At 44.4% G+C, this 144,179-nt stretch overlaps 1 protein-coding gene across 5 annotated transcripts; it reads left to right on the top strand.

The window, feature by feature from the left end:
• The first annotated feature begins 28,723 nt into the window (after positions 1–28,723).
• Positions 28,724–124,984, top strand: GNB4 (G protein subunit beta 4). 5 transcript variants are annotated; one of them, XM_066601491.1, is made up of 11 exons: positions 28,782–28,845; positions 57,349–57,431; positions 109,944–110,052; positions 114,057–114,095; positions 114,189–114,295; positions 114,712–114,775; positions 116,563–116,725; positions 120,241–120,307; positions 121,101–121,302; positions 121,579–121,795; positions 123,142–124,984. In XM_066601491.1, exons 3-11 carry the CDS (start codon positions 109,996–109,998, stop codon positions 123,246–123,248), a joined length of 1,023 nt encoding a protein of 340 aa, XP_066457588.1. In that variant the 5' UTR covers positions 28,782–28,845; positions 57,349–57,431; positions 109,944–109,995; the 3' UTR covers positions 123,249–124,984. The 5 variants fall into 5 exon arrangements, with proteins under 5 accessions (XP_066457581.1, XP_066457588.1, XP_066457597.1 ...); XM_066601484.1 differs by lacking the exon at positions 57,349–57,431 and having other exon boundaries at positions 28,724–28,845; XM_066601500.1 differs by lacking the exon at positions 57,349–57,431 and having other exon boundaries at positions 28,823–28,841.
• Positions 124,985–144,179: the final 19,195 nt, after the last annotated feature.

The raw sequence follows: 144,179 nt of genomic DNA, 5'->3' as shown, positions 1-144,179 counted from the left end.
GATCGCAGATATGTAAATGATTAGAGTTGTGGTATGATTAGATCAATGGTCTTGCCATCTGAGGCTCTAAAAGTAGCTTCACCATCGGCCTATAAAAGGCTTTCAGAAGGTACTTGTGTGTGTAGTGGACCTCTTTTTCCTATTGTGTACAGTTTGTTGACTACTAGGCATGCCTCCGCAATTCAATCAACAAGATTTTGAGTGGGGGGTGCATTATTAGAATGCAAGAGGTTGGGTGGTTGTATCGACAAATTGTCCGCCACCTGGGCCGTTCTTCCCAGACTGTTAGGAGGTGTTGGGACCAGTAGATGCCTGAGGATAAGCACACAAGGTGACCAGGTTTAGGACTTGACAGACCACCAGTATAGAGGATCATCTGATGGTCTGACAAGCATGAGCTTCTCCAACCTTTTCATTGTCTGCCATCCAAAGACAGGTGGCACCATCATTACAGGCTCCTGTGTCTTTTGAAATCATTTCCAGGAGCTTGACTGAAGGACATTTGGTCTCACAGTGCCCATTACATGTATTGCCTTTGACACCCACTGTCACCTCCATTTGCAGTGGGTGTTGTGAACAACAAAACTGGACTGCTACAGAGTGGAACTGGTTTGTCTTCAGAGACAAATCTAGGCTTAGTTTGGGCATTGACAATGGTCGTGTTTACGTCTGGAGACTTAGGGGTCAGCTCCTCAATCCTGCCTTTGTTGCAGCTGTTCTGATATCTTTGCCTTGCTATCAGGCCGGACCAGGTTTTAGCAGTATCTCTGCCTTTTCTGGGGCAGAGGGGCGTGGTGTCAGGTGAGTGATGTCACTGATTCTAGTTGTCCTGCCCTATATAGTCTGACTTAGATTTGACTTCTGTGCTGGTCAATTCAGTTTCCTCCTAGGATTGCTGATGAGGAGCACAGCCTGCCTCTGGAGCTTCTTTTCCTATGTGCAGACTTCTGCTACCACTAAGTACCACAGTTGGTTTCCTTGTACTGTTTCTTTCATATTCTGGGGTTCCCTGGTAGGGATTTATTAGTGGCCGAAGTACACATGTGGCTCCTCACTTATCAGAGCATTCGGCCTACCAATTAGGTAGGTGTCCTTCCTGGGCAAGGGGTTCTCAGGGTTAGCGTTTCCCTTAGTTTCCTTCTGTTTTTAAATTGCATGGTTGTGTTTTTGGTTGTTACACACGGTTGTGCTTACTTTTGCATTGGTGTATGCCACACGCCCTGTCAGGATACAACAGATTGACCAGCCCATACATACTCATTGAGATTCTGCTTGTTGATATGAATCCCCTTGAGGCCCTGTCACACTAGCTAGGGGCGCTAGCTGCTAAGGTCGTGGAGGTAAAACTGCTCTGCAGGTTCCCAGTGAAGAACCAAAATTAGATTTACCCGATCGTTTTTCTGGTGACAGGCGGAAATTCGGATTATTTCATGAGGCCTGTAAGCTTTATTTTAGACTACGCCCAGGGCCTTCAGGTGACGACTACCAGAGGGTGGGAATCATAATTTCCCGGCTACAAGGGGCACCGCAGTCATGGGCGTTTTCTTCGCCCGCTTTGTCTGAGGTCTTGATAGCTTTTTCACAGCCTTGGGTCTTATAAATGATGATTGGGATAAATTATCCATGGCAGAGGGACATTTGCGACAGGGAGATTTCTGTGCTGAGGTTCGACGGCGGGCAACGGAGACTCTGTGGAATGACCCTGCTTTAAGAAGCCAGTTCCATTGTGTTCTGTCCAATAAGATCAAGGACTTACTTGTTGGATATCCAGTACCCCAAATTCTAGATGAGGCTATGTCTCTGGCTATTAAAGTTGAGAGACGGATCAGGGAGAGGCGTCAGGAACCTTCCATAACTTCGGGCTTCTTGCGTGCTGATGAGGAGGAGCCATGCAACTAAAGTTATTGGCTGGCAGGGCTAGGAGTGGGAGGACGGTACAATTTTAAGGTTGATGTTTTTCCTGTAAATGCATAGGTCATATGGTTCAGTCTTGTCCCCATTGTAATTCTCGGCAGGAAAACTAGATGGCCTAGAGGTTAGAGGGAAGGTCCCTCTAGGTCCTCAAATTGCTAGGGGTATCATCCACAGGCTGGTTCTTCTTTCTGAGATTCTTTGTAGTGGTGTGGGCAGTCCCATCAATGTTTTTTGGATTGTGCAGCGGGATACGGTCAAGAGTTTAGGCGTAGAGATGAACTCTCTGGCGTTTCCTATCCCTGTGTCCGCCATTGACGCCTCTCCACTATCTCAGAAATGTCTGAGATTCTGTGTGCCTAAGGTTAATTTAAAGATCGGGTTATTCCATACAGAAATTATAACATTATATGTCATGGAATCCCTTCATATGCAAGTAGTCTTGGGGTTACCCTGGTTATGCTTACATAAACTGGTAGTTGATTGGGAGAAGGGAGACATCACGAAATGGAACCTTTTTTGTCTGTCTTGTTGCGTTTCTGTTAATATTGCTTCTATTTAGGTAAAGGAGTCATCTGAATTTATTGCTGACTTCACTGATGTGTTTTCCTTGGAGGGGGCAGACAAATTACCGCCGCACAGAGAGGGGGGTTGTGCAATTGAATTTCTCCCTGACTGCAAGTTTCCTAAGTCACATGTACAACATATCTGCCCCTGGGAGACAATCTCTTAAAGACTTTATCCTGGACAGTTTGAGAGTCATATACGGCCTTCTAGTTCCCCGCTAGCAGCTGGGTTTTTCTTTGTGAATAAAAAAAGATGGCGGTTTACATCCCTGTGTTGACTTTACAGAATTGAACAAGATCACTAAATGCATACACTCCTTCCCTTATCCCGGATCTCTTCTCGCAGTTGAATGGCTCCAACTGGTTTTCTAAATTGGACTTGCGCAGGGCATGCAACTTAATTCTGATCAAGGAAGGGGACGAGTGAAAGACCGCGTTTGATATCCCGGAGGGGCATTCTGAGAGTCTGGTAATACCTTTTTGGTCTCACTAATACCTTACAGTGTTTCAGTCCTTCATCAATGAGGTTCTCTACGAATTTGAGGGCAGATTTGTGTTGGTTTACCTAGGCGATATTTTAAATTTTTTCCCCCCAATTTTTGATTCTCAAGTTTCCCGTGTTTGCCGGGTCCTTCAAGTTTTGCGCGAGAAATGTTTATTCGCCAAAAATGAAAAATGTGTGTTTGCTGTGCAAGAGGTCACGTTTCTGGGGCAGATTATTACCCAAGAGGGTTTCAAGTTGGACCCTGACAAGGTTTGAGCGGTTCAGGATTGGGTCCTACCGGATAATGTGAAAGCCCTTCAAAGGTTCTTAGGGTTCGCCAACTATTATCGTAAATTCATTAAGGATTTTTCTGTGATAGTTAAACCTCTTACGGATATGACAAAGAAGGGGTGCTTCCCTACTGAATGGTCTGCAGGAGCACTGCAGTCGTTTTAGAAATTGAAGAAGTGTTTTGCTATGGTTCCAGTTCTGGTGCACACAGATTCTTCTAGGCCTTTTGCTGTTGAGGTCGATGATTCGGAGGTTGGGGTTGGAGCGGTTCTGTATTAGGGAACGGTGACATTGCAAGATCTTCGCCCATGTGTATTCTTTTCTCATAAATTTTCTTCTCCGGAACAAAATTATGATATCAGGGACAGAGAGCTATTGGCGATTAAATGGGTGTTTGAGGAGTGGCATCATCTTCTAGAAGGGGCACAACACAAGGTGACTGTTTTTACGCATCACAAAAACCTTATATATCTGGAATCAGCTAAGAGACTTAATCCTAGACAGGCACGGCGGTCACTTTTTTTATTTTTATTTTTTTTTTACCGTTTCAACTTTTTAGTTATTCATTGTCCAGGTTGGAAGAACGTGAAGGCTGATGCGCTTTTTCGAGGTTTTCTTTCAGTAGTCTTTGAGCCTCCTGTTCCAATCCTGTCTGAATGGGTGGTGTTGTCGTTGGAGTTCAAGGAGCAAGTCTGTAGAGCACAGGATTTAGCCCTGTCAAAGCTTCCTGCTGGAAAGCTTTTCATTCCAGTCCATCTAAGGTTACAGGTGCTGTCCGAGGTTCATAGTATTATATTGGACGGTCATCCGGGAATTAATAATACCGGTAAGCTACTCTCAAGAACGTTTTGGTGGTCATCATTACGATTGGATGCCTTCAGTTTTGTTTCTTCTTGTGAGGTGTGTGCCAGAACTAAGTCACCTCATAATCCGCAGGCCGTTAAATTATTATCTTTGCCAATCCCTATGAAACCTAGGACTCATTTGTCCATTTCATTATAAATTTGCCACCTTCTGAAGGTAACACGGTCGTCTGGGTGGTAGTGGTTTGTTTTAGCAAAATGTGCCATTTTGTAGCACTTCCTGGTTTGACAAATGCTAAAACGTCGCCCATTTTCTCCATTTCCAACATCGTTAGATTACATGAATTACCAGAGAATATTGTCTCCGATCATGGGGTAAAATTTGTTTCCAGCTTTTGGCTCTCGTTTGGGTGTTCAGCTCTTGTTTTTCTTGGCATACCATCCAGAGACCAATGGGCAAACTGGGAGATGTAACCAGAACCTGGAACAATATTTACGCTGTTACATCTTGGAAAACCAGGAGGACTGTTTGAGGTTTTTACCATGAGCTGAATTTGCTTTAAACAATAGATCACTGCAGGCTACGGGGACATTGCAGTTTTTTTGTAATTAAAGATTCCATCCATGTTTTGGCCCCTTTTCCAAGCGGTTTTCGTTGGTACCAGGAGCTAATGAATTCTCTTCCAATATCGAGGCAAGGTGGGCAGAGGTTCAAAGAAATCTACAGAAATCAGTTCGGTGGGGCAAGCGGGTAGCAGATAGTCATCGTTCTGAGGGGGCGGTATTCTATGTTGGAGACTTTGTTGTCTACCAGAAATATAAAACTCGGGCAACAGTCCATTAAACTAGGCCGACGATTTATCGGTCTGCTTAAAATCATTGAGAAGATTAATTCGGTTGCTTTTCAGTTAGAAATTCCCAGTGCAATGAAAATAACCAATGTTTTCCAAAAATCTCTGTTTAAAAAGTTCATTGATTCTGGGAATGGTTCACCACCCCCGGCTCCTGTTTTAGTGGATGGGGAGGTGCAGTTTGTGATAAGTTGCATTATGGACTCTTGTCGAGTCGGGAATTCATTGCAGTACCTTGTGTATTGACGCGGTTCTGGTCCAGAAAAAAAAAAACATGAGTTCTGGCTGTCGATGTTTATGCGGATTGTCTGGTAAAAAAAAATTCACGGATTGAATCCTAATCTTCCTGGTCCTAAGGGTCTTGAGGCCCCTTCCAGAAGGGAGCAGGTTTTAGCTGTGTCTCTGCATTTCCTAGGACTGAGGAGCGTGATGTCAGTTCTCACCTGATTCTAGTTGCCCTGCCCTATATAGTCTGACTTAGATTTGACTTATGTGTTAGTCAATTCACTTTCCTCCTCGGATTGCTGAGTACCACAGCCTGTCTCTGGAGCTCCTTTTCCTTGCTATTGACTTCAGCTACAGCTAAGTACTACAGTTGGTTTCCATGTACTGTTTCAGTTATTAGCAGCCGAGGCACATGAGTGGGTCCGCAATGATCAGAGCGATCGGCCTGACAATTAGGCAGGGGTTGCTCCTGGGAAAGGGGTTCTGTGTTTACATTGCACAGTTGTGCTTTTTACGTACGGTTGTACTTATTATTTGTGTACGCCGCATGTCCTGTCAGGACGCAACACCTTTGCTGTGGGGTGGCCGCAACTACTGGTGGGATACTCTGGGTGGCCATCGCATATGACAGTCTGTCACCCCTAGTCATGGAATGAGAGACAATGACAGCTCAGGGATACGCTCAGGAAATCCTGAAGCCACATGTATTGACTCTCATGGCAGGGCTTCCAAGAGGCATTTTTCAGCAGGTTAAAGCTCGGATGCACATAGCAAGGTTGTCACAGGATTGTCTCCAAAATATTGTCACACTTCCGTGGCCTGTCCGGTCATCAGATTTATCAATATGTATTAGGATCATTTGTGAGGCCAACTTTAACACCCTACGAGTTTGCATGATCTAGAAGCTCAGTTACAGTAAATGTGGACCGATATGCTGCAGGATACCATACAGAACCTGTATGCCTCTATGCCCACCCGTATCACATGTTGAATCCAAGCTAAAGGCAGCCGAACAGGGTACTAGATCCTCCATGCTCACCTTTATCACATCTTGCATCCACGCTAGAAGTGGTACAACAGGGTACTAGAGTCTCCCTTTAAGTTTTAAGTTTCCCACAATAAATTATCCTTTTCCTCTGATATTGTAATCACTTACTTATGCAGTGTCCCAACGGCCACCTAGACACGAGGCCCACGCTGAGGAGCTGGCGGGGTAGAGTTGGCACTTGTCACAGTGGCTCTACCAGACTCCTCCCCGGAGGGACGCACGCAACCTTGGCTCTAGTACCGCTAGGCCTCTTCCAGGCAACGCTGGGACAGCGGTTACCTGTAAACGTGGTAGACTTTAGATTTGTCATGTGTGATGCCACCGTTCCTTCTCACTGTAGCTTGTACCCGGCGGTTAAATAAAGAGAGTCCACACACACACAGTTGAAACTTTATAACTTAGTCACTGGGAATGAGCAATGACCAGTGAACTTTACTTGAAACTTTGCAAAGTACAGCTTTACATACCAGTGCAAGAAAGACAGAGACTGTGAGGTCAGGGAGAAGACACAAGAGGACACCAGTCCTACAGGCCCAGTTATCTGTAAGGTACTGCTCCTGGAAAAGGAGCACTCCAGAGGAGGATGAGGGTAGGAACACTTCACAGACACTCAGTACCTGAAGACAGCTCTGCACAGTGGACTCCTCACTTTACTCTCTCCTCAGAGGTGGTTTCTGGCATACAGGACTTCAGAATACCTCTCCTTGTCTTCCATCACTTTACCACATGAGGGTTGAAGGTACCCTTATGTGGCCCGCAATGCACTCCGCTCTCAACCATAGAAGATGACAGAACTCCCTACCACATCCCAATCACTCACATTTATAGGGTACAGACATCACGTGACTAGACAGATATTGATACTTTTCCTGACATATCCCAGCCACTTTCAGACATTAACTTGTTACATGCTGCAGCTGTGTAATACACATAACAGCAGACAAGACACTTTGCACAGTGCATCCACATTGAAGATATGATATGTATGACATTTATGGAGGGGCCAGAAATAGGTGTTTTGGGTCACTACAGTCCCCCCCCCCCCCCTACTTAAAATAAGCCGACCCTGGCACCTCTAAAGCAAAGTGTAATATCCGGAGAAGGAATATCTCAGTGTACTACTCCAGTTCACCTTTAGGAACACTACACAGTCATGGAGTGTGCAAGCTGAAACCTGTAAACACAACTCCTACCCTTCGGTTATTTGTACAAAACAATAACCCATTCTAGTATTTGAAGACTACCTTATGAATGTCACTTTTTGAGTAAAGCATTGTTATTGCAGCATGTATGAGCATGGTTTTGGCCAAAACCATTGGAGGATTTCTAGTAGGCTGAACTGAATTCTGGATACACTAGTATAGCTGTAGGGCAGGTACATTATTCTTCTCCCCAAAGACAAAAGATATGGGGCAAGTGGAATGAATATCACTTCCTCTGAAAAAGAGAATACAACACTGATGCAGAACTTCAAAATAGAGTGGTAGGAAAAACAACAGACAAGTGGAATGACCATCACTTTCTCTGAAAAAGTACAAGACTTTGTAATGGGGGGTAGCATAAGTCAATACCCCACACCCAGGACTAGAGTGGTAAGGTGAAAAGGATGCCCCACTTACTGAGACAGACTAGGATGGTGGACAGATAATGGTACTAAAGACTAGATAAGGAGAACAAAGAACCTCCAGTCATACACCTAAAATCATGCTCACCATTCATGCAGTCTTATTCAATCAGGAGCATTTGTTGTGAAACTAAACAATTTTTACTTTGCTAATAAGAAGGTTTGGATGGACAGTGTACAAATAGGATAGACAGGGTAGAAGTTAGATTAGGCCTCCCTCAAGAGATGTGTTTTTAGGGCACACTTAAATTGTGGGTGTTGGGGATTAACCTGATTTATCTGAGGCAACACATTACAGAGAACTGCAGAGGAAAATTTTTGGAGATGGAAGTGTGAGTTTCAAACTACAGTGGATCTTAGTCTAAGGTCAGTAACAGAATGAAAAACAAGGGTAGGATGGCTGACAGTAGAGGGAGCAGATACAGGGTTGTGCAGCACTATGGAGCGCTTTATGGATGAGACTAATGAGTTTAAATTGAGAAGCAAGGAAAACTAGGCAGTGGTCTACACTCCTTCAGTAGGCCCTGGAGACTTCACATCGTAGCTGTTGTTCCAATTCTGATTTGGCCTTCATCTGATTTCAATTGCATATTGTGTCCAGATTTAGTATGGAATCTGGCCCAGGTGGGAAATCTTCCCTGCTGGGGAGCATGTGGCTGAAGTAAAGCGGCTGTCGCCACGTCCTGAGGTGAGACCCCCATTTACCGCAGGGGTGAAATTCTCCTCTCCACTGGGGCCCCCCCTTACAAGTATATGGGCAACCAGTGCAGTGACTGGCACAAAGTGGAGGCATTAGTGAGGTGGCTGGACAAAAGTTGAGCCTGGCTGCTGCATTGATGATGCATTGGAGAGAGAAGAGTTTAGTGAGGGGAAGACCGATTAGTAGTGAGTTGCAATAATCAAGCAAAGAATGGGCAAGATCAGCAATAGGAGTTTTAGCTATTTCTATCATAAAAGGATGGATTTTGCAGATGTTTTTTGAGGCACAGGCCTAGAAGTTGTGGTAGCACCACACATCGAAATGGAAATATCAGGATTAGATAGCAGAAACACAAGAAGTTTGGATTTTGAAAGATTTTGTTTCAGATTACATGACATATTAGAGATGACATGGTATTCGACACAGCGAACAGATAATCACCAGTGTTTTGTATTAGTGCTGGGGTGGTCTACTGTGTCCACTAGAAGTCAAAAGCCCTAGAAATTGATTTGCAACTCTTTTGAGAAGATAATCACTACATCATAGTCACATCATTCAGATTACCATAAGCAGTTGCTCATATAACTAGGTGACCACTCTTGCGGATTGCGGTGCTTTGAAAATTTAAGGGGTTTTCCAGGGAAATACTTGATGACCATATGTTCAAGATAGGTCATCAATAGTTGATCATCTAGGCTCTGCCACTCAGAATCCCAGCAGATCACCTGATCTGTACCTGCTGTCAGCACCGCTACAAACAGGTACGGAGCAGAAGCTACTGCTCTAACGCCTGTGTAGTGGCTGAAGCTGGTAATTGCAGACATATCTGTCATTGATTTAATGAGAACTGACCACTACACAGGGGGTTCGAGCAGCAGCTCGCTGCAATGACAACGGGTGCCCGATTAGCTGATCGGCCAGGATTCTGAGTTGTGGACTATAGCCGATCAACTATTCATGACCTATCCTGAGTTTAAGTCATCAACAGTGTTTCCCTGGAAAACCCCTTTAAGTGACCTTATAGAGAAAACGAAACAGTATGGGGTGCTTATTGAAATCAGTGGGTGTCCGTGTAATGCAAAGAGCTCCATCAATGTAAGATCTCTAAGGCTCCTCTTAGAGGAGCCAATTCTCATTTGAACAAGCGAGGGGTGTGTGGCCTAGCAGCCCAAGAGGGAAGCCACGTCTGGAGATGCTCCACTCTGCAGCCGCTGCAATCTGAGCCATCCTGTGCAGCTGGGAATCAGGACAACTTCCTAGTGGCCGGAGCTGGCTTCCCCGGCTCTGTGGGAACATCCAAAGACCTTTTAAGGTCTCCGCGGAGGAATCCTGTGGGGCCTTCAAGGCCTGAAGATCCCCGGGCTCAAATACTGGGCGCCGGCGAACGGAAGTGCCGGGCTGTGACCTCCCCCACTCGGCGGATCGGAGCGGGGACTGCATTGGAGGCATCTGCAGTGGTGAAGAGAGCCAGCGGACCGGGTGAGTGACTGCCAGTGTGCGCTCCCTGCCGGCAGACACCATCCCAGGCCAGCAGGTATATTAAGGAGACACCACCCTCCACCCCCACCAGACGCCATCTTGGAGAGGGGAGACAGGGAATGATGATCCCTTGTCAGTATTTCCAGGGGGAGAAGAGGAGGCACACTGTGGAGAGGAGAGGCAGTTGAAGGGGTTCTGACATGAATAATGTTTTTATGCTTTAGCAGCCATTGTTCCCTGGTCTGCCTAATGGACCCAGGGAACCCATGGTTTAATGGCTGCTAAAGCATAAAAAGATAACACTTACCTTGTCTTCTGTTGTTGTTGACATCGGGGGGGTCATCTCCCGGCAGGCAGTCTTCTTCCTCCAGCAGCCGCGCCGCTCCGGGATCGCGCGCATGCGCAGTGGAGAGGTGCCCTCTGACAGGAGTCAGGACGGGCTGCGTCTCCACTGCGCATGCGCAGCACTCCGGAGTTCAGCCGGACGGACGGGCCGCCCACAGCAAGCACTGCTTGTGACGTGCTTGCTGTGAGCGGTCCGTCCGTTGACCTCGGAAGTGCCTGACGGACGGACCAGAGCAGGAAGCGGTCTTTTTGACCGCTCCTGCTCTGCTTTAAAGGCACAGAAGAAGATGCCGGCTGGAGGGGACATGCCTGGCGATCGGGCCAGGCCAGGCAAGGTGAGTACAATTTTATTTTTTTCATGTCAGAACCCCTTTGAGGAGCAGTATGGGAGAGGAGGAACACTAAACATAAAGTCCCCCCTCCCAGGAGAAGTACAATACTCCAGAGCGGAGAGGTGCAGCTGTCGTCCCCCCCCCCCCCCCCCCCCCCCTATGCATCTCACCCCTTATCTGCTGATCCAGGGACTGTGGAGTGGAGGAGGACATAGGCCCGCAGCTCCATCTGCACTAGTGGCTTTCTAGGCCCATAAATCACTGTTCCATAAACCACTGTTTACACCTATAAACTGACCCCTGGGCTGCCACCTGGTGGTGGAGCAGCAGTGTTGCACGGACATTACTACACTATGACTGCAACCCAACAGCTATGCATTAACGCTTAAAGCCTGTGACATTCTATAAGTTCAGGCTTGTAGATATCTCCTACTGCTATCTTCTAACATGATGGCGCCCAATAAACAAACCAAAATAACCAGCAAGCTGCAGCAGTATGCCAGAAGCAGCACCTCGACGGACTCCAGATCTAACGTGCCCTGCAGCCTGCAAGGCGCATCCTCTGAGGTAACCGCACTAGTTTCGCTTCCTGCACCCGGCCCAACCATCACCAATGTGCTTAAAGCAATGACAGAATCCAGTTCGGCCCTCACAGAGAAAATTGATGCATTGCAGTCAGACTTTTGTCTACTGCGGGCAAAACGCTGAGGGAACGCACGAAAAAGGTCGAGATGCGAGTCTCTAACTTGGAGGACACCGTTACACCACTCTCAGAGCGGGTGCAGACCCTCACCACCGGCCTCACAGCGCAGGAGAAAAAAAATGGATGATATGGAGAATCGCCTGCGCCGATGCAATCTCAGATTCATAGGACTGCTGGAGGGCGCTGAGAGCAGAAATCCCTGTGTCTTCCTGGAATCGCTCCTCAAGCAGGCGTATGGTCCAAACTCTCTGTCGCCTTTATTCTGCTCTGCCGCCTGGAGGCCCTTCACGCACTTTCATAGCTAAGCTGCTTAATTACCGGGACAGGGACAAAATCCTAGCACTCAATCGTGAGAGATCCGCTGAAGGTTGGAGGGCAAACAGTCCGTATTTTTCAGATTCTTTCCTTAGAGGTGCAGCAGAGGCGACAAAAATTTACAGAAGCAAAGAAAATGCTGCGTTCAAAACAGCTTGTTTTTACGCCATGTTATACCCTGCTACGCTGAAGGTGATCAAGGACAATCTCTCCCACTTCTTCGAGCCTCCAGGGGATATCCTAAACTGGCTTGAACACAGCTGAATTATGTCTTGAGGCTTTCAAAAATAAGTTTTTGTTGCGGCTGGCCGGCCAATGTTTTTGCACTGTAACTGCTGAGGGTGACTCTTCAGCCCACCCCCTTCCTTTTTTCTCTCTTTGCTCTCTGGCCATCTTTCTTTTTTCCTTTTTTTTTCTTCTTTCCTTTTCTTTCTTTTCTTTTCTTCCCCTTTGTCCCTCTTCGTTAGGTTTTTAGGCTGGCCTCTGACAATAATGTTGTGAAGTGATGTGGGCTGCCGGTAATATTGCTGCTCTTACTTGATTTTTGGGGGGACCTGGTTGGATTGGAAGCGGTAATCTTCCTTGGATGGTCTCCAACCCTCCCCGCCCCCCCCCCCCCATTAAAGCCTGTGGCCCGGGGGATCCCTCTGAGGAACCCGCCTACATAGCATACACAGGTCACACGGGGCATGTATAACCTATGGTGGAGTAGCCCACAATCACATGACTCTGTCTCTGTTCCCTTGTCTGTGACTGCTGTTGTTTTTTCTGTCTTAGTTCTTTTGTTGGCTCTCTTGGGGTAGGCCCAACGCTCCTTACAAACTTGTGAGTTATAGGATCTAAACCTGTCCTAAGTTGGGAGTGGGTAGGGGGGGATAGGAGGGTTTTAGTTGGGGTTGGTAAGCGCAAGCAGATTTTTGTTTGCTGTACTATTTTTTTTTTTTGGCGCGACTCTGTTTTGGATATTAGGCAGGGAATCTGTGTGAATAATGTCCAGCTCCACAGTAATGGCTAGTACTAGAGATAAGCGAACGTACTCGTTTCGAGTACTTACGCACCCGAGTACCGCCATTTTCGAGTACTTCAGTACTCGGGTGAAAAGATTCGGGGTTCGGGGAGAGGCGTGGCGGTGCGGGGGGTAGCAGCGGGGAACAGGGGGGAGCCCTCTCTCTCTCCCTCTCCCCCCCACTCCCCACTGCTACCCCCCGTGCCGCCACGGCGCCCCCCGAATTTTTTCGCCCGAGTACGGAAGTACTCGGAAATCGCGGTATTCAGGCGAAAAAGGGGCGTGGCCGAGCACGTTCGCTCATCTCTAGCTAGTACGTATCTCAAGCTGGTCTCCTGAAATGTCAGGGGCCTGAATTCTAAATTTAAAATGGGCGCTGGTCTTTAATTTTCTCAAAACTCACTCCTCCCATATAATACTGCTCCAGGAGATGCACCTCCAGGGCTTGAGGACATTGGCGCTCAAGTGGGCGGTTATAAGTTTTTTTGTGTACCACGCAACTTATTCTAACTATGCTCAAGGGGTCAGTATTTTGGTGGCTTAGTCAGCCCAGTTTGCTTTCCGGCAAATACATATTGACCCTGGGGGGCGCTTCCTGATACTCCAGGGCACCTTCCACGGCCGCCTCCTCACAATTACTGTTTATTTACCACCGCCTGCTAATATTGAGATTCTTCAGGAGGTAATGGCACGGGTGGTTTTATTCAAGTCAGCCCCAATAGTAATTATGGGGGATTTTAACCTGATCTTAGATTCGGTGCAGGACCGTCTCACTCCAGCTGCCTCGGTACCGACTCGGTTGCCTAGGTGGGCCAGTTCCTATCTATTAAAGGAAATATGGCATGTGCAGCATCCACATGACACTGCCTACTCATGTCACACCCTGACATATAATGCCTTCTCCCGTATTGACCTGTGTTTTGGCTCCTTGGATTTTCTCCCCATGGTACGTGATATATCCTACTTTAACCAGAGGCATATCAGATCATTCTCCGCTCCATTTAGTCCTCGACCTTGGAGTTGATGGTTGTCGCCCTATGTGGAGACTAAGTCCGCTGTGGCTGGAGCAGGGGTAAGTACATGAATATGTAGAGCAGGAAGCCAGGGTGGACTGGGGGGTCAATGAGGGGACAGCCTCGGAGTTGGTGGTATGGGACGCATTTAAGGCTTTTACCAGGGGTCCTTTCCCTCTGCCATAGCTGAACATAGAAGGTCCATGTGGGCCAGCCGTCTGGACCTGGAGCGCCGCCTTGACTCAGCAGAGGCTAGATACATAGCAGATCCTTCCCCGGAAACTACCTTAACTCTTAATGGCCTGCGGCGGTAATATAAACTTCCGCTTATTGAGTATACAAAAAAGAAACTTCTTTATTCCCGTCACTGGGTTTTCGATCATTGAGACAAGAACGGCCACTTACTCTCTGGCCAAATAGGCCAGTATCAGTCACTACCACCAATTACAGCAGTGCAGGATAACATGGGTGCCCTAATAAATGACCCTAAACTAGTTAACCAAGCATTCGCCCAATTCTATAGAGACCTATATACCTCCAAACTAAGCTGCTCTGATGTGCAGCTGGTGGCTTATCTTGACAACGTCCCCTTTCCTTCGTTGAGCCGGGATAGTGCAGACTATCTGGATGGAGCCTTGAGCATAGAGGAAATAACGGAAGCAATTAAGTCGCTCCTCAACAGAAAATCACCAGGCGTGGATGGGCTCCCTGGGGAATGGTATAAAAAGAATGTGGAACTCTTGGCCCCACAACTCCTAACATTGTACAACTCTATCCTGCAGGAGGGGACTCTGCCGGATACCATGCATAAGGCCCTAATAGTCATGATCCCTAAAACTGGAAAGGACCCTACAGACTGTGGCTTTTACCGCCCCATTTCACTCCTTAATAATGTTAAAATTCTTGCGAAAATATTGGCAACCCATATAAACTCTGTTCTTGGGGAGATCATACACGCTGACCAGTCTGGCTTCATGCCTGGCAAAAGCACAGACATGAACCTGAGGAGACTCTTCAACCATCTGTCGTATGAGCACACCAACTGTGGGAAGTGCACCTTGGTGTTTATAGACCAGGCAAAGGCCTTCGACTCAGTAGAGTGGAAGTACCTGTGGGCAGTGATGCGGCAATTTGGCTGCGAGCCAACCTTTATTAAGTGGGTCACGATCCTATATGACTCCCCAGTGACCAATATCAAAACCAATATTCACGTTTTTGCCCAGTTTTCCCTGGGTAGGGGTACGAGGCATTGTTTGCCATTAGCATAGAGCCTCTCGCGATCCAGGTCTGAACATCGCCAACAGTAAAGGGGTTTAAACTGAGCAGTTATGAAGAGCGTACTGCGCTTTATGCAGATGACTCTCTCCTCTTTCTCCAGGACGCAGAGTCTTCTCTTGACTCAGTGCTGGCTATATTTGACACATTTGGCATACACTCTGGCATCAGGGTTAATTGGGACAAGACCCACATGCTGGCAGTGGCTTCTGCGACCGCTGAGCTTTCGCTGCTGGCTCCTCTGAGTTGGACAATTCAGACAACTTATTTGGGCATAAAGGTATCAGCAGGGATCTCTACTTTTTATTACCCTAACCTGGTTACCCTTCTGGGCTGGGCTGAGGAAATGGTGGTGCACTGGGCCTCTCTCCCTCTTATCTTGGTGGGCAGAATAAATTTGCTAAAAATGAAACTGCTACCGAATTTTTTGTACATATTGCATAACTCCCCTACATTAGTTCCCAAAAAGTTTTTTACTATGCTTCGTGGGATTGTGCTACGTATTTTGTGGAGGGGCACCACACCCAGAATTAGATTAGAGACTGTGTCTTCCATTGAGCGGGTGAGGATTAGCCCTACCACATTTCTACCACTATTATTTGGCTGGCCAGTTGGTATACGCGGGATGGTGCTTGTCTTCGTCAGACTATAATCCGGTGGTGGGCCAGGAGCGTAGAGTGGTAGGCCCCGCCCAGAGCCTGCGGGGGCTGCTGCTGAGTGGTCCCTTGTCTTCTGTTGTCCCTTTGCCGGCCCCCATGCTGGTGACGCTCGAGATCTGGCATCATGCCTTGCAGCTGTCCACTGAGGAGGGGGCCACGTGGTCCCCACATACCCCTCTGTGGAATAATCCCAATTTGCTGCACCTTCAGTATTTTCTGGAGTCTGCTTTTTGGAGACTTTGGGGCGTCAATATCCTTTTTGATATAGTCAGTGAGGGTGCGTTCTGCCTCCTCCTGCAGCTGCAGATAACCCATGGCCTGCCTGAGAATTCCTACTTTAGGTATTACCAGCTGTGGGATGTAGTCAGGATCCAGTTTGGGGTCCTATCCATTTCACTGTCTCTGACGCAACTGGAGGTCTTGGTGCAGATGTGCAACCTTGTTAAACCACTGTCGAGCTTCTATGCCCATTTAACACAACATCTCGCACCGCTTGGTGAGAGGGCGACGCAGAAATAGGTGGCTGATATCCCTGATCTGATTTAGGGGGAGGATGAGGTTCTGGTCCCCCGCTGGTTAGCGCTAGAGACAGACTCATCCAAGTCAAATTTTGCACTGCATATACTATACCCCTCCAGGCTATGCACTATGGGTCTGCTCTCTCTTGTTCATTTTTTCTCTCCCCCCTTTTGATTTATTTTTTTCTGTAATATCTAGTTCATTTGGAGTTTTTTTTTCTTTGACTCCGTTGATTAGCAATAGCTGATAAAGATAAAATAAAAAAGTTTTAGCCAAGCATTATGTGTCAAAAAGGAATGCACGTATATACATAGGTAATGATTATTCTGTCCCGGTATCTATGCAATGTACCACATTTTTGTATCTGGCACCTGCGGTGCCAGCTGTCTCTGTCTGTTTGTTAACTATTAGAGATGAGCGAACGTACTCGGTAAGGGCGATTTCGCAATCGAGCACCGCGATTTTCGAGTACTTCACTACTCGGGTGAAAAGTACTCGGGTGCGCTGTGGGTGAGTGGGGGGTTGCAGCGGGGAGTGGGGGGGAGAGAGGGCTCCCCCCATGTTCCCCGCTGCTACCCCCCCACTCCCCTCTGCAACCCCCCGCCCCACAGCGCACCCGAGTACTTTTCACCCGAGTAGTGAAGTACTCGAAAATCGCGGTGCTCGATTGCGAAATCGGCCTTACCGAGTACGTTCGCTCCTCTCTATTAACTATGTTTTGGCTAAACAAAAATTCCTTTAAAAAAAAAAGAAAAAAAAAGAACAATTGAGTAAAGTCATCACTAGCTCGTTCACTCTCTTTCAGTCTGTTTAGACAGGCAGAAACCTCATTGGATTGTTCAAACGAGCCTTGTATCCAGCATTACATTCAGTATCGTTCAGTCTTTCACGTTCCGTGTACAGGCGAATGTGAAAGACTGAACGATTGCTCTTTAAACTGAACAATAAGTGAATGAGCCAACAATGCTTTATGTCTGCATAAAATGAATGATGAGCAAAAACCAAACGATTCTCATTCGTCATTCAGTCATTAGCTCACGTTTATCCCGAACGATTATCGTTCATTTGTTTGAACAATATTTTTTAAGATAATCGTTCCTATTAAAAGCACCTTTACCCTGGAGGACCTCTTTCCATTGGTATTCCAGTATACCTAATAGAGAAATTTTCCCTTTTTGTAACCCACATAGAGTATATTGAAAAGGGTTGCTTTTGGTCACCTGCCTCAATTCACAGTAAACAGGCAGTCATTCATATATGAACAACTGCCTGCTTACTCCGGCCGATCATTGATTTTCATGCCTGCAAAAACTGAATGATAAATGAATGAACAATCGTTGTTCAGTCACTGGTAGCGTTTACACTAAACAATTATCTTTAGATTCAAAGCGCTGCGGAATAAGTTGGCGCTATACAAATAAAGATTATTATTATTATTATTATTAGATTCACTCATTCCAGCGAGAATCTGAAAGATATTTCACGTAAAAGGGCCCTAATGGACTGAGCTAAAGAATTTCATGGCTCACAATTACTAGTGGATTTTTAGAGAAGGTGATCTATGATAAACTATTGGAAGCAAGGACCCTCATACAATTCTTATACAGGGGCTCTCTATGTCTGCCCCTGATCTAACTGATAGGACCTCTATAAAGTGCTTGGTACCTAGTTCCTGGCAGAGAAGTGGTTATACATACATGGTAACTCTCCACTCTTTACACGTAGCATAAAATATGTGTCTTGTTTGCTGCTAAAACAAAGTGCGAACTAACCTGAAATAAAATCCACAGGTTAGTCCGCACGTGTTTTTCAGATTGCGGTGCATATTTACCGCATTTAGGGTGCCTACCCACTGGAGTTTTTTTCCCTGCGAAACTCGCAGCCTTTTTTTTTTCTGCAGGGGTCTATGGGACTTGTAATGTTAAAATCGCGATCGCGCAAAATCGCAATTTACCGCTTTTGCGCGATCGCGATTTTAACATTACAAGTCCCATAGACCTCTTCAGAAAAAAAAAAGGCTGCGAATTTCGCAGGGGAAAAAAAACTCCAGTGGGTAGGCACCCTTATTTAGTTTTTTTTTTTTAAAGCATTTTTTGGTGCTTGTTTTGATCTGCGTTTTTGAAGGCGTAAAATATTGCAACAGAAATAGGATAGGATTTTGCCAAAAGATCATTTTTAAATAAAGAATTCCTTTTTCCAAGGTTTTGAAAAAAAATAGCAGGACAACAAGAACAGACAAGTACTAAGGGTGCACTGTGTAGCCATTTCTGGGTCCCCTATATATTAGGATAGGTACTAAAGGTTCACTGTCTTGCCATGTCTGGTCCACTATATATTAGGACAAGTACTAAGGGTGCACTGTGTAGCCATGTTTGGGTCCACTATATATTAGGACAAGTACTAAGAGTGCACTGTGTTGATATGTCTGGGTCCACTATATATTAGGACAAGTACTAAGGGTGCACTGTGTAGCCATGTCTGGGTCCACTATATATTAGGACAAGTAGTAAGGATGCACTGTGTAGTTATGTCTAGGTCCCCTATATTTTAGGTTAGGACAAGTACTAAGGGTGCACTGTGTAGTTATGTCTAGGTCCCCTATATATTAGTACAAGTACTAAGAGTGCACTGTGTAGATATGTCTGGGTCCACTATATATTAGGACAAGTACTAAGGGTGCACTGTGTAGCCATGTCTGGGTCCCCTATATATTAGGCAAGTACTAAGGGTGCACTGTGTAGCCATGTCTGGGTCCCCTATATATTAGGCAAGTACTAAGGGTGCACTGTGTAGCCATGTCTGGGTCCACTATATATTAGGACAAGCACTAAAGGTTCACTGTGTAGTCATGTCTAGGTCCCCTATATATTAGGACAAGTAGTAAGGGTGCTCTGGAAGTGGAATTCACTTTAATTTATTGTTCAATCTTTTTTATTAAGGATTTTCACAAACCAGACAAACAAACATATCAGGCCTCGCAGGAACTCAAAAACATAAGTAGCATATATATTGGGATAAACCATTATAACTTTCACATCCTGCAGAGTATCACATATTGTCAAAGCAAATTTAAGCTTAACTTATCATCTGTCTTATCTGTATTGCATTCAGGTAAACCAATAAAACTAATTTCGATTTATAATGGTATATAGTTAGGATATGCCATAAATGCCTCAGGTGTGAATAATCTATTGCTGCTTTTTAAAGTGGTTCAGTATGAGAATTTGGCATTCAGACCAGAAAAAGTTGTGCACCCCTGCTGTAAAATATGATTTTTTTTTTGCAACATATTTTTGTGAAATGGACTAATATATATATATATATAATACAAATTTATCCAAACAAATTTCTTTGTAGAAGGAATTGGGTGCGCCCACTGCTTCTTGAGAGGAACCAAAAGGGACCTTTTATGTTTTTGTATCGAGATTTGTGCGGTACGTATTTATCTGATAATTTATGCAGAATGTTAGAGTACCTGTACCTTTGTTTCCCCCAAACTGTACAGAATAGACGATTGAAAGTAGTTTGGAAATAGGATTTGTTAGGCTATTTTGTGTATTTTACTTCTAAAACCCCTGTTCTGCAATGCAGCTAGGTAAAGACAGGCCTGAGTAATTTGTTTTCACATCAGTGCAAAAGCCTAATTTCACACAGGAGAGCATGATATCAGGCCATGAAACTGTCCGATATCGCACTCGGGAACTTGCGATTTCCCCGCAGATGCAATATGTCACAAACACCTTGCATCACATTCGCATGCATCTCACACGCCCTGCAATGGTTTTGCAAGCCCCATTGAAAACAATGGGCGAGGCGTTTTCGAGGGAATGCCTAAATATAGGACATGCTGCAATTCAAAAGAATGGGGTTCATATTCGGCCGAGTTTTGTGAATCTCGCATCGCAAAAATCTGTGCGCTTTTTTTTGGTCGTGTGAAAGCGGTCCAATAGTAGAGGGCACTCCAGATGTGTCTGCAGTTGTTTTCCCTAGAACAGGTGCTGACACAATTGTTGTGTTATAATACTACAGATCAGTAATAAGTGTCTGTTCTATATAATTCATTTTCAAGAACCATGTGTCCTCAATGTGTCTTACCATCTCCAGTGTTTTACTCCTCTCCCATTCCGCTCCTCCAGCGCTGTCCTCTAGCGCTGTGAAGGAGAAGCTGTTCTATGCTGTCGACAACTTCTGCCTTTCACAGCACTCGTTCCCCACAGGACCCAATGCACTAAGTTGACAGTAGTGTACACTCAATGCACTGAGAGCCTTAATAAAAAAAAGGCAGGTCTGCCAGCAGCACAAACTTAATACCTGTTTCCAGCGAGGCAGCAACAATACACAACCAGCTACCGTAGCAGCCTAAATCACAGATGCACATCAGTTCCAGGAAAAGAGAAGCGTGCAGCATAGGTGGTGCAAAAATAACTAGAGGAACACTTTATTCTTCCAGAACGACAAACAGTAACGTTTCGACCCCAAAGAGTCTTCAAAGAAAGACGTTATGGAAGAAAAAAGTGTACCTCTTGTTATTTTTGCATCACCTATGCTGCCACGCTCCTCTTTTCCTGCACTGAGAGCCTTGTCAGTGTATTGTCCGCATTGATCTTCATTGTCCACATTCCGTATCATAGACAACGCCTCCTACTCAACATTTTCAGCACTGTCCATGGAACGGAGAGTAGACACAGCCCATCCTTGGGGTAGCTATATCTCCAAGTTGCCCTTAAGATGTTTGAGCTCCTGTAGCAGCAGGAACTTAACAGTTACACTGTGCTCTAGCTGACACCGGAAAGTTCCCTTGATGGACCCGATTGCTCATCCTCTTGATCATCTAAGGCAGTGGTTCCCCAACATTTTCAGCCATGAAGCCCTTTTTGAAGCAAAGGTTTCTCGTGGAGCCCCAAGGCGTGGTCAGGGAAGGGGTTAGGGCCTAGCTTATCACAACATATGATTTTTACCTCTGTCATTATACCTCTTTCGTTAAAAAAAAAAAAACAGGGTGGAACGCTAGATCACTGGATGGGCAATCGATTATACATTTAACCCTTTCCAATCCAATTGGTATCCTAGTTTTCCTAGGGGGCTTACTCTTTTTCTGCCATTACACAACGGCGCTATATCCTGGCTAAAGCCAGTACTGCATGAGGTGACACGTTGGATGGGCTGCGACAGCAGAGAGGCTGGCAATATATAGTAAGAGAACCCCAACGGACGTCTTCCAACTATCGGAGCTGTACAGCCTTAAATCATAATGTCTTTAGACGTCAGACAGTGGATTGGAAAGGGTTAATCCCGCACCACATGTCAATATCCACACGGGTTTTGTGCAGATTTTTTCCACAGCGCGTGGATGAAATTTTCAAAATCTCATCCATTCTCCTGCTACAGCTAATGTAAATTCCACAATAAATCTGCCCTGTGTAGTAATAGTGACCCCCTATAATTGGTGGCCCCAGTAGTAATAGTGACCCCTATTGTAGCCTCAGTAGTAACAGTGATCCCCTCAGTGGCCCCAGTAGTAATAGCAACCCCCACATTGGCCTGTGTAGCAATAGTCACCCCTATAGAGGACCCAGTAGTAATAGTGACCCCCACAGTGGCCCCAGTAGTAATAGTGACCCCAACAGTAGCCTCAATGGTAATAGTGGCCCGCACAGTGGCCCCAGTAGTAATAGTGTCCCGCACAGTGGCCCTAGTAGTAATAGTGACCCGCACAGTGGCCCCAGTAGTAATAGTGACCCCCACAGTGCCCCAGTAGTAATAGCGACCCCCTCAGTGGCCCCGGTAGTAATAGCAACCCCCACAGTAGCCCCAGTAGTAATAGCGACCCCCACATTGGCCTCTGCAGCATTAGTGACCCTCACAGAGGACCTGGTAGTAATAGTGAACCCCACAGTGGCCTCGGTAGTAATAGTGACCCCCACAGTGGCCTCGGTAGTAATAGTGACCCCCACAGTGGCCTCGGTAGAAATAGTGACCCCCACAGTGGCCTCGGTAGTAATAGTGTCCCGCACAGTGGCCTCGGTAGTAATAGTGTCCCGCACAGTGGCCTCGGTAGTAATAGTGTCCCGCACAGTGGCCTCGGTAGTAATAGTGTCCCGCACAGTGGCCTCAGTAGTAATAGTGTCCCGCACAGTGGCCTCAGTAGTAATAGTGTGCCGCACAGTGGCCTCAGTAGTAATAGTGTCCCGCACAGTGGCCTCAGTAGTAATAGTGTCCCGCACAGTGGCCTCAGTAGTAATAGTGTGCCGCACAGTGGCCTCAGTAGTAATAGTGTGCCGCACAGTGGCCTCAGTAGTAATAGTGTGCCGCACAGTGGCCTCAGTAGTAATAGTGACCCCCACAGTGGCCTCAGTATTAATAGTAACCCCCACAGTAGCCCCAGTAGTAATAGTGACCCCCACAGTAGCCACAGTAATATTAACCCCCTCAGTAATATTAACCCCACAGTAGTTCCAGTAGTATTAGTACCCTCCAATCCATATACTTACCTACTCCTTGTAGTCAGAGCTGCTCTTACTCTGCTCGGTGCCTGGAACGCTTCCTCCCTGAGTCTTCTCCTGCGGAACTGATGAGGAGAGGACTCAGGGGAGGAGAATCCCAGGTGCACACTGCCGTCAGAGTGTGCACTTGGATCAGCGTTGCAGCATGTGCACTTTGTCTCCACTCTTGTCGGGAATACTGCTGTGTGTTCTAAGATTAAGAAAAAAAGAAGCAAAAATTTAAATTACAGTTTTGAGTAGCCCCAAACACAGAGTCCAGTGTTTTGAACCGTTTGCTACCTATTGTTTTAAAATGTAATACCTCTCCACATTCCACACGTTATTAGGAAAACACACACTAGTATGGCTTTGTAGACCCTATATAGTCAGTGTAATTATTGATTGAAAAAGAGCAGCTAAGCATGTTCTAATAATGTTGCTTCACAATCCCAAACGCTCTTGGCATGTTCAGAGACTTCTTACAAACACAGCAGAGAGTAGAACATTCCTCACCCAAGATGTCATGACTGGTTACAAAAGGCTGAAGGCATGTCCTGTCCAGAATTTTAAAACTTTTAGCCCTCGTTTCACAGCCGCATATTAGTTATTCTACAAATGCGAATTTGCAGGGGCCAATTTAGAAATAAAAGCATACAAGCTGATGTCCATTATGTGAGTATGCACTCTAATTGTGTGCAAATCCCCAGAAACATCACATACTGCCAACTACTGGATGCTTTGAGTCTTTATCTCAGTCAGTGTCCCAAAGATTCCTTCCTGTGCATCACTGCCCAACAGTTGTAGCCCTTATATAACTTTATTTAAAAAATTAATAAGAAATTCTACAGCACTTATACTGCGCTTACGACTTTGTTTATGACATTATTACAGTTTACAAAACAGAGGTTGAATAGCAGATAAAATGTAAACTAGAAAAATTGTACTTATTTACGTAGTTTCCGGCTTGTCACAAGAAGTAGAAGCACTGTTGCTTGCTTGGTGATGACCCAATGCTCTCGACCTCGGCTAGAAACTTCTGAAAACGGTCCTCTACACCTCTCCAATGTTTCTTAGAGTGTTTTACTAGAAATAAAGAACCACATTAGCATTACTTTATAACTTTGCTACTATTAGCATTACTTTTTGTCCTTCCCGATCTAAAAAAAACTATACGAATAGTTGCTTGCTCTGTTTCCATTCTGCTATCCCATTCGAAAAATGAGTGGCCTATCTCTAGCCATGCATCTGCTTTGAGTTGGCAATCATTGTAAGAGGTATCTCCGCCATCCCAAACAACAGGGTGATAATGTCCAACATAGTGGCCACTGTAGTATTAGTGTTCAACATGGTGACCCCTGTAGTAATAGTGTTTAAAGTGGCCCATGTACTAATAGTGTTGAACATGGTGGCCCCTGTAGCAATAGTGTCATACATAGTGTCCCCTGTATTAATACTGTCCACAATATTTAGCCCAGTAGTCATAGTGTCCCCATTGTGGGCCTGTAATACTATTGTCCACCATAATGGCCCCTGTAGTAATTCTGACTGTCACAGTGTCCCCCAGAGCAGCCACAGTAGTAATAATGAAGCACAGAGTCATATACTTCAAAGCTATGAACGCATATACATTTGTAATGTTCAAAATTAAAAACCATATACAATATATACAGTTAGAACAGATTCACATATAAAATTTACATAAGTATTGAGATATTGACACCAGCGAAGTTGACCCAAATAAATGAAACAACAATGGCAAGTTGCCAAATATATGCCTCTAAAGGGTGTCTCTAAAGCAGGGGCGTACCTAAAGGCTCAGGGGCCCGGCTGCAAAAGTTCAGCTCGGGCTCCCCCTCGTACTCATACCTAAATCGTGCTGTATTAGTTTGCAGCCCCTTAGGCCACTCTCACATACACACTGATTTTTACCGTTATTAGCGCAGCGTCCCGAGCGCCATGCTAACAGCAGTACAATACTCCCATTGATTTTAATGAGGTTATTTAGACCTGAGATCGAACTTGGTGTTTCTAACGGCGCAATCTTCGAGAACTGTCTGTTCTATTTTTGCGGTTTTTAACGCACCTCCTCACCCATTACAATGATGGGGTGCATTAAAAAGCACTGTAAAATGCTGTACAATGCGTTTAAAAACACCACTGGAAATTTTTGTAAAAATGCCACGATTTCGAGCTGCGTTTTTTGAACACGTGTGAGTGGCCTTAGGGTGTATTCTTATTTTTTGTTGTACTTTTGAACCACAATAAAGAAAAACTGCATGCAGTATTCAAAGACCACAAACCTTTTTAATACACTATTAAAAACCGCACGTGTTTTTGATGCATTTTTAATTGAGTGTGCAATTATATACAGTAAATACAGGGAGATGTTTAACTTACCAGCCATAGATAGATAGATATGAGAGAGAGATAATTATGATATAGATAGATATCAGAAAGAAATAGATATGAGAGAGAGAAATAGGTATGAGATAGATATGAGAGATAGAGATAATTATGAGAGAGATAGATACATAGGCGTACCGTCAGGGGTCGCGGTGGCAACCCGGCCCCTGCTCTAAGGGGGGCCCTGAGGCCACCCTCCGCCATACACATATGCACATTCAGTGCATTACTGGCTGGCCGCTCTGTCTGCAGCACCGCACTGATCATGGGGCAGACAGTGTGGCCAGCCTGAGAGGAAGCTGAGAAGAGCAGGGGGGAGAAGGAGGGAGGCAGCCACACGGGCTGGCAGGGAGTGATGATGTAATCATGTGCTGCCCCTGCCTCCTGCTAGACTGCCTCTGCTGCATCTGCCTGTCCTGCTGCTACCACATGGAGAAGGGGTCCAGGCCCTGGGGTATGTGTATATGTGTGTCTGTATATGTGTGTATATAGTATGTGCGAAAATATATGTATATAGTGTGTGTATATGGTGTGTGTGTGTGTAATAAAGTGTGTGTGTATGTATATATATATATATATATATATATATATATATATAGTGTGTGTGTCTATATCTATCTATCTCATATCTATCTATCTATCTGAATAACGTACGAGGTCTTTAAATACCACATGCAGTTTTTTATGTGTTTTTCTTAATTGGGGTTCTAAAGTACAACACAGAAAACATGAACACACCCTAAGGCCGAGGTCACATGGGACCGAAATCCTGCGGAAATCTCACGGAATGACTGCACGGGAATACTGCGAGATTTCTGTGGCAGAAATGCAGCTTCATTACTCGCGCCGTCCGGCGCGGGCTTTGAAGCTGCTTCACTGCCTGTATTCTGCTGCGGCCATCTCTCCGCATATAGAGGAAGAGGCCACAGCAGAAACGGCGATACAATTGAGATGCCACGGCTTTGATTTTCACATGGCATGTCAATTTCATCGCAGCTCAGTCACAACAGACTGGCTGCAGTGTGTGAATGCGATTTTTGGAAATCTCGTCCATTTTGCTGCTTTGACCCAGGATAAAAATTGCAGGCGGAATTTCTGTGCAGAAAGTCTGCTTTGAAATTCTGCCCTGTGTGAACCCAGCCTAAGGCCACTCTTACATGTATGTTCAGAAAACGCAGTTTGTAATCGTAACATTTTTACCAGAATTTCGAGCGGCATTTTTGAACACATGGTACAATTTTTGACAGTGCTTTTTAATGCACCCCATCAGTGTGATGGGTGAGGAGGTAAAAAAAAACATGAAACTGCTAAAACAGAGCAGACAGCTCTTGAAAATCGCATCATTAGGAGCACCGCGTTTGAGTGCAGGTTTGAGTAACTCCATTAAAATCAATGGGAGTGTTGTACTGCGGTTAGTACAGTGCTCGGGATGCTGCGCTAATAGCGGAAAAAAGGGGGGGGGGAGTGAGTGGCCTGTGGGGCTGCTAACAAATTTCCATGTGCAGGAAATGTGTCAAGATTACACCATTGGGCAGATGATGTATGGAAATTCGTTTTGCAGCTGTATGCAGCCCTGAGCTGAACATTTTCACCCGGGCCCCCTTAGGTACACCCCTGGATGGATAAATAGATAGATGGATAGATAGATATGAGAGAGAGTCAGAGATAGATAGAAGATATGAGAGAGACATAGAAATTAGATAGAGATAGACAGATTATAGATAGCTAGATAGATATGAAAAAGATTATCGATAGACAGACATGAGAGAGACAAATAGATAGATAGACAGACAGATAAGCACAGAGATAGATAGGTGGCCTGGGGCCCAGACCACTTCTCTGTGTGAGGAGAGCAGCTGTACACAGTGTCAGCAGGAGGGGAGCAGCAGGGAGATGAGCTCGTCATCCCTGCTACACTACATGCCATGCCTTGCTCTGCGTCTGTCTGCGTCCTCCCTCCAAGTCATTCCTCCTCCCTTCTCCTCCTCTCTCCTCATCTCCGACTCATACTGTTGGCTGGACCGCACTAATCACACGGCCTCCAACAGTGCCGTCAGTGCTACCTGAATGTGTATTTTTATATGGCGGAGGCGGCCTCTGGGCCTCCTTTAGCGCAGGGGCCGGGTCGTCATTGCGACCCCCAGCGACCCCTCACAGTCTGCCTATGCTCTGAATTAACTCCCACTTTAATAAAGTTATTACTCAGCAACCAATGTACACAAGAGATTTTTTGATTCATATGATGCACAAGGATCCTAGGTTATGTTCACATTGCATCAATTGAATGTGAGCCCTATCAGTGAAATTGGGGAAGTGAGAAACCCCACGCCATGATTGAGAATGAGCATGACTCGCCAAAATGTAATGTCTTCTGTGCCATGTCTCACCGTAAACTGTACGGGCCATTCTTTGCGGAGTCCACACTAACTGACATTTCCTGTCTAGACATGCTATAAAACTGGTTAATGCCACAACTGAATGATGACTCTGATCCAAGAGCGTAGCTAAAGGCTCATAGGCCCAGGTGCAAAAGTTTATCTTGGTGTCCCCCAACTTCTCTCAACCCCTTAATGCAGAGGCGTAACTTGAAGCTCCTGGGCCCCCAACTATAATGCTTTATTCATGGTACTAGGCTCCCTATATGGAGAAGAGAGGCCTTATGGGCCCCCTAAGGCTCTTGCATCTGAGTGCAACCGCATCCCCTATAGTTATGCCAGTGACTCTAATGACTACATATGCCAGCAGGACGGGGCACCACCCCACTCTCACCATCAAGTTTGTGCCTACCACAATGCTCCATAGGAATAGTGGAAAGCAACAACCATGCAGTGGCCCCTCAATTACCTGACCTAGCTCTCTGTTATTTCTAACCCATGGGGCTACATCAAGGACAAAACCTACATGCAGCGTCTGTAACATAACTTTGATAAACTGTGAGTAAAGGTGCCTTTACATGAGACAACCTGTTGGGCAACAGATGCCCAACAGATCATCCTAGTGATAATTGTTCTTGTACTTTTACACAGGAATGAGCATGGCTAGTGAATCAAGGCGAAGCGGGGCCAGCGATCGTTCCAGCCCACCCACCTCCATTCACAGGCAGTTGTTGATAAGTGAACGACTGCCTGTTTACATAAAACGATACATCGTTTAGTTTTCTGCATGCAGACACTCAACGATGAACAAAAAGTGAGAGACTTCTCATTCGTCGTTCAGTTGGTGCATACATGTATGCTGAGCGATAATTGTTTAGATTCTTGCGGGATTCTAAATAATCATCGTTCCATGTAAAAGCACCTTTTGAATTCAGGAAGCCGCAGACACAATGATGCCAGATATATTAGACTCTGCCAGGAGTCACATCACCCACAGGGCTTACAATGAATTGATATGATTTGGATAAAACCTGAGATCCTGTGCATCATCTAAATCAGAAAACAACCTCTCTTGTATGTTGGTTGCTGAGTAATAGATTTATTAAACTGGGGCTTCCTTTAGAGTCACCCTGTACATAGCAAGGGCTCATTGATAGATCAGCATATTTAGTGCATGCATGTCAGGATTCACTGCTCCCTGTAGTGGCGGCACAAGCCATGATGTAGCTAAGCAGCAGACAGGATGGAAGTGATGTTATGCATTTAAACTACAAAGCCCAGCATCCTGTGCGAGCTGGGTGGGCAGGAGCATGAAAGCATCATTCCATTGCCTGCTTCCATCAGCTTCCCTTACAGCAGACGGAGAGACAGGACAAAAGGATCTCAGCTGGAAAATACAATTACATGCGATCCACATCTTTCCATTTAGCCTGTAGGTAAGTTCTTTGATTCCCTTCCTTACAAGGACTATGTTACCTTTTTTTTTTTATCATATTGCTACACTGTGATCAGTCGCAGATTACATAGATATGAGCTGTGATGATGCATATCTGTACACAGGCATTGTAATATATGGATACATATAGATACATATAGCTGCAGATTACACAGACCTCTGTATTCACACATCAGGAAATTTTGCCTAGGGATGGATTGCAGTGCTGAGTGTGATTTATGTAATGGGGAGGATATCCTTGTAAGGGGGAGAGGTAATAGATCTTGCCTGCTGCGTATCACAGTGACACAGTGGAGACACATGAAGATGCTGTATGTGTCGCTGTGGGTGTGCCCATGTGCATGGTGCCACTTTAGGAGGCTGGATTACCTCACTCAATGTGAAAGACATAATGATTGCCTTTGGTTTCCTAGTGGATAATTTGGATTACAGGAATATATATATATGTATATATATAATGCTTCTTAGTTCACATTCAGCATTATCCTACCAGCCAGGCTTCATTTATTCATTCTCTTACTCGGCATCACATGGATTGATATGTCAAGCTCTAGAAAATGGTATAGATAATTATATGTGGAACAAGAGCCCTATTTCTAAACATTTGTAATGTTTTTAGGGCAGCTTCGAAATGTTTCTTCTTTGCTGTTAGAAAGGGGCGTGGTGAGATAGTCGCCTGTAACACCATTTGTTTCATACCGAATAATTGGTACACATGACCGACGGGCTGGACTTGTAGTCGCTACTGTAATTTCATAGCATGCGCCGTATTCTCTAATTGTAGCATTTTGGGAGATGAGGCAGGTGAAAAAATCAAAGTAAGGATTCTAAACAGTGTTGTAGTTCATACAGGAAACAGTATAGATACATGTCCCATATATTACAGTTTCTGTGGCTGCATTAGGCTGTGTTCATATGACAGATTTCGTCACAGCATTGTTGAAGATTCCATTTCTAATGCACTGAGAATTCCGGATCCAAAAGTGTATCATTCATGTGAATGAAAAACCACGCAGTAGTCTATATGCTGAGGATTTAGAAGAAGTGACATGCGTTGATGCGATTCCACGCTAAGGGCTCCTGCACACGGTGTATTTTTCGTCAGTATTTTGTAAGCAAAAACCAGGAGCGAGTCCAAAATACGGAAGAAATGCAAATCCTTCCATTCCACTTTCTCTCTGTACATACAGTATCACTACTGGTTTTGTCTCACAAAATACTGATGAATAGTACACCCATGTGAAGGGGCCCTGAATCTGTGTTAGAAAATCTGCCTATGGATTCACCACATTGAAAGCGGCTAATCCTTGCATGTGTCTGGGGTAAAAATGTGCAAATCTGCAACAGAAAACCGGCTCAGTAGATTATAAGACCAAACCGCAGCGGATTTTTCCAATGTTGATTTTGCCCGTGTGCCCATACCCTTAAAGGGGTTGTCCGAGGTATAATTCAACTGTAAAACACTTTTCCCACTACAATAACAAATAGTGATATAGTCACCTCTCCCCGCTCCCTTTGTGTCTCGCAGTGCTGCATTGGGTCTCCCCTATGTGATGTCACATTTACATGCTGCCCCAGCCTGTATACTGGACATCACTGCTGCTGCAGCCAATAACTGAGCTCAGCAATTGATACTGAGCTCTGTTATTGGCTGCAGTGCCTGAGACATCCCATAAACTGGTCGGGCCTGCAACCTGTACACAAACACAGGCATGAAGGACTGAACACCAGTGTGGGACACATTGGGAGCCACTAGAAGCGAGTATGTCTAGGAGTTTTACAAATAATCTGTAACCTGGACAACCCCTTTAATAACTTTATTATGAAAATATACTTTGTATTTATAAACAATTAGTAAAGATGAAAAAGAGACTTATCAGTCAAGTTGCATTTATTATCATGTAGTGTGAATCCAGAATAAGGCAAAAAACAAACTACTATGAGGTTTATAGTTTTTCTTCTTAACTGATATATCTCTGCATCAATTCTCCATCTCATAAAAAGTCGTTTGGATAGTTGTGATATCATGGATTCCCAAAAATGCATTTACTTCCTTGTGTATCTTATGAATTAATGGTAAAGGTTTCCAATATCTCGTCGTAGAGGATACCAACTTGTAAAATCCTTTCTTTGAATTTTTTTTATAAATCTTATTTCCCTCCATGAAAGCATAATTCTTAACAAAATGGTGCACATTGAAGATTCAATCCGTTTTAATACCTTTACAAAAATAATATGAACCCACAATGTGAATCGTGTGGTGTGTATGATTGTAAAGATATGGGAACGCATGTGAACGGTGGCTAATAAAATTGCTGCAGGCTTTATGTCATATATATGTTACCAGTACACACATGTACCGTAGCAAGTGAAATTTCGAGTACTTATTGACCAATTAGGGAAGTCTAAAAACTGTAAAATTACCATTACGTGTAATGAATATTTTATGTAGAGGAAGTCAGAACAACAGCAACGTTTTTAAGTGAAAATGTGTGGTATTTAATTGTTCTGTGTAAATAGGGAAGAGATGATATTCGGCTTTAGATTTAGAAACTTAGGCCGGGCTCAAAAAGCTGTAATTCACTGTACGCCGCACGCAATGTTTCATGCGGCAAGTACGCAATGACATTCCGCACTTACTGTGTGTCGATATTCGCCATGTACTATCTTAGCACATATGCGCGTAATACATGCCAACATAGAACATGCTATGATTTTTCTTGCTCGTGTATTTTGTCAGCTGCAGCACATCAGCCTATGGGAGATTGGTACAGCATGTTACACACCAAAAAACATGCTCGTGATACGCTGTCAGTAGAGATGAGCGAACGTACTCGGTAAGGGCGATTTCGCAATCGAGCACCGCGATTTTCGAGTACTTCACTACTCGGGTGAAAAGTACTCGGGTGCGCTGTGGGGCAGGGGGTTGCAGAGGGGAGTGGTGGGTAGCAGCGGGGAACAGGGGGGAGCCCTCTCTCTCCCCTCTCCCCCCCCATTCCCCTCTGCAACCCCCGCTCACCCACAGCGCACCCGAGTACTTTTCACCCGAGTAGTGAAGTACTCGAAAATCGCGGTGCTCGATTGCGAAATCGCCCTTACCGAGTACGTTCGCTCATCTCTAGCTGTCAGCATACAGTCAGGTGTGCCTGGCCTTAGAGGGAAATATGTTAAAATGACGTTTCAATATGAAAAGCACAATTTTGCCTGTACACTTATTATTTAATAAGAAAAAGGTTTTATATGCCAATATTAGTTAATTCTTGTTAAAGTCTACTATAAATAACTGTATTTGTGTTATGTGAGCTAGTGGGTCTATTGGCAGCCAAAAAAGAGTTGCAATAATCCGTTATGTTTGCATTTGCTTTGCACCAAGTAAATATTCCTGAAGAGTAGCCTACCTAAAAGGCTACATGGTGTTAGGATGGAAGAGGGCATACTGTGCTCTCCATGCTTGGCAGTGCTCATCAGCTTGTCTTTTCTTGACTACATTTTTTATGCTTCTTTCCTCCATTAACTCCTTTAGTGGCACGCCCAGAAAATCTTCCGGGCTTGCTGCACTGAGCATGCAGTTAAACCCCGGAAGATTTCCGTGGACAGCTCTAGTGCTGAAATATGTAGAGCACTGAGCTGTCATCTGAAATCTTCCGGGGATTTTACTGTATACTCAGCGCAGTAAGCACCGGAGAGTTCCCTACCATAATATGGTAATAATAAAATAATAAACCTGCCACTGAAGGGGTTAACGGGGTATTCCGGTAAGATTCAATTATTCCCTATGATAAATAGGTTATCAGTAGAGATGAGTGAGCATACTCGCTAAGAGCAATTACTCGAGCAAGCATTGCCATTAGCGAGTACCTGCCCGCTCGGAAGAAAAGATTCGGGTGCCGGCGGGGAGCAGCGGGGGAGAGCGGGGGGGTGGGGGGGGGAACGGAGGGGAGATCTCTTTCTCCCTCTCTCTACCCCGCTCCCTCCTGCTCAGTCCCGTAACTCACCGCTCCCCTGCGCCGGCAGCCGAATCTTTTCTTCTGAGCGGGCAGGTACTCGCTAAGGGCAATGCTCGCTCGAGTAATTGCCCTTAGCGAGTATGCGCGCTCATTTCTAGTTATCAGTGTGGGTCCAACAACTTTGACCCCCACCAATCCTTAGAACAGGGGTCCGGTCAGTCCCCTGGAGTGGAGGTTGCGCATGTGAGTTGCAGCTCTATTCATTTCAATGGCAAGCCCAGAAATTGCCAAGTTCAAGCACTCAACAATCTCCAGTGCTCTTGTTAAAACCAATAGAGCAATGATGCGCATGCACTACCTTCACTCCATTAATTTGGGGACTGACCTGACCCCTGTTCTCGGGATCAGTTGGAGTCGCAGCAGTTGGACGCTCACCGAACAGCTAGTTATTCCCTATGCTGTGGATAATGGATTACTCAATCTTACCAGAATACCTCTTTAACGTTACCTGTGTGGGAAGCCAGAGCAGTATACAAAAATAATTTGGTGCTGGTTTACATTTCTCCATAGACTCATAGGGAATGCATCCATACTTGTGAGTTTTCTAATATACATTAGAATAATGGGAATGCCCCTTTTAACGGCTGGGCTCTGCCATTTTATCTTTACCCTTTACTAACAAGCACACAAAATCAAGCATAGAAAAACATATTTGCAAATATTAGCAGTAGGATGGATCGGTGCTGAAGAGTCTAGTGGTTTATCGTGTGCCATTATCACATGATACAACCCAGAGACGTAACTTAAAGCTTCTGGGCCCCAATGCAAAACCTGTAACAAGGCCCCAACTATAATGCTTTATTCATAGTACTGGGCTCCCTATATGGGGAAGAGAGGCCTTATGGGCCCCCTAAGGCTCCTGGGCCCGGGTGCAACCACATCCTCTGCATTCCTTATAGCTACGCCCCTGATACAACCTTTCTAACAAATTTGTACATTTTGTGTCCTGCTTACATGCCCTGGTCAACTGTTAGTGCAAAGTAGAAAGATTTGGAACATAATACAAGTTCCCAAAGTAGACCTACTAAATGCTTACCCACATTGTGACAAAGACTAGCTGGTCCCTGGGTCCAGCACTCTCTATAGTGCTCTGACTTCATCCTCATAACGTACGTTTGGGTTCAACTGCAGCACTAACTTCGATGTACGCCTTATTACCAATAACTAATATCATTAATGCTCTTGTGCCTAAATGGACATAGCCACGTTTAAAAATGTCCTAAGTATGGAGAAATGGCCATGGTTTTTAATGAGCAAACATACAGTATTTGTTTGTTCACATACTGTGGCCATGTAGAATATCTCTACATCCCTCAATTATTTGTTTCTGTATAATACTGGACCCTTGCTCCTATATGCCAGGGAACTGTACGCTATATCACTGGAATAGCTCATTTTGCAAGTGGAAGAAATCTGGGTATTATGAGAGAGCTGGCAAAGTCATACTTCAAGTACAGTACATGCTTTCTATATTTACATCAATGACGTAAAGGGGCCATGTACTGGGAAAGACATATGCTGATGGCTATCTTTACAGTCCCTTAGGCTCCTTCTACATGGAGTGAGATATCGTTGGAATGAGCAAACGATGACAGAGTTGTTTGCTTTAATGTCGTCAGGCTATGCAGGCAGATAATCGTTTACATTTTTTTTGTCGATCACCCAAGTATTGGTATTTCAGCTGACTTTGTCAGTGAATGGGAAGGACTGAACGATCTCCTTTTACACATAACTACTTGCAGGTGATTTTTATACCTGCATAAAATGAACAACAAATGATAAATGCACAAATTTTCGTTGTGGTTCAATAGTTGGCCGTGTTTACACTGAACAATTATCTTTCAGTTTTGCCCAATCCATCAATTTTTTTTGGACTATAATCGTTCTGTGTAAAGGGGCCCTTACTTGTTTCCATTGAATGTATTCTGTTGACAGAGTTGGAAGAGTTGTCAGTCAGAATTTGATTTTCCTTTGTTTGGTCTCTCTTATTACTTTTGTTTATAGTATCTTTATTTTAGGGAATTGCTGTAAATGCTATTTCCTAATAGACTACTGAAGATGAACCAAAGGGGAGTGTTTACTTTTGTCATTTCTTCCCTGAAAAATCCCTCTAAAGTGTTGGGTGACTTGGGGTCTCCTTTCTAATTTTCTATTATAAAGTGAATCCTTCTCTAGTAACAGAGAGAAGTTGGAACACAGGAGGCAGGAGGAGGATGGCTTGTCCTGACAATAGAAGTCTATGGAGTGGAGAGGGAAGGGAGGAGAAGGAGATAGGAGAGACATTCACAAAGACATGGCTACTGCAGCTAATGGTGAATGATTTACTGTCCCATAGCTAATGGAATCATATCAACACTGCTCAGTAAAAGGTATAATGTCCTTCATGATGCTGTTATTTATCCATGTATGTTACAAAGAGCAGAATCAGCTGTTTTCTCCATATGCAGTATATAGAAAATATTATAGCAGCAGTCTTCTCCCAGCAGCTCAGATTGAACTGAGAATTAGAGATGTTGATCAGCATTTTTTTAATTCTTGCTGAGATGTGATTGTCAATGTGATCTGAAATCGATTTGTCCACAATCTTAAGTTTGTTAATGGCTTTTTAAGAAACTACAACTTGCACAATAAGGCCGAATACACACGACCGGGTTGGATTCCACATGCGGGATCCTGCAGCGGAATCCGACCCTGTGCCCGGCCGGTGATCCCTGCGTACCTGTCCAGATTCCGCAATGCAAATACCCCATGTGCATTGGGCTTAAATCAGAGAAAAACTACAGAATGCCTTGAAAACAAACTGCATTTTTTAATATGGAGGCATGCATTTTTCTAATGCGACAGTCTTCCTCAGCTACATTATATTCAGCAAGCATCCAACTTTTCATACAACTAGTCTTTTCAGTCTCTCCCTAGTTTAATCCACCTCTTCCTCCTTCTTTATTATAATTATTTGACTTTCATGTCATTTTTACAGTCTGTGGATCTTCTGTTCTTTGTTACCTCTGTGTTTATTATGAGAATCCTTTGTAGATGCTACATTAATGGTTTTTCTAGCAAAGACATTTATGGCAACTCAGTCAAACATGTCAAAAAGTCAGATGGGTGGAGATCTAACAGACCCACAACAATCCTTAGCACTGAAGAGTTCCAGTTCTTTAGCTTCTAGCGCATATGCCAACTTGGTCCATAGACCATTATGGGGCTGATGGGTTCCAAAAAACATCTTCCATTTACTCCTTGGTATATTTTGTGATATGTTGTATGTTTGGTTTGTGGTATACAGTTACATGTGTAGGAGGCATTCTGTGGCTATATATGTTGGGAATATTTCCCTATTTATGCATCCAACAGATGCCTCAAACACAATGTGAATAGAGCTTAATGGTAGGTAGTTCTTCCTCCTTTGAAATGAGATTCAATTTCAGAACCCTACCTGTTGCCACCATTTTTGACCTTTAAATGGGTAAAGAATGTGTTTATTCTTGGCATATTGATGGACTTCTCAGCTGCCAAACCCTCAAGTCTATGTCTTGACTGGAAAAGACCTCTTTAAATACAAGAGCAAGTAGTTTGTAATGATATTACACTCTATACTTTATGATTTAAAAATAGCGTGAAAAATTTAATTAGACCAGCATTTTATATGCCTTTCTAAGTAAAAACTGCCCTGGAATGATGTATGCCAAGCTTATTAAGACCTCTAAATAAACTTAACGCATGTCTGGCTAGTATACATGCAGACAGAAATATATGCCAGCTATAAGTGAGGTCCTCCCCCTTTTTTTTGGCTAAGCCTCGACCACTTTCAAAAAAGTGCTGAATTTGGCATAAAAAGACCCAAAATTCAGAAGTTGCTTTACTTAAAATATTGGGACTTCTTTTTGCTACAAATCATGAGCATGGGGTTGGATAAATTTTCCCTGTGTATAGTCATTATATAAATTAACATTGCATTGCATACTATGCTACAGATGTACGTAATATACATCATGGGGAAGAGGCAATTGCTTTATCAAGGCATACAGCTTCATCATGATGATCTTGATCATGATGATATTAGTGTATCTTGACGCCACCGGAAGCTAGGGGTTTGACAGGGCTTCCATGGAGGAACGCCCCACTCACACCCCTAGCTTACGATAGGTGCAAGATTAAGGTCCTGGAAGGTCCTAGGATTCATTATATGGCAGCCACTGCCAGCTGTCACAGACTGTCCCCCTGCTGCTGCGGCCTCCCTGGGCCAGTGAGTCAATGTTTCCCCTACACTTGATGGAATCCCAGAGGTACAGCTGCCGGCTGTAGCGACTCATTGTAGCGGCTCTCCGCAGCGGCGTTCACCAGCGCTTGCATGGACCGGTGGGTCTGGCTGCTGGCTTCTCCCCCACTGCATCAGGCGCACCATCGACGCTGAGCAGCGCTCACATGTGCCGAGCGACAGCTGTGTCCGGTGGCTTCTCCCTCATACCATCAGGGGCAGGACGGGCGACAGCGGGCCAGGATGTGTGACTGTACAGCCGCCACGGACACCGCCACCCTGCCTCTGGGTCCGCTGCAGGTTCCACGGTCGAACAGTGTCTTGTTATCCGGCGCCTACAGCGGCTTCCATGCCGGCCTTCCTGCATTGCCAGCACACGTGGCACAACAGAGCGGCTACGGACAGTGAGGGAGCGGCGGCGCAGCATGGCCCACTATTAATGCACTGTGAAGCCGCTAAGGCGATCTTAGTGACTCCCAGGACCAGAGAGCCCGAGCAGGGGTGGCAGGCCTGCAGCCAATGAGAAAGGGGAGTGTGCCCAGCCTGTCAAGCATGCTGTATATTGACACCACCCACAGTTCCGGTGGCGTCAAGATACACTAATACCTACTGTACCTAGTAATCAGAAGTGGGGTGTGGCTGTAAAGCCAACCATATATATAAGGTAATGATTGGCTGCAGTGTGCTCCATCAATTGTCCGGCAACAAGTCTTGCTGGAGGTAATGCATTAAATGGGTTAAATCCTGAAGAAAGATTTTGTCCACTTTGGATTATTCAGATTTTGTGGTTTGATAAAGTGTTCATTGTGGTCTCATTGAGTTGCTACACAACAAGTACATTGTGGAAGTACGTTTAACATTTTGAAAAACCAACTTGGTTTCTCGCTTTTTAAAGTAATATGAAATAGAAAACTACCTAAATATCAGATTAATGTGAAAAAGATGATTTTGTAAACTAGAACAAGAAAGGCGGGGGGCGGGGGGGGGGGTTGTGGAGGAAGGCTAGTGTTACTCTGTCAGTGCAAAGGTGCTCCGGGTTCTGGCACTTTTTGTTTTTGAGGTAGGTTAAATAGGTTGGTCAACCTTTATTTTTATGCTTAAAGGGGTTGTCCCGCGCCGAAACGGGTTTTTTTTTTTTTCAACCCCCCCCCCGTTCGGCGCGAGACAACCCCGATGCAGGGAAGTAAAGAAAGCTTACCGGAGCGCTTACCTTAATCCCCGCGCTCCGGTGACTTCAATACTTACCGCTGAAGATGGCCGCCGGGATCCTCTGTCTCCGTGGACCGCAGCTCTTCTGTGCGGTCCATTGCCGATTCCAGCCTCCTGATTGGCTGGAATCGGCACGTGACGGGGCGGAGCTACACGGAGCCGCTCTCTGGCACGAGCGGCTCTATAGAAGACTGCAGAAGACCCGGACTGCGCAAGCGCGGCTAATTTGGCCATCGGAGGGCGAAAATTAGTCGGCTCCATGGGAACGAGGACGCTAGCAACGGAGCAGGTAAGTAAAAAACTTTTTATAACTTCTGTATGGCTCATAATTAATGCACAATGTACATTACAAAGTGCATTATTATGGCCATACAGAAGTGTATAGACCCACTTGCTGCCGCGGGACAACCCCTTTAAGATACGAAGTGACGCATCTGAAATGTCCTCTGATTCTGTTTTGATAACACACTCCTATGCCTGGAAAAACCTTTAGAATTATTTTGGGATAGTTGTTCCCCAGTCCAACTTGAATAGGTTAAAGAACTTTTCAAAAAATACTGTAGCTTTAAGGTCTGAGGTTCATGTGGGGCTATCCACATCTGCAAGGTTGTTTTCCAGGTTACAACATAGTCTTCTAATGCGATATCTACTTGTGGTTCTTCACATTAGAGGCATAGATCAATGGAGTATGTCCCGGTGTGGAATCCCTTGGCCAGCAAGATATAAAATCTGTGGAAAGTTTAGAATGTCATCTTAATGTATTTGGTTGAAGCTAGGGTTTTTAGTGAGCATTGCATGATATTTGGACGATCAGAAATGTTGTAATGGTTTCAGGCACTTGGTTGCAGCCTCAAGAGTAGTAACCACAGGCCTGGAGAGTAGCCAGGTGTCAGCAGCGGGAGGTCTTGGTTTGCAGTACAGATAGATGAGGTGGATTATGTAGTCAGAAGGAAAGCCAGGGGTCAGCAATGGGAGGTCTTAGCTTGTAGTACAGATAAATGAGGCAGGTAATATAGTCAGAAGGGAAGCTAGAAGTCAATATCAAGAGGTCTTGTAGCAATTGCCGAGGAGCAGCAGAAGTGAGCTTCATCAATCAATGCTGTAGAGCAGAATAATCATGCAAGAAGGGCGTGGCAGGTCCAGGCTTTTATAATCAGCCTAATCAGGAATTGGTGGGAAGCTAGGACAGGGACTGGGTTTGCAGGATCTGGGAACAAGGCAAAACTTCCAAAGGGCTAGATGGCTCAATAGTAAGGGCTACTGCTTGGAGTGCAAGAGGTCCCCAGTTCGATTCCTGACAGAGGCTCAAGTCAAAGAAGGTAGGTAGCCAAACTGAGAGGCCTATTGTGGCTTTATAGTGTAGAGGAATGTAGGTATTTGTACAGGATAGAGATTTGGCTCTTGAAGCTGGAAACACAAACATGTTTGTGCAGTACATACACACCAAATAATATAGAAGATGGTTAGCATTTCCATAATAGTCTTTTGTACTTTCTCCAAAAGAAAAAAGTAATATAGACCAAACTTTAATGTAAGTGTACCCCAGAATGGCATCTAAAGAAAAAAGAATTCAGTACCCAAAGACATCATACAACTAGATCACCCAAAAATTAAAAACTATGACATCTAAAATGCTGAAATGTAAAATTATTTTGGTTTTAGGCCGAGCAAGCATCATTATTGAAACTTGATAGAAACTTGAATGTGCCAGATCATAACTACATCTTAGCAGGGTTGGCAGTTGTAACATGAGGGAACAGTCCCGTGAAGGTGCTGGAACAATGTCCAAAGAATCACAAGATTTTATATATTACATAACAATAGAGCGACATCTCTGCAGAGAAGCAGGATTTTGATCTAATACAAAGAAGTAGCAGATACAGAATGAATGCCATGTGATGTATTCAGCTGATACTGTTTAGCTTATTACTCCAAATATCATGACATTTTAACAGTATTTTCTGTGTTCAAGGACCAGCTTTTCAAATTTAAGGATTTCTTTAAAAGTCATTCTCTTACAGAACTTTGCTTGTCTTTATACTTTTATGAGTTCTTCTCCCAACAGCCATAAGATTAAGGCCAGTGAAGTGAATAACATTGATTTTATTGTGATAATGACAATTCTCAAAAGGTGGGATATACAATGCATTTAGACCCTTTAACCTTTTTATTACATTTTTTTATGTTGTGGCTTGTGCAAGTTAAAAAAAAATTATATGTTTTCCCCCATCATTCTGCTTTCTTCACCCAATTACAACAAAGGGAAAACAGAATGTTTGAAATGTTTTAAAAATGAAAAACTAACATTTTGCATTGACATAAGTATTCTGACCCTTTGGTAGTGAATGTGACTCTTCAGGGCTTAGTCACACAGGCGCATCAGTAACCGTACACGGGCCCCGATGCGCCCGTGTGACCGAGCCCTTACTGCAGGAAGAAGACGGCCGTACTTCAAGACAGACGACTCCCCACAGCGCTGAAGAAAGAACACATGACCGGCAATGAAGCGGGTCACATGTTTTTCCCGGCACTGCAGAGAGACGTCCGTTCTGAAGTGCGGCCATCTTCCTGCAGTAACACCGGCGCTGATGCGCCCGTGTGACTAAGCCCTAAGACAAATCATTGTCTATATATGGTCTCACAGCTCACAATGCATATAAGAGCCAAAACGATGCCATGTGGTAGACAAAAGCTGCCTATAGACCGTAGAGACAGGATTTTGTGGAGGTACAGATCTGTTGCACTGAAAGTTCCCAAGAGCACAGTGGCCTCCATAATTCTTAAATGGAAGAAGTTTGGAACAACCAGGACTCTTTCTAGAACTGGCCACCCCACCAAACTAAGTAATCGGGGGAGAAGGGTCTTGGTAAGACAGAGGACCAAGAACCAAGTAGTCACTGTGGCTGAACTTCAAAGATTCTGTGTGCAGATGGAAGAAACTTCTAGAAAGTCAACCATCTCTGCAGCACTCCAATAATCTGGCCTTTATGGCAGAGTAGCCAGAAAGAAATCTATCCTTAGTAAAAGACACATGGAAGCCCACCTGCAGGACTCTCAAACTGTGAGAAATAAGAGTCTTTGGTATGACAAAATGGAGATTGAACTTTTTGGCCTCAATTCTAAGCATTAAGTTTGGAGGTAACCATGGACCGCTCATCACCTGCCCAATACCATCCCTACACTGAAGCATAGTGGTGGCAGCATTATGCTGTGGGGGTGTTTTTCAGCAACTGGGACAAGAAGACTGGTCAGGGTTGATAGAAAGCTGAATGGAGCAAAGCGCAGTCGTTCTTACTGAGAACCTGATCCAGCGTGCAAGGGACCCCTTTCCACCCAGTTGCCTGGCTTTTGGACAGAAAAAAAGCATAGCAGTGCTTTTTCTTCCGGTATTTTCAGCTGGGTCTGTGACGGAGATTCCAGCCTGAGATTCCAACGCAGATGTGAAATTGGTCATAGCACCAGATGTTTTTTTTATTATGTCTTGATGTATAAAAACATAGAATTCAAAGAGGGTGTACTTCGTTTTTCTCATGATCAAACTACTAACAATCACTTGTCCGTAAGTATGTAGGTGTGTGGGTGCTTCTCATGCTCCGCCCCTGGTGACATCATGCTCCGCCTCCTGGTGACATCATCACAGGTCCTACAACATATAAAGTACAGAGCCTGACCGACAGAACAATATTGTTAGGGTTCTTGAAAGGGAAGGACAAAAATAATAAAATGAGAATACAACTAAGCTGTTATATTCTCAGACACAACTCAGCAGTCCTGACAGAAGACACCGACCTATCGCCATCACAGAGATCCGGGGGGCTGAAGGACCTGCGGTGATGTCACTGCTGTGGGAGGAGCCATTGTGCAATTTGGTATGCTCAAAAAGCCGACAGCAGCCACCTGGACCTGTGATCACATGTGGGTGGAGTCAGGGATCACATGGGGCTGATCACTTTATCCCAGAGTCTGCTGAGCTGGTGATGTCTGGAAATAAGCATGAATGTACTACAGCTATGTGTGTGTAATGTGTGTGAATCAGGATGCATGTAGCAGAGCTGTGTGTGTAATGTGTGGAGTCAGGATGGATGTAGTAGAGGTGTGTGTGTAATGTGTGGGGTCAAGATGGATGTAGTATAGCTGTGTGGGAATTAGGATGGATGTAGTAGAGCTGTACCCTGCAGCACAGCTGTGGGGTGCATTGCGCCACCAGAAACACTGGTGCTATAATTTCCTAATAATTACTAGTTGTATATCTACAGATGAGAGTGTGGAGAGGTAATTTTGTTTCTTTATAGCCATTAATAAGTTTGTAGAGACTATCGTGGCTTTATAAAAATAAAAAAAAAATCACTGTTAGCTACATATGAGATAAGTTTGCATAAAAGGGTTTATAGTCATTCTCTAATCCCCTGCAGCCAAGAACTGCTCTAGTTCAGTCTCCTTTCCATGTCTATTTACATTGTTTGAAGCTGTGATGTGCCATAGCAGAATGTGGCAATTTCGAACAGTCACTAACAACAGCAGTCATGTGCTGTACTCTCCCCTATCTTGTGACTGGCCATTGACATTAGCGCTCTGCACATGCGCTAATGACCTTAGCGGTGACGTCAGCGCTCGAGCAGTCATTTAGATGACTCTAGTCCCGTGTAAATGGGACATTAGTCACATACCAGTATGGCAAGTCACAGTTCAATACAGTGTAAATAGAGAATAGCTAGAGACTAGAGTATTAGCACTGGAGTATTTTCAGGATTGGCGCCTTTTTACACTAAATTGTCATATGCAGGTAACTGTACATATTTTATAGAGCCCTAATAACTCCTTCAATCCCTCTGGTTAGTCTCACTGATAAGAGATTCAGAGAGCTTTGGAAGTGAAGAGTGACAAATTTGTTTCATCTGTCTAATTTGAGTTTTTCATTTATGCCAAACCAACTAATTCAGTTCCAAACACCAACACAAAATTATTTTAGGACATCATTACATCGACCGGGAAAACATCTCCCACTTTAATCTTCAGTTTAGCTAGCCCTGTTTTTGTAACATGAATTTATTTTTATTCCGTTTTTCTTGAATATTTCCTAATTAACCAGAAATATCTGACTTTTGGCATTCTTGCAGTTAGAGAACTTGTCCAAATGGACAGCTGCTTCAGGTCAGGAATCTGCCTCGGAGATCAGGTGATCACTGCTGGCCCAGCTATAGAAATCCCAAGGGATCAACTGTTATCACTGGGAAAAGCTGTGTGGCCAAATATTTCTCTGCAGGGGGTTGAATAGTTGCAGTTGTGGCAAATCCAGAGGGATCCCGAGTAGGAAATATCCCCTTTAATTAATTATTTTATGCAGTTTGTGAAAAGGTTTGAATCTGGAGCAGTGATTATTAAAGGGGTTGTCCCATCTCCGCACTTCCTGGGTGAAATTAGAAACCCACGGGTAGTTTTTTGACCATCTTGCTATGTGTTATGGAAACAGCTGAGCGCGGCAGCCTTATGTGTCTGTAGGTCTAAAAACCATTACCACCTTCTGGCACTTCAGAAGTGTTTCTTCACAGGTTGCCCTAGATTCCAGCGCTACATGTCTGCTCAGTAGGAATGACCAGCTTTCTCTCTTCAGCTCTCAGGATCAGATTGCTGACCAATAGCAGGGCAGTGCTTAGCGGGGAAGCGCACAGAAAGAAAGTAATGGCTGCACAATTTATACCCATAAACAGCTGTGTATAAATATGGCGCAAACAACTTTTATAGCTGAAATTTTTGAAAATTTGCTTCACAACCAGAATATCCCTTTATGTCTGCAAAGTGGGGCCTTCATGGATCAGACTTGTTTTTCCAGCACATCACACAGATACATATTCAGGGCTTATTCACACATCCGTATATCGGCTGGGTTTTCATGCCTGGTCGATATACGGTGTCCCTTTCTGCAGGCGGAGAAGGTGGGCTGGGAGCAGTGCACTGAGTTCCCGCCCCCTCTCCGCCCTTCGCCACTATTTGCAGTGGGAGGGTGCAGGACAGGCAGAATTTAGCCCCGCCCCATCCCATACCTCCCATTGTAAACAGTGGCAAGGGGCAGACAGGGGGCGGGAGCTCAGTGTACTGCTCCCAGGCTGGCCCACCTCCTCCCCTGCAGAAAGGGACACCGTATATCGGCCGGGCGTTAAAACCTGGCCGATATACGGACATGTGAATAAGCCCTCAGATTGATATCTGAATAATGTGGAGTCCAGGATAACAACTTTAAAGTCTTAAGCTCTATTTACATGGGACAAGTGTCGGGGCAAACTATGCCCAACACTCATCTCCGCATCTACTCGCTCGCTCGCGTGCTGTTGCACAGGAGTAAGTATCGTTGGCTCACAGCGGGGCTGCTGGAGGAGATTTCACCCCTCCTTCTCCCCCGCCCCTTTCCATTCACTTTAGCAGTGGCCGTTCAGTACTGAACGGCTGCTATTTACACTGAACGATCATCGTTCAGAATTTTAAGCTGCATGAAATCCTGAACGATTATCGTTCAGAATAAACAGCAGCCATTCATTGCTGCACAGCTGCTGTGTTGAGTGAATGAAGAGGGGCGGGGGAGAGCAAGAAGTGAAATCTCCAGCTGCCCTGCTGTGAGCCAACGGCCCGGGAGTTAGCACACACGGGGACGAGTGTCGGGCATCGTTTGCCCGACAGTCGTCCCGTGTAAATGGGGCTTTCTTCATGGTCTTCACACCATTCCTGAACAATTTTTTTTTCATGTGGCAGGACACATTAACATGCTGAAAAAGGCCGCTGCCAGTCAGGAATACCATGATACTAAAGGAGGTATTTCAACTATAAACACTGGTATATAGATCTGCTACATTAAAGGAGTATTCACATCTCAACCAATCTTGCCTGAGATGGGAATACTTGCCAGCAAGCCACAATCTCCGGAGGCTGGCATTTTAGAAATAGCTGTGCCCAGAAAACCCCTTTAAATCTCCAGCTGTGGAAACAGCATAGCTTGCTGTGCTACAATGTTTGCATAACTTCCATTTAGTTCTATGGGAGTTATGGAAAAATGTGCAGAACAACCAGTTCTTCTGTTTCTGTAGTCCCATCCTAAGGCAGCAGTGGAGAGCTGGGATAGGGTCACGAGGGACTGGTTTGTGAGATAGATGCGGGTCTTAGGGGAGGGACCCTCATCTATTAGTCATGTATGGCATATATACCAATGATATTCCATAAAAGTCCAAGATAGGAATACCTCTTTAAGATATTTTTATAACCCACCAAAAGTCCATGAGATGAAACTTACGGAACCATTTTTAATATTGTAGGAACGTTATCAGGCTCCTATACAGTTGTAGGAGGACATGGGTAATATATAGGAGCTAAAAGGACAGGGCAAATTGTAAAGAGATTTCAAAGATCTTAACTTGCAACTTGCCAGTGAAATTAAACCTGTAAAAATCAGAATGCTGTGATACTGTTCTGGGATTTAGTAATTTGGCTATTTATATGGTATGACACTTATAATATTCTGGATAGTGACGGTAGCTTCATATGTGCTATTATAATGTCACTTCAGTGTCACTTGCTTGAGAAATATTTTAAGATGAATTTCTGGAGAATTATTACATTTTAGTATGCAAAGTTTGAAAGCAACCCTCCAGTTTTAGTACAAAATTCTGTCCCGGGACTGGAGGGGGAGGTGTGTATATTGCCTGAAGTTGTTCTTTATTGCCGTCTCTTGGATTGCGGGCTACCAAAGATTGCCAATGCCATCTTCAGACTACCCAATCCCCACAGTAAATTACTAGTGTTAGGGACCTATTATATGGAACAGTTATCGTTAAAAAAATTGTTGACTTGTGCGAATTTAAACAATAATCGTTCAGTGTAAAGATGGCCAATGATTCAACAATGAGTGATAATTTGTTTGATTCTCTTTTGTTGTTCATTTAAGGCAGTCATAAAAATAATTGTTTGCACAACATTGCATGTGAATAGCAATTGTTTAGTCATTCACATTCACTGTGTTCTTCCCTGGCAGTGCTGATAACAGCTTATAACATTCTTTAACAGCCGCTGTCCCGCTGGAGAACAATAGCAATGTATTTAGAGAACAGACCACCCACAATTCTCTAAATACATGCAATGAAGCACTAAAGGGCTGATTTAGCCCATTAGTACCTATGCAAAATGATCGCTCAAAACTGTCAGTTTCTGACTTATTTTGAGTGATCATTTGTGCGTAAATGCACCTTTAGACTACCAGTGTACTATATCTTGCTCTCTGATCAGAGCTGCTCACGTGATCTGAACTGGACAATCAGAGAGTAGTGTGCATTAGTATGTAGCTAAATGGAACCTGGAACAAACGGAAAGAAAAAAAGAGTGAAGAAGTGCAGGTAATATACTTTTAAATTCCAAACTTTTATATTTCTATTTTGTATCTCTTTTCTCTCAGAAAGTAGATGGAACATCAAGTGATCTTCCCTGTGTTATTTGGGGGAATAAAAGAATGCAGGCTATCTATAAGCAGAGAGATGGTGAGGGAACACTTAGCTAACTTACATGAATTCAAGTCTCCAGGTTCAGATGAATTACATCCTGGGATATTAAAGGAAGCAGCAGATGTAATTACTGAACCACTCGCCGTAATCTTTGAAAATACCTGGAGAACAGGAGAAGTCTCAGAAGTTTGGAGAAGGGCAAATGTTGTCCCTATCTTCTAAAAACGGATTAAGGTGGACCCAGGAAACTGCAGGCCTGTGAGCCTGACTTCTATACCAGGAAAGATCTTTGAACAAATCATTAAACTGCATATATGCAAGTACTTGGATGAGAATGGAGTAATAAATCAGAGCCAACATAGGTTTGTAAGAAACAAGTCATGCCAGACTAATCTAATTGCCTTCTATGACCAAATCACCGACTGGGTTGATCAGGGAAATGTGGTGGATATAGTATATCTTATACCATCCTTATTGAACTAATGACCAAATATGGGATTGATAAGGCAACTGTTAGGTGGATTCACAACTGGCTGAGTGATCATACTCAGTGGTCATAAATGGCTGCACATCCAAGTGGAAGAATGTCTCAAGTGGCGTACCACAAGACTCTATTCTGTGCCAAGTGTTGTTCAACATTTTTATAAATGAACTGGATAAGGGAATTAAGGATAAACTAATCAAGTTTGCTGACAACACAAAGCTAGGAGGGATAGATAACACTGAGAAGAGAGAGAGGATTCAAAAAGATCTGGACAAACTTGAATAGTGGGCGGTGACTAAAAGTGCATTTAGACATAAAGATGATCACTCAAAAGATGGCTTTTGAGCGATGATTTTGCATAAAACGACTACTTGGTACTAATGCCTATTAGTGTCAGTTAGTAGTCTGTGAGCTGCCGGGAGCTGTATTCGGAGAACAGACCACCCGCTGTTCTCTGAATAAATTCCGTTGTTCTGCCACGCTGATTACAGCTGAGACAATGTTATCAGCTGTTATTAGCTCTACCCGGGCAGAACACAGTGCACCCGGGCAGAACAGCGCATATTATCAGCTGTTCTGCTGAACAACGGATTTCATGCCAAACTGAAATCCATCGTTCGGTAAAAAAAGTGAAAGAAGGGCACATTTACATGCAGTGATAATCACTCAAAAAATGGCTTTTGAGCGAATTTCGAGCGATAATTGTGTCTAAATGGGCCTTAACAATGGTATTTAACAAGGAAAAATGCAAATGAATAAAGCACATACAGAATGGAAGGAATTGAGCTAAGCAGCAGCACATGTGAAAAGGACTTGGGTATACTAATAGATCATAGACTGAACATGAGTCAACAGTGTGACAATTCTGGGATATATTAAGAGAAGCATAGAGTCTAGATCACGTGAGGTCATTATCCCCCTCTACTCTTCCTCAGTCAGACCTCATCTGGAATACTGTGTCCAGTTCTGGGCACCCTAATTTAAAAAAGACAAAGACAAACTGGAGCAAATTCAGAGAAGAGTTACCAAGATGGTGAGCAGTCTGCAAATCATGTCCTATGAGGAACGGTTAAAGGATCTGGGAATGTTTAGCTTGCAAAAAAGAAGGCTTAGAGGAGACTTAATAGCTGTCTACAAATATCTGAAGGGTTGTCACAGTACAGAGGGATCAGCCCTATTCTCATTTGTACAAGGAAAGACTAGAAGCAATGGGATGAAACTGAAAGGCAGGAGACACAAAGTAGATATTAGAAAAAACCTTCTGACAGTGAGGGTGATCAATGAGTGGAACATGTTGCTACGGGAGGTAGTGAGTTTTCCTTCAATGGAGGTGTTCAAACAAAGGCTGGACAAATATCTGTCTGGGATGATTTAGTAATCCTGCACTGAGCAGGGGGTTAGACCTGATGACCCTGGAGGTCCCTTTCAACTCTATGATTCTATGATTCCTTATCTCCTGCCTCTCTCAGAACAGACTTTTGCCCCAAAAGTGAGGGTCACTTTAGGATTCTATTTACAGCAAACAAGATTGTTTATCTTATATGTCTTGTTGGTACCTTTGAAGATGAGCAGTCTCAATCGTACGTGGATGATGGCTTATTCCTATCTCTCGCCACACTGTGCCTATAGTAGGAAGATCTCTAATTTTATTGTGGTTTTCCCATGCCAACCTGCGTATACACTTAGACCAATGTCATCTGTCACAACATATGTCCAGCAAAAGCACTTCTTATAAGTATCTTGAAATAATGTCTGAATTGTGCCTTACTTGTCATACAGTATGTTCTGCATATTGTTAACTGCTGCTTATCTTTAGCTGGGGGCAGGCGATAGGAAGGAAACACAGGGTATATACCTCAGAACCTCCACTACCTTGAAGACCTAGAGAGCCATCACTGCCCACTCTCAGTACTCAGGCTAGTTCTTCTGATGCATCTGTAAAGAAAAACTCAGCCAAGAAAACAGTTTGTTAGTTTTTAGCTCAATGCCCTGCCATTGACTTTGCAGGCCTCAGGCTAATTGTAGCTTGCAGCCCACGAGGCAACCTCTTTCGATGTCACTGCACCTGTATTCATGGATCCACAGATAATTCTGACTTAGTAATTGATCTGGTGGGGCACGTTTGCTATAGGGTCCACTATCTTCTAGTTACGCATCTCACAGTCAATATCAAAATAGCTTGTGTAACACTGCTGACATCTGTGCCCGACACCTCTCGGAAAAGAGAATCCTCTGATGACCAATTAATGATCCTCAGGATAGGTCATCAATAGTTAATTGCTGAGGACCCCCCCCCCCCCCCCCGCTCAGCTGATCACCTGTCCTGCAGTAAGTGCATCGGGGCCAGAAATCGTCATTAGGATCGCAGGCAGAAGTATCACAGAGCACTTCACTCTACTGAAATTAATGGGAGCTGAGTCCTCCTATTACGCTTCCTGCCTTGACATCGGGGTCAGACACAGAAGTGTAATAGAAGGCAGCACTCCCATTTATTTCATTGGGAGTAAAGCCTTCTATTATGCTTCTGCCTCCGACCCCCGATGATGATGTCCAGGCAGCGTGATCAGTTGATCACCAGGGATTCCAAGCAGCTAGTCCCCAGCGATTAACTGTTGATGACCTATCCTGAGGGTAGGTCATTATTAATATTTGCATGGAGAATCCTTTTAAACAATTGTAAATTGCCCATAGCACACTGATAAATTCATATATTCCTCTACTTGATTCTTTTGTCAATTATGAATCACCTTGCTGGTGCAATCCATTTTTTATCAGGTAGCAGCTACTGTATATAAATGAGTACCTGCTAAAAGTAAACATTATATAAGCAAGTCAGGCAATTAACATTTCGTTAAAAAAGGGAGGGATAACCAGAAGCGAGGCAGTAAAGCAGTACTGCTCTGCAATGACACAATTGTCTTTCCTATACAAGGAACACAAACTATCAGAATAGATTACTAGAAATTCAGGAGATTTGCTGCGGATTTTATAGCCTATGCTGTTTATGAAGGGAAAAACAGGCAATTTATATTCAGACTGGGTAGCTTCTCCGGCTGAGGGACTATTTTTAGCCGCAGCTGTGGCTTAATATAGAAACAGAACACTGAAGTTATATATTTTCAGATTTCAGGGCATTTTTTTTCCTCCTTTCCTACATGTCCAAAACAGTAGAATCAGTTATCTCTTCCTTGGATAAATTCTATGTTCTGCTGTGGTTTTGTAGTGAATCCAAGGCAAAATCTACATGCGTCATATGCAGATATTGGAGTGGATTTCAACCTTTGCATTGTGAAGGGTGAAATTTGCATCCAAAGTACGCTGCAGATAATGTACGTCGCATGTAGGGTGTGCTGCTGATTTTAAAATCTACAATTGATTTTAAATGCAAAATAATGACACTTTCTAATATTGATTGTTCTGAGGTTGCCATGGTTGCATCAACAGACTCCTGTACTTTGACTTTGTGTCATATTGCCTCCTCTCTTAAGAACAAATTAATTAAAATAACAGGAAGTCTATGGACAGTAGAGTTAGGCTGCTTTCCCACAAGTGTAATATGGACGCATTTTGTGCCCATATTAGGGATGTGTCCTGGCCTGACCATTGGTCTACTGACCCAAACATAGAGCGTTAGATCCTTATGATGCCCTGAACATTTAGCTCCTCCATATTTCAATCTGACTTTCTGCATGCACTAGTGTGTATGGTGATTGAGCCTGCCCTGCTGTTTATCAGGTAGTGCGTATTTGGCTTCTTCTGTGAGTTTTGGCCTTATAATGCCCCGAGTTCAGGTCAGTAGACACGTGCTTGGGTGGGACACTCATTCATAATATGGGTGCAAAGATGCACCTGTATTATATACACGTAAAAGCATCCTTAGGGAATGTTAACACATTACGAATTGTTCTAGGCAAAGCCGCCTTGGGTTTGGAAGATAAGCTACGACAGAAATCCACAACTGAATTTCAATGTACCCAACCATCTGCTTTTTAGCTTCTCTCTCTAGAGCATGTGAAGGGGGTTACTGGTTGCGGATTCTGTCTGAATTTAGGCATGGAATCTATATATAACCTTTAGTCAATCTCACACAAATGTGTTTTGCATCCATAGTTATATGGGCCTTATTACGGAGCCACTATTAATCTATGGGGCTGTTACATTCAACCTTCCTTTCATGCTCAAAACACGAACCTATCATACCCGCACGCATAACCAGATAGAATTGCTATAATAAGTACGAGATATTAGTTTGTGGATTGGCCAAGTCATTTAAGTCCGCACTTCAAGGGTCCTCATTGTCTCGCAGGTCCCTACTCTAACCAGACAACTACCCCGAGGAAACCTACCTGCAAGCAGGGTGATCACCCTGATAAGGACGACCCTCACACTGGAACCTAAGGACCTAACTCGCCCAGAGATGGTAAACGATCCACAGCAGGACAGGACAAAGTTCCCACCAACACACCAGAAATTGCATGCAACCCAAAACAGGACAGTTCACACCACATGTCCGGCAAACTGCACAGACACAGAACACGTCGCTGTTCACACCACTGAACTGAACTCCACTCAGAACTCTCATGCATATAGATATCAAACCATAGCTAGTCCAAGTGTCCTTACATCAAGGGGAAAGAGAGTCCGCCACCATGCTGACATACAGGGAACCATGTCAGGAATCACCCATCTGACCATACACGACATCCGACGTCTGGAGGCCGCACCTGTAACGGGAAGGGAGAGGAGATCCGCATAAGATGCAGACGGGGACAACAGGAGTCCAGACCATTCTCAGGGAAGGAGAGAGAGGCACTTCAAACAAGAATGCATAACACCAGCACTGAGAGAAGGGATACAAGCTTTCTTATGCAGAGGAACTGGTATATATATGCAGCAGACCAGTAGAGATTGGCTGGCTGGAGAAATCCACACCCAGCCAGCACAATTATTCCACACCTGTAGAGGTGTGCTCCTGGAAACCCGTGAAACAGGTCCCAGCATGCACACCCTGACGGGCTATATGATGATGATTTTTTCATTCAGTTGTTGCCGACTTTCGGCCACCTTGTGGATCAGCATACGCCAAACTTTCCTGTCTTTTGGCCGCTTCCTTCAGATTTTCAAGTCATGTTCGTGTCAAGCTTGATTGTGTCGAGCCAGCATGTTCTTTGGCATCCTCTTCTGGACCCACTAACTGTGCGGAGTATTAAAGGGGTTGTCCCGCGAAAGCAAGTGGGTCTATACACTTCTGTATGGCCATATTAATGCACTTTGTAATGTACATTGTGCATTAATTATGAGCCATACAGAAGTTATCAGAAATTATTCACTTACCTGTTCCGTTGCTGGCGTCCTCGTCTCCATGGTGCCGTCTAATTTTCAGCGTCTAATCGCTGGATTAGATGCGCTTGCGCAGTCCGGTCTTCTTCTTTTCTCAATGGGGCCGCTCGTGCCGGAGAGCGGCTCCGTGTAGCTCCGCCCCGTCACGTGCCGATTCCAGCCAATCAGGAGGCTGGAATCGGCAATGGACCGCACAGAAGTCCTGCGGTCCACCGAGGGAGAAGATCTCGGCGGCCATCTTCGCAAGGTAAGTAAGAAGTCACCGGAGCGCGGGGATTCAGGTAAGCGCTGTGCGTTTTTTTTTTTTAAGTCCCTGCATTGGGTTTGTCTCGCGCCGAACGGGGGGGGCTGTTGAAAAAAAAAAAAACCATTTCGGCGCGGGACAACCCCTTTAATGTTGTTTCCAGAGAATTAGCTTGTATGACATGACCAAAGTATGAAAGCCGTTGTTTGGTGATTTTGCCTTATAGTGATACTCTTGGTCTGACATGGATGGCCTTATTTGTGACTATCTCTGTCCTTGGTATACGCAGCATACGCCTCCAGCTCCACAGCTCAAAGGCCTCGATCCTTCTGTCTACTTTTTGGAGTGTCTAGCTTTCGCATGCATATGTAGTTATACGTGTTCTTATATAGCAATGGTTTTAGAGAAGAATACCTCAGTGATATGGTATACAATATAACATGCAATTTTTTTTATACAGAATGAAAAAAAAACCCTGTGTACCTCTGTATGATATTGTAGGTTTGTATGAGTATTGTAATATGGATCTGAACAGTATGCATGATCTCTTAGTCACATATTAGATTTATTACTGCAGCAGTGCCATACATAAATGAGAGGAGGGCCATAGTATAAATCATGCTGCGCCTCCCTTACGGTGTAGAGTTTTACCACTCAGGGGAGCAGGGCAGTAATCTTAATCCCTTGGCGGCATGGCGGATGGGTGTAGGAATTGTATGGACTGACAGTTCTAACAGCAGTAACTAAATGGCCCGAAAGAGGGAGGGAGCTCCGACTGTCACCCAGATAGCTTGCTTGTGACATGATCGTGGGTGGCTAAAAAAGATAAAATAGGTCAGCACTTCCCAATAGAAATCCATAGGTGCATGTTAAACCATGGCTGCAACATACAATAGAAGCAGAAACCAAAAACTGGCAACAGCACTCAAAATACATTTGCTATCAGAAATATACATACTCTAACCACAATAAATAATACAAGGTTCTTGGTATATAATTTGATCAAATCATATTGGCCCATCTACCAACGTTCAGGTGACCAAGCTTTCAGATGGGTGCTAACTAGGGATGAGCGAGTATACTCGCTAAGGCACTACTCGCTCAAGTAATGTGCCTTAGCCGAGTATCTCCCCACTCGTCCCGAAAGATTCGGGTGCCACCGCCGGGCGGGGAGCTGCTCTCTCCCGCCCTCTCTCCCCTGCTCCCTGCCGCAACTCACCTGTCAGCTGCGGCGGCCCCCGAATCTTTAGGGACGAGCAGGGAGATACTCGGCTAAGGCACATTACTCGAGCGAGTAGTGCCTTAGCGAGTATACTCGCTCATCCCTAGTCCTAACTCGAATGATCATCGGTGACTGTTCCTGTGTCAAGGCAGCCTGGAGCCTTGTGAAGGCCCTCAGGGCTGTCATGGCTATGTGTCTAGTACAGCCCCTCTAAAGGCCCATTTACACGCAATGATTATAGATCAAAATTCGTTAAAATTATGGCATATGAGAGATAATCGTTGCATGTAAATGCTACCATCGTGCACTTTTTGTCTGAACAATGATTTTTAGGTGAATTTAAAAACCATTGTTAAGACCGCAAACTGTGTTCTTCACGGGAGCTAGAGATAACATTGTATTCTCTCTACATCCCCTTCGAAAAAACAGACCACAAGCTGTGTTCTGCATGGCTGATTACATTGTATTCATGCTGTCAGCCCATGACAGCCCATGCAAGAACAAAGGAGCTGATTGCAGAGCTCAGACCACTAGCTGAGTTCTGCAGGCCGCTCAGGGAGGCTCATTTGCACACAAATGAAGTTGATAAAGTACTTGCAAATAGTACACAATGTAGACAGCAGCACACAAATACACCACTTACTGTGGGAAGCATATAAAGACTGCACACTCAATGTAGGATCCCGACAACGGATCAGTAAATCAGAACAGTCCATGAAAGAGGCATGAGCAGCAGATAGGTGCAATATTCACATCCTCAAGTCCAGAGGATGCTCCTCTATTCAGATCCACATAAAAGACAACGTTTCAGCTGGTGCAACCAGCTTTTTTAAAGCTTGAAAAAGGCTGGTTGCACCAGCTGAAATGTCTTTTATGTGGATCTGAAAAAAGGAGCATCCTCTGGACTTGAGGATGTGAATATTGCACCTATCTGCTGCTCATGCCTCTTTCATGGACTAATCTGATAAAGTACTAATGGGCTAACTATAAAATCATTGTCAGTCTGTCCCTGCATTGGTCAGTTTAAACAAGCAGTCATTCATCTATAAACGACAGCCTGTTTACTATGAATGGAGGTGAAAAAAGCACAGGAGTGATCATCGCTAGGACAGTGAAGTGCCCAGTAGTTTTCCCATGTAAAGGGGTCTTAAGCCCTGCCTGTGGCAAGGCTTGAAGGGGTTGTCCAGGATTTTTCATATAGATAACCTATCCTCATCCCTATCCACAATGTCTCTGAGGACATTGTTTGTATGGTCTCAATTTCAGTACCGTGGCCAATTAAAGTTTTACATAAATGGTAACCATGTTGGGTGGGCCATTTGAGTCTGTTGAATTAATGATAAGGTATACCTCACAGGGTGATACCTGTGTGTGCTACAAATGGAAAGGGGGTTGTTGTTTCCGCTGTCGTGGACTATGCAATCAAGTACGAGGGGCCTGTGAAACATGTTGGGTGTGGCCTGTAGTCGTGAGCTCTGGAGTCTGCTGTGGGATTGGGTGTAGCCAAAGCGCTGTGCTGTGTGAAAACCCTGGAGCCTTGTGACTATGGGAGCAGAGTGAGCTATGGTCGTTGACCTGCAGTATTGTTGAGGGAATTGAAGTGTTTATGCCATAGAGACTGTGAGTGCATACCGTTGTAAGCCCTTGAATATTTTCACGGAGCCATGCTAGGTCTGCTGTGTATTTAAAGAGACTGTAACTATGATACTGCTAGGGCCATGAGATTGAGGCTGTTGCAAGTGCAGCGTCCAAGGAGTAGGCCCACAACCGAGGAGATAGCAAGGTAGATTGTGTCCTTGTCATGGGGCTCTACCATCTCCTTCCCTGGCGGTAGCACGGGACTCGTCCAAGTTACCGATGGGGGATTTTCATGGGGTAGCCCAAGATGCAGTTTACCTTAAAGTCCTGTCCCTCGTGACGCCAACATTCCTTTCTCTGCGGCGAATCCAGATGGTAGAAATAAGTTGTCCACACACAGGGAAACGTTTAAATCAAAGCCGAGAAAGGTTGGCAGTGCTCCTTTACTTGTAGAATAATTTACAGTGCAAAAAAAGTATACCCACGCCAGCAGGAAAATGGTGAAGAACACAAAATGGTGCGAGGGAGGATACACAGGATGACAGACGAGTCCACAGTCCACCTTATCTGTTGGGTTCTATTCCCGGCCAATCTCCTTCACCATCTCCAGCTCTCTACCGGTCAACACTAACATTTGGAAGGCAGACACTCAATGCTGCATGGTGGCTCCTCTCACACTCTCAGTCTTCCAGATTAGTAGCACGAAGGCCTGTGTGAATTGAGCCTAGGGGAAGGTGATATGAATCACTTAGGCTCTTCCATTCTGGACCACACACAGTAGACAGTGTCTAGGTGGCTCTAGCCCAGACTAGACTCTCTCCTAGACTCACTTGCATACACCTTGCAATCACATATATATTGCACGATCACGTGACACACAACAAGATACATTTTTCAGACATCTCACATACCAGTCAGTTAACCCATTCAGTGCTGCAGCTATGCAATACACATCAAATTCATGCAACACAGAAGACACTGACAACACATAGGCACAAGACAAATGCATTCACACTTATTGAGGGGCCCTGTTAACTCTGGGCCACTACACAAGCACTAAAAACTGCATTGCCAAGTCCCAAAGATGGTGTAGCGATTTACCTGCCAAGTAATGTTACTGTTTACCACAACGTATGTGCCATCTCTAAATGTAACTGCCTATGGGGTCATTGATATATGTATATCAAGTTCTGCCTATCAGCTTGTTAGATACAAGCTGACTTGCTGTTTATTTTACAGAATCCAGTGCCAGTTCCACCTTTGCTGCTGCCATAATGTTATAGATTCCTTGGAGTTGGAATTTACATTGGCGGCCATACAGAACTCTGACCGTTTTTACTACATACAAGCCTTACTTCTGCTCAGTAATCTCCAAAAAACATACAGTTTGGCTTCTAGCAGTTCCAATGGTAAAATGCATTTAGATGGCTTTGAGTAATCCAGGTAGCAGGGAATGACCCAGTATGGTCTAAAAAGTGGAGGTTGTTTATGGCATTCCAGACTAGAAAGGATTGTTCTCGTTTAACGGGTAAGATGCTTAAGTATCCCCCGCCGCTCACAAACATCTGTTCTCCAATCTGAATTCTGTAAACCTTCAGTTAGTTCTGGGAGCATCAATGCTTCTTTAATGTCTCCAACAATCAGTTTTTCTTCCTCTACAGATAGCCATGGCTTTATTTAGCTGACTTGGATGCCTTGGAGGCATCTGAACCTGAGGTGTTGAAGACTCTAACGTACCGGGCAAGTAAGTGATCCATGCAGGTTCTTCTGATGTTATTGTGTATTTTCTGGTGTTGACAGGCATTACATTCATCTGATCTCTTGATATCCTTCCTCCGTCTGTCAAACACCAGTCTGTAAATTAAAGCCTTCTGTAGGGAATCGGCTAAGGATGGTTTTAATCATCTTTTGATTGATGTACGGGACCATAAGGAGCTGGAGCTAGCCTTCCTCCCTTCTCTCATGTCAGCCCTGGAACCAGAAACCTCAGCAAACATTTAATGCCCTAAAACAAAGAATTTTCTTAATGTATTTTAATAAGGAACCTTTTCTGTGACAGCAGCTGCTGCTTTATATCTTGTTTAGTTGCCAAATCTCCATAAATGCAGGGTGCAGTGACATCACACTTCCTATGGTGCTAATTATCAGCTCCTAAGAATAGTATCGCATATACACAGAATTGAATATAAAATGTGCTGCTTCTTAGCACAAGAAATCCAGCATTGCTGACTCAAATCAGACAGATAAAATCCTACATCTTGTTTGAAATTTGGACATTTAAATAATAAAGCAATATTTAGGTATAGTATTAATGAAAGTAAGCATAGTTGGCAAACTCGGCATGGTGCGCGACACAGCCTATTAGTGTACATAATATACAATATGATACATTATTTTGTTCAGTCATGTTTGGTCTTTGAGCAAAAAAACATTAACATAATTTAAATACATGTTTATGGGCTCAGTCAGACAGGCATTTTTATGTGCAAATTTATGTGCACAAAAACGCACGCCTAAAAAAATTAGCGTGACCGAAGCGGGCGTTACGCTGAAAAAAAACACACTTGGCCGCATTTTTGCACGCATAAGGTGCGCTGTCCGTTATCCCCTGCTGCTGCGACAGCAGCAGCAGGGGATTCCTTGGATGTGAAACCCCAAGATGCTGTCACATCCAGGGGCTTCACCATCTTGTCAATGGGGCCAACGGCAGCAGTGGCAGCCCCATTGACATACAGAGAACATCGCGCTCCTCTGCCGCAGCTGTGACAGCTGTGGCAGAGGATATGTTCATCTCTGCAGGGAGTCCCCTTGTCACTGAACACTGTGTGTGCTACAGCTAGTTCCTTTGAAAGCAATGGGCTGCCGGCAAGCCCTGCAGTGATTTTCGGGGAAGGGCTTTAATTATAAGCCCTTCCCTGAAAAATCATCCCTAAAATCTAAATCATTCCTAAAAGAAAATATATACTCACCTCTCTGCAGCTGCTGGGGCTCAGGTGCATCCAGCCAGATCTTCTCCCTGCACTGCTCTGAAGTGCTTTCAGCAGGCGGGGATTTTAAATCCCCACCTGCTGAAATGACTGCCTCTGATTGGCTAAGCACTGTGACCAATCAGAGACAGCTCTCATTTAATAGCTGAGTCCTGCCTCTGATTGGTCACAGTGCTAAGCCAATCAGAGGCAGCCCTTTCAGCAGGCGGGGATTTAAAATCCCCGCCTGCTGAAAGCACTTCATAGCAGTTCAGACGAAGACTCGCCTAAACGCACCTGAGCCCTGGCAGCTGCAGAGAGGTGAGTATATTTTTTTTAAATTATTTTTTTACACATTTTGGGGATGATTTTCAGGGAAGGGCTTATATTTAAAGCCCTTCTCTGAAAATCACTGAAGGGCTTGCCAGCAGCTCATTGCTTTCAATGGAGCTGGCTGTAGCGCCGACTCTATTGTATTCAATAGGAGAACATCGCACTCCTGTGCCACAGCTGTGCCAGACCATCGCGATCTTCACTGTGTGTTCTCAATGGAGTTGGCGCTGTTGCTGCCGGACCCATTGAGCACAAGGTGAAACTCTTGGATGTGACAGCATCCAGGGGTTTCGCATCCAAAAAAGACAGATGCCGCAGTTACCTGTGTTTTAAAATCAGCTGCCCTATATTTACCACTGCACATTTTTGTGCCCAGGTAAATATCGGGCATATGACCGCTGCCTTTGAAAAGCATTGGTTCTTAATACATGCTGATCGCAAACGCAGGTAACATACGCATATAAAAACGCCCATATGACTGAGCCCTAAAGTGGCATCTTGATTTTCACTTTAACAGATGCCATGACAGATATGACCCAAAAAAGGGAAAACCATCAACACAGGCGCACACCAATAAATATGAAAAACGTTGATAAGCAGGAAAACAGACACAAGACAATGTATCAGACACCTAAAAACAATTTAAAAAAAGAAAAAAAATTCCAGACACTGCTAATAGATTAAAAAATGCACCTTAAGAAACTCCTATAAGGATTTTTTTGCTCATGTATAACCAGCACTATTATTGGCAGTGTCTGGAGATTTTTCATTACTTGTTTTTATCTTTTTTTAGGTGTTTTGATACATTCTCATGTGTCTGTTTTCCTGTTTTTTGTACAATTTAGGCCGCCTGCAGATGGCTGGGTCGGGTCCCGCTGCGAGAATTCTTGCAGCGTGATGCGGACCTGTGCCCCTGCAGAAGCCTGCGGCTTACCCGCTCCCGGCGACCTCTCTTTGCGCTGTGTGCCGGCCTGTCACCAGTGACATTTCTGTGTGGGCCTCTGTGAGACCCGCACAGAAATAGAACATGCCGCGGTTTGTTTTCCGTGTGTGATTTCACGCGGACAAATCACGTCCGTCTGCCTAGAATTGCGTTTTCTAATGCAATCCTATATCAGCGGCCATGGGTGCAAAAACTGCGGAAAATCCCACGGCAGAATTTCCGCCTGTGTGCAGGAGGCCTTAGGGTGGTTTTACACTTGTGACCAGGGTTCCACTTTCCTACTCCATTTAGGAAGCAGGAAAAGAGGAATTGCCATTGCCGAAAAACTCTGTCTCAGGATGAGACCGAACAGCGCCGGGCGGACCCCATTGAGTATAATGAGGGCCATTCGTTTTCCGCCCAGTTGTCCAGCTTTTGGACGGAAGAAAGAGCGCCGCATGCAGTGTAGTATTTTGAGCCGGATCTGCGATGGAACCTCCGACTGCAGGTTCCAATGCAGATGTGAAATGCCTAACTGTAAAGATCTCCATATCTGTTATATTTATTGGTTTGCATCTGTATTGGTGTGTTTTTTTCCTTTTTTTTTCCACTTGTAGCTTTTGCCATCAGGTTGTGCCCAATTTTTTGTAGCATTGCAAAGTTAGATATGACCAATCCATCAGGATCAGTTATGATCCGTTTAGTTATTTTTCTCCTTTTGACTTATAATGGGTCAGTTGAGTTTATGATAGTATCAGCTTTTTTGTTGTTGTTGTTGGAAATGATACTACAGCATGCAACGGTATGCTGAATGTGAAAAACAATCATAATACCTAATGTAATCGTGAGCAGAACCTAAGGTATATGAGAAAGCGAGCCAAAATCTTCATGTATATGGTTCACCTCCCGTCTTGTTCACCGATACAACTTATGAAAAGAACTATAAAGCAAGAAAGCTGACAGTTGATGACATCACTCACCAGCGTCTGTTTGCCTACTCCATCCTAAAGCCAGGAGCCCTGGGGCAAAAGAAAAGAACTGCATATTGGTATATAAGGTTTTTCCCCCGCCAATATCTCCTGAAACCCACGGGGAACACAGATAGATTGTCCCAAGAATTGATTCGTCAGTTGCCTTATAGTGGCTTCAAAGGTGAAGCTTTACTTTAATTTTGTTCATACATACAGTACTGTGTAAAAGTCTTAGGCGGGTGTGGAAAAAATGCTGTAAAGTAAAAGCTTTTCCAAAATTGGAAGGCGTTTAATTGATTCCAAAATTATTCTGCAGCAGAACAACAACCCCAAATATACAGACCATGTCATTAAAGGGGTTTTCCGGGATATGAAAAAAGTTATAATGGCTTAAAATAAAGAAAAATTGAATACTCCCCTATCCCAGCAGCTCCCCATCCAGCGGTCACATGCCCAATGAACGGCACATGACCGCCTACTGCTTCCTGTGCGGCAGGCATTGGCATTGCAGCGTTGGACAGAGAGCCGCCAAGATAGATGAGTATTCAATTTTACTTAATTTTAAGACCTTCTAACTTTTTTCATGTCCCAGAAAACTATGTTAACAATTATCTTCAGTGTAAAGAAGAACAGGGGGTTCTGGAAATGATAATGTAGTCTCCACATAGCCCTGATCTCAACATAATTGAGTCTGTCTGGAATCACATGAAGTGACAAAAGGATTTGATCAAGCCTACATGCACAGAAGTTCTGTGATTAGTTCTCCACAATGTTTGAAAAAAACACCCTGCCAAGTTCCTACAAAAACTGTGTGCAAGTGTACCTAGAAGAACTGATGCTGTTTTGAACACAAAGGGTGGCCATACCAAATATTGATTCGATTTACATTTTCCTTTGTTCATTGACTTTGCGTTTTTGTTTTTTGAAAAAACTATTAACACTTCTAGTTTTGAAAGCATTCTTATTTTGCAGCATTTTTTCCACACCTGTCTAAAACATTTGCACAGTATTGTATATTAAAGATATGTTCATACCTTGCGTCATTTATTTTGTATATATTGTAACTATTATTATATTTGCCTATCGTTCTCCCTTTCTTTACTCTAAAGGCCCTTTTAGACACAATGGTTATCGCTCAAAATTCACTCAAAAGCCGTCTTTTGAGCGATAATCATTGTGTGTAAATGTGCGCCCATTGTGCACTTACTGTGCACTTTTCGTCCATCACTGAGTTCAGCTCAGCTTAAGGGCGCGGTAACACGAGCGTAGGCGTATTTACGTTCGCACGTGCGCAGCGTTTAAACGCCGGAAAGAACGTTTTTCGGTGATCATGACCAGAGCTAGAAAGCGTATTATCGTTTGTTCCTACTTTGCAAACTATCTTTTCGGCCATCGAATATGCGTTGGCGCGTATTTCGGTCGCATATGTTCCGTTTTTTTTTTGGGTTGCCGTTTTTACGCGCCGTAAAATCGCCCGTGCGAACGAATACATTGGAAACCAATGCCTTAGATGGTCACGTTTATACGATTGGGCGCAAAAACGCGCCGTTTATGCGCTCGTGTGAACGCACCCTAAAATCCATCAGGACTGATTAAAAAGGACCGAAGGCTGAGTTCTCCACAGGCAGCGCTGATAACCTTCTTTCAGCAGCTGTCATGCACTGGAGAACAATAGTGATGTATTTAGAGAACAGACCACCAACTGTTTTCTAAATACATGCAAATGAAGCTAGTTAGCTACTAATGGACTGATTAGCCAATTAGTACCTATGGAAAATGATGGCTCAAAACTGTCAGTTTCTGATTAATTTTGAGTGATCATCTTTGTGTGTAAATGCACCTTTAGGGCTGCATTCACACGAACGTATATCGGCTCGGTTTTCACGCCGAGCCGATATACGTCGTCCTCATCTGCAGGGGGGGAGGATGGAAGAGCCAGGAGCAGGAACTGAGCTCCCGCCCCCTCTCTGCCTCCTCTCTGCCCCTGTGCACTATTTGCAATAGGGAGAGGCAGGGCGGGGGTGGGGCTAATTCTCGAAACTTACCCCCACCCCCGTCCCGCCTCCTTTCATTGCAATTAGTGCAGAGGGGCGGAGAGGAGGTAGAGAGGAGGCGGGAGCTCAGTTCCTGCTCCTGGCTCTTCCATCCTCCCCCACCTGCAGATGAGGACGACGTATATCAGCTTGGCCTGAAAACCGAGCCGATATACATTCGTGGGAATGCAGCCTAAGGCTGGATTCACATGAACGTATATCAGCCGGCGGCTGATATACGGTCGTCTGAATGCGCCCTTAGGGTGCATTTCCACGAACGTATATCGGCTTGGTTTTCACGCCGAGCCGATATACGGTTTCTCATCTTAGCCAGGAAGCACTGAGCATTTGAAGATACCCTTTACAGTCCTAACTTGAGTTTCCAAGATTATGACTTAAAAAAAGATACATGCTATGCGCACTGACCGAATGGAAGTCTTTCCGAAAGTCTACCAACCTGGATTGACTATAGTACCACCAATTTCATGGATTGAGACACTGTATGACGGTCTAACATAGTTTGCCCCATTGCCTTCTTAGAGTAGATGTTTGATTACATTGACTTGACTAATTATTTCTATGTACGCACCTGGGTACTCCTACGGAGGAGTCTTTTGGCATTGCGAGTACTATTTTTAGTTAATTTTCAATACATTTTATTAAAGCTAAAAGGTAACAGAAAAACTATTCTAAAAAATGTAACTAAAAATAGTAAAAAAAAATCTACATTAATGTCTTTTACAATATCTGACCTAATTTTGGCAAATGTGCAGATCATCTGAATCATTGCAGGCTCAGTTGCAGCAGGACCATATATGTATCCTAATTCCTGCATCCTGCTGTGTCAGCGGTCATCTGCTCAGCACATCTGCCTTCCTGTCTGATAACGACCCTCTTGATTAGGAGAGAAACCATTGCTGCTATTTTAAACACTTGGATATAAAGGCTGTTTTATAACATTGGTTGCATCATTTCATCACACCTTTAGGAAAATCTGAGAATATTAATAATTGCTGATCGCACTTCAACAAGCAAATAAAGCATTTACATTTCTGTTGATTAAACCTCTTCTGCAATGCACATATGGAGATGAAAATCTAAGTGGATATCATAGTGCTCCTAGGATTTGGACAGGCACAGTTTTTAGAATATTTGTAGCTAAGAATAAACAAAAACAGTTAGTTTAGATTGCTGGTCTGACGGCTGGGGTGTAGCCTGTGAGAATACACAGGCAAGTAGCCCTGCTGTTGGGAAGATGTGAAAGTCGAGTGCTAATTGTAGCAGAGACAATGCATAGCCTGAATGATCCATTTTTTAACGTGTTCAATCACAATTAGAGATGAGCGAACGTGCTTGTTTAGGGCAATTACTCGATCGAGCATTGCTTTTTTCGAGTAACTGCCTAATCGGGCGAAAAGATTCGGGGGGCGCCGGGGGTGAGCGGGAGGTTGCAGGGGGGGAGAGAGCTCCCCCCTGTTCCCCACTGCTACGCCTCGCTCCGCCCCCAGCGCCCCCGAATCTTTTCACCCGAGTAGGCAGTTACTCGAAAAAAGCGATGCTCGATCGAGTAATTTCCCTAAACGAGCACGTTCGCTCATCTCTAATCACAATACATATGGTAGGATACATACTTCATTGGAAGAGAAACTATTGTTCCAAAACATATACACACATCAAATATTTTTAACTATTCATGCTATGATAAATGATGATGAATGATTATATGAATATCTACAGTGATTATCTTTTACTTAAGGGCTTATTCACATGAGCGATTTTCACATCCATGTGCTCTCCATATTGACAACTGACGGCACACGGACAGCACATTGACCCATTGCAGTCAATTTTTCTTTGTCTCTTTTTAGCCAGATTTTTTTCCCAAAACACAGCATGCTCTGGGTGTAGCTTTTTTTTCTGTCATGTTGCTCCATTGACCAGAAACAAAGAAGACTTACTTTTTAAAACACCTGTTTAGGAAATGACAGGCTTTTTATGCACAGATTACGCCCGAGCTTCTCGGATGCAACTCGCACACATGATTAGTGTGCATCTAGCCTAAGGAAAAGTAAAGATATATATATAATGGGCATCTATACCATCTCATAAGAAGCTCTAAACTTTTTCATGAGGGTTAGGAAGCCATGTTCTCCACTCCCAAGAACCCTTTGAAATTCATTATTACAGGTGGGTATGAGTGAGGAGGAAACATAGGACGAATAATGAAACACAATTAGTCAAATTTGTCTCTTGGATCATAGCAGTTAATTATCCGAAAAAAGCATTCAAAATCTGAACTTGTTCCATAGAAACCCAAATGAGAAATGTTGCAGTTGTCATCCGTGGACTCTTTGAAGGGCTATATGAAGTTGGTGTGAAGGGTCCAGGTCTAGTTGAGCAAGCTCCTCTTGACATTTCTCAGCCCAGTTAGTGTTAACAAAATCAAAGAGACTAATTGTTCTGGGCTTGCCTTCGAATCCAACAAGTGGAAGGCTATCATTGGACATGGAGAGAAAAGGAGCATATCCTGTTCATCCATTGCTAGTTGATCAAACAGGCCAAGACTACAGCAGCGGAAAACGGCTAAGGATCTGGCAGGCCCGGAGCCTACCAGGTTTTGGGTTTGGTTCAAGTAGTTAGGCTCACATAGGGCCAGGGCTTATTCAACACAATTAGCAACTTGAGAATTTAGTAGACAAATTACTAAGGTCTAAGATGCGCACAGTGGTCTGTGGAAGCAATCCATCTTAAAGGGGTATTGTCATCTCAGGCACTTCTGGCATCTACCGTCTGTGTTACAAATCCCTTGGCTACCATATCCTGTGACATGCTATATAAAGGCTGACTTCAGTATAGGCTAATTTATTTTTTAAGGTGCATGGCCAGCATGTTTAACAAAAAAGAAAAGATTTAACTCAGACAACCCCCTTTTAACTAGATTTATTTGCCCAAACCAGAAAAGATGTGTTTAGTGTAGATGAGTTTGATTATTGCACAGTACAGTAATGATCAGTAATTAGATGTTCGTAGGTTATGTTCACAATACGGTTGGTCATCTGATACATATTGTTATTAACTTACATATGACAACTGATGAAAAAACGGAATTAGAACTTATATGATGGATGACAAACCACAACCGGCTGTTGATAGAGATGAGTTGTCTTTTAACAAAATACTTAAACCCTTGTTTTCCTTATCAGGGGCTGTTCAGTGATAAACAAGGTTTGGCAAAAAGTTTGGCAGTTGCATTGTGGGTAATGGCCTGATTTGGTGGTGTTGGTTGAAATCTTCTGTGATGACACAGGTATTTCATTCACAAGAAATGAAGACAATCTCCACACGCCCTGCTTACTGATTTAAAATGAGAATGAATAAAGTGATGGTAACATGAAGCACACCATTATTAATCTGATGGAATTCTCACATACCTTCCCGTTTCAAAAACTGCAAGCGAATCCAACATGGTTTCATTCAAGATAGTTGCCATGTGGTGATATGGCCTATTTGCTCCACAGCTTGTGTCCAAAGCGTTTTCATTTTTATGGGTATTTCCATAGTTTTGAGACACCCCATATACTGATGTGCAACCCCCATTTTTCAATTCCTCATCCTAGCAGCCAGCCATGTTGAGCCTTTTTCTCTGGCTTCTCTACATCTGCGCTCAGATATCTGTTGTTCTGCTCTGTCATAAGAACAGAACAACAAAAATTACGGATGTGCTGTATCCAGCAAATCTCAGACACAACAGCGCCCAATAGACTTCACTGACTATAAGGGATTCTGCCAGGGCTCCGTCATGCCACCAGTTCTAGTGGAAAAACCTGCAAAATATAAAAAAAAAAACATAATGAATATCGCCCAGAGGTCTTATATGACGTAAGTGGCATATAGGTGAGAAATATATATAAATTAAAAAAATAGAGTAAAATACAAATATAAAAAAAAAGAAAAACACTCCAGACAATGTAAACCGTCGCCATAGCCACCCTGTAATCTGAGTCTATTCTAATTATATATCAAAACATCCAAAAATGCATGGGATTTTAATAGAGATGAGCGAACGTACTCAGTAAGGGCGATTTCGCAATCGAGCACCGCGATTTTCGAGTACTTCACTACTCGGGTGAAAAGTACTCGGGTGCGCTGTGGGTGAGCGGGGGGTTGCAGCGGGGAGTGGGGGGGAGAGGGAGAGAGAGAGGGCTCCCCCCTGTTCCCCGCTGCTACCCCCCACTCCCCTCTGCAACCCCCCGCCCCACAGCGCACCCGAGTACTTTTCACCCGAGTAGTGAAGTACTCGAAAATCGCGGTGCTCGATTGCGAAATCGCCCTTGCCGAGTACGTTCGCTCATCTCTAGATTTTAATCATTAGCACTTAGCTGCCCTTTTGACCCCTGCTGGGTTGAGAGCTTTCCCGCCAAATTTGTATTTACTTCACCTCTTGCCCTGCTATACGTAGTTTTGAGAGCCAGCTGGTAACAGCAGCTGAGTGGTTCAAACCCCTGATTAATGGAACCTTGTTGCTTGGGCAGATGCTCACTTCTGCCCAGAGGAATTGGTGCTATATTACCTCCACTTGAGTTACATGGGATTGTAAATCATATTTCAATTAGACATGCAGAGACTGATTTTAAGGCATGCATTTCGTACGGTGATCCCATATTTTTGTCCAAGCCCTGTATATATACAGTATGTAGATATTTTACTGCATGGGAAAAGCATTTTACTAAAAACCTATAACTCAAACAACCCCTTTAGGGCTCTTTCACATAAGTGCATATATGGCGCGTTTTTACGCCCGGGCGTATATACGCTACCCATGTGAAGCATTTTGTTCCCAATGCATTTGTTTACATGAGCGATTATAAAGCGCGTAAATACGTCAGCACCGTTAAAAATGGAACATAAGCGGCCGCAATACGTTCGGCGTATATACTGTGGCCAAAAAGATCACTCTGGAACTATCCTTTGGCCAATATACGCCAGTGGGTCCCATAGACTCCTATGGGAGCAGGGAAAAAGAAGGGAGGAGGAGGCACTTTTGCAGTGTCCAACACTCCAAAAAGCTTACAGGTGCCTTTGTATAGGCACTGGAAGGCATCCAGAGGATTTTGGCAGAGCGAGGGTTTTTCGGTTTGCGGCGTGTTTTTCTTCGCTAAAAACGACGCTCGCGGTCGTGTGAATGGATGAGAAAATGCTGGCCATGATCGCGGACAAACGCCTATTCATACACTTATACGGAGCGGGTGTGAAAACATAAAAACGCCGTCGTTGTTTGTGCGCTCGTGGAAAAGAGCCCTTAGTGAGCTAAATAGCTCCACGTGAAGCCTTTAGTAGTTGGTTATTTTTAATGATACTTATCCCAATATATTATTTTAGTTTGGTATTTCACTTGGAGACGATCCTTTGCGGTTGTTATTTTACGGCTTGTAATTACCATTTGTGTATATTTATGGAACATGATGTACCGCTTCAAATCATTACATCCACTCGTACCTCTGAAGACAGATTTTAGTAGGTTAGATCCGTGCAGTGAACGATCACTTGAAAAGAATTCAAAGCAGAGAAGAGGGGAAAACATGTCTTTTGTAATCCAACCTGTCATTCTGCTGACACAGTTCTACTCCAAGCATAGTTCACTCAACCCATGCCAACCTTGGGTACGAAAGCTTGCTGAACGTGTAACCCTTGTTTAGCCAGTCGTACAATGCAGGGCAAGAAGGCAATGGTGTTTGTGTGTGTAAGGACGGATTCACAAAAATTTGCAATACACCGAGAATAGAACCCATTGATGTCAACGTATTTGTTTCCATCCCCTTTATTTGCAGGCATGTACACAAATAAATAGCACCTGCTCTATCTTTCGGCGCATGTGGGCAATAAAGGTCCCCATGGAAGTCTATAGGAGGCGGAGGGGCGAAAATGCGTGCGCAACAGGGTGAGCAATACAATGTGCAATTCTGGGAAAAAGAACTCATTGGGCTCAATAGCCATTTAAATCTAGGTGTGTTCATCTGCTGTGAACAAATAAACATGCCCTGCGTGCGCAAAAAGTACAGTAAAATGTGCCAATACAGGCGAAGACATGTTCATAGCGTAAATACGTTGCTTTGAAGCATGTGCAACAACAGATATGCCCGTGCAAAGCTGGCCTTAGGCCTCATATCCACGGCACACACAGATTTTTCATGTAGATTTCTGCAGTGGATGCACTGCGAGTCATCATTAAATTGATCTTTTATTGCATGCAGGAGATTGCTAATTGCGTTTTTTTTCCGCTCGGATGCCCTGCGGATGATCGGCACGGAAAAAATCCGCAAACCCACCTCCCTGGGCTTTTTTCCCACCTCCCTAATTGATTTTAACTTTCAAAACCGCAATGAATCCGCAAATGTATTTGCGCGGATCGTAAGCCCCCGTATAGATAACTGGAGCATGTCCGCGTGTGATCCCAGGTAAAATGGAGCATGCTGTGTTAAATGAAGTATGGGCGTTTATTTGCAGATCCCACGTTAGGGCTCAGTTCAAGATTTCCATCTCTCTGCTCCGTTTTTGGAGGAGAGAGACTGATATAAAATAGAAAAAAAACATCTTTTTTTTTTCACCTTAATTTCAATGGGGTTTTAAGAAAACAGAAAGACTTCCGCTTGCTTCCATTCTGGATGGATACATAATGCTGCTTACTGAGCTATTTTTTTGTCCAAAAAAACGGAAACCTGGAAGCGTTTTTGTTTGCTTTCCGGTTTTTATAAGGTAAAGTCCGCTGGTGCGAGCACCAAGTCATGACTGACTCTAGGATGACGTTAGATCGTGACTAGAGATGAGCGAGTATACTCGCTAAGGACAATTACTCGATCGAGCATTGTCCTTAGCGAGTATCTCCCAACTCGGGAGAAAAGGTTCGGGTGCCGGCGCGGGTGACAGGTGAGTTGCGGCAGTGAGCAGGAGGGAGCGGGAGGGAAAGAGAGATCTCCCCTCCGTTCCTCCCCGCTTTCCCTGCCCGCCGCCGGCAGCCGAATCTTTGCTCCCGAGCGGGCAGGTACTCACTAAGGGCAATGCTCGATCGAGCAATTGCCCTTAGCGAGTATACTCGCTCATCTCTAATGGTGATGTTTTCTTGGCAGACTGTTTTTACAGGGTAGTTTCCTTCCCCAGTCATCTTTTACCCACCAGCAAGCTGGGTACTTATTTTACTGACCTCAGGAAGGCTCGAGTCGACCTTGAGCCGGCTACCTGAACCACGAGGAGATTGAACCTGCAACCTTCATGTCGGGAGCGAGAGCCTAGGACTGCATTTCTGCTGCCTTAACACTCTGTACCACAACCCTACTGAAATCAATAGGAAAAAAAAAACATCCTTTTTTTCCGTTGTATTTCAGTTTCTCTCCAGTTTGAGCAGAGAGACCCCAACATAGGTGTGAGAGCAGCCTTGGTATGTGTCGTGTATTAGTACCTATGTTTATATGTTAGCGATAGGCCCTACAATCAGTCCTAGTTGTGCTTTTCTTCCATCCTTCTTCGCAGACGCTACAACAGTATTGTTCATGTTTTTGGATTACAAGACGTATGAATGCTCTGTTGCTACCGTGAGAGCTGCGTAGCGACTGGAATATTCTCTGCTCCCATGATGATACGTTGTGGGGCGTGCCAGGCAGCGCACTGGTTAAGTTTCCTTTTTTCTGAAGCAGGCCCGTGAATCCCATGGCAACTGTCTGTCATGTGGGCTCAGCCTGTGTTGCAGGGGAAGAAGCTTCCTGCTGCCGGGAGTTGCTAGGCTTCAGTGTCAGTAAGTAGCATGGAAAATCTCTTACTGCTCAGATGACCTCTTCTGTTTTGTCCGTGTTTTCTTGTTGGTCTGACATCCTGGAGGGCCGAGGCCTGGCCCCCATATCTACAGCGCCAGCTGCTTTTTTAAGAACAGGCATCCGAGCGCTGACATGTGACAGCTCCTTGCAATTTAGCAAAATGGATATGAGCATATTGCAGAGGAGGGGTTTCATGTAGCTATCCCAAAACGATGCCGTTAGTGGCTAAATATATTAATATCTATTCATCATTCTTCAGTCCTCGCGGGAAGCCTGTTGCTATGTGAAAAGGCAAATTAACCCTTCAGAAATACTTGGCATGCTAATTTAATGTCGGATTAGAATACTGCATTTTATATGCATTGCGTCTACTATGGATTTGGCCTGTGTAATCATGAAGGTTTATATGTGACATGTCCAGCTTTTTAGTTCACCATGGCATGCAAATCATGGGAAAAGTGCCTAAGGTCCACCAGTCAAATTTATTCTGGGGGCCCATGCAAAGATTAGCTGTTTTAGATGTTGTACATTGCCTATCCTGTATATAGTGCAGTGGGTCAACGGTGTTGTGTAGCATTCATGTGCTGGGAGTGGGGCTGGGTTCCCATTCCTACTCAGGGCCCACTGGTCCGCCTGTGGATCAGGTCAAGTCTGTATGGAGGAAGATCATCGTTGATAAGATAATTTGGGACATTTAAGCCCCAGGATTGACGGGACTTCCCCCACACATATGGGAATGCCTACAGATCGCCCACTTTCCACAAACTTTGCCGATTGCCGGTTGTTGTATAGTGTAGGCTATATATGAATTTATTGAACACTGTCCTATTTTCTTACAGCCGTACACCATTCTAGACCCTGTTTACAGGTTTATAGTGCTTGTTAACAAGAATCTATAATTTAAAGGGGTGTTCCCAATTCGGCTTTTCATAGCCGAAATGAGAAACCGCTGCCATGGTTACCGGCCACCCAGCCAGAGCCTATGGAAGGAGCCGAGTGATGTTTGCATAGCTGTCATTGAAGCGAATAGGAGCTATGGCAACAGCGTAGCATGGCGCGCCACTCCCTGAGTTACAGAAACAGAGTAGTGCACCGTGTTACGCTGTTTTCATAGCTCCCATTCACTTTAATGACAGCTATGGAAATGGCGCTTGGCTCTTTCTGAAGGGTGGTCAGCATAGAGTGCTGGGTTTTCCCATTTCGGCCTTGGAAAGCTGAGATGGGAATACTACTTTAAAGGGAATCTGTCGGCTTGAACACACTGTCCAGATCACAGGCATGATGTTATAGAGCATTCAGTAGAACTTGTATTTTATTCATTTCTGACTGTATATCACTGCCAGTCACTGACAGGACCCCCCACTGCACTATTCAGCTCAAAATGTGCAGAGGTTTAAAGGGGTTGTCAAGTTGCAAACTACTGATGGCCTATCCTTAGGAGTGGTCTTTGATAGTAGAGTGGTATGCGTCCGTTGCAGGGACCCTCAGCAATCAACTGTTCTCTGTGTCAATGCGCTCATGCACTGAGCTGATTTCTGCAGGAAGCTGACAGCTCTGTTACCAATGCAGTGGTCATGCTTGGCATTGCAGTCCAAGTTCCCACTGGTGTTCCCAAGCCTGGCCACTGCAGTGGGAACTGAGCTGTCTGCTTTCTGCAAAAAGCGGTTCAGTGCATGAGCATATCGGCCTGGCTAACAGCGAAACGATGAGGATCCCAGGAGACAGACCGGTGCCTATCTACTATTGATGACCTACCCTGAAGATATGCCATTAATGTATTTTTTTTTAACTGAATAACCCCTTTAACCCACCAACAATCACGTTACATTTTGAAATGTCTCCCAAAAATGTAACTTTTATTAATAGTAGATTTTGAATTTATACAAATGTATTTGATGCAGAACTCCATTGCCTTAAAGGAGTAGTCTAGGCATAGACTAACATTTTAATATCTAATGTACGTCATTATAGTAAGTCATTTTGTAATAGGTTCCCTGTACCTGGTCTAGCTACGTTCGTCATTTTTTATGTCACATGACCCTAAAAAATATCTCCCCTTCCTCTGACATCGTGGCGCATTTGCTACTTCCTCCCCTGTTCATAGCCTCCAGCATCCTATGAGCAGTGCATAATGGGAGGACAGGGGCAGAAGTGCTGCGCTATATTGCTCATGTGCAGTTCAGTGTCGGAAGGCTTTTCTGTCTGCTTCAGCAGGGTTTCTCTGGCACTCTGAGTGAGAGGGCAGTTGTAGTGTCCCAGAATAACATCCTGGTCCCCTCCATAATTGTCATACATGTCTGTCTTAAGTGGATGCACTGTGCAAAGTTGTCATGTCACTTTCCGTATGTGTGTTGCACAGCTGCAGCGTCTGAAGGGTTAACTCCCTTAAAATCATTGTCTGTCAGCTCTGTCTGCATGCTGAATGTATCTATTCTTACTGTGTCATATGGTACAAGTCGGGTTATAAAAGTGAGTGTCTGAGAGCGGGAAAGGGTCTTCTTATTTCTGTATTAGAGCAGGGTTCCATCTTACCTGCTGCTCAGAGATAACACAGAGCTGCATGGGAGCACCATCAGCTTCCATGTTGGTGAAGATGGAAGAAGAGAAACGACTACCCATAGCACATGTAAAATGGATGTAATAGGAGTAAGTCCAGTCCAGAGAAAGAGAGAGCGCACAACCCCCATCATCCTACCTCACACAAACCAGGTACCCGTTCACACTACAGGCATTTATTTTTCCTGTGTGGCCGTCCGCCGATGGGATCGCCACACAGAGGTGCATGATTGTGACACCCACGCGGAGAATGTGCAGGGTGCATCTAGGCTAAGCCTTTCTTCTGAGTGATTTCTTGCCAGAGAGTATGTGAAGAGATTCCTGTCTTTTTACCTCCTCTTGAGTATATTTGATGTCCAGGACCGGTGACATATAGATAACGTGGACTATAGGGGCCATATTGATCCTGTGTATTTTTCCTCCCAACCTCTGAGCTGCCTGTAACTGCTGCCGTGAATGTACCTGTACTTACCTGTCTGCAACGTTTTATTCAAGTAACATTTTATTGGGCCTCAACCATCCCTGTGGACGCGAGGTACCATACACTTGTCCAGTGTTTATTACTCCGCCGCATAGAATAACGGTGTGGGAACAGTGGCGTCACGACGTGATGCATATATACTTTCATAAGCATTTCCCCTGTGTTACCACACGGTTACACCGTGACAAGGACAAGGCCTCTGGCCATACCCGCAGTGTGCATTTCCCTGTGACACTGCTATATGTGGTGTCTCTCACATAACGTTACACAGTTGGTGCCAGTAAGTTGCAGGACCCGTGACCTGTGGGTGGAGCTAAAGCAGTGGCCACTGAACAAGCTTTATGCATGCTGGAGGTTGTAGGAAAAACTGTTTACTGCAGAAATGATGCATGTAAACACAGCGACAAATTGGCGGCTGCACGGGATGAAGAAGAGGGCTCAAAACAGCAGATAAAGGTACAGATTGCGGCTGCTTTGCTGTATCTCTTACATTTTAGTATTTTTGGAATTTCCATTTTGTGGTTGGAAAAACCCTTTTAAGTGCATTTTAACCTTTTAGTGACATAACTAAATTTAGCCTTAAAGGGCTTTTCCAGGCAGCTCCAGGATACACTGGGGTCGGAGCGGAAGCGGCTGCTCCAATGTAGTGGCCCAGAGTTAGCAGGGCCACTTCATAAGTATGGATGCATTTGTCTTGTGCCAATATGTTGTCAGTGTCTTTCGTGTTGCATGAATTTGATGTGTATTGCACCTCTGCAGCACTGAATGGGTTACTGTCTGGGTTATGTCTGGAAAATGTATCTTGTTCTATGTCACGTGACCATGTTATACATATGTGTTTGCAAGATACAAATAGTGAGTAGCCGAAGTTCTAGTTTTTAAAGCTAGTGAGAAGAGTCTGCACACAGACGCCTTCAGTCTGTGTGTGGAGAAGATGGAAGAGGCTGAGCAATTTGCCTTGTGTGTGCCCTAGGCCCAATTCACCCAGGCCTTCCTGCTGTTGACCTGGAGGACTGAGAGAGTGGAAGGAACCACCATGCAGTGCTAAGTGCCCGTCTTCCAATTGTGAGTGTTGACTGGTAGAGAGCTGGAGAGAGAGAGGAGAGTGGCCGGGGACAGAACCCTGCAGATAGCTTGAACTGTGGAAACATCTGTTATCCTGTAAATCCTCCCTGTCACACCACTTTTGTGTTCTGCACCATTTTCCCTGCTGGCATGCATAAAGCTTTTACAAGTAAACAAGCTTAACCGACCGTTCCCGATTCAGCTGTACAACGATATCCCTGTGTGTGGACTTTTTATTTAACCATCTGGATTCACCACAGAGGGCGGAATGGTGGCGTCACGAGTGACAAGAGAACCTTCAGGTAAACCATCACTTGGGTTACCCCATGAAACTTCCCCAGCAGTAACTTGGACAGATCCCGTGCTACCCCCGGGAAGGAAATGGTAGAGCCCTGTGACAAGGCCTTAATCTACCCCGCTGTCTCCTTGGCTGTGGGCCTGCTCCTCGGAGGCTGCACCAACACCTGTGTAGTGACCGCTGCTTGTAATTGCAGGTTTAGATCTCATTAAAACCCCTTTAAGAGCCAGCAAATTGTTTCCCCTTTTGTGTTCAAGCGGTCATAATGTTTTTATTTATTAGGCAATGTAGTAGTATGGAACCTTTCATTTTGCAGGACAAGTTCTAGTTTTTATAGAAATCAATTCTGGGTACATACAATTTATTGAAAAAAAATTCTGTTAATTTTTTTGTTGAGGGCAATAGAAAAAAATCACTGTGATTTATTTTTATAGCATTTACATTGTGATATAAATATGTTACCTTTATTCTACGAGTCATTACGATTATGTCAGCATCAGCCAATGAAAGCTGGCGCTGCGTTCGCCAATCACAGCCATTCAATGACATCATTGAATGGCTATAATTGGCTAAATCAGGCGGTCAGCCAATCACAGCCATTCAATGATGTCATTGAATGGCTGCGATTGACTGACGCCGCCTGAGTTAGCCAATCACAGCATTAGCTTTCTGGAGGCGGGGATTTCAAGCCGCGCATCCAGAAAGCAATGCTCTGTCGGCGGCAAGGAGGGAGTGACAGCCTGCAGAACGCCGTGGGAGGTGAGTACTGCTTTTTTTTTTTTTTTGGACACTGTATACCCGGCGTATAAGACAACCCCTGACTGCAGAGCAGATTTTTCGGGGTTAAAAGTTCGTCTTATACGCCGGAATATACGGTAGTAATGGTAAGCTTTTGGTTGAGGCCAGATGGCTACTGATAGCTCATTATACCCTGTTAAAAGGGAGTTTGGGAAAGAAAAGGGAAAAAAAATTTAAGACAAAGAGGGAAGGGGAGAAGAATCAGGGTCCTTCAACAAGACTTTTATGGTAAACATCAAACTTTAAACATAATTGACACCATAGTAACAGGGGATAGAAAAAAATATAGAAATGCATGGGATTTAAATAATTAGCACTGAGCTGCCTTTTGAACCTTGATTTGCTGATTGTAAATTTGTGTTTACTTCACCTCTTGCCTGCTCTGGTGGTTTCGGCAGGCAGCTGGTAACAGCGGCTGAGTGGCTCAAACCCGTGACCAATGGAACCTTGTTGCTCGGGTAGATGTTCACATCCGCCCGGCAGCATTTGTGTCATATTACGTCTACTTAAGTTACATGGGATTAAAAATCATATTTCAGTAAGACATGTAGAAGTCAAGCATTTTGCATGGTGTTCCCGTATTTTTGTCCACTCCCTGTATATTAGAATGAATTCATGTGTTTCTCCTCTTTTGCGCATTTCCAACTCAACAAAAGTTGCATCCAGGCAACCGAGGCTAACTTGCCGACATGTGGAATCCCTGTATTATTTTCGAAATTAGATCTCACGTCAAGATGATCGGTGGGTCTCCTATCATTGATCTCTCCAGATACCAGGAGATTCATTTGAAAGACTCATTAATAGAGATGAGCGAGCGTACTCGGAAAAGCACTACTCGCTCGAGTAATTTGCTTTATCCGAGTATCGCTGTGCTCGTCCCTGAAGATTCGGGTGCCGGCACGGAGCGGGGAGCTGCAGGGGAGAGCGGGGAGGAACGGAGGTAAGATCTTTCTCTCCCTCTCTCCCGCCCGCTCTCCCCTGCTCCCCGCTGCGACTCACCTGTCAGCCGCAGCGGCACCCGAATCTTCAGGGACGAGCACAGCGATACTCGGATAAAGCAAATTACTCGAGCGAGTAGTGCTTATCCGAGTACGCTCGCTCATCTCTACTCATTAACAGCCTCCTTCACATGGCAGGGTAATATGTCAATAAAGCTTTCTGAGCTCTCAAAAAATTTTGTACCGGTGTTTCTTTTCTAAAAGAGGTCTCCACTGAAGCAATAAGAAATGAAAGTTTCTCTAAGGCCTCGTTCACATGAGTGCTGTTTTAGCACATTGTAGGCGAGCAAGGAGTGCGCTTCAATTAGAATCAATGCTTTCCAATAGAGCTGTTCAGATGAATGAATTTTAGACTTGCTAAATACTCGCACCATACAAAGATAGGACATGCGACTGCAATGCCCGTATGTAAGTTCCGTGGTGTGTGAAAAGATAGGACCTGACTAGAGATGAGCGAGCGTACTCGGAAAAGCACTACTCGCTCGAGTAATTTGCTTTATCCGAGTATCGCTGTGCTCGTCCCTGAAGATTCGGGTGCCGGCACGGAGCGGGGAGCTGCAGGGGAGAGCGGGGAGGAACGGAGGTAAGATTTTTCTCTCCCTCTCTCCCGCCCGCTCTCCCCTGCTCCCCGCTGCGACTCACCTGTCAGCCGCAGCGGCACCCGAATCTTCAGGGACGAGCACAGCGATACTCGGATAAAGCACATTACTCGAGCGAGTAGTGCTTATCCGAGTACGCTCGCTCATCTCTAGACCTGACCTATTCTTGGTGCATGCTTTCCATAGACTCCTATGAGAGCTGGATAACCCGCACCACGCACCTCTGATCGTGTAAACGGGCTAATTCTCCCGTAGAACTCACCCGTTCACGCGATTTTTAGTGCAGTATAGCCACGATCTTTTAACATGCATATATTGCGCTAAAACAGCGCTCATGTGAACGAGACCTAAGGAAAGTTTAAAGGGAGGAGGGGTTGTATACATGTCTACTAGACTGTTTTTTAACTCCAGCCATACCAGCATTTATATTTTTCAGATCACATCGCTGTATCAGGCTATTTTTTGTGGGACAACCTTATTTAGTTTTTATTGGTACCATTTTGAGGTATGTACGATTTTTAAAAGTTATTTTTTATTCCTCTTTCGGATAAGTTAGATGATTAGATAACGGCCATTTTGGACTTTTTAAAAAAGGAATTTTCTGTGCTTCAAAAATAATGTAATATTTTATAGCCCGGGTTGTTATAGATGTCATGATACCAATTATGTGTAGGTATTTTTTGTTCTTTTCATTTTTCTTCAATACTTAAAGCCTTGTAGAATGTGAAAAGTTAGGACATGGCACGAATTCTTCCTGCACCGCGATGCAGTGTGAGAAAACATCGCTCTTGTATATGACTCCATTCAAAATGAGGTTCATATTCGCACAAGTTTTGTGAGTCTCATAACGCACCAAACTCGCGTGAGATTCTTGGCCGTGTAAAACTGGCCTAAGGGCTACGAACATGCTTTTGGCGTGATAGTGAAGCCAAGAATCTTAGCATGTTGGTCGCCCTGATAGAACCAGGTTCAGCCGTTTATAGTAGAATGAGCTCTGTTTATTCTAAACTGGAATGTTCTTTACCTGCGGAACAAACAGAGCTCGTCCTAAACTGTAGGGGGTTAAATGAATAAAATACAAGTTAGCGCTCACACAGGTGTACATGCCCCGTGTATTAAAGGGGTTGTCCCGCGAAACAAAGTTGGGGTATACACTTCTGTATGGCCATATTAATGCACTTTGTAATATACATCGTGCATTAATTATGAGCCATACAGAAGTTATTCACTTACCTGCTCCGTTGCTAGCGTCCCCGTCTCCATGGTGCCGTCTAATTTTCAGCGTCTAATCGCCCGATTAGACGCGCTTGCGCAGTCCGGTCTTCTCCGTGTTGAATGGGGCTGCTCGTGCTGGAGAGCTGCTCCTCGTAGCTCCGCCCCGTCATGTGTGCCGATTCCAGCCAATCAGGAGGCTGGAATCGGCAATGGACCGCACAGAAGACCTGCGGTCCACCGAGGGTGAAGATCCCGGCGGCCATCTTCGCAAGGTAAGTAAGAAGTCACCGGAGCGCGGGGATTCAGGTAAGCACTATCCGTTTTTTTTTTTAAACCCCTGCATCGGGTTTGTCTCGCGCCGAACAGGGGGGGCTATTGAAAAAAAAAAAACCCGTTTCGGCGCGGGACAACCCCTTTAAGTGCAGATTGTTCACACACATTAAATACATAGTATACAGCAAATATACATGGTAAATCCCCAATGGCTATATTACTGCGTATTATGCACCAAAATAAGGGCAGCTTCAGACGAACGGGATTTTGTCCCCTTTTGCGGCCATGACAATCGTAACTGCATAACGGGACAAAAAGAAACACCGTTTTCAATGGATTTCAGTGGTTTCGTTTTCACTAGCTCTTTTTTTGGTAGTTAATTGTATCTTTCTTGCAGGTAGTGAATACTATATGCAGGGACGGTCGGGTGGCACCTATCTTCCCGCGTTTTTTTTTTTTAAACTCCTGTGCTATAAATGGCCGTCGAAGGGGAAGAAGTTTCCCTGGTTCATGCACAACTGCGCACCATACTGGCAAGTATAGTTGCACATACAGCTGTCTGTTTTTGCAATAAGGCATGAAAAACGCAGTTGAGAGTGGCCTAATAGGAATCAATGGGCTCTTAGCATGTGTATACACATGTGAAAAATACAAGTGTAAACGCTTCGACAAAGGGACGTATGTACAAATACTCTCACCGCAACCAAATGTATTTGCGCATGAACAAGGGGTCACACCCTTTTCCTTGCTTTTTTAACCTGCCATAGACTTCTATGGCAGCTTTTTGTGTAATACACAGAAAGATAGGGCAAGTCCTATCTTTTCTCGCGCGCAATTCATGCTCGGAAGAAACAAATGGGTTCACTTTGTCATGTTTTGCCGGTGTGAGTTTCACTCGTGCAAAAAACGTGCACATATATGTTCGTCTGTTTCAGGGACCTTTCACGCGGGACGGAATATTCTGCAACAGCATTGTGTAATATGCCCTTCTGTGGAATATTTACTTCCAAATTCCATATCGCTAAAGTGCAGATTTTATTATGTAATTGAAAATAGCAGAATCCTGACAGCAATTTTGCATCAAAATCCACTTAGCAGTGCGAACTTCAGTGCAGAATTCCTGAACGACATATTCCACAACGCTGGTATACATTTCCACAACGCTGGAGTACATTTCCGGGATAATTTATAGCATGGTGTAAATTATACAAAAATGTTTCTGTCCATGGCAGCCATGTACTCTCTCAAAATGCCCCGCCCATTTTTCAAAAAAGTGGTGGGTCCTGCTCAGAAAGAAGAGAATTCGCAAATTTTTGTGCAAACACCTGCTTGTACAAAATGTGTGACTTTTTTGCACCAGATACTGTGATATTTGCCCTCACGATTTGTGTTGCAGTCGAAGTCGCTGTATGGCATTAGCCTATGAAGAGGTTGTCCAGTTGTCGCAACTTATGACAATAGTGGGAAATAGTGACCACAATATAATTAATTTCCATCTGTCATTCAATAGGAAGCCTTATCAGGGAGCAACAAAAAACTTAATCAGCTCAGAATTACTATCGGCAATATTAATTGGGACAATGCCCTCAAAAATATCAGTACAGACGACAAATGGGTGAAGTTTAAAAACATCCTAATCACCTCATGTGAGCAGTTCATACCCATGAAAAATAAAAGAACTACAAGTAGAAGGAAACCAATGTGGCTGAACAAGACTGTAAGGGGGGTAATAATCGAAAAAAAGAAAGCATTTAAATTATTAAAACAGGAAGGCAGCAAAAAAGCGCTAAAATCATAAAGGGAAAAAAACAATAATGTAAGAAAAAAATAAAAACTGCCAAGGAGGAGGCAGAAAGAGTAATCGCCAAAGAGAGCAAAAATAACTCTTACCGTTTATATAATTGAAAAATAGTTTAAAGGATTTGCACTGAGAGCACTGGCCCTTTAACAAATAACGCAGGAGAAATCATAGAAGACGATGGGTGGGAAGGCAAATCTATTAAATAGTTTTTTCTCAGGTATATTCACGAAGGAAGTAGAAATGTCACAGGAGATGCAAGGTGATAAAACGAACCCCCCACTAAATATCACCTGCCTAAGAGCTTCTACCCAGTAGTGTTTTTTAACGCTGTAATATCGCAGTTTTTTTTTTTAGCGCAAATGTCAATGGGACTTTCCAATGTAAAATTGCAATGGACAAAAATCGCAGAAGCACAAATTAGCGATTTTTGTGCAATGCGATTTTAATATTAGAAAGTCGCATTGACCTTTGCATAAAAAAAACACAGCGATATCACAGCATTAAAAAAAAACACAAGTGGGTAGAAGCCCTAAGGGTGCCTTTCCACTCGCGTTTTTTTAATGCTGCTATATTGCTGAGTTTTTTTCACGCGATTGTCAATGGGACTTTCTAATGTTAAAAACGCATCGCACAAAAATCGCAAAGCACCAACTTGCAATTTTTGTGCGATGCGTTTTTAATAGAGATGAGCGAACCTACTCGTTTCGAGTAATTACTCGATCGAGCACCGCGATTTTCGAGTACTTCTGTACTTGAGTGAAAAGATTCGGGGGGGGGGCGGGGAGAGGCATGGCGGAGCGGGGGGTAGCAGCGGGGAACAGGGGGAAGCCCTCTCTCTCTCCCTCTCCGCCCCCACTCACCCACAACGCCCCCCCTTGAAAATCGCGGCGCTCGGGCGAAAAAGGGGCGTGGTCGAAAGTTCCATTGACAATCGTGTGAAAAAAATGCAGCGATTTTGCAGCGTTAAAAAAATGCTAGTGTAAAGGCACCCAAACACAGGAGGAAGTGCTGAGCTGGTTAAAAAAGATTAAAATCGACAAATCACCGGGCCCAGATGGAATACAACCAAGGGTTCTAAGGAAACTAAGTGACGTGATAGCTAGACTGCTATTTCTTATATTTATGGACACTATTGAGACCGGGGTTATACCACTGGATTGGCGCATTGCCAATGTGGTTCCAATATACAAAAAGGGGCCTAAAAGAGAGCCTGGTAACTACAGGCCGGTAAGTCTCACTTCAAAAATTGGAAAAATATTCAAGGGGTTTCTGAGAGATGCCATCCTAGAATACCTCAAGGAAAACAACGGAATAACTCCTCACCAGCATGGGTTCATGAGGGGTCGATCATGTCAGACCAATCTGATCAGCTTCTATAATGAAGTAAGCTCTAGGCTGGACCTGGGAGAGTCTATTGATCTCGTATATCTGGACTTCTCTAAAGCATTTGACACCGTGCCGCATAATAGGTTGATATAAAAAATGAGACAGTTCGGATTAGGTGAAAACGTGTTTATCTGGGTAAAGAATTGGCTCAGAGATAGAAAGCAGAGGGTGGTAATAAATGGTTTGTACTCTGATTGGGCCATGGTCACTAGTGGGGTGCCACAGGGTTCAGTATTAGGCCCCATTCTGTTCAATATATTTATCAATGACCTGATAGAGGGGCTGCACAATAAAATATCAATATTTGTAGATGACACAAAATTATACAATATAATTAATGCAACGGAGGACAATGTGCGGCTACAAACGGACCTAGATAAGCTGGTGGCTTGGGCAGAAAAATGGCAAATGAAGTTCAATGTTGATAAATGTAAGGTTATGCACATGGGCAGGAGAAACAGATGTAATCAATATACACTAAATGGGGTACTGCTAGGGAAAAATGATATGGAAAAAAACCTGGGGGTACTAGTGGACTGTAGACTTAACTGAAGCAATCCATGCCAGTCAGCTGCTACAAAAGCAAATAAAGTCTTGGGGTGCATTAAAAGAGGCATAGGGGTGAGGGATGAGAACATTATCCTCCCACTATATAAGGCACTTGTCAGGCCCCACATGGTATACTGGGTACAGTTCTAGACACCAATTGCAGTGCTTGAGGGAGTTCAAAGAAGGGCAACTAAATTAATAAACAGAATGAGAGGACTGGAATACCCAGAGAGGCTATCCAAATTGGGATTATTCATCCTGGAAGAAAGATGATTAGGGAGCGACCAAATGCCTATATATAAATACATGAGGGGACAATACAAGGATCTCTCCCATGATCTGTTTATACCCAGGATTGTGATGGTAACAAGAGGGCATCCTCTACGTCTAGAGGAACAAAGGTTTCATCACCAACACAGAAGGGATTGTTGATCTGGGTCTTGGAGTCAGGTAGGATCTTTCAAAACGCTGATCCAGGGATTATTCTGCCATTATCGAGTCAGGAGGAAATTTTCCCCCCAAATTAGCTAAATTGGCTTCTGTCTCATTAGGGTTTTTCCTTCCTCTGGATCAACAAGGGGGGTGGAAGTAGGCTGAACTAGATGGACATTGTCTCCCTTCAGCCTAACATACTATGTTACCAATAAGAAATATCCAATGTTGCCTAACGCATGCTCAACTGCTGCTCTATTCATGCGGGGACATTCAAGACCCCCGTTCTCCAAATTGGTTGCATTCCTAAGGTCAGACTGTGTCAGTTTGATCACCCTAAATTTGCTTGCTTATAGGGCCAGACTCACACAACTGTGTTGTTACAGTGTATTCCACGCACGAGTCTTGCGCATTTAATACGCTGTGCCAAACTGCCATAGGCGGCCATGTTCCTTCTAACATGACTTGTGCGAAATACACGCATATTCTATCTTAGCGCGTATTACATATGCATACACGGCAAGAGAATACATAGCAATGATCGTCACACAGCCAGTACGCAATGTCATTGTATATTGGCCACGTGCCGCGCACATACCTCTCGCAGCCTGCACACTGCAAGATACGGTTGAGTAAAATGCAAGATCTTACATGAAGAGCAATTTGAACATGTCCATTATATTGCCTAAGGTAACAACAAAATGGTTTCAGGATCAGACAACAAATGGTTTGTTGGTAGTCTGTAACCATGGAGATGCAGCTTGCTGGACCGAATTCTTCTTATATATAGGACTTGTTTGTTAGTGTTTCTTCTGTTTACTCACAATGTTGGGCTTTGGTCATATATCGAGTTCTAATGACTGGGGATTAGTTATTTGTTTGTTTTGCTATGCTCATTATTTCTAAGTATGTTATTTCTAAGGATGTGAATATACGGCTATTTTTTAATATCTTTTTTCACTATTTTTTTCTTCTGCTTTTAAGTTTAATTAATTCTGTAATTTTTTTAACTTATTTTTCTAACAATGTTCTTTACCATCTATGTCCCGTCTGATGTCATATAAGATCTCAGGGGGTCATTTACATTTTTTTTTTAATTACACACTTTTCCATGATAGCTGGGGCATCCATAGAAGCCCCAGTTACAGGGAAAAACATTCCCCTATAGTGATATTAGTCACTGGCAGAGCTGATCTGGATCTGCTAGAACCCTGCAGCTCTGTCCAGGGGGCACCTGGAGGTCACGTGATCGCCGATTGAATAGTAAAAGTAACACTTCCACTTTCTCTTTTCGCTACATGGCACTCATTGACCCCCCCCTATCCCCATTTACTTTTATGAGTACCTTTGATGCACAAATATGCAGAAAAATGAAGCAAGTTCTATTTTTTTTTTCTTTCACATGACCGAAATGCACAATAAAATACGGAAATGTGAACAGACACAATAAAATTAATGGGTTCCATTCTCTTCCTAAGGCCAGCGTAAGTGCATTTACGCCAGGCATTTGCACAATGCGCGTTGGGTATTTGCACAAGCAAGTGCATGTTTAACTGTACTTTTTGTGCATGCAAAAAAACATGCAAGCATGCTCCCATTCATTGAAATGGGCATTTAAGTTTATTAGTTCAATATGTGGTATTGTGACTAATCTCAGTAAGAGAAACCAAGTAGTCTTGTAGATATCATACCTTTTAATAGCTATCAAAAATACATTATCTTAATGCAAGCTTTCGAACCAACCAATCAGGCTTAAATGAAATAGATCCGAAGAGGCATGCATATTTATACATACATACTTATGACGAGGCACAGACATGGATATGATTAATTTGCACTTTTAGGAATACTACAACAGAAATACACCTTGAAATAGTCACTGATAAGGGAGTAAAGGTTTTATGGTCCCTGAACTAGTGTAGGGGGGGAAGGCAAGCAGTGCTATCTGTGCTATAGATTTCTCATACATCCCATTCATATATAAATCCTCGTGAAGAATTTAGCCCTCTTTTTGAAAGTGTCAAAGGTTGTTATAAATTTGTATTCCCAAATTCTTCTACGGCTTTGTGACTTGAAATTTGATTTTCAGTATCATAACTTTCGTATCTTTTGTCATGTCCATGACTAGAAAGGTGCTGGGCCACAGGGAATTCTGTTTTTCTCAGTTTAATTGTGTGACGATGAGACCTCATCCTCACTTTAAGTTTTTGTCCCATTTCTCCAACATAAAGGCCCAGACTTTGTCCGATGCAAAGTCTACAACAGGGCCCTCCGACTGTAATGCTTCATGCATAGTACAGGTCTTCTTGTATGGTGATGATAGACCCCTAAAGGACGTTTTACACAAGATGGAATATTCCGTAACAGCATTGCTTAATATGCTGTCCCACAATTCCGCACCATAATCTGCACAGCTAGCTGTGGATTTTAATGCGGAATTGCCAGCAGAATTCTGCTATGGTCAGTTCCGAATGAAAATCCACATGTTAGCAGTGCGAATTTTGGTGCTGAATGTTCCGCATCTGGGCAAATTCCACAACACTATTGCGGAATATTCTGTCCCGTGTGAATGGTTCGTAAGACTCTAGGGCCTGGCTGCGACTACATCCTCTGCTCCCATTAGGCCATTTTCCATTTGGATTCTCTATACAGAAAATCCACATTTACAGTAGCAGGAATGTGAATGAGATTTACATAATCTAGTTCACATACTGGTGAAAAATTCTGCACTAAATCGATTGAAAAATTTACATGTGCAGATTTTAACCTCTTAATGACCACCCATATGCCTTTTAGAGCGAGCATTAAGGGGCTACAGAAGTCTGGCACGGGTCTTCTGTGCCAGGGGGAGTGGTCACTTGGTTGTCAGATGCCAGTCTGGAACTTGCTCTAACAGCGTAGACTAAAGAAACATCCAGTCCCCGCTATTTAACCCTTTTCATGCAGCGTTCAATGCAACCGCAGCACGAAAAAGGCAGACAGAGGGAAGGGGCCTCCTCTGTCACCCATTGGGCCCACACAATGTGATTGTGGAGTCCCAATGGGTTGCTATAGCACCTGGAGGCTTGAAGATGGCCGCTGGGTCTGCCAGCTACAACGGCCTATATGAGGCTCAGACTCTGGCTGAGCTTCATAGGTTTTATAATGCATTCAGTATAGCAGTGTATTATAAGAATGGTCCAAAGTGGTAAACTTTAATTAAGGATAAAAGGTAAAAAGTTAAAAAGAAGTGAAGAATAGTAAAAAATACAAAAAAAAATAAAGTCAAAACTCCACAGTAAGCAAAAAAACACCACAAATGTTGTATCGCTACATTCATAATGCTCCAAGTAGAAAAGCTATTTAACCCACACGCTGGAAGCTGTAAAAAACAAATGCAAAAAACATGCCAAAAATTAATACTTTTTTTTTTTTAGTTTTCACCCATGTGAAAACTAATTTGTACGACTCAATGCAACATATTTGTGCTGTGACTGAGGCTTTTTGTGCGCATATCGGCGTATCTTACTGTACTTTTTGCACTCGCAGGTCATTTTTTTTGCGCACACTCACTCCTGATTAAAATGGCTATTTAGCCTAATGAGTTTCAGTGGAATTACGCAGTGTGTTGCGCACGCATTTGTGCACCCTCCATAGACTTCTATGTGGACCTTTGGTGGGTAAATATGCACAAAGGTAGAGCATGATGCTGTTTTTTCTGCGCGTGCAAAAAAGGAAGTGTGAACGAGCCCGTTGAAATCAATAGGTTCCTTTCTCTGCGTATTGTATGTGCAAATTTTGCGTACGCAAATACACGGGCATATCTGCCTGTGTGACTCCGCCCTTATACCGAACAAGTGGTTGTGCCACCAATGGCAGTAACAACTGTAATCAAAGATTTGCACTAGCCTATAATGAGTTTGTTACATCGCTGTTGAGGAATTTTGGATACTTTTCTTTGCAGAATTATTTAAATTGAGCTGCATTGTAGGGTTTTTGAGCTTGAGCTGCCCCTTTAAGGACTTACCACTGCATCTCCATGGTTAAGTCAAGATTCTGACTTGGCCACTCCAAAATCTTAATTTAGTTTGTTTTGAGCCAATCAGAAGTGGACTTGCTTATGTGCATTGGCTTGTTGTCCTGCTGAATAACTCAAGTAGTGCTTGAGCTTAAGGTCACGAACTGAACAGGTGGCCCATGGTGTAAAATAAAGCAGCTGATATTTGCCCTTTCTCCACTCATCCCCTGCCGGTTGCCCAAGGTTTTCACCCGATGACTTCATCTATGACGTCATAGATTGATTACAGCCTGTAAACAAAGAGCACAGCGGAGACCCGGGGCTGCCAGCAGGGGCCGAAAGGGGAGCGGGGAGAGGAGAGTGTAGCAGTTTTAGGCACTGGGTTGGAGCCTTAGGTGTAATAGTTGCAGTTCTGGAGAGTAGTCAGGGAAGAGCCAGGAGTCAGCAACGGGAGGTTTTGGTTTGCAATACAGATGGATGAGGCGGGTAACGTAGTCAGAAGGGAAGCCAGGGGTTGGTATCAGAAGGTCTTAGTAGAATCGCAGAGGAACAGACAGAAATGGAGCTTGATCAAGGCTTGTAGCACAATAATTACTCAAGGAAGGAGGGAACAGGGTGAGGTTTATATAGAAAGCCTAATCAGGGAAAGGATGGAGCCAGGATACGTGAACAAGGCTAAAGTATGCAGGGGAACTTGTCCAGAGGCCTGCTGGCTGGAGTGCAAGAGGTCCTGGGTTCAAGTCCTGACCAAGAGTTATAGCTGCTTTGTTATTTTACATCATGGGGTACCCATTGAGATGCCATTTACATAAATCGGACAACCCCTTTAACTGAGGCAAGCGAGGCCTGCACTTTTTTACATCTTTGTCGGAGTACTTTTAAGACTTCTTGGATGAGATATCAACACACTCTTTGTGAAATTGTAGTAGGCAAGCCACTCATTGCAAGTTCACCAGCTTCCAAGTGTTATCCACCTGCGGACAATGACTCTCACATTGGTTTGCTGGAGTCCTGGATACTTAGCCATGGCCTTGTTAGCCTTTCCAGATTGGTACACTTCAGTAACTTTGCTTTACATCTGTTAATGACTCTCTTTAGTGCTGCTTTTTGAGACCCAGTGTACTTCACATCAGTAGGCAGGTTCTATTTAAAGGGGTTGTCTGAGTATAACATTTTTGTCATGCTCTAAAATAACCAAAAAAACGATTCTTACCTCTCTTCTTCCCCATCGAAGCAACAGAGCGCCTCCGGTGAATCTCCTGCTGTCAGCGCTGCCTGGAAGTCATGTGACGATTGCGGCCAATTAGTGGCTGCAACGTCCCGTCCTGAACTCTTGGTATTATGGCACCCAGGAGGTGAGTGCTGATGCCAGCAGAACGGGATGTGACGCTGCGGCCTCTGATTGGCTGCAGCAGTCACCTGACTTCTGGCCAGCGTGACAGCTGGAGATTTAATGGAACCACTCTGCTGCTTCCAGGGGGGAGAAGAAAGTTAAGTATTGATTCTTTGGTTATTTTAGAGCATGCATGGGCATTTAACAAAAAATGTCATAATTGGGCAACCCCTTTAAGTGATGCTCACGTTTAACAGTGTGGCAGTAATGCCATCTGGGGGTGTAGTGAAATTGCACCCAGTTATTAATTGAATTGGATTAACTGGTTGATTCACTAGCTAATTACTTTTCACATCGTGACGGCAGCATTCTTCCTTCAGTAGATGCAACTGTCATTTAAAATCAGCATTTAGGCTGCATTCCCCCAGGCTTGTGGCTGAAACCCCGCCCAGCCACGGCAGCCAATGGCTGCACAATCTTGCCGATCATGTTGGTAAGATCATGTGACTATTGGTAGCTGCAGCTGGGCGGGGTTTCAGCCAGAAGAGTTTTGTGCTGTGAGTCAGTGCTGCTAGGTGATTACTCGGGTTATCTGTGGAGAGAGTATTAAAGCGATCCCCCCCCCCCCCCCCCCCCCCCCCCCGTCCTGGGAAAACAGCGATGGCTGCACCTGCACCGATTCTCAGACTACCTGATGCCCACTGTGAACTACTATGCATTGGTAGTCTAAGACATTACACCTGCTTTGATTGGCCATTGCTGCCCATGTGAGCAGTGCTGGCCAATCAGATCAGCCTGTAGTGTCTTAGACTACCAACGTACAGTTTGCATCAAGCAGTCTGAGAATCGATGCAGCCATCTTTGTTTTCCAGTACCCGGGGGTCACTTCAAGGTGCATTTACATGGGCCAATTATTAACACTCGCCTGACCGTTTGTTTCCCAGGTAATTGGCCTGTCTGAACCCGCCCATTTGTCAGATGATCTGCTCGTTTAAGCTTGATAGTCGACATTAGTCAGCCCTTGGCCTGTGTAAATGGGTGCCTGGACACAACTGGTTTTAATGTTGCGGCTGTTCGATGTCTGTATATATAGCTATCTGTATATGTGTGTGTGTGTGTGTGTGTGTGTGTGTATATATATATATATATATATATGTATATGTCGGTATATATAGATATATATGTATATAGACACACACACACAGATAAAATGTCCTTCCTTGGCTGGCTGTCACACATATTAATTTATTACACCGCAATATAGGAATAGTCTCTTCTTCCTCTTCGCCCCATTTGTATTTCACTGTTGGCAGGGCAATATGATTATAAAAAGGAAGCGAGCCTTCAGTGCTGTCATTTCCCCTCCCCTTTGCGTTACTTGGTAGCGTCCGTGCTCTCGCTGCGGGTCGTACTATTCTTTTTTTTAGGGGGGTTGATGAAAAGCTTTCCTCTCGCATCCCCAGTCTGGTGGCGGTATCGGAAGGCTCGAGCGGAAGGGTAGGACCCTCCTCATCCACGGTGACAGGACGGGGGTGTATGTGAGGCGAGCACACTGCTGGATTTTGGATCTGTGTGGGTGTAGTGAGTGACACCCCCCTCTCTGTGGTGTGTGTGGTTCGGGCCTGGGTGTGGCGGATCTCAGGGCCGTGTGATACAGGCTGCAGGAGGCTCTCCTTCTAACGGGATCCCGGGCTGAAGAGGCGGCGGGGAGGCGAGGTCACCGAGAGGAGGCCGCGGCAGCAGCAGCAGCGGGTGATGTAAGTGGCGGCCGTGCGCTCCTCTCCGCCCTCGTTCCACGGAGCCGTCAGCGCCCTCCTCCATCTGTGTCTGCTCCCGTTATCCTTCCCCGCCGTCATCCTCCGCTTCTCGCCCGTCACCATTCTCCTCCCGCCATCCCTCATTCTGCGACTTCCTCATTCTTCTCCGCCGCCCTCTCCCCCAGCGGCCGTCCCTGCGGCCCCGTGCAGCTTGTTGTTGGGGAGCCCCGGGCCCCCCTAGTGGCCCCGCACCTGCAGGGGGTCATTCACCCCGCTGTACTCTGCATCTGTGTTACGTATTTACGGATGTAACGCGTGCGGCGTATGATGGGTGGAAAATGGCGCGTGTCGCGTTATTACGGACCGAAACCGCAGGTTCAGGTCTATGTGAGCCTTTAGAAAAATGCAGTGAATGTGCGCAAAAAAATGCATACAGGAGCGAAAACCGCGGTTTATTTTTTTTAATTAATTTTTTTTGCGCGCCAAAACTGCGGCTGCCCGTCTGACCCTGGCTTAAGGCCTCCGCCATGTCTATGGGGGTCTGTTTTCATTATTTATTTATTTATTTATTTTTATTTTTTTTCCACTATTATGAAGAAAAACTGAACCCAGCACCATAATGAATGGCGCTATTTGCCCTGTAATAGGTCAGATGGGTCCCCTCTAATACGGATGTTTGGCAGTAGATGCCTTTTAGAGCCCCGTAGGGCGGGTGGGCGAAGCGTTGGCGGTTGCCTGCGCAGGTGCTTACTGCTCTGTGTAGTGATGTGCTCACTAGCGCCTCCGTGGACTGCAGTGGGATTTTTCTAGTTCTGTAAGTTGGCATGAGTTCAGCGTCGGATCGCCGCTTTAGTGGCCAGTTGTGTGTGGCCTGGACTATGGGGGGCATGTGGCGGGCGGGGGTCGCCCTAGAGGTGGTATTCATGGCGTTGAGTGAGCCGCTCCGTTCTCAAACGGCATATTGAAGGGGTTATCGGGTTTGGAAGCTGCGGCCTGCTCTGTGAGGATGGGCCACCGCTGCCGGGACCCCAGCAGCCCACCCAACTAGCTGTATGAGGGGCCGCAGCTCTTGTGTGGGCGCCTTTACTAGTGAGTGGTCCTGTTTGTGGTGCTCTGCTTCTCATGGCGTAAGTCCTGCAGGATAGTCCTGGTCACTCCATGGAGAGTGCTGCAGTACTCAGAACGAGCGCCATGAAGACTACAGCCGAGTACAAACATGATCCTACCCCGATGTAGCCGTTGGAGGTCCAGCGCTCACAAGTGCTGCAGCCCCTCGGTACGGCCAACTGGTAGGTGTGCTGGGAATTGGGAGTCTCAAACCGGATATTGGTTACCTGTCCTGAAGGTGGCCCCCGGACAATCCCTCATGCCTTATTAGTGTGGTGGTGGGTGGGCTTTTGGAAAACCCCATCTGGCCTTGTGGGTTCCAATAGGGAGCAGGAAACCTCCACCCACTGGCCAAGCGGGTCCGTCTTATGTTGGCAATAACTGGTGCCGCATGAACCTTGACTACTCTGGCGTCTGTTTGGTCTCCATCCGGTGTCTCACAGATGGCGCAGCACATGGTGGTAGTTCGTCTTGGCTATTTTTACTGGTTGGCTCCTCCAGCATGGCTGCTCCTGCCACTTCTTGATTCCATTGGCTGTAGCCAATCCCTGGCCTTGGCAGTATGCGGGTTGAGACCGCTGAGGCCAGAGATTAGCTGCAGTGTTCGTGTGTGGTATATGGACAGATTCGTCACCGTTGCTGACAGGCATGGTGACGCTGCACTGGCAGAGTATGACATGGTTATCAGTAGCAGCTTCCTACCTTCACCTGTTTCTGTCTTGGGGGCGCTCAGGAGCCTGCTGCCCACCTCTTGTCTTGGACTAGTGGCTTTATGATCTAGATGTATGTGATCACACGTCGGCCGGCCCCCAGCGGCTGCAAGGTGGCCACTAGGTTTCTGTAAATCTTAGCAGTTTAATGTGTAGAATAGAACAGCGGGTTGCGCCACTTTGTCAGCCAAGTACCTACACTGCCTTATTTCCCATTGCAGCTGATGGTATTAATTGGGACCCATCTTACCCTGTAGTATTAACTGGATACACTTGCGGTCTCTCTTGAGAACCTCCCGATTAGATATCCGCTGAGCGCGCTATAAATCTAGCGCCGTATTTACGCAGCCGTGTAGGAATCCCACTTCTGGGCAGCGGTTTGCCGGCCTGACTGCGGGGGATGTAGCCAGCTTACTGGTCTATGAAAGCCGTCAATTTTGGTGCATGCCATAGTTGTTCCAAAACTTGTGACTTTCACCTTTTCTAGTTGCTTTTGATAAAGGGAGGGGCTTAGAGGGAGGGGCATGGCCTGTTAGATTTACACCTGACACTGTCAGACACGATAGCTGGAATCCATTCCACATTGCATGGACGGCCCAGGATGTATAGAGGCTTGCGCCCCTTACTCCAAGGGTGTTTCTCTAAGGGGTGGCGGATGAGATGTGTCTGTATTATAAAAACTCTTAGGTTCCAGAAAAATATTCTTCTAGCCATGCCTTATTAAAAAATAAACCAGAAATGTATTTTTACCTTTCCAGTATTTATTGTAAATGACCCGACTTCACAGGAGTCGGTGTGAACTTCTGGCCGGGGGCGTTAAATATGCCAATGTAATGTTTTCTTCTGTGGTTGGGCAGGTGTATTCTTGGCTGGCCCGAGGGGGGCAGTCATGCAGGTAAATGATGTGCTTGTACTGGGGCATCTGTGAGCCTTCAGAGCCGCAGTGTTACATGCTAACTTGTATGTCCCGGTTATTACAGTGTAACGTCTTAAGAACTTGTGTTGTATAAAGTGGCCTACCCCTTTAAAAGGCATCACCGTACACTAAGTTATGGAGCCTATAGGACCGGTCCGAGGAGTCCTGGGATGTACTCTTATATCTGGCTCCCCGTTCCTCCACAGTCGGCCCATACAATAGACTCATCTCTGCAGGGTAAAACGTACAGCCCAGACTACTCACCTTGGTTTATGGTGTGTGTATAGGTGATGACGGGCTCCCTTTACGAGGCCACTTGTCATTACAGACTCTCGTTACGGGTTGGTCTCATTGACAACACTTCCTTACGCCCGATTCATGGGCATCATATAGCGTGGGGGCTTCACTGTCAACACAAAGCTCATCGGTGCCCTTTCTGAGTACCATGAGGATGAGTTTCTGGTGTTTTTAACTAGTACTAGAGTCCAAATGGCCGACTCTCTACTGCCACCTAGGCCATTGTCTAGGGGTAACGCTTACCATCGCTGTCCCTTCGACTAGCGGATATCTCTCCTGACCCCACCATAGAGCTGTTCATTCAGCTTGGTGTCTGTTACTTCCACCATGGTAACTTTAGTGGCTACCGGACTGATACTTATCTGATGGCCATGATACTTTTCTTGCGGTGGCCAAAAGTGGTGCTATTTTTGTTGTAAACCAGGCCAACTAAAGCTACTATAAACTAGGTGGTCTGAACACACAACAGGTTTATCATTCAGCAGAGCTACTGTGATAGACCTGGTGCGTCTTAAGACTGTCCAGTCTGTTTGCACTGTCTATTAGACAGTATTAGTAAATCTGACTTTACAGGCGCCGGCCACTACAGGGGTTGTGGCAGCGGCTTCCTCTCCGGCACTGACAGCGTTAGAGTTCAGGAGGGGCCTGACAATATTATATTAATAATGGACTTTGTTCTGCACATGCGTGGTTTCAGCGAGAATCGGGCTGTTATCACGCTATTTTGTTGAATGCGGCGATCCTACTGCTTCTGCGCATGCGCAAGGTCCCTAAAGTATCACGAGAATTGTCCTGTGCTTGCAGCGCAGGGTCGGCCCGGCCCTGTGACGGCAGTCATGTGATACGGCACCTACGTAGGAGCGTGTCTAAATGCATCTCTATGGGTGCAGAGGGGTAATCCCCTCATCTGGAGTGGGTGGAGCTCAAACTATTTAAACAGGCACCTGGTGAGTGCCTACCGGGTCTGCCAGTCTATACTGGGTTATTGTACCCAGTGGGTGTGCGTTGCTATATGGCGGTGAGCACGCTAGCCTTACATCACGGCTGCATGCTTGAGTGAAAACCTGGTCTAAATGATCCTGACGAAACATATCATGGCTGAAGAAACGCGTCGATGGGTGTAATAGAGGCTCTTTAATAAAAAGGGATAGACGCTAGTATTAGAGCAACCATTAGTTAGTGCTGTAGTATAGATGAGACCTTCTCTACAGTCTCCTAACAATCTAGCATACACCTGAGCTAGCAACCACGCAAAACTTAAAGGGGTTGTCCCGCGGCAGCAAGTGGGGTTAAGTACTTCTGTATGGCCATATTAATGCACTTTGTAATATACATCGTGCATTAAATATGAGCCATACAGAAGTTATTCACTTACCTGCTCCGTTGCTAGCGTCCCCGTCTCCATGGATCCGTCTAAAATCGCCGGCGGCTTGCTTTTTTAGACGCGCTTGCGCAGTCTGTTCTTCTGCTCTCAGCACGAGCCGCTTCAGCGTGCTCGCCGCTACAGCTCTTCTGCGCATGTGCAAACGAGCTGTATCTTCTCGGGAGCGCGCTGGAGCGGCCATTCTGCTACCATCCTCTCTTAGAGAATAGTGCAGAAACTTGAGCAGCCCAGCCGAGAAGCCCAGCCCATAGCCGCCCATGTAAGTGAGGGGTCGGGGGTGATGTGTGCACTGGGGGGCCTGCCGCCGGGCCCCGGAGCCTTCGTCTGTTGTCAGGGGCCTAGCGCGGGGGAGCCGGGGCCTAGCGTCGGTTACCTGCTGCCTGGCGGTGGGTGACTGTGGCCCAAGTGCGTGTGCCGTGGTCAGCGGCTGCGGTGGGTCCGGTCGGCGGCTGCGGGGCGTCTGGTTGTCAGGGAGACACAGCTGGTAGCGTCTCGGGAGCGCGCACGTCGGGCTACAGCAAGCGACGGGAAAAGAGCCGGCGGCCATCTTTGGGAAACTTTTTAGAAGTTGCTGGAACTGTAAGTAGAAACTGGCTAGAAAAGTCATTTACGCGGGTGCTTAGTAATGTATGCTTAATAAGGGGGACTGGGCAAAAAAAAAATTCACTGCTTCCTCGAGACAACCCCTTTAAGAATTTTATATCGGTCAAATGACATCCTAAATCCTCTGGGAATAAGGAATCCTGGATGTCCCATCTGGAGTTGTGAGTCCTTCACCATTAGCTAGATAGGCGTTTATGGGAACCGCATATTCACAGTGGTGGGGCTGTTGTGGAGCTTGGACCCCTAACTATATTCGCCGCATGCCACAATGGGGCCAGTCTAGATGATCAACCAAGTCCTACTAGTATCAACTGCTGTCCCAATGTAAGGTATCTGTAAATACCCAATCATCACAAATACTTAGAGTATAACAATTTTTATCATTTTGTGACTCTAATTGGGTATCATTTAGGGGCTATAGCCACTCCTACCCCATGGGTTTATTTGGATAGGCATCTACCTTTGGGCCATAGATACCTCAAATATAGAGAGGTGCGGGGGGAGCGAAGATCTACTTGTTATATCACTTTGGGCTCTGTGTCATCCCGATCCCCACAACCTACATATGATAAAGATAGTAGTGGTGGATCTCTAGGTCCATAAACAAGCATCTTGGGGTCACTTGGACCTCTTTTATGTGTCTGTTTCTATAGAGTGGGTCACACCAGGGAAGTTAAGATTATTAAAGGTTATATTTTAATTAATTTATTGGTAGGTTCTCAGCAGTGAAGTTGCAATATTGTATCATTAATTATTTCATAATGGTCGGTGATCCAGGGATTATTCCGTTTGCCAGATTGGAGTGGGGAAGGACTTATTGTTTTTTTTTCCCCCCTCCCTAAGGCCTCATGACCACGGCATGGGTGGATTCTGTGCAGGGAATCCGCTACAGAATCCAGCTGGTCCACAGTCACTGAGCCCTGCTTACCAGCACTTGCAGTGGCGTCCGCACAGATCCCTCCACTTCTGGGTTCGCTGTGCATTGTCCTCACGGCTCGCTGTCAGACATGCGCAGTACAGTTTTGTCGTGTGGCGTGTTTAGTTTTTTTATTTTTTTTAATCTACTTTCCCGCAGGTCTGCGGTGCAGGCTGCGGGTGTGCCGCGGATTAGACGGGCTCTAATGACTTCAATGGAAGCCGTTCATGCGGGAACCGCACAAAAATGGAGCGTGCTGTGATGTTTTCTGGACCAGAAGTTTCTCAAATCAAAACTCATGTCTTAATCCATTTGTGGACAGCCATGTATCTCTATGGGCGGCTCCATTTGTGGATCTCCCACGCGGATTCCGCAAATCAAATTTCCCTGTGGACATTGAGGCCTTAAGGAGGAAAATTAGGCTTCTACCTCATGGAGATTTTTTTTTGCCTTCCTCTTTATCAACATTGGGGGGTAATGGGCTGAACTGGATGGACATGGCTCTTTTTTCGGCCTTACACACTGTTACTATGCCTGGAAACCCCCTTTAAAGCTGTATGGCTTACTATTACTGTATTGTGGACGAGTGCTTGACCTGGAGGTGACTTATACACTACACAAGGCACTAAGTGTATGTATTTATGTATATATAATATAATTTTTTTTCATTTTTTTATAGACTGCTGGCTTTGGGGGAAAAAATCCCTCCTCTGCATTGCCCACTAGATTTTTAATAGGTCCGAGTTCTGTCCAAGTTTTCCCTTTTTTATTTAAAAAAAAAAAAAAAAAAAAGTTATAAACTCAGATAAAAAATTGGCGGACCCATAGACCTAATCAGGCGCCATATTTTTGGGATATGTGCTGTCTGTGGATTAAGCGACCGCTGCTTTGATGACCTATGTGGCCATTCTCATCCATGCAATGTGCGGTGTGTCCGCAGATCAAACAGAGGCTATGTCGGATTGACTTTATGATCTGGTCTACTGCCGTGGTTAATGTAATCTGTAGACTGTTACCACCAGGAGTTGGTAGAAATGTACCAATATATTTACAAATCTGGTCTAATTCTATGCAGAATTGGTTGCACATATCTTTTCTCAGGAATTCTGGAAAGTTTTTATTTATTTATTTTTCTCTGGTTATCAAAGGCAATGTAAGTGTGTATGGGATGTAGCTTGGTGATATTATCATAGTGCTCATGAAAAGCCTGATATTGCCATTTTAATACAGTAAATCTATCACTTAAAAACACATGACTCATGTATGAGGGAGTCGGAGGTTTGGCTTACTGGCTCCGCAGTCGCGGTCACCACACTTTCTCTCCTTGTATTAAAGGGACCTGTCACCAGTTTGGCACAGGGTCAACCAGTGACCACTAGGGAACAAATGTAGAGGGCATTCCAAAGCTTTACCCATTACAGCATCTAATGCCCTCGTGCCAAATTGACTTAAAGGGACACTAGCTTTTCAGACAACTTCTGCTCAACATAAAAAAAAAATGTTGCTTTAGCACTGTAAATCACGTTTGAAGTGGCTGCCACTAGGCGGCTTTCAGCTCCTCTGCAATCCACTCTCTGTTGTTGGGTACAGAGCTTCTGTAGTAAGGACACAGAAGTTTCCAAAGCAATAGAGGGAGAGGCTTTCTTGACAGGCAGCTCTGACAGATCTGTAGACAAGGTGATGTCTGTCTTCAGTCTCTGCCTCTCCTGCTGTTAGTGTGTGGTGTGTCTGCGTGTGCACACATTATAGTGGGGCTACTAACAATTTGTCTAGAATCTGTCTAAATGCCTGATGGTCCTAGGAAAACAGAAGGGTGGACATTCAGATGCTGCCCCCTGCTGATTGGGCAAGAGACAGCATGGGAAGTGAGGGAAAGGAAGTGCAATAAGCTACTGTCCTCTGTTGTAGTAATTATTTTGTATCATCTGCAAATATTGATATTTTACTGTGCAGTCCCTCTATCAGGTCATTGATAAATATATTGACAGAATGGGGCCCAATACTGAGCCCTGTGGCACCCCGCTAGCGACGGTGGCCCAATCAGAGCACAAACCATTTATTACCACCCTCTGCTTTCTCTCTCTGAGCCAGTTCTTTACCCAGATACACAGGTTTTCACCCAGACCGAGCTGTCTCATTTTATATATCAGCCTATTATGTGGTCTGAGTGACTTTGAATGACATCTAGACTACCTGGGGCCAGGATTTCAAAAAGTGCCAACTTCAGACTTTTCTTTGGCATTGTACATATAGAAATGGTATGATTGAGGAAAAAGTCCACTGAAAGGGGGATCTTGTGGGTGTAAACAACATGTTGGCACAATGGGTCAGAAGAGAACATCAAGCATTGTTTGTGGTGTGTGTTTTTTGTTTTTGTTTTTTTTTTTTTTTTTTTTTTTTTTTTGTTAACTCATTACAATTTTTTTGAAAATCAAATTACCTTTACATCTTGCACACGTGTACATGTTCCCATTGGGAAAGTACACTCCCCCAGGAGGGAATCCACGGCCTCCTGTACACGGGCGTATTTGCATTGCGAGATCCTCAGCGGCATTCCGCCTCCGGATTTCGCAGCAAATCCAGCTCATAGCATGCCGCGATTTGCTGCGGGATACACACGGCTGGCTTCCAGTAAAGTCAATGGAAGCTGTCCGTGCTGCGGCCTCTTTGCAATCATTACAGAATGGCCGCAAGAGCCAAATCATCGCTTTGGTGACAACGCGGCGTCCTCTCAACTGCGCATGTGCTGGCCGGTTTATTCACAGAACAGGAGGCCATGTCATCGCCATAGCAATGGCGCGGTATCCCTTGTACTGTGCATGTGCCGCCCGACACATTGGCAGCCAGGAGAACATGCTGGATAGGTAAGCAGGTCTAGCACCGGGTCGAACTCTGCTGCGGGAATCCCGCCCTTTGTGTTTTGCTTTTTTTTTCTCTTTAATTTATTCATTCTGTAGCTATCCCCTCAGTTTATATATAAATGGGCAAGTGTGTAATAAGTTATTTCTTTCTCTCTGAAACTCCCAGCCTTGGTTTCCTGAGATGGTCATATGATCTTAATTCTGTCCAGCTCAGATCTGCTTGGGGTTATGTATTTGTTTTCTTGTCAAATTCTCAGCTTGTGTGATTCTTTTACATGCATCTACCACAGAAACTGCATACCAGACAGTTACTGATAATGATCACAGTTATAATAGAGGAGCTTGCAACTCAGCCTCCCGTCTGGCACTCTGGGGGGGGGGGGGGTGTCTTGCTGTAGTGGCTACACTGATCAAACTTTTATGAAAGGTTTTGTCCACTGGGGATCCTGCAGCTGAGACCCTTACTAATTGCTAGAACAAGGGGGCTGCAGCAGTCGTCTAGTACTAGTGATCGGTGGGAGTCTGCAGCAGTACCTCCAGTGATCGATCGAAACTTCTGCCATGTCCAAGAGACTTCACAAGTGTAGCTAGTCTTTGACGGAGCAGTACATCTTAAAATTATATAAAATTTAAACTGCTTATTAATACCCAAGACTACTTTAATTGGCCCTCTATGCATGTGCTGCTACTGATAAAATGCAAGTTTCTCCAAAACTACTGCACAGATCCACACAGCGGAAATATCATTGTATTCATTTTAACATAAAAACGAGTACTGTACCATTAAAAATCCAACTACCTTATTGAGAACATGCATACAACAGTACTGCACAAGGAGGCTACAGTACAACGCATGGATCCCATGGGTGTAAAGTCAAAGTGCGCAACAAGTCTCAGTGATGCTATTTATATTTACTATACAGTATAAGGGCTCATGCCCACGGTCTGATCCTGCCTGCGAAATATCACACGGAACCAGACCCGGCGCCCCCCAGAGACCCCATACTCTCCTCTCCGGATCCATCGTGAGTGTCTCACCTAGCGAGCCGGCGCGCATGTGCAGCACATGACGCGCTGGGGCGGATTCTTGCGGTGCTTCCGCTGTGCTCACAGCAGAAGTATCGCAGGACGGACTACTTCCAATGCAATGGAAAATCGCAGTTGGTTTCCGCCCGTACACATGGGAGGATCATTTACCACAGCATGTCTCTGGATGCACATTGCTGCAGAATTTGGGGCGACAGTTGAAGCCTAGTGGTAAGCGCCCAACAACCGCGATCCAGTCCACTCTGTCATACAGCGAATGCTTAGGGAAATGTCACCAGTTTATAGTCCAACAAGATAAGTCGGTACGCCTGTTACTACCTGGTGCAGATCTCGTTGTGCCAGTATGGTACCCCCTGCTCAGGACCCTCCATACATGTCCCAGAATAAAGTGCTGTTCAGCACGGGGGTCTCCTGTCCTGGTGGCCCCATCAGCTGTGCTGGTCATTATAGTGCGGTCTTGTCTGTATGGCCATCCAGTAATACGGCACTTCCCCTGCAGTGGAATTCTCAGGCTGGCTGTGGCTTCACCAGCAAAATCTGTCTTCAGCAATACTGTGAACAGTATTTGGGCCGGTCAGCTGGTTGCCACACGGGCAGGTTGGTGTTCTGGGAGAGGGCTCTGGTGGGTTTATAATTTGTAATACATTTTTGTTCATTGCCCATTGTTCGATGAATTGATAATTTTTTAAGTTACTTTTGGCCATTTCTGCAACTTAAACTATTCAGCCAAGACTTTCTGTGATAGTGTCTAACTACTTCTGGGCTTCCCAGACCCATCTAATATGGTCTGGTTCTGTAATTGTCCCTATTAGTTGCAGTATGATCCAAAATGGGATCAAAGGAAAGGAAGTGGTTATGGGAGAAATGGCTAAAATGGGTGTTTGTGTGCTTGCAGAGTGGCTGCTGTACTGGCATGTTTTGTCCACTAGCTGGCCAAGGAACAAAAAAAAAGGGGGGTTATAGGGGTTTTGTGAGATACTTTTTATATGAAGTCTAGCCCCCCTGACACAAATAACAAATGGGCTTGTACTGCTGCCTGCTGCTACTCCCGGTGTTTGTGTACAGGCTGTCGCCAGGTTTACAGGCCGTCATGGGCGCTCAGTACATAAGCATGATGTTGGAGAGTAGACCCGGAGTGGTTTAATGCTAAACATCTCTGAAAACCCCTTTTAATGGGTTCATTACCCCAGTTGTCACAACATACATTGAGTATATATGATATAACGTCTAAGGACGGCTGGCATTCTCTTACTGTCCCGTTGGCCGTACGTTTTCACCAAGAGCCGTCTGCCCGTGTCTTAGACTCACTGGGGAGTATTTACCATCAGGGGAATTGTTGCCAGTTTTCTGTTGGCTTTCTTTTTCCTTCTCCAAGTTAAGAAGTGATATATTTTATCAAATGTGGTCCAATGTTGGTAAAGTTGTCTCTCCCTTATATGTGTAGACATGAAGTCCCTTTGTACACCAACGCTGCTGGAGTGACCTTACTACAAATTCTGTGACTTGATAAGTCATGTGATGTCTCTAAAAACTTCAGTTAAAACTCACTTTCTTCTCTAGACCATCTTGAAAAATGGATAAAGTGGTGTAAATGTGTTTTTGGCACTGATCAATAGTAAACGTTTCTCACTTGATTTACAGCGGACATGAGCCTCCTGGGGCAACCGGAACAAGAGCTGCATGTTCTTAAGGGGCGGCTATTCTGCACGGAAAATCTGCTGCATTTACAATAGCGGCAAAGCGGATGACATTTTCAAAATCTCACCCACAAGCTGCTACAAAAAAATCTGCACAAATCCTGCGGAAGTTGACTTGCGATTCGGCATATAAATCCACAGCTTGTGCGTGTTAGCAGCAGATACCCTGTGCAGGAGGGGAATGCTGCACCTCATGTGCTTTAGGGAATGATCACACATCAGATTCTCATTCAAATGAATGGGACACTTTTTTGATTTGTGGATTTGTCGTGCGAACATTGCCTTAAGGACAGTGATTTCAGTTTGTCATCCCTGTTTTGTAAGAACTGCTCCTTTTTTATGAGCTGAAACATCTGAAGAGCTCCAGACCCTCCTGTAATCAGACTGGGGGAGATTTAGGAAAGTGTCCTAGCTGCCCATAGCAACCAATCACAGCGCTGCTTTCCTCTTGTATTCTGCTCTGGCAAACCAAAGTGTGGGTGTGTGTGGTTGTGTCTCTCCACCCCCCCCCCCCCCCCCCCCCATAAACTACCATATACTGTGCCAGGAGGTAATGTAGGTGCTTCTGGGAATTGTAGTGTCCCAGTTAGAAATTTTGTTCATTTGACTGAGCAGAATAACTGCCCTGTTTGCTCAGTGAAGACAACTTCACCAACAGAAGTCTAAATACAATATGCTGCAATACCGAAGTGCTGCAGTGTGTGTATAATATAAAAAGAAAAAATGGCATCATTGCGTCCAACAGTCTGATCTATTAAACTATGTATCCCACACTGTAAACGCCATCAAAAGGGAGAGAAAAAAAACACCAGAATTGTGCCTTTTTTTTTTTTTTGGCAGGGGGTGAGGTCTAGTCTCCAAGAAAAAAAATGTATAAAAAGTGCTGTATGTACAGGAGCTCAGAATGTGGCAACAAAGTAGTGGTTTGTTTTGCTCCTTTTTCTTAATTTTTGTTGTACAAAAAAGAGAAATGTATTTGGTATTAGTGATTGACCCACAAAATAGGGAAAGATGATGTCATTTTTGCTCCCCCACCTGCAGAAATGTTTTCCAGTATGTTGTGTGGGACATTAAATCCTACCATTAAAGAAAATGCATCTCTTCCTGCAAAAAACAGGCCCTGAAACAGCCGTGCTGATTTTAGAAAAATAAAGATATAAATACTGTTTTGTTTCAAAGTGGGGAGAAAAAAACTAAATGGCGCGGTCTTTAAAGTGTTAATTGTGAAAGGAGACTAATGGCCCTTTTTACATGGGGAAAACAACTTGGCCCCCCCTGTCCACGGATGTTGCGAAGTCCCGCAGCAGATCTCCGCCGCGGGAGCTGCCACCTGGGAGCAGGAGCCGCCGCCGAATCTCCGATTGTCAGCCCTAGGCTGACCGCGGAGAATCGTGGCAATTCGCAGCATGCTGCGAATTGCCCGCCACGATTCTCTGCTCGTGGACAGGGGCCGGCGCTTTCTATAGCAGTGCTATGGAAAGCGTCGGCCGGCGTGATTCGAATACCCGTCCGTAGACAGGGGGCCTTAATGAGCGCTGATGTCACCGCTAGGGGCTTTGCCGCTCTTGCAGAGTGTTTAATAATCCCGTGTAAATGGCCCATAAGCCGCTGTAAGGGCTCTGCCACACGGCCATAGCTGTTTTTACATGCGCACTCAATCACCGTAAGAACGCATGGACTGGTGCACAAATCTAACGTTTGTGCACCCATTCAGAGACTGCAAGGGCCCAATGCATCTACGCTGAGGCTGCAATGCTGTTGGGTGGGGAGAGACAGCTTGGCTCTGCTAAGCTATCTCCCCCTTCCTTTGCCGGCTCACCACCTCTCTCATCCCTTCCCCTCTGCCTGTTTGTAATGGGAGGGGGTGGAGCTAAGCTTCCATCTCCTCCCCACCCCTTGTCTGTGGTCAGCAATGGGAGGGATGGAGTTTGGCTCCACCACCATCCCCTCCCATTGCAAATGGCCGGAGGGGAGGAGAGGATCATTAGGATCATTTCCCATGCCCTTTTAGGCCTCATGTCCACTAAAAAAAAATACAATCCGCGCAGAATCTGCCGCGGATTTGCTTTAAATGTAATTTTTATTTTTTTTTGCATGCAGATATCCGCACACATTGCTATCAATGTGATAGCAATGTTGCCGATCCGCGGCAAAGGGAGCATGCAGCGTTTTTCCTCCCGCGCATGAAAAATGCAAATCATTTAAAATGCGATGCGCGGGTGCAAAAATCAATTTAATGGATGGCAATGATTCCCTATGGCAAAATCTGCGGCGGAATCCGCAGTTCCATTTACCCAGTGGACATGAGGCCTTATTACTGTTAGCAGCACATCCCTCGCTTACATAGAGGGGTGTGCACCCAACAACCTCTGACCAACACTCCTTCACGCTCCTCTGCCTGTGGAAAGGGACCTTTTGGGCTGCGATTTAGACTACTGCTTTTCGGACAATTGCCAGGTTGAACCTGCAAGCGCGGCCCAGCAATTAGTGCTATTACATGTGTTAGCAGCACTTGTGTAATAGTGCTCAGACCTCTCTGGGAAACACAGGAGACAGAGGGATCGAGCTCGTGGGATGTCAACATGCCTGATCCTGACATCTGGTTTGGAGTCCCACCTACATTGTCCATCAAACCTGCTGATAGTGACCCTTCCACCTCATATGGAGTTTCTTTCCAGTCCTAAAATGGCCATTAGACTTGTCAGCCAGTTGTGTCCAAAATGCCTGGCCTATGTTAGGATAGGATCAGGTATGCCAATGCTCAGCAGAGGTGTCTGTTGGAGCCCCGTACCCCCAAGCATGTGGAAGGGGCGCTCATTATGTGTCCAGTATGTACGGAGCAGCAGGCCCGCACTAATTAGATGTGCTACATGCAGAATGTGTGAATGTGGCCTCAGGTGTAATATTCTTGTCACTTCACCCATTGTACTTACTGGTAATTGAAGAGAGTAATTGACTTCTTAGTAAAACAATAAATCATGTCTGTTGGAGGAGACACAGGTTTTTCTATCAGACTGAATGGTTTGGCTGTACAGCCCTTTTTAATGGCCTTCGTTAATTATGGGATTGCACCTTTTAATTGTATAATGGAAGCTCTGTAACTTTCCATTATACGATGTGTTAAAATTCCTCTCCAGTTTCCAAGATGTGTTTGTCGGCTAATGGAAATATTCTTGAATCGAGAGCCTGATAACTTGTACAGGATATGACCCGTGTGAGATGGGAAAACCCACCTCCTTCAGGCTGTCTGCAGGGAAACTTCTTCTTTTTTTCCTTTTGTCTTAATACATCTAAAATGTGTCAGCTGTGATTGGGGATAAATGTTCATTGTGGGAAGACCGCTTTACAAAACGGTATGCTCTTATAGTGTGCAGTCCTATGTGTCTCCATGGCAACAGACCACAAACCCTGTGTAGTCTGATCTGTGGTTGTACTCTTTTATCTATCCCTTACTTCTAGGTAACTTGGGGTGTATTCACACAGGCGAGATGGAGCAAAGAAAATCGGACCAATATTGTAGTCTACCTAACTGACTTTTCTTAGATTCTGACGTTGCATTTTGGGATAAACGCATCTATATATGCAAGATTGTTCATGCGCACGGAAAAAATCGTATGTGCTTCCAATAGTTAAAATGGTAAAATTGCACTCACTTGCAAGGTACATGGCACACAATTGTGGATGGATAATTTCATACACTTTTTTTTTTTTTTTAATTATTATAATGGGGTTTTTTTTTTCCTTGAGCAAGAAAAGGACATTGATAGAAGTGATTCCTCTGTCAGTTCAAGAGAAAATTTGCTCATATGAATCAACAGAATTGTCTCTCTTCACCTACGAGTTCCATCCATATCGCGATTTAGATGTAAATCGTTCATGTGACTATCACCTATATGATTATTCGAAAGGGCGAATGCAAACGATAACCATTCTGTGTAAACGCAGACACCCACAGGGTGACGTGTGATGATTTGCTCACTAGTCGTTAGTTTCAGACGTTAGTTGATCAAAGTCCTCCAGTGTAAAGTTACAGTTCATATTTCAACAACTTGCAAATAAATTTGAATGGTATCTCGGGGAAACAACTAATAAACGCTTTGTGTAAAAGCCGCGGCGAACATCTGTCGTCCCTACGCTTCAGCGACTTCTCTGAACGACAGTTGCCCAGTGTAAAAGGTACCGTTACTGAATGTACACTAGCAGAAATTAAAAGGGTTGTAAACTATTGATGGCCTATCCTTGGAATAGTAGTAGATCAGCGGCGGTCTGCCGCCCAGGATCCCTGGTGTGCCTGTGCTCCGAGATGACCTTTACAAGAAGCAGACTACTGCGTTCTCACTGCACTGACCAAGCTTGTTTTGCAGGAAAAGTTCTTTACTTGGCCTGCAATCCCAAGCCTGGCCACTGCAGGGAGCACGGAGCTGTCTGCTTCCTGCAAAGATCAGCTCAGAACAGCTGATCAGTGGAGGTCCCAGCTGGCAGACCGCCCACTGATCTATTATCCATGACCTAGCCACTGGTAAGGCCATCACTAGTTTACAACTGGACAACCCCTTTAACACCACATAGTGTACATATATACCTTAGGTGTGCAGGGTTTATATGGAGTGGAATTACCTGTGGCACTACTTCATAGACTCCCCTATTAAACGCAGTATGGTGTAATACTGTGGTACTACATTATACTGTATAAGCGTCCATGGGCGTCTTTTCACCACGTATTACGTGCACACATGATACGCAATGGAACTCAATGGACTTTCATACTTCCATGCACACCAGCAAGAGCAATAAACTGCAGCATGCACGATGTCTCTACATATGGTACAGTGCCCTTCTATGGGCTCCGCACCAAACGCTGTGCCTATGCAGGCATTGCAAAAGGGCAGTGTTTTCATACGCCTGCCCACTCTGAACAGAGCGGCAAATTTGAAGAAAAAGTTGCACTGTGCGTCTGACATCAGATTCCTAGACGTGTGCAGGGCATACTCTGCCCATACGTGGTCCCTGACGGCAGGGCGAAAGGCCGGTGTATGTGTAGAACACTGCTGGATACCTGTGGAAATAAGCCCTTATGGGTAACGCCAAATTTATAAAGTCAGAATATTTGTATCGCAAAACAAAAAAAAAGCCAAAATTGATATTTTTCACGTCTTGCAAAAAATATAGTAAAAACAGTTGATTGCCACAATGGCACCAGTGGGAACTACCTGATTTGTGACAATAGTCCTCACCTGCATTCCTCTGTCACTTCAGTCAGCTGATTGGCGGGGATCCTGAGCTGCAGGCCCCTGCGATCAGCTACTGATTACCTATCCAGAGGACAGACCGTTAGTAGTTCAAGTGTGCTTTAGGCCAGCTGCACATGTAGGGGTTGGATTCAGCATGCGGGAGCCCGGCCGGTGACTGCGCGTACCTATCTTCTTCCCTCTGTTCTGCGGAAGGACTCGGCGGCTCACCTTCAGACATGCACAGTACAAAAAATAGAGCATGCTGCGATTTATTTCTCTTTTTTTATTTTTATTTTTTTCTTCTCTCAATAGCATGCTTTGTACAGTATTTGCTGCGGATTCTGCAATGCAAATCTGTTTGTGTGCGGGCGGCCTTAACTGTGTGTTGCATCAATAACAATTTAAAGCATATTTATTAGAGATGAGCGAACCTACTCGTTTCGAGTAATTACTCGATCGAGCACCACTATTTTCCAGTACTTCCGTACACGGAATTCGGGGGGAGGCGTGGCGGAGCAGGGGGGAGCCCTCTCTCCCTCTCCTCCCCGCTGCAACTCACCCACGGCGCCCCCCCCCCCCCCCCCCCCCGAATCTTTTCGCCCGAGTACGGAAAAAGGGGCGTGGCCGAGTACACTCGCTCACCTCTAATATTTATTTATATATGTATATAATTTTTTTTTCTTTTTTGTACACTAGTTCGCATGTATTTAAACAACCATATAAAATGTAGAAGAACTTTATAAAGATGTTGCATTAGGCTCTGTTAACCCCTTACCTCTGGAAACCTTTTAAAAAATTTTCTGTCTGGTTTTTGTTTTGGGGCCTCCTAAGGGTGGTTTCAAACCTGCGTTGGGGATTCCATTTTGCTGCTCCATTCGAGGAGCAGCTAAGGGGAATCCCTGTGGCTGGATGGAAACTTAAAGGGGTTGTCTCGCGAAAGCAAATGCGGTTATACACTTCTGTATGGCCATATTAATGCACTTTGTAATATACATCGTGCATTAAATATGAGCCATACAGAAGTTATTCACTTACGTGTTCCATTGCTAGCGTCCTCGTCTCCATGGCTCCGTCTAACTTCAGCGTCTAATCGCCCGATTAGACGCGCTTGCGCAGAAGGGTCTTCTGCTTTCGGCTCAGTTCGGCAGCGGCGTTCTGGCTCCGCCCCCTTCTACGCGTCATCGCGTAACTCCACCCCATTACGTGGACCGATTCCAGCCTCCTGATTGGCTGGAATCAGCACACGTGATGGGGCAGAGCTATGCTATGACGCGCAGAAGGGGGCGGAGCCAGAACGCCGTTGCTGCCGGACAGACCCGAAAGCAGAAGACCCTTCTGCGCAAGCGCGTCTAATCGGGCGATTAGACGCTGAAGTTAGACGGAGCCATGGAGACGGGGACGCCAGCGCAGGGAAGGTATGTGAATAACTTCTGTATGGCTCATATTTAATGCACGATGTATATTACAAAGTGCATTAATATGGCCATACAGAAGTGCTGAACCCCACTTGCTTTCGCGAGACAACCCCTTTAACAGCGTAGGGCACATCCCATTGACTATAACGGGGTCCGCCTGCTTTTGGAACAGAAGAACAAGCGCTGCATACATTTGAGCCGGATCTGTGACCCAACTTCCGTCCAGATGCACAGCCGGCCTAGAGCCACAATATCGCACCGGCTGTGTTCCGTCTGTAGCCCTCTGTAGACGGCACAGGTTGGTTTATGTATTCTGTGACTTGGCAAACACTTCAGCATTGATTTTGGGTGGTAATGCTGTAAGCAGCAGTAATATTCGGTGCTCCTGCCCCCTGTCGTCTGGCTGTCAGTATGCGGAGACGGCGCTTGCTTCCTTACGAGAGGCGTGGTAGCCGGCTTCCTGTTTTTGTGCTAGATGTCTGATGGAGGCACCTCTGCTACAGACACTTCCAGAGCCGCACACGGGGGAAGACAATGGCTGCATTACCTCAGATCAAGGCTGCACCCATGATCATTTCCTGTTATGCCTCCTGGTGGGGATGGCCCGCAGTGTATGGGGACCGGCTCCACTGCTATGTAAACAAGCCTGACACTAGTCCATCTGTCACCGGGCCTATGGAAGCAATCTCTTCGTCTGATCCATTGTGCATTATCACTTTATTTACATTGTTATATATTGGTGTTTAGTATAACTTCCTCAAGGTGACTTAATTCTGCCCTCCTTCAGTAGATATTGCACCTTTTTGGTGGCGGATGTGAAGAGGGGGTTTCATTGTGCTTTTGAGTCTGCTACATAACTATTTTGAAATGGGCTACTTTATACCATAGACTGTGCAAATAAGGGATGGAATAATTTCCCACAGCGCCACCTACTGGAAGGAAGCTCTTTTATTGGTCCATATCCAACCTTTTGACAGTCCTTGCAATAGGGATGTCAGCCAAACCAGAATGCCATGTACATGCAGCTCTTCTAAAGTGTTTGCCTCTTGTTCATGTACACGAGGCATGGTGAGGGGCAATTGTCAGTTTTTGGGGTTAATGTATCTTGTGGAGAGCACTGCAAGGCAGTCTTATAGGTCCTGCATCTTCCCAGAGAGCATTGCATGGCCTGTAAGGTTCCCTGCACCCTCGTGCTTCTCTCTGGATTTATGTGATAGATGGCAGAATTGCTTTGAGCATTCCCTTTGTGGAAACGACTTGACGTCTGCAACAAGCAGGACATTCTGTGGGCTTGTAGGCTTAAATTCAATCGGGAAGGTTAAATTCAATCAGGAAAGTGAGAAAAAGGCTGGGAGGTGGGATTTTATTTTTTGTTTTTGTTTTGCTGTTTTTTTGGGGGGGGGGGGCGGTTTTTTTTTTGGGGGGGGGGGGGGGGAGGGGGCGGTTTGTTGTTTTTGAAGATCTATATATTCTCACTGTAGATTGTCTATTTTCTCTCTCCTAGATCTGTTCTTGCTGTTTGTGGCCAAGGTGTGTAATCGTTCCAGGCTTTCAAGATGAGTGAACTGGAACAGTTACGACAAGAAGCAGAGCAGCTGCGGAATCAGATCCGAGTAAGTCCTCTTCTGTCTGTGTGTACAAGGGCCTGGCTCAGAGCCAGCAGAAGGGAGTCACTGCACCCATAGAATAGTTGACACTTTAACTGGACTATTCATCAGTTCAATTTCTTACTGATATATTACAGGCTTCTGCCATAGAGGGGGAAATATCCTAGTCTTGGATGATGCTTTTAGAAGAACTGCATCATCATCAAAAATGAGTGAATAAATCAAGTATTTGTGGTGTTATACTTGTATATCAATTTTTTTTTTGTTCTTTAATATTACCTTTCATTATAATCCTGCGATGATGAGGATAAAAGGGACTGCCCAAGAGTGACTTGTATTGTACATGAAGATTGTCTATTATGCTTAGTGGCCAGAGTGAAAAACTGTGAATTTCACCTGACCTTTCATTTTCCTGAGTGACTACATTGGAAAAAAAAACTAATAGATTTGCTGTCTTCTCATCACCCTCTACAATTTTTCCTACATTATTTTTTAAAGGGCTAACACTTTCAATATTAATCTTTTTACTAGTTATATAACACTAGGAGATAAAAAAAATAAATCTTTTTTTCATGGTGCATGGAATGCTAGACCTTATTCTGGGCATTTTTGTGCCCCTGATTCCATTTTGTCCTAGAAGCTCTAGTTTTTGAGATATTCCTGATGTCATTATCTATTTTGTTATGTATATTTTCCTGCCAGCAGTAGCTTACTATTAGTATATATGGTACATATTGCCACCACTGCATATCACACTTGGGTTGATGAAACAATTTGTAAAGACATTGAAGAGAAATGGAATATGTTTTGGCCACAAATGTAGACCATTTCCTGTGCTGAGCACGGAGAAGCTAAAAGCAGGTAAATTCGAAGGACCACAAATCCAGGAACTCATGAAAGACCGGCTTCTCCAAGTTTCACTGGACAACTTTGAGGCCCCTATGTGGTCGTTGTTTTGTATGGCTGTAAAGCATTTCCTTGGGAACTATAAGGCCGCTAATTCCAGTGAACATGTGGAGAATACGCTCACTACTGGTTCTGAACACTTGGGTGTAACATGAGCATCGGATTGCAGGACCTGCAGTCATTTTGAATGGATTTCCAGATTGTCTTGTTGATGTAAGTAATGAACTGGTTGAATGATTTCACGAGGAAAAAGCCCATGGAAGAACGGGGCTGCGGACGGTGGGACGCGTGGAAGAACGGGGCTGCGGACGGTGGGACGCGTGGAAGAACGGGGCTGCGGACGGTGGGACGCGTGGAAGAACGGGGCTGCGGACGGTGGGACGCGTGGAAGAACGGGGCTGCGGACGGTGGGACGCGTGGAAGAACGGGGCTGCGGACGGTGGGACGCGTGGAAGAACGGGGCTGCGGACGGTGGGACGCGTGGAAGAACGGGGCTGCGGACGGTGGGACGCGTGGAAGAACGGGGCTGCGGACGGTGGGACGCGCATTTGATGGCGGACTACTAGTAAAAACATCCAGCGCGAAAGTTCAGAAACCTCTATCTTTTCGCAGGAAATTATAAAACTGTAGTTTCATCCGCATGTCCAAATGAAGAAATGTTTTATACGTGTCGTAGTCTTCCTGGGATTTATCTTTTGTACCTTCAGCTTTTGATTGGCAGTCATTACATGTATAATGCAACATCTATACACTTATATGGACATAAGGCATATCTTTTTATAAGCAGACTTGATGGAGAAAAACTGATTTCACTTTCAGAATCTATGACCCCAAAAAGTTCTAAAATCTCAGTCACCAAAAATAGTGTAGAGGTTAGAAGTGGCCAGGCCAATCAGTGGACGACGCGTTACAGCTGCCAGGGGGGCAGACGACCAGCAGGTTCCCGGTGACCAGCCCCATAAGACCCCTTTAGGCCTCATGTCCACGGGGAAAATCGGGCCCGCTACGGATTCTACATGTAGAATCTGCAGCGGGTCCCTCCTGCCCCGCGGACATGAGCGCCGAAAAGGAGAATAAATGAGAATAAACTTACCTCCGATCCGCTCCGTTTCTTCTCTTCGCGGCGGCGTCATCTTCTCTCGTCGCGGCCGGATCTTCATTCTTCGGCTCGGCGGATGTGCACGATGACGTCGGTGACGTGCCCCGCGCATGCGCCGGGCCGAAGCAAAATGATCCGGCCGCGGCTGAGAGAGGATGGCGCGGCGCCGAAGAGAAGAAACGGAGCGGGTAAGTAAAATATGATTTTTGTGTCCCGCGGATCCGGACGGCTTCCATAGGCTTCAATAGAAGCCCGTGGGAGCCGTCCCCGCGGGAGACCCGCATGAAAATGGAGCATGGTCCGGATTTTTTCATGCTCCATTTTTTTTAAAATCACTTTTATTGACGATCCGCGGGTATTTATCTACCCGCGGGTGGTCAATGCATCCCTATGGGGTGCGGATCCGCGCGCGGGAGAAGAGTTAAAATCCGCTGCGGATTTTAATTCTTCTTTTCCCCGTGGACATGAGCCCTTAATGTGCTGCTCTGTCTCCATCTTTGCTGCTTTTTTTTTTTTCCCCTTTCAACTTTAGTGTTTCTTCGCTGCCTTCTTGGTTTAGTAGTTTTAATACTTTCTATTTGTTTATTGCCCCTTTTACATCTTTATTGAAAGCCACATTGGTTTACTTGTATTTCTAACCCTTGTATTCCTGTAAAGCATGAACCTCTCACAGTAAGTATGGAAGATGGTTTTAGAAAATTCCCATTTACTATCTGTACTCTTATTTTTGAGGCCATTGTCCCAGTCAATAAGGTTAATTACATCTCTAAGGATGGTTTCACATCTGCGCTCGGGGTTCCGCATTCCTGCTCTTTTTTTCGGAGAGCAGGAAAAGGGAATCGCTGCAGCCGAATGGCTTTGTCTCAGGATAGAGCCGAAAAGCGCCAGACAGAGCTCCTTAATTAGAATAGTGATTTTTGCTGCTATAGAAAACCCAAATGAGGGTTTTATGGCTTTTCCTTCCAGGTATCTCTACCCATAGATACTCCATCTGTTTAACACCCCCCCCCCCCCCCCTCCCATATATCTTCCCATAATGTGGGATTTAAACAGGACTTTACATAAAGACAAAACCCCTTGCCCTTTCTGTTTTTTTTTTTTGTTTTTTTTTATCCTTTCTGAACAAACTGTAACCCTGTAAGTTCACTGCCCACTCACAGCTTTCATCTAGCCAGGTCTCAGTTATTCCCATTATGTCAAAGTTTTCCTCAGACATTATTACTTCCAGTTCATCAACCTTATTGGTCAGACTTCTAGCCTTAGTCGCCATACTTTCTAGAGGTTTTTGGTTATTTTTAAAATGCATGTATCCTTATTAACTGTTCTGCCGGATCTAACTCTACCAATCGCTCCACCCCCTTCTCAAAGGTCCCCTTTAAACCTTTACTGGCCTATCCTTTTTGGATTGGCCTATTTTTGGGTCTGACCTTAGGATCACTGTCCATCGGAAAAACTCTAACATATTCGGCATCATTCAATTTAGCTTTAGAGTAGCATTCAATCTTGTACAGTAAACTGGAATCATGTACATTGTATATTATAAGACCCCTTACTTGCTGGTATGTTCTGATCAATCAAATCACTCCTATTTAGGGTGCCTGCACACTTGCGGGGGAAAAAAAAAAAAAAAAGGCAAGTGTCAATAGGACTTTCTAATGTTAAAAGTGCATTGCACAAAAAATCATAAAGAACTACATTTTTTTTTTCTTTTTTCTTTCGTTTTTTGTGTGTGATGCATTTTTAAAATTAGAAAGTCCTATTGACATTTGCATTAAAGAAACTTAGTGATATCGCAAGTGTGAAGCCACCCTTAGTTAGCAGCTGGTTGTGGTGACCTGCAGGATGTATGTTTGGACTGTAGTATGACATGTAATCTAGTATTTGGTCTACCACATACGCAGAGAATGACTAACTTCTACTTTAGCCATTTAAGTAATTTGGAATAGTTTTTGACATGTTGAAATGACGCAATTTGTTTATTTTTTTTGCCTCTTTTCCCTCTTAGGACGCTCGGAAAGCATGCAGCGACACAACTCTTGTTCAGGTACACTATGACTTGTGTTCTATGTGAATGTACTTCTGACAACTTCCTTCCCCTTTTCTGATGTAACTATTTTTTTTTTCCTTACCACAATAGATTACAACCAGTCTGGACTCTGTAGGTCGAATCCAAATGCGAACTCGGCGCACATTGCGAGGTCACTTAGCTAAAATTTATGCCATGCACTGGGGTTCGGATTCAAGGTATGTGTTGTTTATATTGCGGCTAGTGATATTCTGCTATTCCTGTAATATTGAAATGGCATCTGCACCCATTCAAAGCAGGATGCTTGCCTTGTGACTTCTCTTGGGGAACACTGACAAGGACTTGATATTAAAGGGCTTCTAGGTGTTATACTGCAGGAAGCGGACAGCGCGGTACATTGCACAGTTGGCAGGTTGGTACTGCAAGCTGAGTTCTATTCATTTTATTAAGATTCAGCCTGCCATACCAATCTTGACCACTGAGCGATGTATGGCACACACTGGTAGAAGTGGGACTATGCCTCTTTAGCCACTTGCAGATGAAGCAGTGCTGACTTTTTTGGAGTAGCTACATTTTGGTATTAAATGCTAACATTACTTGTCCTATTTTCTTACTTGTTCTTGTATTTCCCTAGGCTATTAGTGAGCGCATCTCAAGATGGGAAATTAATTATTTGGGACAGTTATACAACAAATAAGGTAATTCTCTTTCTGATCTCCTCTGTGCATTCTATTACTACTGTTGTCGCTTCATGATCAATATATTTGCTCTGTGCTCCAGGGTAAACTCCATTTCCTGGGACGCCTTTTGGGTCGTTCCTAAGCTGAAAAATGTAGGAGCTAAATTTTAAGTTGCCAAATTAAAGCTGGGCCCTGCCTAAAATGGCAAACCAAGGTATACTTGCTACTGGAAGCAGATGACAGCCAGTAGTGGCAGCAGCAGTGACTTCCTGGTAGATGATTGGCTGCAGACGGAAGCATGTGACTGCTGCAGCCAATCTGAGGCCCTAGCGCGCATCTCAGTGCTCCTGGAATTACTCCCCCCCCCCCCCCCCCCCCCCCCCCAAAAGCAATACAAATACTCAATACATTATATGTAACCAAAATTGCGTACTATAAAAACCAGAAGGTCTGATAAAAATATATTAACGAAAAAAATCAAAGTTATGACCTCTGGAACGCCCAAGGAAAAACTACCTGCTGTCTCTTAATTTAAGGCTAAAATTAGCTGTGTCTCCTAAGGGGTTAAATGCACTTGAGATGACTGACTTATGCGCCAAATATATCCAAATAACAGATTCAAAATTTGCAATAAAGTGATATTTCCAGGAGGGTTTTTTCATTTGACCCTCAGGAGACAATGCCTTTGGGCCGAACAGCGGTTTGTTTTATGGCTAACTGCTAACGAAGATCATGTTCCTTCACCTATGTTTATGTAGCTGGATGCATGTGCTTTCCTAGGAGTCATTTGTTTCATTCCTGTATATGGAGGACATCCATAATGTGTAGGTATGTTTCCTTGAAAATAAGACCTGCCCTGAAAATAAGCCTTAGCATGATTTTTATGGGTTTTTGAGGATACTTGAAATATAAGCCCTACTCCAAAAATAAGCCATAGTCAGTTAATTATAAAATTTTATTTAAATAGTGCAAGCAGCTATACATGGAAAAAGTTAAATATTTTAGAGCAAAAGGGAAACAGGGGTATATGTAATTTTTTGATTAGTACATCACTATGTAATACTATTTACCAGCAGTAATATGTCTTACAACTACTGTAGATATTGACTTAAAGGGGTTGTCCCGCGGCAGCAAGTGGGTCTATACACTTCTGTATGGCCATAATAATGCACTTTGTAATGTACATTGTGCATTAATTATGAGCCATACAGAAGTTATAAAAAGTTTTATACTTACCTGCTCCGTTGCTGGCGTCCTCGTCTCCATGGTGCCGACTAATTTTCGCCCTCCGATGGCCAAATTAGCCGCGCTTGCGCAGTCCTGGTCTTCTTCTTTTCTGAATGGGGCTCTGTGTAGCTCCGCCCCGTCACGTGCCGATTCCAGCCAATCAGGAGGCTGGAATCGGCAATGGACCGCACAGAAGCCCTGCGGTCCATGAAGACAGAGGATCCCGGCGGCCATCTTCAGCAGGTGAGTATGAAGACGCCGGACCGCCGGGATTCAGGTAAGCGCTGTGCGGGTGGTTTTTTTTAACCCCTGCATCGGGGTTGTCTCGCGCCGAACGGGGGGGGGGGGGTTTAAAAAAAAAAAACAACCCGTTTCGGCGCGGGACAATCCCTTTAAGATTATCATTTAGCAGTGTTGAGGGTCTGACTGCCGGGAACCCATTGATCCCTAAAATAAGGAAGATTTGATTAGGTTTACAACTTCTGTTTTTTTTTTTTTTTTTGGTCTGATAAAGAATAATTAATTTCTGACCAGCCGCTGACTTTTTTGCATGGTAACTGCGTTCTTGTTTCCTGCAGATGCATGCCATTCCTCTGCGGTCCTCTTGGGTGATGACTTGTGCTTATGCGCCATCTGGAAACTACGTAGCTTGTGGAGGATTAGACAATATCTGCTCAATTTACAATTTGAAAACCAGAGAAGGAAATGTGCGAGTGAGTCGAGAGCTCCCCGGGCACACAGGTAAGGGCCATGACCATGTATTCTAATGCAGTGGCAGCTTAACCCTTTAACGCTCCAGGACGTACGTTTTATGTCATAGAGGTTCAGGGTATGTATGGAGGGGGGTTGGGGGTTGATGCATGGCGGGTGCCGTCTGTTTCTTACAGCCAACACCCGCCCGCGACAGCTGTGATCAGCACCGCCATTCATCACACCGGTTAACCCACTTAAATGCTGCCGTCAATTTTGACAGCGGCCTTTTAATTCCCGCATCGATGCTCGGGGGTGTGCAGTGAGATTGTGGGGAGCTGTGCAGTTGCAATGGAAGCCTGGGAGAATTCTGAAAGGCCCCAAGGCAGCTGTTGCAGATTGATTATAATTAGAGATGAGCGAACGTACTCGGATAAGCACTACTCGTCCGAGTAATGTGCTTTATCCGAGTATCTCTCCGCTCGTCCTGAAAGATTCGGGGCGCTCCGCTGCTGACAGGTGAGTCGGAGCGGGGCAGAGCGGGCGGGAGAGAAGGAGAGAAAGATCTCCCCTCCGTTCCTCCCCGCTCTCCCCTGCAGCTCCCCGCTCCGCGGCGCTCCCCGAATCTTTAAGGACGAGCAGAGAGGTACTCGGATAAAGCACATTACTCGGACGAGTAGTGCTTATCCGAGTACGTTCGCTCATCTCTACTTATAATCATGGCAAGGGGGGGGGGGGGGGGGGGGGGGTTGTTGTTTGTCTTGTGTTAATAGCCCCCATAGTGTGGTTTGATTGCTTCTGCAGTATGATGTAGGATCATAGTATTACATGATGCTTATGGTGTGGCTTGATTGCCTGTCAGAATGCGGTATCATGTAACACTATGATACAACATCATACTGCAGGAGCAATGAAACCACACTATGGGGGCTTAAAAAAACTAGACAAACTCTTTTGCCATATTTATAACAAAAAAACATGAATTTAAAAAAAAAACAAAAAAACGTGTCTGCGCCCATAAAAGTACGATCTATTAAAGTAGCACATTATCTACGCCGCACAGTGAATGGCGTCTGAAAAATTATAGATTATAAATTTTATTTATTTAATTTTTTTTTTGGGTCATCAGTCATGTATGTGTACTCCAAAATGGTACTGATAGAAACTACAGGCCATAACCCAGAAAAAGCCCTCCACAGACCTCTACATTGATGGATAAATGAGTTTATGATTTTTTTATTTTTTTTAAGAGGGGAGCGAAGGGCAGCGTCCTTAAGGGGTTAATACAGGATGTGCATGACAGGGATGACCCTCACATGGTTGCTATGTGACACTGGTAATCTGGAGCTGTAACCAACAGAGGGAGATGCAATACAGAGATTGTCTGACTTGAGATATTGTATGCTACAAGCTACGGTGTGGTGTAAGTAGTAAACGCATAGCCGACCTCCTCCCTTTTTTTTTTTTTTTTTTTTTAATTGAATTTTCATCGTCTAAGTGTCTTGTATTGTTACGTAAACATCTTCAAACATATCCCAAATAGTCTCTCATGCGCCGCAAGGATAAGTCCGCTGTGCTCTTGATCCACTCTTCTTGTTTGCGAGGATTTTCCATGTGTTGGTCTGTGGCATGCTTATTAATTCCGTGACCATGAGCCGACCTCTTAACTTATTTCACAAGGTTTTTGTTTTAGGTCTTTTTATGCATTGCATTCTCTTATCGTTTTTGTAATGCGCCAGAGGGAAACTGAAGTCAGAACTGATTCTCTAGTTTCTTGTGGGTATGGTTTCGTGTCCAGTGGCATCAGTCATAATGCTTGACACTGAAATATAATATGCAGCATTTTTCTGTCATGGTCACTGGCGCTGTGCACAAGTGCCCAACCTTTGTCGTCCGTTGTGTCAACCTCTGCTATGAAATCAGTTGTGCCCAACCAGCTGATATGTAAAACAGGTTTTCCGGAATTTGAAATAATTAGACTAAGGAGACGAAATGTAACGAAATGAAACATTAGAAAATTACACTTCTAACCTGATACTTGGGGTGCCCCACCAGTTTTCGATTTTATTGCAGTGACTGAGGCTTCATTCACATGAACATATATCAGCCTCACTTCCGCGCCCGGCCATTATACTTTGCCCATCCGATGTATTGGTTTACAATGCATCGGTTCAGATGGGCATAGTCCCGTGGTGTAAGAGCGCCCAGCCAGGCCAAGAGGGCGCATATGGTGCATATTTCGGCCGGGCGCTTTTACACCAGCCACGAAAAATAGTTCAGAAACTATCTTCTGGCTGGAATACAACGGTGGCTCCCATAGACTCCTAGCTGTCACCCCGTCCTACCCCGTTCCCTTGCCAAGAGCCGGCGAGGAGGTCGAAAGGAGGATGCAGTTTAGCAGAGCTGCCCGACAGCATTCCAGGCTTGGCGGTTATGCGCCGGACCAGAGCCGTCTGAACGGGTGCACAAACGGCAGATTTGTGTGCCCGTTCACTCGACTTCCAGTTGTGCTGTGGCCGTGAAACGGCCGACCGAAAATCGCTACGCTCGTGTGAAAGGGCCCCAAGGGTGGATTTACATGGGGCGACTATCGTTTGAATAGTTACTGCAAATAGTCACTACAGCGAGTTGTTTGTGTAAAAGCAGTTTGTTTGTACAAGCAATTGTTCAACTTCAGACCCTGAAATGCGCACCTCCCTGCAAAGTTATTGGCTAGTCATTGGAAACCGATTGCCTGTTTACACCAGATTATTGAATCAGCCAGTGACTATTTATTTTAGGTGAGCTGAAACAAAGCGACTAACAAATGAATTCCCGCTAATCGCCCTGTGGATGGCTCTGTCCTCACAGAACTGCTATCACTTACATTCACTCTGTTAAGCAACCATGAGGCTTCATTCACACGGGCGAGCACCGGTGCCAGGCGGTTTTTATTCAAAAATGCCTTGCATTGTTTCTGTGAGATTGCACTCCTCACTCAGGCTTGTTTTTTATGCATGTCAGAGGGTCGCACTTGTATGCACGTCGTACGGCATGCGCGTGCCATGCAATGCCTTTAAAGGTCCCATGGAAAAGAATGGGCGAGGGTGAGGCGTTCTGAGTGAATGCCCAAAGATGGAAAGTGCTGCAACTGGTATCCTTGCAACAACGCTCGTGTCTCGCAACGCACAAAACTCCTGCGAGGTTCTCGCCTGTATAAATGTAGCCTTAGGGCTTCAGTCAAACTATGTAAAGCCATCCTAATTCATACACCCACATGACCACTGCAATCAGTCACTTGTGATGTCTGTCTGCGCCTCTGAGGCCAGTGCTTGTCTGCAGCGGCCATGTTCTAGTAAACCTTTATGAATGCAACGATTACATTTTTGGTACTGGAAACAATGCTGCAAACAATGCAGAATCCATGTGTGTGACTATTTTTGCCTTTTTTTTGCCATGAGAGACAACCTTGGGTTACCGTTATCAAAAGACCTTTTTCAAAATGAAGTGCAATTCTCCATTGGAGGGAGACTTCTAATCTACTTGTCATTTTACTAAGCTTTTCCTTCTGTATCTGTTACTTTCAGGATACCTATCATGTTGCCGCTTTCTAGATGACAACCAGATCGTCACAAGCTCTGGAGACACAACTTGGTAAATATGGAAGTTCAAATTACAGAAAAGGTTTTTAGGTCCATTCCTTTAATATTAAGCCTTTCTATCACATGGGAGGCCCAGATCCCCCTCTATTATACTGATTTTGGTCTTGGATCACCCATAGAATCTAGTGCTGGTCCAGGTTTGCTCAGTAGATACAAGGGTGGCTCTTTGTGCTGTGCCCATAATGTGGCCTTGGTGGTCTCTCTTACTTTTTGCAGTAAAATTGGTGGAAACGTGTGGATGAAATAGATTTGTGCTAGTTGGTTGTCGCTCTCCCAAAATTCCAATTGAAGCCATATAGTTTCGCCAATGCACAGATATATCTGTGACTTGGCAATTTCAACACAGTTCAGCTCTAAATGCCAAACTGAGCAAAGGGTGCTGGAGTATGTAGTGCTGCAATGTAAGTAGCTTTGTTTGGGGGAAGGCGGCTTGTTTAACCCTGACATTTAAAGGGATTATACCAGAATCACAAGTTATCACTTAGCCTAGAGAATAAGGGTCCGGTATGCTTCACCCACTTGCAGTGAATGAGCGCTGGCCCAGCATGCACGGTTGGCTTTCTAGCCATTATAAAGGGACTAATGGAAATACCTGAGCAATTGCCGCTTGGTTAGCTCTATAGTCCCATTGCAAATAAATGGAGTAGCAGCTAGTGGGATCGTTGGGGTGTGCATCAAGTCCACAGTCATGATGCTTACTTCTAGAATTGCCTATAGAGCAGTCTTTAAAAGTAGTGTCCAGTAGTTTCCCTAAAACGCCTAAAATATTTGCCATTTTTTTCCAGTGCTTTGTGGGATATAGAGACTGGACAGCAAACCACCACCTTTACAGGACACACCGGAGATGTGATGAGTCTGTCTCTGAGCCCTGACATGAGGACTTTCGTCTCCGGTGCTTGTGATGCTTCCTCTAAGCTGTGGGATATCCGTGATGGCATGTGCAGGCAGTCTTTTACCGGACATGTTTCTGATATCAATGCAGTCTGCGTAAGTATTAGGAGGTGGCTGACGTGCCCTAAAGTACAGCATACCCACCGTAACTAGTGCCAAATCCTAGCACCAGAAACCAACAAGCCAACTGCTTCCATTAACATAGCTATAAGCATTAGATATTCAGCTGATGGCTATCCTAGTTGAGTAGCTGCCACGCTGCACTTATCTCCCTGCAAACCATACGACTGAACAGATAAAATCTCCTGAACGGTATTTCTTGTTGCATTAAAGACGAGTCTTATTAATTTTCTGCAACTTTTTGTACTTTAGTTTTTTCCTAATGGACATGCATTCGCCACTGGATCTGATGACGCTACCTGCCGGCTATTTGACTTGCGTGCAGACCAGGAGTTGATGATGTATTCTCATGACAATATCATCTGCGGAATCACATCTGTAGCTTTCTCAAAGAGCGGGCGCCTGTTACTAGCAGGATATGATGACTTCAACTGCAATGTGTGGGACACTTTGAAAGGTGAAAGGGCAGGTAAGTGTGCTGGCCTACCAGCTGAAGGCTATACTATACTTCTCTATGCAAAAAATTAAAAAATCCACGTTGCAGATCCGCTGCATTTAACGTGAAAATCCACTACAGAAATCCCAAGGCTTGGCCATGAATTTCTGCCACGCATTATGTGGCAAATCGATTTTGCTTGTGTGAATAAGACCTCGTGGATTAGGTGTACAGACCTACCTATGTTTCTGTGGTGCTCTACTAGATCTCCATTTTGGCGTGCTCCCATGGATTATTTGCATGTTCTTAAATCCATAATATGGCAGCACACAGCATGTCGGGTGCCTATGTACAGCATCGTGCATACAGTAAAGCAGCGTACACAAGGACTTGGGTTACTAAATATAATTGGCCCAAAATGTAAAATTTTGTCAAAATTGTGTTTATGAGAAATATATGTATGTCCACTGTACACTATCCTATCAAAGAAGGTATATGATGTCATTAGACGTTAGGTATTAATGAAGCATCCTTTTATCATACACTTCAGCTAGTATTTCTCTTCATTCATCCTGCAAACTTCTGGGTAGTTCTCTCTGAAAAACATGCAAATTCTTTTCAGATTTCCTGACCTGATGATAGTTGCTCGCAAATATGTTCAGTACGGTGAGGGTCGGGACTCTATGAAGGCCAGTACAACTGTTTAATATCCATATTCTTAAAACAGTGTTGGATTTGTGACAAGGCGTGTTGTCTTGTTTGAAGTATTGCTGACCATTCCCAGAGTGTTATCGTCTACAATGCCTGGGTACACCATGGTTATGGTTCTTGCCATTACAACCAACGGACCGAGACCATGCCATGTAAAACATCCGTAACTGAACCTCAGCCATAATTAACTGTTGGCACAACGCACTTAGGCGACATCTCAATTCATTTCCACTCGTGGACATGAAAAATGCTTTTCCATAGCCTGCTATGGGCTGTATTTAAGGCGGACGCTCACTCTGGATTCTACATTGCAAATCCAGCTGTGTGCAGCCGGCCTAAAATGTTCTTTCATTGGCCCATCTACAATTGTGCTAAGCAACGGATCTTCTTTGATAGAACTTGCCAGACCTTTGCAGGAAGAATGGAGGGAAATACCAGCTGATGTGTATCAGACGTTAATAGAAAGTGTACCATGGAAAGTATCTGATAAGGAAATAACTGCTACTTTTTGATTCTTGCTCAGGTGTCCAGTTACTTTGGCTAGGGTAGTGTGTGTCACATGTAAGCCCATTGAAGCTAATCCGTGTATCCATGTGAAGCTGCTTGCTAATGACCTCATTACCCGGTGTATGGCATGTAACTCACTCGTGTCTGTTCTGTCTCCGCAGGAGTCCTCGCTGGTCACGATAACCGTGTGAGCTGTTTAGGTGTAACCGATGATGGCATGGCTGTAGCTACAGGGTCTTGGGACAGTTTTCTCAGAATCTGGAATTAACTTGGGCAAAGATAAATGATCTTGTAAATTCTCCACCGAGATCTGGAGAGGTCAATGCTGCAGCCTATAGCTGTGAAATAATAACATTTCTACCTTGTATTTGCAGGTGAAGTTTTTCTATTCACTGATTATTATTACACAAAAAAGGCTTTCTTTAAACTAGTAAAAATCAAGTGACGTCATAAAAGGGGAAAGAGCATCGGTGACTATTTTAAGGGGCTAGCACACAGGATCATGGTGACCAAGAGTCTAGGAGCCAGTCTTTATTTTGTGGTTTGGTTAAGTTGTTTTAACCCTTTTGCTGCTAGAAAAGTCAGTTGTGTATAAGACCTTTACAGCAGCCACACGGTTAAAAGATTTCTGTTTTGTGCTCAGTCTGCTGAGTCTGTACTGAAAATTTTTTTTTCTTTTTTTCCTTTTTTTTTTTTTATTTTTGTACATAATTGAATGTACACACTATAGCAGCCGATTATGTAATGTTTGTATGTAAAAAAAGGAAAAAAAAATGTTAAAAATACACAAAATAGAAAAAAAAACAAAGAAATATGAAATAATGCCTTTTTTTATTTAAAGAAATATGAATTGTAGCTTTTTTTGAACGCCACAATAGTTTAGTGATAAATATACTTGATTGTCGTTTTATTTTATTTTTATTTTTTGTGAACTTGCTGTGGATGAAATGAAGTCATTGCTTTGTGTTTGTATCCATACGGTTGTAGTATATCTTCACGTTTAGGCGGGCCAGTTTTTAACCTTTTGCTCACTCTACCCCCCCCCCCCCCCTCTTTATTGTATGGCATAATGGGACAGCGAATCTTCAGTGTTACGTACTGATGCCATGGTGCAGTACAAGAAATATGCAGGAAAATCCAATCTACTAGTCTAGTTCCTGACTTGAATGCACTAATGTAAATTGCTAAACTTTTTCTACCTGCACTGAAAAAAATAACAAAAACTTGAAATTTCTTAACAACCCTGATAATTGACCACAATCAAACATAAAACCCCGATAAGTCTTTACTTTCTAGATAGTCTGTATCTTTTATCGAAACACACGACTCTTGTCACTTGTAGATGGAGAACACTGATATATATTATACTGTAGCCCTATAGGTAAGTCAAACTTCTGAACCTTGTGTTGGACTGTTGTACGTTGTGATGCATTGTATAATTGTACAGCCAACACCCCTTCAGTGTAGTGTCACGTCGTCTTGTGTTAGCGGCACAGAAATGACACCCCAAAGTCTATAGATTCCTGCCATGGAGTCCAATCCGACATTCCAGGTATCGGTCTCAGTAGGTGAACATGGCCGGCCTGTTTGATAACCGAATACGATTTACATGTACCTTCCCTGTGCCAAACCAGTTTGTCCTTCAGTACTGGGACTTGTAGTGCACTTATTTCCTACATTATGGTAGCGGCAACCACTTTATTTAGAAAGTCACTTGTTGAGATTCCACCTAATTCAGTCATTCAGGCCAGAAATTGGCTGCATGTACCGTGGGTAGGTGACCAGTGTATGGTAGGTTGTAGATCACCGTCGTGATGCACTGTGCCTTTTTGTCACGTTTCTTCTCAAAAGTGCCAATAAATACCAGTCAAATTACACCATCACAATCTAGACACTTTTGCACAAGTATTATTTTTATAGTTCAATATGAAGGACCAAATTGTGACTGGGATTCAGTATTTATGTTCAGGAGCATTTTATGCTCTCCCTGCCCTCCAACCTCCCCCCCCCCCCCCCCCCCATTTTTTTTACTCCACTTCTGTCTTATGACTGAAGGAACGAAAAGAGATTTGACCATAAGGGTGTTCCCTTTTGAACACTACTTTTTTGAGACCAAACAGACTTCAGCACATGACATAATGTGTATCCCCATATAAACTGTGATTTCTCAGTACACTTAACCACGCTGCAAAGTCCCGACCACACGTCATTCTGGCATTTTGTAAACTTGCAGCCCCCAAATTCCAAGGATTCTGTTATTAAAAAGATCTGTGTTTTTATGATGGGAGTTCTGTGGAATCCGATTCTGTGATCTTGTATGTTGCTAGTTAACATAGCCAGAGAACTATTTTAGTAGAAATCTCCTAAGAGAATGCAGCCAATGGCGTTGGCATTGAGTGTATCACTCCACTGTTTGTCATGGGTGGCCAATCCCCCCCCCCCCCCCAACCACAAACTAACAGTCTTGGTGATTGTTGGAGTAGATGGCCAACGCGATCCACCCAATGCTTCTGCTATCAACTGCATTCTCGTCAGGAGACAGACTATAGGAAGATCCAGGATTAAGTGTCAGATCTAGTCGAGAGACGTCCGTCATGATGATTCAATGTCCTTAGTTCTCCATTTAATACACTAACTGTAGCAGATGTGTAGTATCTGTAGGTTGTACTTCTTCCCGGTCACCAAGTTATCCACATACTGATCTTGTGAGATGTTGGCACCTACAAATTCTTCTACTTCACCCCCACCACAATGTTCATTCGATAAATTTGGGGAACTCGCAATGTGCCAATAATTTACCCCTTTGTATTAACGCCAATTGTAATGTATTTTATTTGCCTGCCTTTTGTTTACTTGTCGCCTTTTTACAATGGGAACGGCTTCTCTGCAGACTGCACGTAATTCACATTGCCCTCATGCCTGTCCTAGCTGGGGCCGCTCTTCTGTGGAAGGAATCTATTGTAATGGGAATGCCATGTATCCAGTCACTGGGGCCAAGTTGGTAACAGCAGTGAATCGATGGGCAGAACTGGGGTTATCCCACAGCATGGCCGACCCACCGCTTATACAGATAACTGGTTTGTTTTAAGTGACCACTTGGGAGTGAATGAACATCACTTTACCACAGCCTGTTGATAATGGCTTTGTATCTTGTATCCGTTGCTACAAAGCATGGTGAAACTTGGCAACATTGCCTTGCCCCTTGTGCAATTACCAGGCTGTTTATAACTAGACTGTGCCAATTTTCCCTGCACTGGGCCTTGATTTGTCTTACAAGCCCATCCACCTGTGAGTTAAACCAAAATGGTAAAAAATGGCCACATGCTTCTTCCTCGTAGGATAGAGAAGACCACTTGAGTGGACCTGTAGTCAGCGTAATGCATACATTGTACTCTTTCCCCCCCGGCAGTATAAACTGCAAACTCTTCATTACATTCCAATACTCTAATGAAAGACGCTTACCGCTGTGAGTTTGAAGTACTGTATTCCCGCATTTTGGTGACGGCAGACTACTTTACACCTGAGCTTGTAGATCGCCGGTTGAGTGACAGAATGGAAGACCGCATTTGTGCAAGTAATGAAGCATGGGTTAATGGCGCACCTTGTATACATACTCTGGCATGCATGCTAGTGGAATCTCTTCCTAAGTTTCAAGGCGCCATCGGCCTTGTCTCTCTTCTATTTTTTTATCCAATTGCTGGTTGTATAAAATACATGCCGAATGTTTAATGCCGTGTCGTATGGTAATATGTGCAAACAGTGTTACTGATTGATATAACCTGATAAACACATTACATGTGCCTCACAGATTCTTCTACCACACAGTGTGCTAGGGTTCGCGTTAACATGGACTTCAGTGGAGAGTAGTTCTAGATCTGTCCGGCCCTTTATTGCTTTCTTTACATAGTGGTGCTTAATCCTGTGTGTTTCTCCATTCTGGGGGGGGGGGGGAAGGGGTGGGGGAGTGGGTACAACAAAAAAAAGAATGAAGAAAAGAGGGGGGAAAAAAGCATCTTTTAATATGTGAGTTCTTACACTTTCTATCCATAGAAGTCCAAGGTTTAGTTGCTTTTGAGGAAACCGTTTTGTTGCTGTAATATATATATATCTACACTTTACAGAAGGACGACTCTCGCACATTCATTTTATAACATTTTTACTCATGTGTTGCTGACAAAAGGCTTTATAAATACAGATTCTGAATTAATTCTGCACTGCCTTTTGGATCGTGTATGTATTGAGAACTGTCTTAAAGGTTTTAAGCCAATTAAAAACCAGGGACGTGCCATGCTTTTCTTTTTTTTCTTTTTTTTCCTCTCCCTCTATAAAAGTCGCTGTTGTATAAAAGATTTCCCTGTGAAATAATCACTTGCTATAAACGTTTTGTTTATATTTTTCCACAATTGATTTTTTTTTTCTTTGTATTTGTACAGTGGCTCAGTGAAACCAATATGTTGCCATGAATTGATATTGTAACCAATAAACAAGTGCTTTTAACCAGATATGTCGTATGTGCTTTTTCCATCCCTGCACCCGATTGTCTGTCCTCCTATGTGTATATTGCAGTTGCTTTCATGCTGTGCAGCCTCTTGTCTGATGCTTATCAGGCACCATCTTGATGCTGACATTTGCCCATGCTTTCTCTTTCACCATTCTGTGCTAGCAATCCCACGATGCATCAACACATCACATGCACAACTAAAGCCTATACCACCTCTACAGGCAGGGAGGACATTGACATTACTATCTGTAATCTATAGTCCTCTAAAGCTAAAGACCCATAAGTATACAGTGGGGATCATGAGCTGTGATCTCCTTAATTATGGCTGTGTGCTCATTAGCGGTAACTGATGGGAGTGTTTGTGTCCCCAGCTAAAGAGTATCTGTGATAGGGTCCATGTAATAGCGGCATATACACATTATACAGACTCCAAATCTGACTAGTTTTGAGAGCACATAAATGTAAGTAAATCTCAGCTAGTCAGAACTGAGATCATATGCCCACCTGAGGACGACTCCAGGAGTTTTAGTATTATCTTAGGTCATTCTCTTCTATGTTGACAAAAGTATTAGAATTTCATCATCTCCTATGAGCATCCTATTTTATTCACACTGCTCAATCAGGTGTTGGGCTGCTTTGGCCTCAATGACTATAGTAACTCTCATAGGCATGCTTTCCACCAAATAGATTTGTGGAGGGATTTGCCTCTGTTTCTTAAGGAGAGCTTAAGATGGTGATATGGGGGGATGATGGGTGTGTTGGGCGTGTACATATGCAGAGTGTTCTACGTCCCAAACATGCTTGATGGCATTGCGATCCAGACTTTGGCCTGTCCAATGAAGTTTGTAGACGTTCTACTCAAACCAAGCTTCAACACTGTGTGCTATATGACATGGGGCTTGGTCATGTTGGTAGAAGCACGGAGCTGTACCAAAGTAATGCCACATTGCCCATAATATCTCTGTATCCATTGGCTTTGGTTATAAAGAAGTGCACCCTCAATGACCCTAGCCCTTCCCAGCAGAAACGCCCTTGCACCATAACAAAACCTCCTCCAAACCTCTCTGTTGGGATGATGCAGTTGTGCAGAAACCGCCTTCCAGCAACTGCCACATGCAGATGCAGCCATCTGATTGTATGATTTTACTGTGACTCCGCTGTCCACAATACTTGCTTCCACTCACACTCCAAGAACGACACTCCAAGCACCATCACAGGCGCCTCTGCATTCACTGTTGTGATGTTTGGCTTGTACATGGTAACCCTTAACATGCAGTTCCCTAAGAATGGTTCTGGTGCTAGTGGATGTTCCAATGGACTGTGTGCGCGCATGCGATGCGATTAGAGATGAGCGAGTATACTCGCTAAGGCACATTACTCGTGCGAGTAGTGCCTTAGTCGAGTATCTCCCCGCTTGTCTCTAAAGATTCGGGGGGGGGGGGGGAGGAACGGAGGAAAGATCTCTCTCTCCCACCCCCACTCCCCGCCGCAACTCACCTGTCACCGACGCCGTTCCCCGACTCTTTAGAGACGAGCGGGGAGATACTCGGTTACGGCACTACTCGCTCGAGTAATGTGCCGTAGCGAGTATACTTGCTCATTTCTAGATGCGATGCCTTCACAGTCCGTACTAGACTTGGCTGTCCATATTCTGTCAGTTTACGGGGTCTCCCTGAACATGGATGCTCTGCACATACCAGATGGTTTCCATTTCCGAATAACATTGCCAACAGTGGACTTTGGAAGTCCAAAATCTCTGTCCTGTACTGATTGGTTGCCCAGGTGACATCCCACCACTGTATCCTGTTAGATGTCTCAACGCTACATCTCATGACATTCTGATGGTTACTGTACTGGGATACTCCTTTTTATACCTAATGTTCACACACCAGATTTATCTATTCCCTTCTGACAGCACAGGATTGGTGGATGTCCCAATACTTTTGTCAACATAGTGTTCACCGGGGGAGGTGGGCTAGTAAAAGAAGAAAAATAAGAACTTCAGTGCAATGCCTCTTTAATTTACTAGAACAGCTATCAGCCAGGGTATCTTATCAGCAAAGATGCTTTTGGTTACGAAGATGTTAATTGTTTAACTGCCTTTGTCAGTCAGGCAACCTCAATCATCCTTCACTTACAGTAAGGGATGCACTGTTCCTTATAAAACATTTTACAGGTGTCCTGTACCTCTAGGTAATACCTGTACACCTCTTGCAAGATTTGTGTCAACCCAAAGGCAATTGTGGTCCTACAACTCCTTCTGACCCTACACTAGTATCTCTTTTGCCAGAAGTGTTCCTTTTTACATCCAGGTTTGCTTGTTTTGTGGCTTCCATTCAAAATGCTCTGCCAAGCCCGTCCAACGAATAAGACTGATGTTCTTGGCCCCATTGACTTACAGTGAGTTCTGCCATATTGTTTTGACAGGTAAAATATCAGAGCCTGCAATGTAGATGGACATGGTGTTGAACACAAGTGCACGATTCAGGAGAGCTCTAAACCCTATAAAGTTCAGTATAGGAAGAGCTCAATAACAAGGGAGCAAGGTGGGAGAGTAGAGAGTGATTCGCTCTGTGTTATTTCCCAACTTCTGACATTTTTGCACTCTATGCAGGATGAGTTTATGGCCCTACTTTCAATCCTGGTCACTAACTAACTGTTTCCTTCATATAGGATAATATAAATGTAGCTATTACACCTTCAGAAAAGGACCCCACATCAGTTTACAGCGATCTACTGCGGATGGGCAAACAGTTAAAAATTTGATATGAACTTATTGGTGACTATTTTCATCAGACTATATAAACGTACTTGCTGTGACCTCTTTCCAGTGGATTCTTAGGCTGGGTTCACACGGAGCCGATTTGCCTCGGAAATTCCATGCGGAATTTCGTCGCGGCAAATCCGCATGCGGCCGCTAATCCCGGGATAAGCCAGCCAAGTGAACGAGATTTCTCAGAAATCTCGTCCACACGGGACAGCAAATCTGCTGCGGCGCGGCTTTGCCGACCACAGCATGTCCATTCTTTTTTTTTCTTTCCGCTGCGGCCGCGCTCTCCTCTATGGGAGCGCCGGCCCCAGTGGAAGAGCGAGCAGCCGGGCCGCTTCAAAGCCACCGCAGGTTTTTCCGCGGCAGTTCTCCCAGCGGAAATCCCACGGTTTTTGCTGCGGCCAAACCGCGGGATTTGCGTTGGGAATCCGCCCCGTGGGAACCCAGCCTTACTCTTTTAGTGCAGTATTACATGATGACCATTGACACCAGAATGCAGGAAAAGCAACTCAACTACAACTCAACTTGTTGCTAGGCTATGTCGATTGGCATTTGAGAATTTAGCAATCCTGATATGGATGAGCTCTTTTTACATCTGCTTGTCCTGGTGGCCTATAGTAAATGCCTACAATGGTGTCCTTTGTGTTGGTCTCTCCTTGTATTCTTACCCAAACAGTTTCTACAGAACTACCATGCTCTGAAGCTTGAATCTCTGTGGAGATGAATGCTTTCCTAACATACAACACAACACCTCCTTCCCTATTTTTAGGTCTGCTTCTTATAAATAAGTTGTATCCTTCAAGCCTTGTATTCCAATCATGTCTAGCATCCCACCAAGTTTCCAAATCGCAGTTTTGCTGTTCCTCACCCAGTTTTAAGCCTACACAGCGGTTTCAGTTAACGACTGTTTCTTGGTATAATCCTACACAATCCCTGACTTTGTACAAGTGTACCTAGAAGAATTGATGCTGTTATGAAGACAAAGGGTGATCACACCAAATATTGATTCAATTTAGATTTCTACTAACACTTCTATTTTTGAAAGCATTCTTACTTTGCAGTATTTTTTCACACCTGCCTAAAAATGTTGCACAGTACTGTAAATATACAAAGTCCTATCTGCCTTGTTTCTGATTTGGACTGAAAAAGGATTGGGTATTGTTAACTCCTTAGTGACATTTTTATTTTATTTTTTTTGCCTTAAAGGGGTTTTCTGGGAAAAATGCTATTGATGACCTATCAATAGTTTATTGGGACCCCGATTGATCATTAGATTGTGCGCCTGCTAACTACTGCAATTACACAGGGGTCAGAGCAGAGACTTCCACTGCTGTCAGCAGGCACATAATTGGCTGATCGGTCGGAGTCCTGAGCGACGGACCCCACTCAACTGTTGATGACCTATCCTTTCCAGGTCCATGAACAAATTTCAAGATACGGTAAGTGAAACATGAACCCTCCGGACCACCAGAAGAAAGTACTTCTTTAAAGATTCTTAACGTATTCACCCTTCGACCTAAAAGAGAGACAAGATAAAGAGTATAAATAAAGTATATTCCTATCTTCATAAAAAAAAACCCCACTGTGAATGACAGATCTTGGATTATTCCTTGTGCGGCTACCGAATTTAGCTGAAAAATCTATCTGGATTCCCGCTGTAAAAGTAGAGGAGTAGGGCTCCCACCTCTACAATTCATTTTTGAGTCCATCCCCATCACCCTGAGTCCACATGTCTTACCTCCATGGAATTTGAGGAAGTGGGATGCCACAGTGGTGTCTTTCCTTGTTCTTCATCCCTACAAGCCAACAAGATGGTTGAGGTGTGATTCTGAATTTGCTTACACAACTCTCGTGAAGGCCGTTCTACATCTTTCAACCATGGGCAAATAAGACAATTTAACATCCTCTTTCGGCAATTTACATAATCCTTCAAAACAAGGACTTCCCTAATGATAGGATTTGTAAGTTTAATTGTCATGTTCACAGAGCATCCTCCGCACTGGTAAGAGCCAACAAGTTTATTCCACCTCCCCAAATTAGTAATTGGCCTGATGAAATGGCTACGCACAAGAAGATCCTTTTAGGTTTGTTGCCTGTTTTGTGGTCAATAAAGAAGCCCAAGGCAGCAAAGCTCTGATTCGTGGATCCATCTGAAAAATCCGCCAACTTTGTGTCAATATGGATCGTGTACGTTGGCAGCTATTAATACCTAGTGTCAAACCATAAAGACTTGTCATCTCGCTGCTTATGTGATGATAGGAGTTATCTCCTTTCCCCGATCCCTTGATAACCTAAAGACCCATAAAACAATCCGCTACTGGTAGCCCTGTTTTGTAAACTGGATTGTTAGATTACGTTACTAACTACTAAGGTCCTCTATCTCTGAACAATTTCTTCAAAAGAACCATGTCAGAAGAGGTATTCCAGTGGGCCAATCCTATTGGCTATGGATAAATTGTTCAGAGATGGAGGACTTTAGGAGTTTTGATCCCAATAGGACTTTGTATATCTGTATTTCTTTCTGGGTTTTTATTGTCATCCTTCTGAGTTCCTTCAAGAACTGTGTGCAAGTGGGGTTAGAAGAACTGATGCTGTTTTGAAGGCTCACAGAGCCCCGCACAGAAATCTCGCTCGCCGGCTCCGCCCTGCGCATGCGCCGGCAGCCGGTACATCAAACAGCCGGAGCCATGGAAGCAGGTGAGTAAGCGCTGGTCCCTGCAGGGGCACGGGTCGGGTCCCGCTGCGAGAATTCTCGCAGCCGGATCTGACCGGGCTATCTGCAGGCGGCCTACTAATAGGTAATTGCAGCATGCTACGATTTTTAGATGCGAGCGAAAAACCGCGAGTGATTTTCCGCTCGTGTACATCTGGCTGTGCTTTCCATAAATTTCGCTTTCCATAAATTTCCTATGGAAAGTGTTCACTGCGTTACCCGCGTGCGGATTATCGCTGCGGGTAACGCAGTGAAATATCACTCGTGGACAGGAGGCCCAAAACATTTGCACAGTATTCTATATTTCTTTACTTTGTTTTTTTTGTCATCTTGGCATCTCATCAGACTTCCCTATTGTGTATTATTGTACTACATGCAGTATATTATATACTCATTTTATCTATATGATGTTCCAGGTAAGTATATAGCCATCTTGGGATTTTTCTCACTATTCCTTGTGCGCATGCGTTTGGTATTCTTTAGTAAAGGGCTAGGTAGGTCTGTACTGTTATGGAGGGACTCATTTCTTTATTGATACAACTACTTTGGATCTTTTTATCCCTTTCATGGATGGATAATAGACCTTTCTGAGGTGGTTATTGTGTGCACACATTTGCTCCTTTAGGGGTATATAATGCTGTAATGTACTTGGTTATTGTTTGTATTATTCATATTACTTGATATAATTTTATATTTTTGGTATGTTTAAGTGCTTCTCTAAATCTTAGTCGGGCCGATATAGTAATGGTTGGTTTCTTAAAACTTGGGATCTACCTAATTGCAATTCTCATTTACTATGTCTCATTTACATTATTGGTATACATCTATTCTTTCTGCGATCGGATGTATGTGTTGTGACATCTTCTCATGAGTGGTTTCAAGAAGCCTGCGGAATACTTTTCTGTGCATGCACTATAATGTCTAGTTCTCTGGAGGAGAGATAAGACACATCAAAAAACTGTCACATTCTTGAGTTCAGTGGACTGATTAAGCATTTGTCTCAGCTCAGTTTGTCTGTTGTTTTGAGTGCAAAACAGTCTCAAATTTCTGTGTGAGAACATTTGTATTTCAATCAAGGGGAGTGTCCTCTCTGCATTTGTGTATTATATATGTGCCCCATCCAAACCAGTTCCATTTTAGTGTAAGGAAGGATTGATAGAGGATCCGAAAGCTTGCTGTAACAACATGTATTTTTGTTAACCAATAAAAGGTATCATATCTACAAGATTACTTGGTTTCTCTCACTGAGAACAATCACACTTAGTTCTCTGGATACATAGTAATTTTTTGTTTGCTATAGGACATAGATACAGACCTTTCACTTTGCGAATGGACATATGCGCTGTTCCATCTTTTCCTTATGGACACATGCGCTAAGAGGTTTTATGAGGCCAGGGATATAGATATCCTTGGCATGTACCTTTTGCACACATTGTCATTTTTGCACTATGGCGCAGTGAAACGCGGGGATGCATGTTTCTCTGTGAGGGGAAGATATAGTCATTAGAATATCATCTGCAAACATGTTAATTTTATGATAAATTGAATTGATGCTATCTCAATTCCTTTAATATTTGGGTTTTCTCGAATTTTGATTGCCAGTGGTCCCTGTCATGTGCCTTGATGGATTGGAATATCTGGATAGAAACCTTTTGTAGTGAATAAATGTTTTGGGAGAAGTGTGGAATTCCTAACTGTAGCCATGTAAGAAATTCGGTAGGAAATTTCCAGTGCTCGAGGACTGAGAATAAATATGACCAACTTAGAGTATCGAAGGCTTTGTATATATCCAGTAAGAGCAACATGGAGGAAAGACCCGGGAGCAGCAAATATGTGTTAAGATGTGTTGTGTGGCGGATGTTGTCTGGGGCCTGTTGGCCTGGGACAAAACCTACTTGTTCTTTTCTGAGCATTTTTGGAAGAGCTGTAAGAAGTTTTAAGTCTACATTAATGAGGCAGATAGGACGGTAATTTGGTTTGTCTAGTGACTCTTTCTAGTTTGGGAATCATAGAGACGGCTGCTAAAAGAGAAATATGTCCTACTGGGTGCCCTCCTTGAATAGCTCAAAATTAGAGATGAGCGAGTATACTCATTTCGAGTAATTACTCGATCGAGCACCACGATTTCCGAGTACTTCAGTACTCGGGTGAAAAGATTCGGGGGGCGGGGGGAAGCGTGGCGGCGTGGGGGGTATCAGCAGGGAACAGGGGGGAGCCCTCTCTCTCCCTATCCCCCTCACTCCCCACTGCAACCCCCCACTCACCCACGGCGCCCCCCAAATCTTTTCGCCCGAGTACGGAAGTACTCGAAAATCGCGGTGCTCGGGCAAAAAGGGGCGTGGCCAAGTACGCTCGCTCATCTCTACTCAAAATATAATTAGCAAGGTATATGCTAAGGACTGGGTAAAATTTCTTAGAATATGAGGCTGAAAAGCCATCAGGGCCTAGGCGTTTGTTGGTTTTAAGTGTTTTAACAGCATTAGTCACTTCCTCAGGTGTGATTTTCCAAGCTAAGTATTCCGTGAATGTTTCTGGCAATGTAGGAAGTGTAATGTTTTGAAGGTATGCTGATAATTGTTTTGGGGAGAGGAGTGTGATTGTGAGTAAAGTTTGAATAAGAAGTCTCTAAATTCTGAATTTATAGTAAGTGGGTTAACGGTAGTTATGCCTTACTTAGTTCATAGTTTATAAAAAGGACTTGTAGGCGGATTCACATGAAGTAATAAGCGCTAGAGGTGTAGATGGCTTGTTATTCAGTACATAATAACGTTGGCGGGACAACCGGATCTTACGTTCGATGATATCCGCTCAGGATAGATCTGATTCAGTTCTTGTGTAGTGGCCCCAGTACATGCTTTCCTGGCCCCCTCCATAATGTCATACATGTATGTCTTATGTAGATTCTCTGTGCAAAACTGCCTTGTTATTCTGTTATGTATAATGCACAGCTGCAGCAAATGAGAGAGTAATGCTTGCAAAGTGTGAGCTGACTGTCTGGTAAATGTAACCATTTATGTCCTGTCATGTGGTATGAGTGAGGTTATAAATGTGAGTGGTTGACAGTGGGAAGAGGAGTTCCATGTCTTCTGGAGTCGTATTCAGGAGGTCCAACTGTAGTGAAGCATGGAGGAGGAAGAGAGATTTCCCGAGCACAAGGAAATCTTGTGAGCCACTGAGAGAGAGCGTGATCCAGCCTTAAAGGGGTTGTCTCACGCCGAAACGTTTTTTTTTTTAATTCAATAGGTTCCCCGTTCGGCGCGAGACAAACCCGATGCATGTGTTAAAAAAAAAACCGGGTAGTACTTACCCGAATCCCCGCGCTGCGGCGACTTCTTCCTTCTTCTTACTTACCTTAGTAAGATGGCCGCCTGGATCTTCACTGTGAGGTCCATTGCTGATTCCAGCCTCCTGATTGGCTGGAATCGGCACACGTGACGGGGCGGAGCTACAAGGAGCAGCTCTCCGGCACGAGCAGCCTCATTCAGAAGGGAGAAGACCGGACTGCGCAAGCTCGTCTAAAATCGCCAGAAGAGGCGATTTTAGACGGATCCATGGAGACGAGGTCGCCAGCAACGGAACAGGTAAGTGAATAACTTCTGTATGGCTCATAATTAATGCACAATGTATATTACAAAGTGCATTAATATGGCCATACAGAAGTGCATAACCCCACATGCTTTCATGAGACAACCCCTTTAAGTCTTTACTACACAAGGATGAGTGCAGTGGTACTCTTCTTCTTTTCAATTGTTCACACTCCAGAATCCTGTAGTCTGTGTTCTGTGGAGTGAAGGTACGCGTCTACAGTTGTCACACACAGGCATCCTGAAGTCTGGGATCGCTGTGTGAAGGTACTCCTCTTCAAGTCTGTCTATATGTATTGCTAACTCTACCTGCATGCAGAATATTGTCTGTTTTGCCTTGTATTGTTGCAGCAGTTACCAAGTAAAGTTATTTCCAGGCCCTGACCGTTCCCGGGTTGCTGAGGTACTATAACATTGTCTGTGGCTCAGTTATTTCCCCGTCGATGTTCATGGCGGTGGGTGCCGAAACAGTGGTGTCACCAGTGACAACCCCTTCACCTGCTCTAATGTTTATTGGGCATCCTGCCCTAAGGTTTATTGGGGGTGTCCGAAAGTGGCCCAGCGCTGCCCTGGCCTTGGCTGTGTGCATCCCTCCGGGAGGGAGTGTGGTAAGTGCCGCTGTGACAAGCCAGCATCTTGCCCTCCCAACTCCTTAGCATATGCCATGTGTCCGGGGTCACTCTATGGGACACTGCACTTGCCTGAGAGAGGACCTAGATATTAGTATCCGATGGATATTTCTTTGTCTCCACCTCAGGACATTTTGTTTTAATTGTTGTGCTATGTGTTTTCATTTACAGTGAGCAGCTAATAGATAAGTAAATCTTGGAGTACTGCTTTATCCACTTTCCATAGGGAAATAGACAGATGGGCCATTTATTGCAAAATATTTATCTAATTTAAATGTCAGAGAAGACAAGACTTTAAGAATGGTTTAACCCCTTGAGTGGCACGCCCGGAAATTTTCCGGGACGAGCTCCACTGCTCATAGTGACATAGCCCGGAAGATTTCCGGGCTATGTATCACTATGGGAGCTGCAGAGCACAATGCCACAAGCTGTGACAGTGTGCTCTGCCTGCACAGACCCACAGAGAACAAAGCAAGGGCTTTGAAAAACCAGCAGAAGATATTGCCGGCATATCGGCAACCTCCTGCTTTGTTTACAGGTTGCCATAGAGACCATCGGCTTGTCAGAAGCAAGCCGATGGTCTCTGTGGCAGGGAGAGCTTGGTGCTTGGCTATCAGAGGACAGCTAGGTACCAGCTCTTACAGCAGAGATCAGAGAAAACCTCCGATCTCTGCTGTGTTAACCCTTTACATGCTGCAGTCTATGTGACTGCAGCATGTAAAGGGCTGTCACTGCAGCATGTAAAGGGCTGTCACCATCGGACCCCCGGAATGTGTTCAGGGGGTCCTGATGGGTCCCTGTGGAAGTCCCCTAAAGGGACAAAAAAAAAAAAAAAAAGTTAAAAAAAAAAAAAAAAGTTAAAAAATTATTTAAAAAAATTATAAAAACACTTGTCTCCCTTTACTTTGTAAAAAAATCAAAAATACAATCACACATGTGGTATCCGTGCGTCGTAATGACCCAGAGAAGGAAGTTAATACATTATGTAACCCCTTAATGACATGGCCCCTTTTTTTCTTTTTTCCCCATTTCTTTTTTTCCTCCCTCCTGTTTAAAAAATCACAACTTGTCCCGCAAAAAACAAGCCCTTATATGGCCATGTCAATGGAAAAATGAAAAAGTTATGGCTCTTGAGACGCAACTGCAAAATTAGTTGAAAATCAATGATTAGACCATTTTAAAAAACCTGCCCTGGTGGGCACGACAGGGTGGTAGGAAACCCGCCACTCAAGGGGTTAAAGGATTCATTAATACACCAAGCCATATTAGTAGGTTTAGATATTAAAGAGCTACATGTGATTGTTACAGGGCTATGATCTGACCAAGGCTCAGTGTGTTTTTTCATGTGTTTAACCCCTTAATGATGTGGACTCTTTTTTCCCCATTTTTGTTTTTTCCGCCCCCCCTTAAAAAAATCGTAACTCCTTTATTTATCCATCGACGTCGCTGTATGAGGGCTTGTTTTTTGCGGGACGAGTTGGATTTTTTAATGGTGCTATTTAATGTACCATATAATGTACTGAAAAACTTTAAAAAAATTCTAAGTGGAGTAAAAAAGGAAAAAATAAAACGACATTCCGCCATTTTTCAGTGCGTCTTGTTTCTACGGCGCACAAACTGCAACAAAAACATCATGATAACTTTATTCTATGGGTCAGTATGATTCCTACAATACCAAACTTGTATAGTTCTTTTTTACTGTACTATGTGTAAAGTCTTTAGTGGTTGGATTCATTTTACGCCTGGAGTCAATTAGGTGATATTGAAGAAGTGGTGATGTAAAAGTGTATGAGAATGAGTGCTGGGGTAATAAGAGTGGCTTGTAGGAAGATAGCGTTCCTGGTTAACTTTGGGTTGAGGATACAATTAGAATCATCACATACAATAACTAGACCAACCTTATTGGTCTCCAGTATATCAAGGAATTTGAATATAAATTTGGTGTCATTCAATGAATGGTTGTGATTGGTTCATCGAGTGCAGGTTGATTGGCTGAGGCGGCGCTCCTGAACTAATCAGAGCAATCGCTTGGTATTTAAGCCCTGTCACCAGCAAGAGATGCTCAGTCGGCATTGAGAACTGCATGGAAGCCTGCCGCAGCATAACGGGAGGGACCCGGACACCCCCCAAAAATAAGACCCTGTGCCTCTTATGGGGCAAAAATTAATATTAGACAGGGTCTTATTTTCAGGGAAACATAGTAGGCACGAGCTCTCTGCGGCTGAACTCAAGGGAGGTGGAGGATCCCCACTGGATGAAAGCGAAGAATTGTCCGATGGAAAAGCTGTGGGAAATGCTTCAGATGTTTGTTTACTTGATCAATAGGAACGTCTGTTTTCCAGATTTCAGTTGAGAGGGACTTGTTGATATTTGTTGAATTATCCGTCAAAAAGGGAAGAATGAGATAGTGTAAGAAAAGGGGTCTCTTCTAGTTTGTGTCCTTTTCAAGGTATTTGCTGTGGGCACAGCTACATCAGGGTTTTATATTCCTGCATGGCTATGTTGCCATCCATCTTAAGCCGTCACGATAAGAATTTCTGGTTGGTTAGGCATATGTCAAGGATATTTCACCCACCAGTAAATGGGTAGTATTTTCTTCTATTTTGGTCTTGTATGGAGCACAAAGTGGATTGTAATATCTTATTCAACCACTAGGTGGAGGCAAAGTCAATACATTGTGCAGTAGGTATGTATGTAAGAAACTTTCCATATAAGTTCAGTGCACAAGTCCCTCATGTGTGATAGGGTGGATAAAATCCCTAAATAAATTACCTGAAAGCGCTGCAGAATAAGTTGGCGCTATAAAAATAACAAGATTTATTATATCACTTTTAAGGCCGGTTTCACACAGCCAAGAAACTCGCGCAAGATGTGTGTTGCTAGACACACAAATATGAACCCCATTCTTCTGAATGGAGTCATATATATAACCTGCATGTCCTACGTTTTCACGCTCCTCAGAACACATTGCCTAGTATTTTTAATGGGAAAGTAAAACACATCGCATAGTGTGCGTTAAGCAGGCGAGTGTGATGCGAAGTTCCCCACTAAAAACCGGAAACACTTGCCAATCCTCCAACGTGGATGAAAGGTGTGCTGGAGGATCGCTACTTTACAGAAGTGATGGAAAGCATTCTTGCAAGAAAAACGCCTCGCTTCGCCATGAAAATGCACGCTGGCGAGCAATATCTGGCTGTGATTCTTGGACTGATTCTGTGCTCGTCCATGTGTACATCGCATTAGAGTGAAATAGTGGAAACCATTTTACAAAGTCACAGAAAAGGTCTTGCTTCCTGATTAGAGATGAGCGCGCATACTCGTTAAGGGCAGATACTCGAGCGAGTATCATCCTTTGAGTACCTGCCTGCTCGTCAGAAAAGATTCGGGTGCCGACGGGGGTGAGCAGTGGGTTGCGGGAATGAGCAGGGCGTAGCAGGGGAGGGAAAGCGAGAGAGAGATCTCCCTCCCGTTCCCCCCGCCAACATCCGAATCTTTTCTGACGAGCAGGCAGGTACTCAAAAAGGACAATATACACGAATAATATAGGAAAAAACCCCAGGTGCTCCATTAAGTTGGTAGATAAACGGAAGGGAGACAAAATGTAACTTACTTCGTAGGGGTGTCAATGCCTGTGACACCCCTAGAATCCAGGTTGGCGTATAAGATTATGGATGGAAAGCGTGCTCATGAAGTTCCAAAGTACAGATTTTTATTTCATAGACGTGCAACGCGTTTCGGCTACTACAGGTAGCCTTTATCAAGCATATATAAAATTACAACAGTAAAACATATTTATACATAAAAGAAATTATCTTCAGATGTGTGGTTGGCTTGTCAGAAGGACCTGTGTGTGTGGAACGGCCCCTTTCAGGTCATGTGTTACATGTCACATGTTCCGTTTGGGAAGGGTGTGATACGTATGGGACACGATTGATTGAATGGTTGTGTCAAAGGCATAGGGAAATTAAGGTAATCAATAACTAATTGTCGTATGGGTTTACCATAAGCTCAATGAACTAGTTCAATCAACTAGTTCAGTGAACTAATGATGACCTTGTCTGACTATTCTCCTAACATTTGCTAAAAAGCGGAATATTTTGGACATATATGGTCTAGTGAAAAACAGCAAGAATGACTCATAGTCATCAGATATTGTAAGTAATAGAATGCAGATGTCGATAACTTCATGGAGAAAATATTTAGTATATTTATATTGCCAAGAATCTATCGAGTATGTGTAGAACCTGATTAGTCATATAAGAATGACGTATATACTCATAACTGCGCAGAAGCAGATATGCCACATAATGTAAAAGTAGTATAAAAGAACACAATCCTTAGCAGAGCTTTGGGACTCGATTTGTGGCTGACAGACGTGTCAGCATTCTCCCGGATTCCTCCTACCAATCGTACCTGGAGATCCCCCGATTGCGGAGTGATGCTACAATATCCGGTGACGTATTGATGCTTATCTTTGTTACCCATGTGATCTGAATGCCTATATGTTAATTAACTATTTCACTTACATATACTAAAGAGTAAATAAACTCGTGTTTTATATTTGTCTTGCCTTAAAACTGTCTCAGTATGCTTAGCTGGTATGCTAATGAGGTTGAAGAATCGCCAAAACTTGAGCAGGTAAGTCAGAGGGGAAAGAGGTGGGGGGCTTTGGGGGAATAGGTGATTTGAATAGATACACTGCATGGAATGTATTGGCAGCGATGGGAGAGAAGGTATAGGTAAACTGTGTTAGATAGGTATTCCATAGAGGGCTATAGAGAAATCCTGTGTGATTATACAAAGACGTAGTGACTAAACTGAAGGTCACATGACCGGTCACATGAGGTGTCAAAGTGGAAAAGGAAGGATGGAGATAGCGTGATGACGTGGAGTGTCATGATGCGGCATAGTCACGTGATGCGTCATGACACCGCATGATCACGTGGACGTAGTGAGGAGTAAGGGGACGCTGAAGTTTAGCGTCATGACAGAGGGGCGTCGTAGCGTGATGACGAAGTGTCATGACGTTATGTGGGAGGTATTGAGGATCACGTAAAACAAACAGACCCTGGGGTTGTAACGTCAACGCAGAGGCGTAATGACGTTCTCATCTGTGGGAGGTGTTCTGGTATGGAAGGGATGCTGGAATGTAACGTTATAACGTTGATTGACGTTACGTGTTCAAAGTTTTTTACTAACATCACATGGCTGGTCACATGACCCTCATTGTATGTAAATAACGTGTGCAACTTATCACTAGAAAGTGACTGGATAATATAGATAATAATAGCGGATATAAATATAAACATACATATAACTTATAATAATATGTCTGAAGGGGGTATTAGGATTTGAGTCACTGGAAGGTGACTGGAAAATCATGCTAGGTACTTTTTCAGACTTGATGTTAAATAAATTAATAGACAAGCGTAAACAACTCAGCGACATCTTACTACCTAAAGCCCTGTTTTTGAGCCTCACATGTGGAAAGAATAATGTCACTTTCATATCTAATTTTATAGCTAAAATAGAAAAAGAAATAACACAGAGAAAGCTGAAAAAACTACAGAGAGATTGGGAAGATAAAAATCAAAAAAGATATTTTCCCTGGGAATACAAATCTAAACCAGCAAGGAACACCTCTTCACACAACAATAATAGAAGACATCCACCTCTAAACATAGAGCCACGAAACCACTACATAAGACAAAATTATGCAGAAAGGAGATATAACAATCACCTTTATCAGAGACCCATTGAACAGAACTATTTCTCTGAACGTTACTACCATAACCATATTGTCACTCCATATGGGATTTATGAGCGGAACCCCCACAATCCAGCTCCGCCCATATTATTACATAAACCTATACCCAATAATTTTCACCCATCCAAGTTCAGACCTAACTCTAGATTTGAACATACCTCCAGATTACACCTTGATACAAAAAGACTATCTGACCCTATGACCAATAGGAATAAATATAATTCAATAACAACAAACAAAAGAATGAGTCTTCCCAATCGTCCTACACAAAATGATAATCCTTGCGTTCTCTCCGACAATATTTCTGTATCCATGCATACTATAACTCAGACTCCTCTGGATATCCCTATACTCACTGTCCCTCAGTCTCCACTAATATCTATACAAAACCAGACTGTACCATCCTACACCAATACCCCAGGAAGTCCATCAGATTTGATTAAATTCCTAAACAACAATGAAAATAAAAGTATAGAATCCAAGACGAATAACATCATTGACCTTCTAACTTCATCAGAAGGCACTGCTGTTGAAAACCTAAATCCCATTATAGAAACTGAATCATCAACAATGACTCCTTTTTTAGGAGACAAGATCCCCCAATCTATTTCAATCGAGGGATCACAAAATACTGTTCGCATCACGAGAAGTACCACACAGGCTCAAAGCACCAAGAACAAAATGCTACCCCGCCCTATGGGGAGTCTTCCATCAGTACCTATAAAGATAACACACTACTACCAGTCACCAAACCGAACAGAAAAAGACATAGAAAAAGGGGCAAACGGGCTGGGAGAAAAACCCATAAAAAAATCTAAAACCCCTATTAACCAATCGGAAAACCCCATCACCTCTAGCGAAGCGATAAAGATGGGGATATTCAACATCTCTAGTTACCCCTTGAAAATTTGGGAGGCTGAAATTCTGTCTACAGGCCTCTCGTTTAGTCCATCTAGCGACCCGGCCCCTTTCGAACTTTTTTTAGACCTCAATCGCTTTATAAGGAAACTTACTTTAAAGAGATATTTCACAATGAACAGCTACAAATCTGACTTGAATCCTGCAAAAAACACTCATGGTCAAATAGACGTCACTTCTTCTTTAGATACCAACACCTATACTGAAAAACCAGTTACTACCAATCTAAAATTCCCGAGTACATTCTACCCGGTCGATGCTAAAGGCCCACACATCACCACCACCTTTTATAATGAAGTCATTGAGGACTCCAGACA

This window comes from Eleutherodactylus coqui, chromosome 1 (assembly GCF_035609145.1).
Source record: "Eleutherodactylus coqui strain aEleCoq1 chromosome 1, aEleCoq1.hap1, whole genome shotgun sequence".
NCBI lineage: Eukaryota > Metazoa > Chordata > Amphibia > Anura > Eleutherodactylidae > Eleutherodactylus > Eleutherodactylus coqui.
The sequence above is the reverse complement of the archived record's forward strand: the minus strand, read 5'-3'. Positions and strand labels throughout refer to the sequence as shown.

Coding starts and splice junctions, on each gene's coding strand:
- GNB4 (XM_066601484.1), top strand. CDS start 109,996: ATGAGTGAACTGGAACAGTTACGACAAGAAGCAGAGCAGCTGCGGAAT. Junction 114,296..114,711: donor CACTGGGGTTCGGATTCAAG/GTATGTGTTGTT, acceptor GTATTTCCCTAG/GCTATTAGTGAGCGCATCTC. Junction 121,796..123,141: donor TTTGAAAGGTGAAAGGGCAG/GTAAGTGTGCTG, acceptor CTGTCTCCGCAG/GAGTCCTCGCTGGTCACGAT.